The sequence below is a fragment of the Cupressus sempervirens genome, chromosome 9 (genome assembly GCF_028749045.1).
Source record: "Cupressus sempervirens isolate cs-2001-9-10 chromosome 9, ASM2874904v1, whole genome shotgun sequence".
Taxonomy (NCBI): Eukaryota; Viridiplantae; Streptophyta; class Pinopsida; order Cupressales; family Cupressaceae; genus Cupressus; species Cupressus sempervirens.
Genome location: NC_143126.1, coordinates 484581649 through 484725827, shown reverse-complemented (window position 1 = coordinate 484725827; position 144179 = coordinate 484581649).

Sequence of the window (144179 nt, the reverse complement as noted above, 5' to 3'; positions counted from 1 at the left end):
AGAGACATCATCAAGGCCACAAAGAATGACACCTCATCTATGGAAATTGGAATATGATCGACTAAATCATCGAGGTAATGTCCAATTTTTCGTCCGAAGTTTAAAATTTGTATTTAGATATTGTCTTATATTTACTAATAACTGATGCTCATGAAGGTCATCAAGGTATCAATAACCAACTTACTAGAGGAATGAAAAGTTATCCTACTCAATTTAATAGGTTACCATACTACAAGGATCTCCCAATCGTGCATTTGTTTGATGCTATGCATATTGGAAAGAATGTAACAAAGACATTATGAAAAATGTTGGATGAAAGGTATGATAGAGAACAAATTGCCAAATTTGTACTGACATTCATGAATCCAATAATGCATTTAAATATTCCATTGAATCAAATAGCAATGGAGACTGCATAAATACAAATTCCCTTCTTTGGTTATTAACAGAGCAACAAAGTGATGCATTAAAAGAAGTCATAAAAAAAGAAAAATTTCTAACAGGATTTGTTGCGAATATAAGAACTCTTCTATCAAAAAAAGGTGATTTTGGGCCAGGGTCAAAAACACGTGATTGGCATACCTTTGTCAAGGTAAGTCATGTCCTCTATTTACAATATATTTGTAAAATTGAATGTACTACCTATTGCATTATTTAATAATATATTGAGATGATCATTTTTTAATTATTGCAATATGTCCTACTTCTATCCCTTTCACATCAGTTTGACAACAGTATTAAACAAGTTATATATGATATTGGAAAATACACGAGATTATAAGTATTTTTTCTTATATTTGTAATTTTTTATTTGAAATCTATTGTATGATTTTATTTGAAATCCTGTTTATGTGTTTTTGCATGTTGAATCTCTTTTAGGTGGTTATCATCTTAAAAAATTGATAAAAAAGATATAAAATATTGAAAGAGAAAAATTCCATAGCTTATGTGTGAAATGCAAAAGTGTTTACCTCCAACCTTTTTCAATGCTCAAGAACACTACCTCACACATCAAGTTGAGGAGATTAAATTGTGTGAACCTCTAGAAACTAGGTCAATGTGGATGGTTGAGATGTACTTGAAATTTATGAAGGGCTTGGTTTGACAAAGAGCACTTCCTAAGGGTTCTATAGTAGAGGGATATATGGTATACCAGACCATGGTGTACATTAGTGAATATCTTCCAAAGTTTGCAGCAAATATCCATGTAGATCACATTTGAGATCCCAACTCTAATGACAAATTTGAAAGGGAGTACTTGACCAAGAAAGGTAGATTAAGGAGAGTGAGAGGTAATTATAAGTTTTTTTTTTGTAATTTAATAATTATTATACATCATCAATATATATAAGTTGTTTCTAACTAGTGTAATTGTCTTCTTTATAGTTGGTCATGAGTGGGATGCACTACATTTGTATATTGTAAACAATCTTGATCGGATGATGGTATAGATTGAACAGTCTCAAGAAAATGGTTGCTCATTAACATAGGATGGTGTTGCATCGTTGGTTAAAGAAGCTCATCATAATGGAGAACCCAATGTTACACCAATGGTACTTGATCTAGTATATGGCTTAAGAGATACAAAGGTATGCATAATATTACTAATCATGAGACATAAGTTTAATAGCAACTCACAGATTGATGCAAATAATCTTAAAATGTTTGAATAATTGCAGGTCAAACACCACAAAGCTATATACTACCATGGCTATAAATTTTGCTCAAAAAAGTCAGACAAAATGAAGAAAACATGTGATTTTGGGATAAGTGTTGTCTTCGCGGTCACCAATATTTCATCTAGAACTGGCATACATCCTCAACAATCTAAAAATTGATATTATGGCATTTTGGATGATATACTTGAGTGCAACTTTAATTCATTCAAAATAGTTATATTTGTTGTCAAATGGTTCAAGCTATAGCTAAATCAAAATGATCCTAATAGGATTGTTATTAAACATGATAGTGGATTTACTATGATTAATACAAGGTCATCTGAACCAATTGGAGATGAACCCTATGATCTTCCAAGCCAATGTGAGCAAGTGTTTTACTTTGGTGTTCTCCACTAACTAGATTGGTCATTTTTTGTTAGACATGACCCAAGAGGAAGGCTAGTAAAGTATAATGTTATGAAAGAAGAAGATATTGAAGAAGCACAAGATGAAGTAAATGATTATCAAGAATGACAGTTACCCAGAGATGAAGAAGAAGAAGATGGTGATGATTTTGGTCATACTAATGATAATGGTGATAATGATGATGTTGATGCTAATGATGATCATGATCATGGTGATGAAGATGGTGATGATCATGGCGATGATGGTCATGATGATGATGGTGATGAAGATAATGATGATGGCGAAGAAGATGGTGGTGGTGATGATGATGATCAAAGTGACAAGTACAATGATGGTGATGATGATGATGATGATGATGACATGGATGAAGATCATGGTTATCAATGAAATTTCTAAGTAGGATCAATGTCAACTATGATGGGGTCATGTATGACCAAATTTTTCTTTCCAAACCATATGTGTAGATATAAACATTAAGTAGAACATGTCAAATATTTTTTTAGATATACACATTAGTTACACCAAATTTTTGGCTAACTTAAGGAAAATTATTTACATATAAAATCTAATTTATTATTAATATTTTTTTTCGTAAGTCTATTAGTTTAATTTCGCTACTGATTTCTAAGACTTACTATTTTTTTTCACATGGCGACATGGATGCACCATCTCACACACCTTCAATAGAGGTAAACATTAATTATTGTAATTTTTAATGTTAATATAGAAACTAATGTCGTATTATTATGTTATTTTCTTTATAGATTTGGAGTTATTTTGATAAAATTTTACTGATATCTGATGTCACAAATGATAGGAAAAAGTTAGAATGACAGCTGATAAAATGCTATGTCAAATATGAGTGTCATTTCTACATGACATCGCCCTTAGTTTTGACCCTATGTTCATGGTCCAACAACTCAAAAAAAAGATACACTAATGAAATTGTTAACATTATCATCGAGGGTGATACAAGTGAGGAGAAAGAGGCACTGAGAAAAGAATTGGACCGTAGGGTCTAATCTTTGAAGGTAAGCAATAATTCAACTAAAGCAATAATATAAGTTCAATAGATGTTAATATTTTATAGTATCTTATGGATCATGATCTCTAATTTTATGTGTTCTTGTATAGAAATGTGTGATAGTTGTGACATCACATAGTAAACATGGTGAGGGTTGTAGTGCACAACCTTCGTGTAAGTAACACTTTCTTTCTTTGTTTTCATCAACTTTATAACACTTACCCTTTTTTTGTGGACACTTCTAGCTAGTATCCCATTTTATCTTTTTCCATTGAAAATATCTTTGCTAACAATATTGTATTCTTCAGCTCATGATGAAGTGTAGATGCCTCCTTCAGTCGGTGGTCCAGTATTGCCTTATGCATTGTTGGCAACAAGGACCATGCAAACATCCTCATCTATGCCCACTAGAATTCGTAAAACCTTGTTTTGCTATATTTTGTAATGTTTTAATCATGCATTTCTTTTGTTGGGTGGATTTTGTACACATGTACCTATCATACATACTACAGTACAAAATCTGGTGATTAGTACTCTGGTACGTGTGACCGAATGTAAGTTCTTACTTATGTTTGCTTTAAAGGCTACAAAAGAATTCCCTAATTTACCTTTTAATCTTCAAGATGTTATTATTCTATTTTTTTAATCTCTATCTCAAGCTTATACTTCTGATATATGATCTTTGGTATTGCATATTCAAGTTGCAGGTATTATTTTTTTTTTTTTGGTGTTAATATGAGCACTTTCGCTGATGACTCGATAGTATATTTTAGTAATTTTTTTTATCTTCTAAAACAATTGTCAGTACGAGATAACTATCTTTATTGTTCTATTTCTTCTCTATGGAAGGGAAGTCACTGAACCAGAGTTTCCATTTTTTTATGAGTTTATCTTCATCTTTTTTTTTATTGATACGATAGCTCTCAATGGCTTGATGAATTGTTTTTGGTATTTTTTCAAGTCATCTCTAATATATATTATGTAGGTTCTTTCTGACCAATTTGATTTTTTTATTCAATCATCAACTGTGGTTTAGCTAGCAGCGGTTTTTTAATAAAATTAGTTACTGTGAATTTATTTTGTGTTTACCATTTATTTAGGGCAGGACACTTTAGCAACTTTGATTGCTTAAGAAAGGCTCTATTAAGTGATTCATCTTCATTCTTGAAGATGATTATCAACTTGTTTGTTTATTGGATCCTAGTTTTTGCTTATTTGTTTGCTAGGAGAGATTGTAATTTTGATAAAAGTGTCTATGATGCCTATAGTGTTTATATTGATACATCTCTACAGCTTTTGTACAAGTTTGGGTGAAGTTTGCATTTTCATCAATCATAAATCATGCCAAAGAGTGTGGTGGGTTTTAAATATTTTTAACTCTTATTGGGAAAGAAGCCACCATGTGTCCCTATGCTCATTTATGCTTCATCCAAATTGTCATTATTCAGATACAAGATGACTAGCAAAACTCTTGTAATCATTTAGGTGTAGATGTTGGCTTACAAGCTTTGGAAACTCTGAAATGCATATGTTTGGGAAGAGATGTATTCTATTATTATTATTTTGAGCTTTTTATTTAAGGTTTTATTTGACAGATTTGCACTCTAGTTTGAAGTAAAACAATTCATATGGAAACAATTTCAATACTATGATTGGTGGCAATACTTTCATATGTTTTTATGTACACATTTACCAATGAAGAAAGTGTGACTGGTGGTGTCTCTCTATCTTTCATTTCAATTTGGTGTGTTCTTTAATTGTCATGATGTTTCATTTATATTTAATAAACTTCATATTTTGATCCTTCTGCATCATTGTTTGTGTATGTATTTTCTTGGAAGGATTAAATGTGTTTCTAGGATAACATAGTTAGGCAGTCTTAACCAAAAGGTTCATTAATTTTACCAAACTAAACTAATGCATCTTAGAACTGTATTGTATCACCTTTGGGACACATTTTTGTAGTTCTCTCCATAGATAAACATGTGATCTTGACAGAGAGCAGATAAACATTCGATGATTTTATTGATACGTTATGGGGAAATTTTCAATTAGAATGTGTTTTTCACGTGTTGTTTTAGCTACAAAACCATGCATTTTATCTTTTAAGATGTCATTTTAGCTACAAAACCATGTCATTCAATTCCATTTTAAGGGTCATTGGATGTCAATGAAGTAAAATATTTTAAATCTTCAAACTCATCATGAGGAATGGTAGAAAAAGAATACTATGGTCTATAAATGTTTTCCCTAATTCATCAGTGGATGTAACTAGTGATAAAAGTTATGCCAGATAGATCTTACTGTAGTCCTATTTGTGCACTAATAGATATACCTTTAGTTGATAGAGCAATAGAGAGCAGTACTACTAAATTTGATCCATTTCTTGGAGCAGTCTGTGTGATTAGTACTAGTTCATATGCAGGGACATTGTTGCTAAACAAGAAAACTATGTTTCTGTTAAAAGAACAAAATCTTCCAGGTGCTTTAAAATTGTTATTATTTAAAGTGTAAATTTAGTTTACTTTTACATTACTTGTTTTGGACTGATAATCCCTTTATGTTTTTGTAGGTAATAATGCTTTCTTTGATCATCTTTTTGATATGACATTGAGACTATTTGGACCCACCATCCATAAAAGGTACGTAGTTTCATATCATTGCTACATGATTTTTCTTTTCTTCCATTAATTGTACTATATTAAAGTTATTGATCTAACAATCTAATTTATTTTTTAAAGGTGGAATTTACAAGCTATGGAATTAAAAAATCAGCTGATTACATCTTTTGAGGAGAAATTTGGAAAAAACATTTTTGACACTGGCCTACTTCTCAAAAGAGCATCAAAGCATATAAAGACTGTGAGGGATCAATATAGAAGGGGTCTTAAGGAGAACACAAAGTACGACCATCCTCTTATGATTCCATTGATGGAGTGGAATGAAATAATAGAAGATGCAAAGGAGAAAAGGCTATGTGAAAATAGACTAAATGAAGCAACACAGGGAAAAAAAAGGTATGTCATGATAGTATTAAGTACATTGTAATCATGCACTAATTAGTGATATTTGTAAGTATATAATCTAAGATGCTTGAAATTGTTCATAGATTGTAGCACACATCCGTGGCTACAAAAGTGAGACTACAAAAGGTTGGCCAACACAAACTTGGCTCTGGTGGCTATATGAATCTCCAATCTCGACTTGTAATTAGGAGCAATGAAATTTCATATTTATTTTTTTATATAATGTTACAAAGAATTTTTTTTAATGAAACCATACATGGAAAATAACTTTTTTGGTATTATTTTTGAACGTAAATTGACTGCATAACAATGTGCATAACATTTTACTGCAGCCTTCATATCTTATCACAAAACCTACTCGTGATGAAGGCCATGATGTGCATTATAGTGGTGGAGGTATTAATTTGCTATTGGAAATTAATTATGCAATTATGAATACAATTTAACCTTTTCAATTGCAATTTGGTGTGTATCCTTTTTTGAATATTTTAGAGCATGTTGAACATCGTGGTGAAGGAGTGGAGCATGTTCCAAGTGTTCAACATGTTGACATGGCAGCATATCAAAATGTTAATGTACATGATGTGGCATTGTCAAGTAAGAAAAATGCATGTTATGTTGTACTAGTACTTAATTACAGACTTGTAACTATTAAAAAAAGAAAAAGAGTATGCCAATTTATCCTATTTACTTGTTCTTGCAACAGAGCCCCCTTTAGTGCAATAGCCTCCTGCTCCTCCAAAGAGAAGGAGCCATTGTAATTTGACATTACACATGCTAAAAGGAGAGGAGAATGATGAAGATATGGATGTTCCTATGACCGTTTTTCTTAAGAGAGCTAAGAAAAACAAAAAGAAGAAATGATGTTTTAAAAATGCTCTTTGATAAACCTTGTTGGATAATGAAAGAACTTTGTGTTAAGTAATTATCTATGAATGATGCATATTAATACTGATTTTTATTTTATGTTAATGAATATTGTTATGTGTTAATGAAGTCTTGATTAGTATTGTGTATTAATGAATTTCATATCATCTTAATGGATGTTATGTGATTGTATTGATTGAATGTTATAGTTCATAAATGGATGAATGAATGAATGAAGTATGTAATTAGATGATAATGGTTAATTTAGATTGATGTTAGGGGGAGGGGGGTGAGGCTAGATGAGCTTCCACCTTCACGTGGTTGGCCTTGTTAAGTATAGAATATTATAGTACTCTTGAAACCAAGTGAAGCTCAAACTAACTTACCAAGGAATCGCAAAACCCCAATCCATCTACCTCTCATCTTCTCATCCCAATAAGTCATCTTTTCTGCTACTTTTATTTGGAAGGGTTTAAAGCCTGATCAATTCATCATTTTCATATCCTGAAATCATAACGCTCCAAAGAAAAGAATAATGTGCTTGAATAATGCACACTATTTCTTTCACCCACTTTATTTGGATGCCAATTGATTGCATCACCAAGTTGAAGTAGTGTAACTTGTAAGGTGCCCAAAATATGTGCTCATATCTTGCCTCAACTGATGCCAAGTCTACAACCTTAATCCACCAAAATCTTCTTAAGTGCCTAATAGCACCCAACCCACTACAAGATGTCAAGCAAGGTTAACCTTTGCTCTCCGAGTGGACTCCACTTCTCTAAGGTCTTCGTCCCTCTCTAGGGCTCTTCAAAAACTTCGTTCAAATTAAGGCTTTAGGGACAGTAGCCCTCAACTAGTCCAAATATGGAAAATTAGGGAAAATTCTTTCAAAGCTTCAAACAAAGACTAGTTTTGTCATTCCTAGTCCTATATACCTTAATTAGTTTTAATTAAATGCAAATACAAGAACTCCACCACTTAACTTTTGATTGAAATAAGACCCCATTTTCCAACAAGATTATCTAATATGAATCCTAAAATTTCTTCCCACAATAGTGGTTAGCTTTGACATGATTTCTACTAAGTTCATTTTTGTGTATACAGGTTGGATTGGAGCATTGGGTTCGCTAGGTTCACCAAAAATTTTGGCATGGTGCTCTCTTGAATATCCATGAAGTATGAAATTAATGCTATTGTAGTTGGAGCTAAAGTGGATGAAAATTGATCTTCAACCCTAAAATTCTACTGTAACAAAAAAAAAAAGGTTTACTTACTTTGTCCTAGTCAAACATTCACTTGGTTTTGCAGTCTCATCATAGGCCTAGAGATGGACCTTTTGAAATGAATGATATGTTTACCATCCTCAATTCCATCCCTGCTAATGTCTTACTAACATGTGGACTCTACTACAAAGGACTTGTACCAAGTCTTTGTTTTGGTGTTGTATGGACTTCCCCTTATCTTGTCTTCTATATTTTTATGAATTCAATCTTAGAAAATGGTGCAGTAATGTTAAGGATCCTGAGTTGATACAACATCTGCTCATACAAGCCAAGGATCAGGTTCCACTTACTGGAAAGGCCTTTTCAACTTGCATTTGGGAAAAGCAATTTATTTGTCTCTTCCTTTGCATAGGTTACCTTAACTATTTACTAATTTGTTTATAACCAATACATGAACTTGTCCTCATAGCAATTTCTTGAATGTTTTTCATATTCAAATTTGATCTGTTGCATTGTAATATTCCAATTTTCTTCTTGCATTTTGTTCCCAGTAAATCTGAAGAATACTTGACCAGGGAGAACTCATATGCATATGTACATGTTTATAATTTTAGAATCACTTTATAGCATAAGCTATAGTAATTTCTCATGATATTGTTGTTTTAAACCTTGCCTTTTAGGAAGGACTTGTAGTTCTACGTTTTGGTTACTATCTTTTATTTTTTTTATTAGAATAGTTTAATCAGTTCAGTTGGATATATTCAGTAGAAAAGTATCAAAACTCTAGAAATTGCTTCGAGAACTATATACAATAAAGGAATACATCTTATTGCATATCAAGAACTTATCCATGGAAAGAAATGGGAAGTATATATAGCACGAGTAGCAGTATAATCATCAGAGCACATCAAAACTTGATAGTATCAAACTTGATAAAGAAGTAACTAACATCCTTCATGAGGGCCCCAACCATCATTACTTTCTACATACTCTAGAAAGTCTATAGCAAATAGTTCATCATTCCAACCTACTAGGACATATTCCTTTGGTGCATTATCATTAAGGCCCATGAAATCTTCATGTTCATTCTTATTAGGGGTAGAGTTCTAGGTGTCATTAGAAATATTTAGATCTTTCATCATCTTATATAGTTGACTTAGCTCAGTAGGATCCACCATATCTTTGTATTGATTTAGATAGTGGATAGCTTTGACATCTTCCTTATGAATAAGAATCATTCCATCTCAAACTAGCATCATAAACTAAGCCATAGAAATCTCCAAAGATGTATGAGTTTACTTGGGAGCCCAGTAAATCTTCTAGAGTACTTGGCCAGGGAGAACTCATATGCATGTGTACATGTTTATAATTTTAGAAAGTTTTTATAGCATAAGCTGTAGCAACTTCTTGTGATATTGTTGTTTTAAACCTTACCTTTTAGGAAGGACTTGTAGTTCCATGCTTTGTTGACTGCCTTTTATTTTTGCACTATTTACCATATATTAAATATCCACTCCACTTACATTGTTTTAATAATTTGTTTTTCTCTTAGATGAAGGATTAGTAGCTTCACTAATATTTCTTTCTAGTAATGTTAGCTATGCAATCTAAAATATGAAATAGTGAGCAAGAAGAATGGATTGAATAACATTGACAAGGTGATAAAGCAACAAGACCTTCAATATATGAACACAGCCTTGCTATTTCCCATGGCATTAAAGCATTGCATGAATAAGGTCGGGTTTCAATTGCAAATTCTGATTCTCCTGGCAACATTTAATTAAAACCCTATTAAGATGAAGACAACACCTTTCATTTCAGTTAGAGAAAACACAAGTGTTAACCAAATGAATAGGGCATAATTTGTCACCACCAAGCATGGTTAAAGGCTCCAATAATATTAAAACAAACTCTTTTTAAATTTCTCTAGATGTCCAATGTCTAGTGTTTAAAATGTACAAGTTTCAAGAAATCTAGTTTAAGGTATTCAAGGTTCAAGACCTCAAAGATCAATGCTCAAAAATAAATGTAGAAGGAATAATGTAATTTGAAAATTCAAGAGTCAGGTAGTTCTTGTCAAGAAATTCCAAAACAAAAAATCATTAACTTTTTCTAGATGTTATAATTGAGAGTGCCCTGATGGATATGTATGAAAAATGCAAAAGGTTGCAGAGGGCACACAAACTATTTGACATAAAGCCTGAATGAGAAGTGGTTCCATGGAATGTAATGATTGTGGGATATGCACAAAATGATAGTTTTGGTGATGCTTTACTTATTTTTAGAGATATACCTCAACCAAATGTGGGATCATGGAATGCAATCATTGTTTGATGTCCTCAAAATGGGGTTGTGGGAAAATTCTTGGATGCTTTTAGTCAAATGCAACAAATTGGTAACAAACCCAATCAATTCACTTTTTCTATCATCCTCTCAACTTGTGATAAAATTGAAGATTTGAAAAAGGGCATGACTATCAATCTGAATATAATAAATAATGGAATGGAATAATTAGCAAATCAAAAGACAAAATTCAATTAATCAGGAAAACATGGGTTTGGGTCAGGGAGAATTTTGAAACCAAAAAAAAACCTAACCCAAACTTGGAAACTATTTATGGATTAAAAAAATGTTATTTGATTGTGAATATGGCATGATTTTTGAGGAAAATGTGATTTATCTTTGATCAAGTTACAATTCTTAGGTGAAAGATGTGGCTTGAACAATTTCCTAGAAAATCACTATTTTCAAGTGAAAATTTGTGCAATGCACCAAGAAACTCAATGAGCTTGTGAGCTCTCTGATCATATAAAGGATTGAGTGTAAACTAATTTATGGTTTTGGGAAACTTAACTATGTATCATTAATAGTGTTTTACTTTTAGTTTCACTCAATTCCTTTAAATATTATAGGCTCAATTTTTACGTGTTTCCCATAGCTTGAACTATGTCAAATTGTCAAATAAACATTTCCTCTTTCCTTGACTACAATTGCTGCAAAAAAACTATCCCTACATATATTTTAAGAATATTTCAAATAGCATGAATTGATGCAATTTCAACAATTATCAATATGAAAATGTATTTTGAATAGTTAAAACATTGAATGAACTCTTTCATCATATTTTATATAAGGACTTTTAAAAAATGATGTGAATTGGTCTATATTCCAGGTTAGTGGAGATAGTTGTATTTTTATCTAGAAGCTACCAGCTCTTCTATGTAAAACAATGCAGAAAAGAGTTGTTATGAATGTTGGTTCTTGTGCATATTCTAATTTATCCCCTGAGGAATCCCAATCTAAAGATGTTTTGGGTCAAGATGGGCTCTGTTGCCAATAGAATGAAGAAATCCCAGATCAAGCTAAGTTTTGTTGTCAACAAAGACAAGACCTCCAAAATTAGGCTAAATAAGAATACACCGATACTAATGCTAATTTAGGAGTTAGGTATACACCTCAAGATGTAGGATCACTAGAACCTTCAGCACTCAATTTTAGTATATCAAGGCTTCCAAGATGGGCACGCACAAAACTAATGGGTGATAATCTCACAGCCACCAGAAATAACAAGGAGAATATGGACTTAAGTATATTATTTCCTTGTCAATCTAGATGGGATGAGTTAATCATATGATTTGGCATGTAAACTAGAGGTTCCTTGCTAATTTGAATTTGAATATACTACAAAGTTATCATTAATTTTTATATGGAAGTCTTTCTTTACCTAATTTTTTAAATTAAATTATTTTAAATCTCTTTATTGGCATTGAGATCTAAGCTTATAACATGGTCACGTAGATTAAAATCATTGCAAGATATGCCCACAGTGGGTTTTTTCTAAAGGGATTTGGAGCTTCTTAAAAAAGTGCAATTGTAAGGTACAAAGTGTGACTCTGTAACCTTTTCTAACATTATCCCTATCTTAATCCTATATCCAAATAATGGAGTACATTATGTCTTTGTGCAAAAATGGGAGATCTGGTAATTTTCAAAAGGTAAGAGGATTGATAAAAGATAGAGGAATTAAAGAGCTACCTAGATGCAGTTGGATTGAAATTTGTAAAATGGTCCATTATTTTGATATAGGGCTAAGATCGCCCACAAATATATGAGATTATGCAAAGTTTGAAATTTATCTTGCAACATGAAGACAATGGATATATTAGTCTTTTAGCTTCATTATTTTTTGGCTAGTTAAAATGATTAGAAATCTTCTACTTTTCTTTTAGTTCCTCAAATTCTTTTGCAGTTTCGCAGTTTAGCTTGTTACGAAGATATTCTTGGTAGCATTTCAATGGTCAATTGTTAATGACTGATGCATTTCTTTATTATAGTAAATTATACTAAGGAAAATCTTTTAACCCTACAGGCAAAATTCTCATGAAAGTGATGCTTGTATATGGAATCCTCTTTGTGCAAGGCAATGAGAAGGATTAGTCATGGAAGAGAAATAAATGAGTTCTACAATTTCCTACTACATAAATTTTCGTACATTCTCCATGGTAATTACTTTTAAGAGCGATCTCGAAGGAAACCATAAGCAATCCAACCTAAAATATTATATTGCGCTGTTCAGGTACACTATATTATGTTTGACTCTAGATTTTATTTTTTAAATGGCCATGATTATTAGTCCTAATTTCTAATTGGGTTCTTTTATATTTTTAGTTGGGTAACAAAAATTCTAATTTCTTATATTCTACATCATTTTCCATCATTTATCAATAATTATAATGAAGAGCTAAAGAGACCTCAAAAAAATTGTTGATTGCAGATCAATAAACTAAAAGGAAAGAGGAGGGGACATCAGCCAAGGTTATAGGGAAAGGCCTTTCAATTACTATCAATTTTAGAATGGTCATTTTTCTATCAAACTAATGGCTTATAAAATAGGATTACTCTACTCAAGATTCGAGTAAATTTGATAATGAAAGATTATTTGAATAATTGGGGGTCACCACATTTCCTCTACTCAAGATTCAAGTAAATTTGATAATGAAAGATTATTTGAATAATCTACTACATCGAATAGTTATAACTATATTCATAGGCTTCACTCAAAACATAAATTAAGGAACAATTTTATTGTTTTAGAATATGGAAATCACAGTACAGATTTGAAAGAAAAACACTTTAGGGAAGCACATAAATTCACGTCTTTACAATTTGATGATGAGGGAAGGCATGTTGCTCTATACACATTCTTACCCTTTTTGGCAGGCCTACGAGTTTATGTAGGATTAGATTTTTCAAATACAAAAAAATTACTATTTGTATATCATTTTGTTAAGACATTTTCAAGCTTCACACTAGTCAACCCAAATGAAAAATATTAGGTTTTCCTATAAAAATTTTTGCTAGGTCCTAGAATCATTCCATGGAGGCAACCAAAATACATTTGCAAGTCACTCAAGTTTTGTTTTCAAATCTTGGTAGCTCACATATGCCTTATAAAATAGGATTATTGGATGGCTTGGAAAAGATGGAAGGTGGAGAATTGTTGTGGGAAACAAGGAAGATTGGCATCTTAATGGGAAGGCCCTTCTTTACACAACCAAATATTTTGTTCACTGGACCAAAAGAAGCACCCTTTCCATTCCTATAAGAAGACAGGAATGTGGGAGTGTTTTTTCATTGGGTCTTTTTGGAATTCATTAAAGCTGATAAGTAGGAGATGATTTCCACAGCTAGTCAAATTGTGATGTGAATATCAGGATTTAACTGTGTGCTTTTTTTATTTTTTTTGAGTCAAACTCGATGACCCATGTTTCATGAGTAGTGATTCAACATGAATCCATCTCTCATGAGAATAAATGGAACACTTAGCACTCATTGGATCTAGGTGATGCTCACAAGGGTGAAGCACCGGGACTTCCCGGGAGGTCACCCATCCCAGTACTACTCCAGCCTGAGCGCGCTTAACTGTGGAGTTTCCTTCACAGTTAAACCCAAAGCTTGCAACCCCATTTGCAAAACCTTCACCAAGTGTTGTGCCTTATGAACCATTCATTAGAAAGCCCCTTAAGCTCATCAATTGATAAGTAGGAGATGATTTCCACAGCTAGTCAAATTGTGATGTGAATATCAGGATTTAACTGTGTGATTTTTTTTATTTTTGAGTCAAACTCGATGACCCATGTTTCATGAGTAGTGATTCAACATGAATCCATCTCTCATGAGAATAAATGGAACACTTAGCACTCATTGGATCTAGGTGATGCTCACAGGGGTGAAGCACCGGGACTTCCCGGGAGGTCACCCATCCCAGTACTACTCCAGCCTGAGCACGCTTAACTGTGGAGTTTCCTTCACAGTTAAACCCAAAGCTTGCAACCCCATTTGCAAAACCTTCACCAAGTGTTGTGCCTTATGAACCATTCATTAGAAAGCCCCTTAAGCTCATCAATTGATAAGTAGGAGATGATTTCCACAGCTAGTCAAATTGTGATGTGAATATCAGGATTTAACTGTGTGATTTTTTTTATTTTTTTTGAGTCAAACTCGATGACCCATGTTTCATGAGTAGTGATTCAACATGAATCCATCTCTCATGAGAATAAATGGAACACTTAGCACTCATGAAACATGGGTCATCGAGTTTGACTCAAAAAAATAAAAAAAATCACACAGTTAAATCCTGATATTCACATCACAATTTGACTAGCTGTGGAAATCATCTCCTACTTATCAATTGATGAGCTTAAGGGGCTTTCTAATGAATGGTTCATAAGGCACAACACTTGGTGAAGGTTTTGCAAATGGGGTTGCAAGCTTTGGGTTTAACTGTGAAGGAAACTCCACAGTTAAGCGCGCTCAGGCTGGAGTAGTACTGGGATGGGTGACCTCCCGGGAAGTCCCGGTGCTTCACCCCTGTGAGCATCACCTAGATCCAATGAGTGCTAAGTGTTCCATTTATTCTCATGAGAGATGGATTCATGTTGAATCACTACTCATGAAACATGGGTCATCGAGTTTGACTCAAAAAAAATAAAAAAAATCACACAGTTAAATCCTGATATTCACATCACAATTTGACTAGCTGTGGAAATCATCTCCTACTTATCAATTGATGAGCTTAAGAGGCTTTCTAATGAATGGTTCATAAGGCACAACACTTGGTGAAGGTTTTGCAAATGGGGTTGCAAGCTTTGGGTTTAACTGTGAAGGAAACTCCACAGTTAAGCGCGCTCAGGCTGGAGTAGTACTGGGATGGGTGACCTCCCGGGAAGTCCCGGTGCTTCACCCCTGTGAGCATCACCTAGATCCAATGAGTGCTAAGTGTTCCATTTATTCTCATGAGAGATGGATTCATGTTGAATCACTACTCATGAAACATGGGTCATCGAGTTTGACTCAAAAAAAATAAAAAAAATCACACAGTTAAATCCTGATATTCACATCACAATTTGACTAGCTGTGGAAATCATCTCCTACTTATCAATTGATGAGCTTAAGGGGCTTTCTAATGAATGGTTCATAAGGCACAACACTTGGTGAAGGTTTTGCAAATGGGGTTGCAAGCTTTGGGTTTAACTGTGAAGGAAACTCCACAGTTAAGCGCGCTCAGGCTGGAGTAGTACTGGGATGGGTGACCTCCCGGGAAGTCCCGGTGCTTCACCCCTGTGAGCATCACCTAGATCCAATGAGTGCTAAGTGTTCCATTTATTCTCATGAGAGATGGATTCATGTTGAATCACTACTCATGAAACATGGGTCATCGAGTTTGACTCAAAAAAAATAAAAAAAATCACACAGTTAAATCCTGATATTCACATCACAATTTGACTAGCTGTGGAAATCATCTCCTACTTATCAATTGATGAACTTAAGGGGCTTTCTAATGAATGGTTCATAAGGCACAACACTTGGTGAAGGTTTTGCAAATGGGGTTGCAAGCTTTGGGTTTAACTGTGAAGGAAACTCCACAGTTAAGCGCGCTCAGGCTGGAGTAGTACTGGGATGGGTGACCTCCCGGGAAGTCCCGGTGCTTCACCCCTGTGAGCATCACCTAGATCCAATGAGTGCTAAGTGTTCCATTTATTCTCATGAGAGATGGATTCATGTTGAATCACTACTCATGAAACATGGGTCATCGAGTTTGACTCAAAAAAAATAAAAAAAATCACACAGTTAAATCCTGATATTCACATCACAATTTGACTAGCTGTGGAAATCATCTCCTACTTATCAATTGATGAGCTTAAGGGGCTTTCTAATGAATGGTTCATAAGGCACAACACTTGGTGAAGGTTTTGCAAATGGGGTTGCAAGCTTTGGGTTTAACTGTGAAGGAAACTCCACAGTTAAGCGCGCTCAGGCTGGAGTAGTACTGGGATGGGTGACCTCCCGGGAAGTCCCGGTGCTTCACCCCTGTGAGCATCACCTAGATCCAATGAGTGCTAAGTGTTCCATTTATTCTCATGAGAGATGGATTCATGTTGAATCACTACTCATGAAACATGGGTCATCGAGTTTGACTCAAAAAAAATTAAAAAAATCACACAGTTAAATCCTGATATTCACATCACAATTCATTAAAGCTTTCATTTTATAGAACTTGAACTCACCAAAACCCCCTTTTTAAAAACCCAAAACACAATACACCAAATGGCACACCGATCACATAGTAACATCCAATATTGATGTAAGCAACGTAGGATTGCCACCCTAATCCCACTGCTACCCCTATTTCAAATTCATAAGCAAGAAGAATGCTTATAACTCTTATTTTTCATTATAGTTTTTATCTTTCTTTTGAGATACCATGTTTATAGCACTATCATTTGGAAAAAGTAAGTCAATTTTGAACAAAAATAGAACTTACACATATAAAATAGAAAAGTTGTTTACCTGATAGCACTGGTTGAATACTATTGAGGAGCATAGTAAAGGCCAACAAGATTGATAGTTTAGAAATTGCATCTATAATTATGGTGTTGTTTGTGAAAATTAGACCAAATTCTTGGTGAAGCACAAGTATGAGAGAACAAAAAACAAGGCCTATCATGGTTGAAGTAATTGTAGAAACAATAACTACAAATTTGGCTCCTTTTCTATTTCTAGCCCCCAGCTCGTTGGCTACCTCACACTGCATTCACAAGCATACAAATTTATATAAAAATCAATACACACCAGAATACAAGTCATAATGCATATGATATTAACTCATTTGTAGTAGAATTTGTGACTACTTAACATATGAATTGGATCATATAGGGGACAGAGATGATAGTTACTTTCTAATTCCATAGAGTAGAGGTGGCTAGACTTATATAATACAATTTAAGTTTTAAAATGTTTAGATGGTTCATTTAAAAATATAATAGTTTTTCAATAATGTCCATCTATTAGCATGATTTCAGATCATCTTAACATATAAGAGCTTGAATATGTTGTTTAAGGCAAACCAAACTGGAAAAAGTATAATCTAAGATTGAATGTAGTTATAAGAAGAAGTCGCCATTGGAAAAGTGGGCAATGCTAGAATTTGGATATAACAAGAAGAAGGTGGAGAGGGTTTTTTGATTAAAATCTTTAAAGCTAGGCATTTAGTTATTGTTTTAGATAATCGTCATATTTCATTTCCTTGTGTGGAACCAAAACTACCAAAGAAAATGCAAAACTAAGATAAGCATGCGAGTGATTCAAAGAGTCCAGCATAACAAGAAAGAGGTACTGAAATGGTTGACTTGTCCATAATAATGTTGAAACGAGAAATTTATGAAAATCAATGTAGTTTCAAAATCATGGGAGACTTTGAATGACAATGAGATTTTATTATCTAAAAATGCATGGAATGAGAATAGGATGATGCTTCCTATCCTTGGAGCAAGATGGGCATGTCTTCAAAATAGTAAAGTAGTTGTATTCAAATTCTAAAATATGTAGTAGAATTCAAGAATATGACTTTAAATAAACCTAAACCTATAAACATTAGGGAAAAACATGAACTGTCATATCAGCATTATATATTCATGTTGTGTCAAAAACCTTTACATTTTTTCCATTCCATTAATTACAGGAAATACTTTCTAATTGATCAGTACATACCTAGTGGCAGCAAGGAAACCAAGTGGTATCATCATCTATAAACCATTGATGCTTATGCTACAAAATGCATATCAAGGTTTCAAAACATACGTTTTTGCACCATTATATAAATCCCTTCCCTGTATTTCTTCAAAACATATAATGCAAAGAAAATGGTTTTGGTTTTTAATACCAAATTAAAAGGGAATCAATCGCAACTTTTGAATCTGACAAGTTTCATGTTAACAGGACAGAATTCTGTAGTACCATGTCTCTAAACTATTTACAAGATGGAATTTTGTTATAAGTTAGAAGTATAACCATCTAAATAGTTAGAGCCAGCCACATTTAAAATATATTGTGTAACAAAATAGGAAATTGTTCAATTGCATGTCTGTGTTGAGATTGTATGCAAGTTTTTAACCATCGATATTTTGGATCATACTCCATCTATCTTGGAGTATGATCCAAAATGTGGATGGTCAAAAATTTCTATCATAGAGTATGATCTAAAACATTTAAAGCAAACAATTTGCACACAATCTTAGCCCAAAAATACAACTGAACAATTCATAAATTGTACAAATCTTGTATCTTTAAAATAGGAAACTTACCAGAGCATGACATCGGATGTGGAAAAAAGCTTATAAAAAGGCCACAAGTCAGAGAATGTATCTTTAGATAGACCTATCCATGTCAGTGAGCTAACCCCACATGTGGCATAAAGAATGAGGCCAATTGTGGGAATCCACCATGCCAAATTCATTGTAATGGCAAAACCAATCAACCCCATTTCAAGTTTAAAAATCAACAGCCAACTGAGGAAATTTTGAATCACCAAAGTGGTTATAGAGATCCAAGAAATGACCATGTTCTTCAACTAGAACTACAAAAAATTTTGGGTTGGAAAGTAAAAAACATATGCAAAATGTTGAGGAATGAGCCAAATTGAAAGTGTTCTTGTTAATTTAGCAATTTCATTTGACTATCCAAGGATCTTCAAGATGGGGGTTGCATAAATATACATTGGCAAGACAAGAATTGCAACACCAAAGATCCCTAATTTTTATCATGTTTCTCCATTAGGAAACCATGGTCTTGATATTCTATTACTGGGCCTAAGGTCAAACATGTCTTGAAGGCATCCCTCGATGAAACAAGATTTGAGTATTATACAATTGGGAATTACTTCACAGACATTGATAGGTATGTTTTGAACAATATAAGTGTTGACAATAAATATGGATTGAGATATGATTATGGAAAATTCTATGCATCCAAAACATTTTTTGATAGTCATAAGAATAGAAGGGTCTTGTGGGGATGGATCAGTGAGTCGAACAACGTTCAGGATGATATTGCAAAGGGGTAAGGTTCGACCCAAATTTTCACTTCTATATATTTATGTAGTCTTATTACCTAGAAACTAATTGTATTGAATGTTTTTTAATGACTTTTAGTCTTTTAGCTATTCATTATTTTTTGGTTGGAATATACTATGTACATGTAAATTTGTTTAGTTGTCATTTGGTTGATTCTCTAATTTTTTTTTGTTGGTTCATTTTTATTTAAAACTAATGAAAGATTGTGGTAATGCAAAAATGAATATTGTTCCTCATCTTATACTATTTTCACATTAATATCTTGTGGAGATTGTATTTTTTGGATTGTACAAGGTTTTCATAAGTGACCCAATATCTGATTGTTTTGCAAGAAGTGACAAGGATGCGAATCAAATGACACCCATGGTATGATGATGGATTGGAAGGTTTCCATTTGGGAAGGTATTATTATATTTTTTAATTCTAGCTTATAGCTCATTTAAGACCTTCTTGATGAAAGGTTGAGACTACTAGCAAGAAGAGGACTTTGTTGGAGTCATCTACAAAACCTAAAATTACTACTAATAAAAAGGCAAAGACAATTGTAACTGGTGAAGCAAAAAAGTTAGGTCAGTGCTTAAATACTTTCTCATTAACAATGTGCTGATATTTTGAAAACTAATTTGATATTGAAATTTGTCTTAAATTATGAAATTGGTAACATGACTAGAGGGAAGTTTCAATTATTTGAAAGAAAATGACTTACACTCAATTAATAATAAATCTAAGTGAAGATGAAGTTATTTTAGACTAAATTCTAGTTGATATGGGTGATCAACCTTATTTTTGTGTACTTGGTTACCTTCTACATCACTATTCTCTAGCAGATTTCATTTTCATGGAGCATTTAAGAAATTTGTTAGATTTCTCCAATGTTAATGACTGAGTAGGTAATTATAATTCTAATTTAATTATATTATAGGTTTTAGCATTTGTAAACAATCTTATGTATTTTGTATGGATGACGGCTTTTCCTTTATGCTCGGTTAAAACACGGAGAATACACTAGTGGCTTTTCTATCTATAATTGATATGAAATAGAAAAACAATGAGGATTTGTGTGTTTATTGTTGTTCCTATTATATTTAGTTTTTATGATGACAGAGAATTTTAAACAAGGAAGGACCCATAGTGGATACATTTACATCTTTTTCTGCCTTAGTCACTGATTAATTCTTTTTAAACATATATGCACTTGACGTACAAATATTTTCAACCAAGAAAGAGAAATATGGAAGCAAATAATAGAGCTTTAACATGGTCGCATTGTTAAGCAATTAAGATTCATGAAGGCATCTACTAAGCTTGCTTCTATTCTTAGATTTGTCTCCAAAGATTCAAGGGAATGATGGTATGTCATATCTTTTTTGGTCTAAACTTGTTGCAACACAAGACAAATGGCAACCTATCTAAGATTTCACTTTGGCTTGATTAAATCATTTTGCTGAGGTTACTACACTGAACTAAGGATATTCAAATGAACTCAAAATCTTTGTTTTTTTCATGTGTCTGAATGGAATTTATTATATATATTATTTTCTTCTGGTGCTTGAGATTGACTTCACTAGTACATACATTTGGTAAATAGTTATTTTCTGCATTTGTACGCTAATCAATTGAAATTGTAGAAGCTACTGTGAACTTGGAAATATTTGATTGAGCTTAGTCTTTATTGTAGTCATATCCTTCTAGGCCTGAAGAAGTAGCCAACATCCTATTTCCTCCTAGGGTTGTACATGTAACAGTTAAAGAGGATGCAATGCTACCCCTAACTGTTAGACATTGAAGAATTTCCCAGTCCATAGCCCTTAAATAAACAATGTTGACCAAGTTGAGATTAGAAACCTTATTCAACACGCTTTCACTTATTTTTTTCGCTTCGGCTTCTACATCAACACTCAAATAGGGGATAGGAGCCCACAAAAAAGATGAAGATTGTTAGTATGTGGTGCAAGTTAATCTATGAGGAGGAGTTCTTAAACCATATTGTGCGATCAACAAATATGAAGTGCCTCACACCCTTGTAAGTATTTCAATATTCTTAGCTTCTTTGAGGCATTCTATAAAATAGTTCACATGCCTTACCTATGATTTGACATTTTGCATGCATCTTGCACTCTCTCATTCAGCTGATGATGGATTACAGAGAGTGATCTAAAATGATGATGCTAAAAAACACCCACAATCAAATCCAAAATGAACTTGCATTACAAATGGATTGTGGAAATCTGATATTGTTAATTTTGCATGCATGTCTACCAGGACAATCACAACTTAAACATATATATCAGATTTCCACAATCCATTTGTAATGCAAGTTCATTTTTGGATTTGATTATGTGTGTTTTTTAGCATCATCATTTCAATTACTCTCTATAATCCATCATCAAGATGAGAGAGTGCAGGATGCATGCAAAATGTAAAATCATAGGCAAGGCATGTGAACTATTTTATAGAATGCCTCAAAAAAAAATTGACCAAGCATTGGTCAAAATTTTGACCAATGCTTGGTAGTTTCCTACCAAGCATTGGTCAAAATTTCAACCAATGCCTAGTAGTTTCCTACCAAGCATTGGTCAAAATTTTGACCAATGCCTAGAATTTTTTGACTAAACATTGGTCAAACTTTCAACCAATTATTGGAAATTTTTGACCAAGCATTGGTCAAAATTTTAACCAATGCCTGGTAGTTTTTGACCAAGCATTGGCAAAAATTTTGACAATTTCCTGGTAGAAATTGCACCAAGGCTCTAAAAATTTTCTGACCAACGGATTGGTTAAAATTTCAACCAACCAGTAAGTTGATCAAAATTTTGATGAGAAAAACTTTGACCAATTGTTTGGTCCAAATTTTTGACCAACCTGAGTCAAAATTTTGACCAATATTGGTCAAAAAATGGGGTCAAATGTACTAGTGTATAACTGGGAACATGGAAAGGGGTTTCCCTTGGCCATAAATCATGGTATTATGAGTATGTCATTGTTATGTGATTTATTTTTTGATATTATTTTTTTGTGGATTCATAAGGTTAAGTTTTGAAAAAATTAAATGGCATAAAAGTGTTGCAATACAGATTCATCCCACCCACCCCACCTCCCAGTATTGCCCATTTCTAATAGCTTGGTCTTTCTCTTATGTTTGTTTATTTAGGATCACATCTTCTATATTGGTATTCTTATGATTATCTTGAACTGAACATGTTTGGTTAACCATGGTAAAAACATTTACTTTGGACTTAAAATGAATGTCAGTTAGATGGAGTACTATCCTCTTCCCTGTATAGCCTTGGGTTCTTGCTAACTTAGTCTTTGGTGATTCATGTATGTCATCTAAATATTTGTGGGTATTCAAGTATTTACATGTCTTATCCCTTTTGAATGTGTGATTGAGTTTTCTTGGAACCTTTGGAAGTTCCTATCGATTGTCTATTAGTGCACAATCATGTAATGATATTTTTGCAATCTCTTTCATGTTGTATATTACAACATTTATGGTTATGTCATGCACATTGCATTTTTCAAAACAAAATTTGTAAGTGCATATTTAACCGTTATGTTCCAGGTGTCCCTTGGTTGGGCATTACACGCATAATTATGGTGTTAATTTTACATTTACCAACTTCAAAATATAAAGAAGTTACAATATAACACTACTTCCTACACTGAATTTGAGGAGAGGGTAATGTAAAAAGTATTCTAAAATATTATAATTATTACAGAAACTTAATTGAGCAACACGATGATTTTTTAGGGAAAAACCCTTTTGGGAGACAAACCCCACACTTCAAATGTCATACAACATATTCTTTAGAGACCATAAACATATTACAATATACTTACAAATAAATCTTCTCTCCACAGTATCACAAACAAAAATCCAGAGAAGAATAAGTAAACATAAGATTCTTCACACATCCTCAATCTCATGTACCTAACATATGTAAGATAAAATACATGAAGATTTCATACCTTTCAACTTCTTGTCTATTTAGGGGTCTTGATTCAAAATTTTCAAGAGCATAGAGTAGTTGAGTTGCATCTTCCTTATTTTTAGTTTATTTAGGTAGCAACATAAAAAAATGTGAGGCATAGTTTCTCTAAAATTAACACTTCTATTATGTATTACCTTCTATTCAATAGGATCCAAAAGCTTTTATCCTTTTATACCATGACTACATATAATGAAGCTAAATTTCAAAACCTTCTTATGCATATTTGTTCTCCTCTCCTTTGGAACATATGCATGTATCTTGGAACCAAAAAGTATAAGATTTATCAATGAAGGCTTATCACCCAACCCGCCTCCATAGGTGTTTTATCAACAAGAGCTAATGAAGGGGAATTGTAAATAGGATAGAAAGTGGTGATAGTGATGTCAACCCAAAACCTTCGTTCTAGGATTGCGCCACTTAGTATACTCGTGTCTTTCTTTTTCAACATCATATCCATCCTTTTTGTAGTTCCATTCTTTTGTGGAGATTACATAGTTTTCTTTTATATATGACTGTTGCATTCTTTACCTAATCTATTGAAATCATTAAATAAATATTCACAAAAATTATTAATTATCAAACATTTTTATTTTATTTTAAGTATACAATTCAACCATTTCTTTATATTCTTTAAATTTATTAAAGAAATAATAGTTTCTCTTAAAAAAATATACCATATATTTTTGCTATAATCATCAATAAATTAAACATGTGTGAATTTCCCAATGGAAGGAAAACATCTAGGACAAAAAAAACATAATGAATAAGGTCCAACACACCACAAGATTGATGAGAACGCAAGTAAACTAAACATGGTTTTCAAACTTTATGAAGAAGTTCATAAGATAGAGGTTGTACTAGAGGTGGATCAAGAACTTGATGAGGATGATGCATTTTTTGTAAAAAAGATTGCTTCAATTAAATAAAATGAGAGAGAAGGAAAACAAGCTTCGGGAGTCATAGATTTTACAATTGGTGATGAAGAGTATGTTGTAATAGAGGTGAATATTTTTTTTTTTTTTTTTTTCTATGAATAGAATTGAGATAGTTGCATATGTTGCATATGGGAATGTAGATAGAGTGCAAGTGCATTTTGTAGATTGGTGTCACAAGGTAGTCTTTTTGAGAGTGGAATTAGTAAAAAATGCTAGTGAGATTTGGTGGACATGGTTGGCTCATTGTGGGATGAAATGTATGAAAGAGGAAAATAATAAAAATGTTAATTGGTGGAGGATGTTGAAAGGGGGAAAAAAATAGGGAGAGGGGGTTGAATAAGGGTAGGTTTTATTATATAGAGGAGAAGAGGAGAGGGCAGGTTCATGATTTGAGGATCATGATACATGTGGTGGATTCAAGTGTACAAGATGAGCAAAGAGTGGTAAACAAAGTCATAGGAGGAGGGTGATTGTTATTCCAATCGCATGCTAGTAGGTAAGGAAAAACAAGTGATTTAATGTACCTCACACAACAATGAAGTTCATTATAGTTTATTTATATCATATAAGGATAATCCTATTACCTAACTCCTTTTTATGAGATATACTCACAAATTATTTCTACCAAGGTGTTTGATGCTAGAACATCCAAGGATGCTGAAAAATCTTACATCTCCTATAAACAATTAAATATGCATGGCCTATATGTAAATACAATGTTTATTTTAATAAGGGGCACCTTTTCTTATTCTATCATTTATAATGCTAATATCATAGAAATGCCCTTATTGATATGGGAACATGGAAGGGGAAGATTCATTCTCTCAGATTTATTGAGTGGCTACATAAAAAGATGGGAAGACACCCTTTTAAGTACTCGATTTTGAAATTTGAAATAGTGTTTGTTAGGAATTAAGAAAATTTGAAAGGTTATGTATTAGTTGTGTGTTTCTTTTGAAAGTCATGTGTTATTCATTAAGAGGAGTGAGATTTCAAAGAGCCACACATATGTTATAAAAAGGAGGCTTGGGCTAGAGTTTATTTGTTTGGAGTTGACTTCTTCTCTTCACAAGTAAAAAGTAGTAAAGAATGTAGAAGAATAACTTATAGCTCCATCTTGCAAAGTTATGAAGCCTAATTGGCGTATATTTTGTAATTGAAGAATGTGTATCTCATTTTACTCAAATAGAAGAGAATCTATGAATTTTTGTATCATTGCAAAATAGAAGAAAAAAACTTCTTGCAATTCTTTCTCTTTTCTATGCTATGTATAATGTTATGGAGAGTAAATCTCATATGGCATAAGAGAGCATGTATTTTGAATGCTTAGGAACATCTCTCACATCATGCCTTTTATAAGAAATTTTGTATATGTAACATAAAAGAGCTGTATTGAGATTAGTGAAAATACAAAGAAAAATTAAAACATCTAAATTGATTATTTTATTAGTATTATATTATGATCGTATTCAATTTAGTGCTTAAGGTTCATATTGGTTTAAGGTTAAGATTTTTTTTGAATTGACTAATATTTATGATTCATTGTGATTGAAAGGTGTGGCTTTGATATTCTACAATTATTTTCATAATATATTCCATGTATGTTAGATGTACCTTGTACTAATTAACTCATGAAACCATGAATCCAAAAACTATATATATATAATCTTAAAGTGTAATTTTTTTCTTAAAACCCATTTCATTTGATAAAATAAAACGTTTTACATAATTACATAAATGAAAGTAATTTTTCAATAATATGTATGTGGTGTGGGTGTGATATATTTAGTTTCATTTAATCTACTAATTTTTTAAAAATTAGAATTTGATTTAGCTTTAGAATATTAAAGATCTATATGCTAAAAAATATACAATATAATAGAAAGTTTCTTTTAAATCTAGATTTTAGTCTTTAAGTTATATCTTAGTGTGTTCTATTATTATATTCAAGGTAGTATTAAGAAACTTCTCATTAATAATTTGACAAGGGTTCAATTAGGCTTAGGTTTAGGATTAATAATCACTTGGATTATTATTAAGAGTAGTGTTTAATTGATTAAGTGCTTTAATGGTAGTTGAGATTTAAACAAATAAAATCAAGATGGATCAAAGTAACACTAATTCTAAAATTCCATCTAACAAGAGAGTAACTTTTGGAAATGAAATCATTTGATAAGAAATTATTAGGGTTGTCATTAAATCATATAATCAATTAAATAAGGTTAGTATAAGGCTTATGATGGGATTTCAAATAAGGATTGTGTTAAGGTTCTATTTTGGCTAATAGTTTAGTAGAGATTATTCTTTATTATGAATTAGAATTAGAATGACAGTTTTATTAGGACTAGCATTAGGGTTTAATTTCTTTCAAGGTTATTTGTATGGCTCTATTTGGTTGAAGGTTAGGGTTCAATTTGATTTCTTGTTAGGTGTTGGTTGTTGCAACACATTATAAAAAGGTGTTGGTTGTTACAAGCTAATGCCACAAAGGACACACTATATGAAATTGTATCCATTTCTTTGAAGGCCTCTTATAAAACATTAAGAGGGGAGGGGTGAATAGCAGAGAGATTTTGAAAGGTCCCAAGCATTTGCAAAGGTTGGAGTTCAATCTAATAACTTAACTATAAATATGCTATTGTATCATTTTATTGTACCCTAATTGTAGACTCTTTGTTCTATGTAAAAATGAACTACTATTATGGTTGTAGTTATTAACTATTAATTGTTAATTCCTTAATGCTAGTTTATAAATTCAACATTAATAACAAATATTTTAGAGAAAAAAATATGTTGGAAAAAAAAAAGTATTTGAACACTATCCTTCACTTGTATATTATATTTTATACAAATATTAGATTAAAGAAGTCTTGAAAATAATAAACTTTATATTTGACTTGTATGATATCATATCATGATTAACTAATTCTAAATTTTATAGAATATTTATTATTTGATATAAATGAATTAAATAATATAATATCTTATACTTTATTTTCATATAATAACACAACAAAAAATAGTATAATAATAACATATTTTTTTCTACCTAATTTTTGCCCTAATCCTAATATATACTATAATGATATATTATATTAAAAATTAAAAACTTCTAAAATTATAATTTTTTAGTATTTTTAAAACATAAAACATATATATTATTGGTTCACTTGTTTGTAAAATATAGATATTGTGTAGAATCTAAAAGACACTTTTTATGAAAAATGCATTGTGTTAGGGTTTGTACGGCTTCCATCTAAATCCTAGTTTGTTCGCCACCTATCATACCACATTTACTATAGGATTTATTCTTGGTTATAATGACCTTGGCCTTCTCTGACCCAACAATTGGTGCTAGTGTTGGAGTTGTGGTTGTTAGTGAGAATGGTTCTACCAAACAAACTCCTGCACAAGTTTGTTCCCAAGGTGTTTCATGAGGTAACTCCTCTCATAATATTTTTTTTGAATGTTAAGGAATTTGATAGTGCATGTACTTGGCTAGAATGGAAAACCCTTATTGGGTATTTTCTAAGTCACACTCCTTCTGAAAGTATGCTACAGGAATGGGTTTCCAAGGTCTAGACACCTCAGGGTGTCTATCTTGATGGTGTTTAAAGGCTTACTAAAAGCTTTTTTTTAATTTTTCACTTTGACAACCCTAGCCAAGTTGAGCATGTGTTTGTTAGAGGCCCTTGGTCTATCAGGTCCTTCCCTTCTATTTTTTCAGTGTTGGTCCCATGATTTTTCTCTCTTTGATGATCACAAACTTAAGGTCTCTGCATGGGTGGAGTTCCCTAAGCTTCCTATTCCATGATGGTCCTTCCTACAAGACATTGCACAAACTATTGTCAAGGTCATTTGCCTTGAGCCAAACAAGGTTTTTAGCACTTGGCCCCAGTGTAGGGTTTGTGTTGAGGTTGACCTTTCTAGGGACCTCAAAGAATTAATGTAAATTCAAATAAGTGGTACCACCTTCACTCAGAAGGTGCTTTATCTAAACCTCCAAAATATCTGTTATAGGTGTCAGTCTACAAAATACAAGATTAAGGATTGTCCATTGATAGAACACAATCATCCACCAGTCCAAGAAGCCAAACCAGTTTTGGTCACCAAAAAACAAGAATGGACTACAATTGTGAAAAAAGGAAAAGGCTCCACTATGACTAAGGTGGGCTCCTTACCTTAGGATAATGGTCATCCCAGCTCAAGTCTGGCACCACCAATTTTTGTAGTCACTTTTCTCATGCCTCTACCTGTTTCAAACCTTGGTGCTTAGTGGATAGTGGGCCCTCATACCCTTAAGTCTCGCCCTTCAATATGGGTTTGAGCATTGCAAGTGGCTTCAATGATTTTGTCCCAATCCCTTCATCATTCTCGTAGTGCAGAAGATTTTAACGAGGTATCTAATAACAAGGAAAAGATACAAAAAGTCATCTCTCTTGGAGACCCCTCCTTTAATACCTCCACATTTTTGCACAACATCTTCTCCTCTCTTAGGAACAAGGAAGACATGCAAGTTGTGGTACAATGAATTTTCTCGCATGGAATGTGTGAGGGCTAATAGACCTCCCTACAAAATAATTTTTTTGTGATACTAGGTGTTAGCTTGGTAATCTTGATGTTTTATGTCTTCAAGAAGTTAAAGTTGTTGGGTTTCTTCTCAACTCAGCCTACCATGTTATTTGGTCATACAATACCTTGTTTGCTTCCCAGCATGAGGCTGGATGAGGTGGTGTAGTCACTCTTCTCGATCCTCATTTACTTTATTTAGTTATTTTGCATGGCTCTGACCCCATGTAGAGGACTGTTTGGATTTTTTTGTCTTTTCATAAATATTCCTTTGGTATTGTTAATATTTATGCCCCCAATGATGTTTTTGAGTGTTCACACTTGTGGCATTGGTGGGAAGATCATTTGCCACCTACAACTTGTGTTTTTTGTGGGGACTTCTATGTGGAACAAGTTGGGCCTTTTTTATCCCAATGCTAACTATTGCCAGTCTAGTGGGGTTTGGCATACTTGGTCCAAATTTCAAGTTGGGCCTAACAGGGTGTTAAAGAGACTAGACAGGGCTATGCCTTTGACTCGGTCCTTTTTTTTCCTTTTTACATGAGCATGCATTGCTCATCACCCCTTTTCTAGATGTGACTTTATCAAATCATTACCCTATCCTCTTTTCTATCACCTAGCATACAACTCTATCTCATCCTTGCAAAATTCAATTCTTTCTTAATACTTCCTCATTGTCCCATCTGCCCACTTTTGCTCACATTCTTTGAGTTAGAACCTTGAGCCTTGACCCCATAGCTCTGTTGGGTAGATTCAATGGTGGAATGATGTCATCCTCCATACTACAAGATTTCTTGACATTTACAGGAGACAGTTGGCCATGTACTGCAAAAGATCTTATGAAGCCACCATTAAAAATCTTTCTATAGCCTCAAAAGCTCCTGCCATGAATTCATTTGATACAGAATTATAGGTCTCGCTTGCTAATCTTCAACACCAAAAATAAGTTGCAAATAATTATGCTACTAGGGGATCTCAGATCAAAGTCTATCTCCATTGGTTGGAGGGTGGTGATCAGGTTCCTAAGGAATTTTTCAATGTTGTGAGGGCTCACCCCTCTACGGTGGGCATCAAGTGTATTAGTGAAGACAAGTAGGTCCTTTCTGACCTACCCAACATCCTTTAGGTTTTTCTACATGGTTATGAGAAGGTATTCATTGTATAGGAGACCTTTGCTACACATGACCATGCCTTACAAGCCTATGTTTCTACCAGTTACAATAGGCTTGTTCCAGAAAAATATTGCTTGTGTGAGTAGAAGCTCACGCTTATTGATCTTAGGGAAGTTTTCTTCTCCATGGTTGATGATAAAGTCCCCAAATGTGATGACTTCCCTTGTAAATTTTACAAAGCATTATAGGAGGACATTGGCCTTGATCTGCATCAAGTCTATCAAGAAGCATATAATATTCATTCCTTAGGCAGCATAATTAATAAGGGTAATATCAAAGTCATACCTAAAGCCAATGATCCTGAATACATATGCAATTGAAGGCCCATCACTTTATTGAACATCTCCTACAAGATTATTGCCAAGGCTCCTTCTCTTAAAATATGGCATCTGCTCCTGCAGATTGTTCATCCTAAATAATCTAGTTTCATCAAATCTAAATATATTATGGATAATATTATTGTTGTTTGGGAAGGTATGGAGTGGGCTTATCAATCCAAACAACTAGCCTTGTTTTTAAGATTGACTTTTCCAAAGCCTATGACTTGAATGAATGGCCTTTCATTTTGACCATGCTTCAAGCCCTAGGGTTTGGCCCAATCTTTCTGCAATCAATTTAGATGCTTTTTGGAGATACCTCTACTTGTATTACCATAAATGGCCAACAATTTGAATCCTCAAAGCTCTATAGATCTATCTATCAAGGTTTTCCTTTAGCACCTTCTTTTTATGTCTTGGTTGCTGAAGGGTTTGGCTATCTTCTTGTCAATACCATCTCTCAGGGCCTTTTGTTTGGCATAGCTCTCCCTTATTCTAGTGTGCAGCTTGTGAATGGTCATTTTGTAAATGGCTCCATTCTCACCCTTTTAAAAGATGAAGACAATATTTCCAACACCTTTTAATGCTTGGATACTTTCTGCCTTACTTCTAGGTCTTCTACTTAATAGCACAAGACCCTTTTCTATAGACAATTTTTCTTCCTATTCCCTCAATGGATACAGTGCTATGAAAGGAAATGTGTACAACATGGAGAAATCTTTTTTTTTTTGGGCATTCCCTTTGCTTTTTAAGCTTCTGCTGTGGAACTGTGGAATGTTATTCTAGCTTAGATTGAGAAGAAGTTAGATTATAGGATCACCAAACATCTCTCCCTTGCAGGAAAATTTTAGATTTGTTCTAAAGTGATGGTCATTATCATGTCTACTACTCATGTTGGACCCCTTCCAAAGATTCATACCTCGAGCTTAAATGCCTCTTAAGGGACTTTTGCTAGGCCTCTAATGTTGTGCACCACAGTTGTCATAGAGTAGCCTAGGACTTTTGTTGTCTCACCAAAGACTTTGGGGGTCTTGGACTACTTTCCACTTGCAAGTAGGGGATTTCCCTTTTTTCCAAGTGGGTCATTCAGACTCTCACTGGTGATGAGACCTAGAATACTTTGTTACAACACTACATTTATTTAGGCTTTATGATTAATTGACCAGCCTATAAGGGGATTGGTTTTCAAACCCTTCTTATGACCACTAAACTAGTGCAAATTCAAGGCACTTTTGTTGCTAAAAGTATTTGGAAATCTCGGGAAGCCATCAAACCTTGGCTTCACTGGGTAGGCAATGGGTTTAGAGATGGGCTCTCTATGAACCATCAAAACTTGTGGTGGTCTCCTCCATTTTTTGTTCCAAGTGTTCCATTGGCTAAAATTCAAGGAGTTAGCATGATGTGCTTATTTAGAAGGGGAATCAAGACACCCAAAGATCTCTTTTCTAGAGTTACTATGAGCCTTCGCTCATGGGATGACCTGCAAGTGCATTTTAGGTGTATCTGTCTAGATCAACAAACTATTGATCTTCTAGTTTCTAAGGCCCCTCCCCATATGTTGTACATGCTTGGTATTCATTCATCTTGTTAATGGTGGAAGGACTAAAAGTGGTATCCTTAAACCCTAGATGAGGTATCGGTGGGTGGTTCCCCACCCTCCGATGGTTGAAACTCTCAACCAATGTTGGCATTTGCAGTCCTCTCACAAGACATAGAGTCTTATATTTTCCACAGTTTGGCAATCTACCATGGTACCAAAAATAGCTCACTTTTCCTAGTATCTCCTTTTCCAAGGGCTACCATTGGATCTTAGCTCTAGCATTTGGGTTTCCTAGACCCTAGTTGTCATTCTGTGGCCAGCCAAAAAACCTCATGCATATTTTTTGGTTTTATAAGTGAGCCCAGAATTACTGGCTCTAGATTCATTATTTTTTTAAGCCTTTCTAATCAAAGGGCTTTACTTGGCATATGGTTGTGTTGGGAGGTTTGACCAGAATCCCTTTTAAGTATTCCCAGATATGGCATGCTTTCAGAATGGAGATTTTGTTTACTATTTGGAAAGATCGCAATGTTGTTTTATACTCTCACATCTTTCTTGATATACATATTGCTATGTGTGTTAAAGTATGTATTTGTAATAATGGCATAGCTCATATTCAAGTACAAACAGATAAGGTGGCATTGAGGTTGCTCACCTGTAGGATCTTTTGGCCCATTGGGGTAATACCCCTTGTAAGGTCACTCGGGTATCGTTGGATACTTTATCTAGTGATTGTATTGCTCCACACAATTGCCAAAGAGGTCAGATTAATTCAGCACACCACTTACTCAAAGGTCGCGGTGCTCTCCAAGTGGAATTTTAGTGGTCAATGCCACTTGACCTCACCTGCACAAAGGACAATTTAAAGTTGGCCCCTAGTGGATCCTCCTGTTGCTCCTGATGTAGGTTAGCCTTTTGTGTACAAAAATCCTAAATGGGCTTTCCTTCAACTAGATTTAGCTATCTTTCTACCTAGGTCAGATGAAGAATTAGAATAAGATGATGTTGTTGCCACCCTAGGTGATAGTTGGGCTCCCCCTAAGCCATTTTCCAACCCCACAAACTTTTGGGATTTTGATGATAAAGACCTTCCTTTGGTTGGTATTACTCTTACAACCTGAGGACTTTCTTTTTATTGTTTTAATATTTTTTATTAATAGTTGTTTTATCTAGCCATGTGCCAAGTGAACTTGCAAGGTGATCTTGTATCCCCCGACCCTTTTTTGTGGATATGTATCTTTAATATTTAATTATATAAGTCTATTCATAAATAAAAAAGATGCTTTTATTAATCTAAATGTACAATTTTTTACAAAATTTTATAAAAGAAGAACATTATATATCATTCAATTTTATTTTAGTTTTCATAATCTCCATTACATTTAATCCATTTTTTTAATTGTTGAATGAAGATTTATTTATTTTCATTATTTCATGCATTCTTCAATAAAAATATGTATAAATATATTATTTGTATTCTTTTATTTATTATTAATTGTTACTTTTATTTAATTAAAAGAAGACAGGAATGTACTTGCACAAATCCACATTTAAAAAATAGAATTAATAATTCCATTTTACTAAATTTGGTTAATTTTCAAAGAATAAAAAATAGAAAGTCAGGTCGACGAAGGAAACAATCAATATTATGAGGTTAGGTCTCTAGTTGAACTTCAAAACACAACTAAGTTTAGAGAGACTTGTCGGAAAAAATCTAAGTTGAAGACAAATAGTAGGGTTGGATGTAGGTTTGAAATTTGACAGTTTCTCATATGAAATTTTAATGATGGATTGGTCATTTTATTATCTTTTATTTTTAGTTTTAAGATAAATAATGACTTTTATTTTTTAAGTTTATATTTAAATATTTTATTAATATAATACAAGTGTTAATTAGTAATATTTGTAAAAAAAAAAAAAAAAATCTACAAGGTTCTAAATTCATATGCAAAATTATAGAAAATAATTATAAATTCATAATATATGTTAAATTAAAAAGTTTTTAAGCTTGTATATTGCATACTAATATTTTTAATTGGTAAGACAAGGTTAAATTATGTTTTTAAAAAAATGTTTATATTGACTATAACGAACATGATATTTTATTAAACTTAAGCGTCACATTCTAGTTTTATAAAAAATTAAACTACTAATTCATATTGTCCCACAAATTTTCAGCTTGTCACATATGGTTGAAAAGTGGGAAAATGCCTAATACGACCGTCAAAGTTTACACCTAGTTGGAAGCCCTATATATATATATATATATATATATATATATATATAGGTTTCTACATAAAATGGAGGACCTGTCATCATCATCATCATCATCATTATTATAGAGTGTTTTTTCTCAATTGTGTAGGTTAATACAATAAAAGATTGGAGTTTGTTTTTCAATTGAAAGAATGTAATGCAACAAAATGGTGTCCTTACAAATAGTAGTTGAAAAATAACATTGCATAATAATTTTCTCCATTATGTAAAACATCTCAATCATGAACATCTCAACATCAAACTTTGAAATGTTAACAACCATTGTAGTTGTCTAGAATGCATAGTGTCTTTCTCATGTGTCCCCATGTGGCTACAAAACTAGATTTTTGGTGGCATGCAATTATATTCATAATAGAGGTTATTTATGGGGTTAAATGGTGTTATGAAAATATATACATCTAATAATCATGTTCCAAAGATAGATTAATATGTTTTGAATTTAAATTTGTTTTTATTAAAATGAGTATTTGATTGATTTAATGGCAAATAGATTTTTATGGAAAAGCAATTGAGAAATGTTATGTCATAGGGTTTTGGGATGTCTAAATGTCATGACAAAAAGACAAAAATTGGAATCAATGATTGAATTTGAAGTTGGATGCCTAAGATGAAAAAAGTTGAGGTTTAATAATGGGATTCCCTCCTATGAGGGTGATTTCACTTATAATGGGTTTGTTGTTATGATTTCATTGTTTCCACTTCTAGCAAAGGTAAATCATTGGTCTTGTAATGTTATAAGTCAACTCATGAATGCAATTTACTTAAGATAATATATGCAGTGCACCCTTGTTGATGGATTACTTTCCTTCACATGGGAGGATGAATCTTGTAGATGACAATGGTTAAAGGAAAGGAAAATTCATTTCAAAATTCACGATTTCAACCATGTGTTTTTGGGTCTACACATGGTGACAACATTATGGAACTACCAAGTACTATCTATGAGATGCACTGAACTATGTTACAAAGGAAATGTACATGTGCTACCCTTAGTGGGATCTAAACTTGTGACCTCTCTTTTGAGAGTACAAACTCTCCATCTAAATTGTGACCTCTTTTGTAAGATCATGTGGAATGAGGATCAAGCCAATTGGTTCCCCTACTTCATAAAAAAGGAGAACTTTATGGTGGACTATGGTGTTTATTTGGGTTGTGACAAATAGAGGATAAGTGCACCAAGATGATGTGCAAAAAGGGGGGGGTATAAGCGGTCACTTTTCCTCCCTAAAATAAGATAAATTTGAACTTGAAAAGGAAATATGATGGTTGTGCACTCAAAATTAAGAGTTGTGTAAGGAATAATAATTGTAGTACTCTAAATCTAGTTTCTAAACTACTAAAGTATTTTTAAAATGGATAAGATTCAGAGAGTCAAACCTACCACGCACAAAAAATTGTTGCTGGTTTTTTCAAATAAAGCATAACATAGTTGTTTCTCTACACTTCATAAAAGAAATAGTTAGATTTGGTAGGATGACAAGTAAGAGTGAGATATTCAAGTTGTGTATTTTTAAATTTTTATTGAGTATTTTTCTCATAATTCTTTGAAGTGCCTACATTTTGAAATACTAGTACATGTTTGTGCATTGGGCATAACTTACATCAAAATAATTTTAAAAATGTAAAAAAACAATATTAGAAGTGCACAAAATCAAGTATAGAATAATAATATGTAATTTGTTTTGAATTTAGTCAAGTAGATCAAAAGTTATTAAGAAAATGCTAGACATGTGTCTTTGAGGATTGTCAAGCCACTGGTAAAGAAAATTAAAGTTTACTAAGCTAATGTTTTCCAAAAATAGAAAAAAAAAATATAGTTAGAACTTGATGACAAGATGTGTGAGACTATGGTAGTAATTTAGAGATACCAACTTGATCATTTTTAAAACTGATGACGACAAAGTTGAGAAATCATATTGAAACATGAAAATGTGATAAGGGACAAAAATGGAGGGAAAGTGGGTTTGCAAGCCTCAGAGGACCATTTTCCAACCCTCTTACCAAGCCAAAATGAGTATGTCCCTTATGTTCTAAATAAACAACATGGATTTAGAAAGAAGTACTACTCCAAGTTATACATAACCTGTGTGGGTTATGCAGAACTAGAAGCATCACCATGTATTATGTGGAACTAAAATCATCATTTTTAGTTCTATAGAACCTGCATGAGCTATGAAAAATGAAAGTGTATGCTTGTAAAATTACCATACACTACACATATGTATATACTTACATATTTAATATATATACGTGTATGTGTGTGTGTGTGTGTGTGTGTATTTGTATGATTGCATCTCTCTCTCTCTCTCTCTCTCTCTCTCTCTCTCTCTCTCTCTCTCTCTCTCTCTCTCTCTCTCTCTCTCTCTCTCTCTCTCTCTCTCTCTCTCTCTCTCTCTCTCTCTCTCTCTCTCTCCTAGTTCTACATAACTTGTGCAAATTATATAGAACTAAAGCCATTTGTTTTAGTCCCACTTAACTAATATAACTTTTTATGCAATAAATAGCTCTTCATAACCTACATAGATTTTGAAGAGATTGTTTTTCAATATCCTTCTTTAGGCTTGGAAAAGGCTCAATTTCATTGAGCCTACATTATTTGTGTTTCAAATAACACACATGGGGTTTGCAAAATTTTGAATTTTTTGGATTGGCCACTTTTTAACTAGCAACTTGCTGCTCGTATCCTAGAGTGATACAAGATTCTTATACATCATTTAAGTGAAGAGTTATGGCAGTAATTTTAATAAGTTATTTTAAGAAAATAAATTAGCCTATGTGAAACTCTTCTTAATTATGATTATATTTTTGTAAATTATAAAATAGCTTATAATTATTTAACTAATGATTCTCTTGAAATTTATGATTTCAATTAAAAATATATTACTAATATAAATTTGCTATTATTAAAATATGTATTGATATATATTAAAAGAATTTTTTTTGGAAACTTGTGTGTGTGTGTGTGTGTGTGTGTGTGTGTGTGTGTGTGTGTGTGTGTGTGTGTGTGTAATTCTAATGTGTATATGAAAATAAATATAAATATTTTTATTTCTTTAAACCTATAAAAAAAGGAAAAAAATGCCAATGGACCCTTGGTCTTCTAGTGAAGTTGAAAGGTTTTGAATGGGCCCACAATGGATCAAGTCTTATTAAGTGAAAAGGATCCAACATCATAACTTGGGATAAGATCAAGATAATTTCTCTAGATGGATTGTGGCATAAAGAATACCCCTTGGTCCTTAGCTCTTAGAAAAAGAGATTTTCAACCTCCAAAAAAAATTTTAAAAATAGTAATAAATTGTAGAAACCTAAATCTGATTACATAATTAATTAATCATATTTAGTTCTCTTTTAAGGCATTATTGATTAAGTATTTATTATTTAATTAATTAATATTGCCATCAAGTAATTAACTATAGTTTAATTAATTGTCAATATGACAACCCATAATCTAATTATTAACTATCAAATTAAATAATTGCACAAGCCTATTTTAATTCCCATAATCCTCTTTTGGTTAAATAATTCCCATAATCCCCTTTTGGTTAAATAATTCCCCTTTAATCAACACTAACCCTAACCTAACCCTCAGCCATATCCAGCCCCCTACGTTCAAAGTCAACCCAACTTATTCACACATTATAAACCTATTTAATTAATTTGTTAGCCCTAATTAATTAAGTTGCCCACTTGAATTCTCCATAAAAACACACTTTCTCCCTAATAACTCCCTAATCCAAACCTAATCTCATCCTAATCATTTTCATAACCTTAAGTATAAGGATTAAGAAATCTTAACCCAACAAATTCAACTTTTATGTCACATCGTCCACTCCCCAACAAAAAGCATGAAATGTCAACCCTAAATGTACTTACACATCCCTTACACCTTTGTCCCCTTCACATCCCCCAAAATGGTCACATTCCCTTTGATTCTCAACCCTCTTTCATTGTGACACTTATTGCAATGTGAATCATTGAAGAAAGCACAATCCATGCACTTCCTCTCATATGCATCTTGACCACTCTTAATCCATTTTCAAGAGTGCATCTCCACCATCCATATCCCCTCCCATTTGCCTATAAATTGGACCATCTCCCCTTTACAATTCATCTACCTTCATATGCAAATTCATAATACTAGTTTGAGAGCTCAAAACTCTATTGAACTACCATTGTTATGCTGAATTCCCTTCAAACATCCATAGTTCAAATCCTCACCCATATCCACTATTGATCACAATCTCATCCTTGAAGAATTGAGCATATCTTGAGCACACCTTCCATCATTAGATTACATCCAAATATCAAGAAGGTCTCTAGAGTTTTTTTTTGGTTTGCACTCTTATTTATATTACTTTCTTTTTAGTCTAGTCTTAATTGTTAAACTAGTTTTTTATTGTTGAACATATAGCATATTTACTATTCACTAACACTACATATGGAAACACATAGTGGGACCCACAACAAGGGTCATTCTCTCATCATTTTCATTGTTTTTTCTTGCAAATTAATGTTTTATATTTTTTTAGTATTAGAATACCTTAAAATAACTGAGAGGGGGAGTGAATCAATTATCCAAGGTCCAGATGTATAAATAAAACTTATCACAGCTTAGTGAAGCCATAAAACATTATTCATCATGCATGCATCCATAAGATTATACAATCACTTACAACTTGTAGAAATGTAAAGCATGAAACATAACAGATCCATCAACACACTTGACACAATGATTTATGTGGAAACCCAATTTGGGAAAAACCACCAGTAACATGCTACTCTTTTTCACTCTTTTGAAGTGATGCCCTATGAAAGGTCAATCCTGTTAAAGGTTACAATACACACTATTAAATGTGACCTTGTTAAAGGATTCAATCACCCTATTAGGAGTGAGCCTTGTTAGAGGACTTTAGACCATTCACTTGGAATGTCTCTCGATTAAAGGATTTACAAATGACTATTAGGTCAACCTTAATCCAAAGGATCTACCCTAGACTAATACAATTGTTAGAGAGTAACAATAAGGCTTTGATCTGATACAGCTCACAACTTAATTTGCAGATTATAGATCATTGTTTAGTCCTCAATTCTACTTTGCCTTCATACTTTTTAGCTTTGATAGCTTGTTCATCTTTTAAGCATTGATATACTCAATCCTTCTTGCTTAGCATGCCATTGCAAACTCTTCTCTTAGGTCACTAGATGAAGCAAAACCCTTGACTCCTTGTCTTCCTTAGGTTCTCGCACATGACAAACTTTCTTTATGACCAGCCATTCCTATAAATAGGAAATTAAGATCTTTTTTTGCTTATTCTCCATCATCCAATTTAGGGTTTGGATGGATTAGGTAGGATACAATGTATCTATCTGACATTTCATGTCTCTTCTAGAAACTTCTCCTAGAATCCACTTTAAATTTTCCTAAAATTGGTTTATCTTGAATTTTCTATGACTAGTTCATCAACCTTATCTTCCACCTAGTTCATATAATCCAAGAAAAAAAACTTACCAGCTCAGATTCATCAAATTCACAATCTTTTAAATAATGCATCAACTCAGCATTATCAAGCTTTTGATGCTCAGCACATACTGCGTTGCTCAATATCCACTGTGAAATTACTTGGCACAAGCTAAAGTTTACTAATGCTTGGCATCAACTAAACTTTACTTGGCATCCATTTTTCTACTCAGCATACACAAGAATGAACTTTTACTTTGCTCTAACTGATTTTCTACTCAGCTTGCTATGTCTTTGCTTGGCACCTACTATCCACTCGGTCAAGCTTGGCAGTCAAACTTTGTGTAACTTGTTCTTCTAAACCTTCTTAGTATATCTAGCCTTTGTAACCTTAAGTAGAGTATCAATACATTGTGTTATCACTATCTTAATTGATTCTTGTACTTCATTACATAATTATAACTCAACCTTTCCTCTAGGTGCTATTGTTTACATATTTTGATCAAATCCTCTTCATCAATCAAATAAGTGATAGTACTTGAATCTTATAAGCAATTATCTCACCATTAAATAGTAGGTTTGACATCAGTGACAAAATAATGATTGAATCATATTTTTCATACTTGTATGTTCTCAGCAATCTCCCTCTTTCAACAATCTCCTTCTTTGATTAGCTTCTTCAATCTATTCTCAACAATTTCCCTCGTTGGCATTGATGGCAAACCAAACTAATCAACAAAATAAACCAAATGGAAAACACCTTGTCCAACCAAATTGACTAGGTTAAAATAGTAAGACAATACCAAAAAGAAAACTTGTATTGAAATCTCTCCATCTATTAGCAACTTCCATCTTCTAAATAGGTTACATACTCTTTCTTATAACTCCCTCTTATTCTTCTTATACCTCCCTCTTTATTGTATCTCCCTCTTACTAGGTAGATGTTAGATTTCTCTCTCCTTGCTCTCTTGATCAACAACTATCTCCTTCAGCAATTATCTCCCTCTTAGGATCAGTAAACTCTCCCTCTTTGACAACAATCTCTTGATATAATCTCTCCCTCTTGATCAGTAAATCTCTCTTGATTAGTAAAACTCTCCCTCTTTGACAACAATGCCAAAGACTTGTCATCTTTAACATGATAGATATAAAAAATATTAGTTTCTTCAATCTCTTCGTTTGTCACCTTTCTTGTGAGTGATTTGAAGTTTCAACTCTTTGATTACTTTAGGTAGCTCCTAAAGTAAGATCCTCTACATCAATGTGTAACATATGAACATCAACTTTTTTGATGCAGGGCACTCCTCTTGTTACTTAGATAGCCTTAGATAGGGGTATCACCCCTAGTTTACCTCTTAGATACTCATGAGCATCCTTAGGTAATGTTTTTGTGAAGATATCAACAATTTGTTCCTTTGTGTTGACATATTCCATCTTCACCTCTTTACCATGAAATAACTCTCTCAAGTGATGATACTTAATTGCAATGTGCTTAGTCTTTGTTTACATCATTGGATTCTTTGATATATTGATAACGCTTGTATTATCACAATAAAGTGTCATTGGTTATGTGATCCCTTCCTTTGAGTAACTGTCTGATCCATACAATGTTTGTACAATTTACATCAACAACAACATATTCAGCTTCAGCAGTAGATTGTGAGGTGCAATTTTGTTTCTTGCTAGTCCATGTAACTAGGCTCTTGCCTAACAAAAATGCTCCTTCACTGGTGCTCTTCATAGCATCAATGTTTCTATCCCAATTAGCATCAGTGTAGGCTCTTAATTTAAATTTCTCATTCTTCTTATAGTATAGACCAAACTCATCTATTCTTTTCAAATATCTCATTATTCTCTTTACAACCATAAAGTGATTCTCCTTGGGATTAGCAGAGAATCTTGCAATTATCCCTATAGATAATGTAATATTAGGTGTACTATGTATTACATATTTTAATTTACCAATCATAGACCTGTATTATGTTTGATTCACCTTAGTTGAATCATCATTCTTTAACTACTTATGTCATGTCACCATAGGTGTACTTACAAACCCACAAAGAACTTGATCTCTCCAAACATAGACATCTCAAATTTTTGCTTCATCTGATTTGCAAAATCCTCAAATAAAGAATCTTGACCTCTAAATATGATATCATCAACAAATATTTCAGATAACAAAATACATTTTTCTTTCTTTGTCTTAATGTATAAATTATTGTTATCATTAGTCCTGTCAAATCCAATCCTCACAATATAATTGTGCAGTCTCTCATACCATGCTCTTGGTGCTTGTTTCAAACCATATAGAACCTTGTGTAGTCTACATACCATGTTCTTATTGTTAAAATCAACAAAACCTTTTGGAAGTTCTATGTAAACTTCTTCCTCTAATATACCATTCAAAAATGCAGATTTAACATCCATCTAATAAACTTTGAAACCTTTGTATGCAGAATAAGCAAGTAAAGTTCTTACTCCTAATCTAGCAACATGAGAAAATGTCTCTCCATAGTCAATTCATTCTTCTTGTGCATATCCTTTTCAAAATAATCTTTCTTTTTTCCTTGTGACTTCACCATTTTCATCTAGCCTATTTCTGAACACCCATTTTGTGTCAATCACATTTTTTTCTTCTGGTCTAGGAACTAGACTCCATGTTTTGTTTTTCTATGTTTGTTCAATCTCTTCTTACATGGCTTTACTCTATTCTATATCTTCTAATGCATCTCTCATTGATTTGGGCTCCTTCATACCCAGCAAACATGTATCATTTCTCAATTTGTTTCTTGTTATTGGTCTTGCATCTTTATCTCCAATGATTTGAGCAGCAGGATGATGTATTTTGACATACTTAGACAATCTTGGTTCAACTCTTGTTTCTTTGTTTTGTCTTTCAACTTTAGAGTCATTGTGTACATCTCTCTCAGATAGTTCAACATCTCTTTCATTTACACTAATATCAGAATTAGAATGTGCATCCACTTCATTCTATAACTTAGCATTTGTATGTAGCTCAATTCTATAATACAACACAACATTCATAGGGTGTAACTAGAAAATCACTAAAACTTCTTGTTGATTTCTAGCTTGATTTGTAGCATCTTCATTATTAGGCATATCTTCATAAAAGTATACAAATGAGTTGTATTCTTCTAGTTCTTTCGTAGTTTCAACCTCATATACCTCTACATATTTATCAAAGTTCACATTTCCACTTTCCACAATTTTGTTAGTGTTAGTATTTAAACACTTATAAGCTTTACTTCTTATGGAGTATTTTAGAAATATACCTTCATTACTTTTTGCATCAAGTTTACCATTCCTAAAGTCTTTAAGAATGTAACATTTACTTCCAAATACTTTAAAATATTTTACATTGGGTGAGTATTCATACCACAGTTCAATAGGTGTTGAATGAGTACCTTTCTTGACTTTTACATGGCTCAAGGTATAGACAAATGTACTTACAGCTTCTCTCCAATATTTCAAAGCAACATTCTTCTCCATCATTAGTGTTCTAGCATAGTCTATTATAGATATGTTCCTCTTTTTAGCTATTCCATTTTGTAGAGGAGTTCTAGGGGTAGATGTTTCTCTTTTGATTCCTCTATCATTACAGAACATCTCAAATTCTTTTGATGTGAATTCTCCTCCTTTGTTAGATCTCAAACACTTCAAACTTTTACCTATTTCTTTCTCAACTCTTGCTAAGTACAACTTAAACATTTGGAAAGCATCAGATTTTTATTTCAAAAACATAATTGTGATCATCTTAGAATAATCATCAACAAACAACATTATGTACTTATCTCATTTGTAGCTTTGCACATCAATTGGACCACACCAGTTAGTATGAAAAATCTCTAGTATTACTTTAGAGGTGTAAGTTTTACTCTTAAAACTTGACTTTGTGATTTTGCCTAACTAACATTGTTTGCACATTACATTATCAAGCTTCTTAGCCATAGGAAAACCCATAATTTTTCTCATATTACTGATATTGACCAAGTTATCAAAATTAACATGACATAACCTTTTGTGCCACAGTCACACATCATCAAATTTTACAGCAAGACAAGTAGCATCCTCTATACCAAGATAGAATAGATTACTCCTAGTTTGATCACCCTTTCCAATCAATTTCCCATCAGTGTCATATATCTTAGAAATCTTGTTTTCAAACTCAACCTTACATCCCAAATTATTTGGTTGTGACACACTCAACAAATTATAGTTAAGTCCTTCAACATAGTAAGCATTGTCACATAAAACCTTATATGTGAGTTTGATAGAATCTTTTCCTTTTATCAAACATAGTGTATCATTACCAAATCTTACACTATTTCCATCATAACAATTCAGGTTAATGAACTTACTTTTGTCTCCAGACATGTGATGTGAACACCCACTATCAATGATCCATCTATCATTCTTGTTCACACAAGTCACAAGTGCAGTTATCTCATCTTCATTAGATTCTTCTTTCATTGCAACATACACCACTTCATCATCATGTTCATCAGAGTCATCTTTTGTTTCCTCTTTAGCAATGTAGCATGACTTTTTGTCTTTGTCTCTGTAGTCCTTACTATCTTCATCTTTTATGCTCTTATATTTGTCACCACCACTATAATTCTTCTTCTCTAGACATCTAGCAGCAATATGACCAACCTCATTGCAATTGAAACAAATAATAGGTAATTTACCTTTGAACTTACCTTTACCACTATGGAATCTTCTTGCTAGTAGTGCTTCAAGTTGTTCTACATCCTCCTCACTTGTATCACTATCACTAGACACCTACTTCTTCTTTTTCTTATTTTTCTTCTCTTTAGGTTCTTTTAATGATACCTTAGCTTTGAAAGCAATCCAATACTCTCAGGTTTGTAATTATCAAAAATAGATAGCTCAAAAGTAGTGAGTCTACCTACCAGACCTTCAAGTGATAGATCATTCCCTAATATACATCTTAGTTCTTGAATTGAAAAAACTCTAATAGCATATATAGGTAGTAGTGCTCTTAAGACTTTACTCAACACGATGTCATCATCTAATTTACCAGTAGCTCCTCTTATTACATTAACAACTTCTTTTATCCTTGCAACATATTGAGCAATATTCTCACCTTCTTCCATTCTCATATCATCAAACTTATCTTTAAGAATTTCAGCTTTGGCTCTTAGAACATTTGCATCTCCTCCATAGATAGTGGTTAGGGCATCCCACATTTTCTTTGCACTATCAAGACCTTTGATATCATCAAATTTAGTATAGCTTAGGGTAGAGGCAATCTCTAGCATTGCCTTGTTGTGTTATTTCTTCTTTATCAGCTCCTCAGCACTTGGGGCACTAGTAGGATTAACATGCTTAGTGGTAATGGTAGATTGTTCATAATCTCCAAGTCCTCTAAGGTATAGCTTCATCAAACTTTTCCATGAAGGAAAGTTATCTCTATTAAGCTTAGGTATTTCTCTTTTTGAGATCTTGATCTTTGTGCTTCTAGTACCTTCAAACTAATCCTCTTAAGAAAATGGCTCTAATACCAATTGTTGGAATACTTTAGAATAACTAGGAGGTGGGGTGAATCAATTATCCAAGGTCCAGATGTATAAATAAAACTTTCACATCTTAGTGAACTCATAAAACATTATTCATCATGCATGCATCCATAAGATTATACAATCACTTAAAACTTGTAAGTTACTATCAAATCAACTTGTAGAAATGTAAAGCATGAAACATAACAAATTTATCAACACACTTGACATAATGATTTGTGTGGAAACCCAATTTGGAAAAAACTACCAATAACATGCTACTCTTTTTCACTCTTCTAAAGTGATGCCTTGTGAAAGGTCAACCCTGTTAAAGGTTACAATACACACTGTTAAATGTGACCCTATTAAAGGATTTCAATCATCCTGTTAGGAGTGAGTCTTGTTAGAGGACTTTAGACCATTCACTTAGATTGTCACCCAACTAAAGGATTTACAAATGACTACTAGGTCAACCTTAATCCAAAGGATTTACCCTAGACTGATACAATTGTTAGAGAGAAACAGTAAGGCTTTGATCTGATACAACTTCATTTGTAGATTATAGATCACTATTCAGTCCTAAATTCTACTTGGCCTTCATACTTTGTAGCTCTGATAGCTTGTTCATCCTTCAAGCATTCATACCCTTAAACCTTCTTGCTTAACATGCCATTGTAGACTCCTCTCTTAGGTCACTAGATGAAGTAAAACCCTTGACTCCTTATCTTCCTTAGGTTCTCGCACATGTCAAACTTGCTTCATGACCAACCATTCCTATAAATAAGAAATTAAGATTTTTTTCCACTTATTCTCCATTGTCCAATTTAGGGTTTGGATGGATTAGGTAGGATATAATGTATCTATCCCACATTCCATGTCTCTTCTAGAAACTTCTCTTAGAATCCACTTTAAATTTACCTAAAAATGGTTTATCTTGAATTATGTACCACCAGTTCATCAACCTTATCTTCTACCTAGTTCACATAATCCAAGAAAATAAACTTGTCAGCTCATATTCATCAAATTTATCATCTTTTAAATAATGCAGCAACTCGACATTATCAAGATTTTGATGCTCGACACATACTGCATTTCTCAGCATCCACTATGAAATTACTCATCATGAACTAAAGTTTACTGGTGCTCAACATCAACTAAACTTTAATCGGCATCCACTATTCTACTTGGCATATACTAGAATGAACTTTTACTTGGCTCCAACTGATTTTCTATTTGGCTTGCTCTATTTTTGCTTGGCACCTACTATCCACTCGGTCAAGCTTGGCAGACAAACTGTGTGTATCTTGTTCTTCTAAACTTTCTTAGTGTAACCAAACTTTGTAACCTTAAGTAGATTATCAATACTTCATGTTATCACTATCTTAACTGATTTTTGTACTTCATTACATAATCATAACTCAACCTTTCCTCTAGGTGCTATTGTTACATCTTTTGATCAAATCCTCTGCATCAATCAAATAAGTGGTAGTACTTGACTCTTATAAACAATTATCTCACCATCAAATAGTAGGTTTGAAGCTATTGAAAAAATAATTATTGAAGCATATTTTTCATCCTTGTATGTTCTCAGCAATCTCCCTCTTTCAACAATCTCCTTCTTTGATTAGATTATTCAATCTATTCTTAACATTTAGTGTGTTGTAAAAAAAAAAATTCTATTTTTAGGATTGAAGGCTATAAAAGTAGCATAGGTGACACAATTACCATATTTAAATTTTTTACAACAAAAAAAAAAATGTCCACCAACAGGAATGGGAGTATAGATATATCGATGTAAAATACACAAATCTGCTCAAACAGTCCATAGTATCGTCCATTCTTGGCAAGGGAAATGTATGCTTGATTGTGACTTTATTGGTGGCTCAAGAATCTATACACATCCTCCACTCTCCATTATTCTTTGGTGCTCATACTATTAGAAAAACACATGGACTGAGACTTTCTTGAATGAAACCTTATGTAATAACTCTTGTACTTGTCTATTCAACTCTTCACTTTCTATTGGTGTCATTTTATGTGTTGCCTTATTTAGAAACTAGTTCGCACAATCAAGTCCATTTGATGACTCATCTTTTTCTCACTAGTGGCAATCCATCAAGGACATTATTGGATATATCTTAAAACTCACCCAAAAAATCTAAAACTTCTACAAGTACATCCTCTAGTTATTCTTTACCAACTTTTGGAATAAAACAAAACACATTTGTTCATGCCTCATAATTTTTAGGAAAATTATTCCATCAATTAAACATATTTTGGCTTTACTACATACCTTTTATTCTAATTCTTTCAATGACTTTAGCTTATGTCTCACTCTTTCCTTTATTAGGAAGTAGGTATTCACACAACCATCATATATAATACACCTGCCAAACTACCATGGACTTCATAGTAACATATGACATGCATCCATGGGGACGTGTTCTTTCAATTAAATTAAATACTTAGGATAAATTGGTCAAACCATAGGTTATAATCAAATAACTAAAAAAGTGATGATTTGATCAAGAATAAGAAAAAATGCAAGAAAGGAGGCTCATAGTCTAGATGACCATTTTTGGGTGATTACATTTTTCCTTCTTTGACTAATGTGTGATCGATCAAGGAATATATTAAGTCAAAGAATGAAGATTAAAAGATTAAAAATAGATAGATCTAACTCTAAATAATGAAGCATAGAGAGATAGCAAATCTTGAGTGCGCACACTTCTATAAAACCCTTATACTTGAAAATACCCATGATGAAGGGCATCTCAAGAAGTGGCTTATAGATTTCTATCTATGATGTGCAAAAGCTATGAGATGGTAGCTCTCAAAAGAACCTAGCTTAAGAAAACCCTTGCAAGGTACACCATAGAATGGAAGATTCAAAGACAAAAGCAAGGATGTCAATATCTAAGAATCCATAGTGGATGCAATGCAAATGCAAGATCTAAGCCAAGTAAAATACAAGATGCAAGATAAGATAAAAGGAATGAGAGAATTACAAGTCTTCCTACTCAAGCTATGTGATATAAGCTAGAGAATAAAGAAATACTAAGCTAATAATGTCATGATGTAAGTATGAGAATGGAACTATGAGAGTGCAACTCCAAGAATTCATCAAGTCCTTCAAAGCTCCAAAATCACCAAGAGAACCCACAGCATGAGAATATAAGCTTGAGAGAATGAGGAGAGATCTTCCTTCTAAATAAAAATGGATGGTTGAGATTAAGAGGGAAAAGGGGTATAATCAAGGGTGGAGGATGCATCTTGAATGATCCATGTGCATAAGCATCTTACCTAAGAAATATCAATGGTGATGATTAAGATGAAAAAGATGCATGGAAGATAATCAAAGTCATTTTGAAAATAAAGATTCCTTTCACATAGAAAGGTGTGCCCCTCATGTGAGACAAAAATTCCTTTTCTTTTATTTTTAAAATAAGAATAATGATTTCCAAGTTTACACTTAGAATAAGTGGGAGAGTCATTTTATTTAATTAAAAGGGGGAAAGTTCCTTTAATTAAATAAAATACTAGGATAAGGTGGTCAAACCATAGATTATAATCGAATAAATAGAAAATCAATTATTTGATCAAGAATAAGCAATGGATAAATTAAGAAAAAATGCTAGAAAGGGAGCTCATAGTCTAGATGACCATTTTTGGATCATTACATTTTCCCCTCTTTGACTAATGTGTGATCAATCTAGGAACACATTTAATCAAAGAATTAAGATTCCAAGATATAACAAATAGAGATATCTGATTCCAAAGAATGAAGCACAAAGAGATAGCAGATCCTGAATGCATAGTCAGTTAGCAACAAAATTTAGAATTAGGAGAGAGGTAAACAATATCAATACCTAAGACGAGCACAGATATGTCAATCCAAGTAGACAAAGCAAGAAGATAGATCAAGATCAAATAGATATCCATAGTAGAAAAATCACTCTGCAACAATGATAGAATATTCATGCCGAAATCAAAATGAGATAGAGGAGGCATACAAATGAGCTAGATTTGATCAAATTGAAATAAATCAAGTTCCATGATCAAAGATAAGTGAGTAAAACCAAAGAGTGGCCACCAAACAATGAAGATATTCCCTAGATTGACTAAGTTTGACCAAGATTTAAATAAAACATCAAAATTAGGTCAAAAAAAGAATAAGGTTGAAATGAAATAAAATGGAATGAATAAGAAGATATAAAGAGAGATAAAGAGAGTAAAAATGATGAAGGATTGAAAAAGTCAAGAAGATTGCCTCATGAAGAATTGAAGATTAAGCCTCAAAAGGTCAACCAACTACGCAGAAGAAGGATAACTTTAAAATATAGTTTTGACTAGAAAAATGAACCCAAATTTCAATTTTGATCCTGAAAATGGATATGGGACATCAAATCTAGGCAAGGGTGTGATTTTTGCTCAAAGTCAAGGAATTCAAAAATTAGGTCAAAAGAGGTCCAAAAGGGTAGATAGATGTGATGATAAGATTAAACCTTTAATGATAGGAAAAGAAAAGAGGTGAGTGAAATCCAAAATAAGATGATAAGATATGATCAAGGAGAAGCAAGAAAATTTTAACGCAATTAGCCAACATGTCCATGAAAGATGAAGAAGAATCTCTCAACATTCAAATTATGCAAAGCTAAGATTAAATGAAACCCTAAAATGCAAACTAATATGAAAAGGTGCAATTGCAAGGGTTATATAAGTAAGTCCTTTTTTAATCATCAATCCTTATTAGTGACATCGAAAGATCATATAATTGTCACTAGTCTGACTATGAGGATATGAATATGATTAATATATAATAGGTATGTGGGAATCCAACCTATCTATCAAAGACATAAAGGTCAAGATGATAGTGTAGTTAGATTTCCTAGGTTTAGTATAGCAAGATTATGCTTGCATCGAGACACAAAATGTCAAGATGTCCACAAGTATGCACTTGGAAAAGAAAGACAAGGATCATTTGTTTTAGATGCCAAGTGTCAAGTGGTTCAAGAAAAATACTCAAGACACCTAAGATCTAACAAAGTACACCCACAAATAGAAATCAAAGGAAAACATGTCCCATTCCCCGAGTCCTCTAGTTAATAACATCCTCAAGGGACTATTAGGGAAGGAACACTTAGTAAATAAATCATTATGGACAACACACAAAGAAAAAATAAGCCAACAAATCTCATCCATTTTTAGTGTTTAAGTCTATGTATGGAAGTTACATGACTTTCTCTTTAGGTCTCAATTCCACCAATGAGAAGTATCACAACATCCTAGATTGTAGCTAAAGTACCCATAAGTGTTTAAAAACACTCAATGTCAAGGGGAAGTATTAAAAAACACTATTGAGTGAGGTGCTAAAGAAACACCAATGCAATAAGGAGACTTTGATAAGCTACATGGTTTATGCCCCCAAACCTAGATGAGAGTCAGTTCCAAGTTAGGAAAGGAAAAAGCAATATGAGATATATGAATCATGAGCACAAAGAGAAATATCGATAGGCATAGGTACATGGATCTCAAGTAGTGTTTGTTTCTAGGTTTTCACTACTTGGTGAGTTTAACTAGATCTTAAGAAAGATAATATCATTTTGTTAAAGTGTCAAGGAAGGTATAGGACATCGTGGATTAGCAAGAAAGTGGATAATATGGATAGAAAAGAAAGAATTCATGAAGCAAGTGAAAGGTGATCCTTAAGGAATTGCTCCTAGAGAATTTCCAAGCTAAGGGAAATAGCCATATGAAGTGGGTTTTGGACAAGCCAAGAAAGCCATAAAAGGAGATAACATGAAGGATAATCATTTAAATCAAATAAATGAGATATCATATAGGATAAAAAGTGGAATCCAATAAGTGAGATATCATATAGGATAAGAAGTGGAAGCCAATAAGAGAGATACAATATGGGATAAGCAATGGAAGCCAATAAGCAAGATAGAATATTGGATAAGCTATGGAAGCCAATAAGTGAGATATAATATAGGATAATGATATGATTTAATAAAAGTGTGTATTCCCAAAGAGAATAATTATCAAGAGGTTTCTAAGAACCATATTTTTTCTTTATTGTGATCAAGACCAAGAGCTCAACTGGTTAGGATACTAATAAGATAGAGTAATAAGGATGGAGCTTGATTATGAAGGCTATGATTGAATGATCAAAATCATGGTAGGGAAGCTAATGGATAAGATAGTCAATGCACATGAACAACTCAATATTTCCAATATCAAGGAGAGAAGAGGGAACAGACAGATGATGGAAGAATTATGCATGATGCCTATTTGTTAGGTTTTCACCATGGTACTTGTTGTCACAAAATATTTTACCCTTGTCCCAAGTCTTAACTAAGGACAACCTCATGAAACATGGGAACAACCTTCAAGCTACAAGACTTGAACTATGAGGTTGAGTCTCCAGAGAAGGTCGACTTCCTCTATTATTAGGATGCACTTAAACTATTCTTAAAGAGAAAAGAGAGAAGGAATACATGAAAGTAACTACCAAAACTATTCTAAAGAGGTGATGCACCAAAATAGGGTGTTCAGACCAGTCCCTACCCATACATCTAGAGTACCATTATTATGACAGTCCAAAGATATACAGATTCAAACTTGCTTTGATCTATAAACCATAAAGACCAAACAACCACATGAGTGAGACAAGAAAAATTTCTTTGCTTCTTATCATTCATGAGCCAAAGAGATATTAAAAATGTAGATTAAAAATATTCATAGTACATCGAAGAGAGGTAGACAACCTTGTACAGTATGACTATGATTGAAAGAGATAAGGCAAAAATTCATATAATCCAAAGGAAAAGAGGGAATTTTACAGTAGCATGCCAAAGGGAATACTAGGAAAAATAGAGAAGATCTAACCCTAAGAAAGAGTATAAAAATTGCCTTTATAGTGTTAGCACAACTTGGATAACTTCCCTCATAAGATAAAAATCAACCACTATAATCAAATTTTAGAGAATAATAACTGCAAAACTAAAAAGATTTGATTACAACATAAATCCATACATGAGAGGATCACTTCTTCACCAAACAAATCTCTGAGAGGTCAAGAGTGATGTTCAATTTAATCTGTAACTAATGAATGAATCAACAAATGGAAGTGGAGTATCTTTTTGTATTTATCAAGCCTAGGGATTGATGAAAGTGGTTATAGGAGATCAGAAAGATCAGATTCATCATTCAAGGAACTGTTTTCATTGCCACCAACTTCCAAATCAACCGTGACTTTTGGTCAGCTGAGGTTTAACCATAAAATCTTGCTACATGGGCCAAACATTTCTTACCATTTTTCCACTCTATCAATGATAAATATTTAAGTCTTGTGCTTAACCATTCATGATTGCATTCACCACCACCTTCCTTTAATAATCATTACTGCTTGTGAAATTGTGATCCAATGATCATCATTCCCTCATAACCTTCTCTTAGCATTATTTACTAACCACCATGACCTTGCAAATTTTGAGGTTAGGCATATCCACACCATTTCCATTTTAACCCAAGGTTTCCTTCTGACCTTTGTGTCTGAGTGAAATAAGAGGGACCACTACTTCACAACTCAAACCTTAACTATTTCTTGACTCCTGGTGATCATGCATTGGCTATAGATCTCGATGATCTAATGGTGCAAGATGTCTTTGAAGCACTAAAAATTTGTCTTTTCCATACTGTCACATCTTAAACTATGGCATGTTAACATAACCATGTGATTAGGCAAAAATAAAGTAGTCACAACCTTGCCATCTTGAACCTGGTTGACACTAAACAAACTCGACTGTGTGAATTGCATAGTTGTGAATTAAAACATTCCAATGTATAATATAAGATATATCCAATGCTCAATTTGAAACTTTAGGTGATTGTTGGGTGAATTATCATTTGGATTTGATTTTATGGTGGAGGGGTATTTTGGTTAACATTTCTAGTGACTCAAAGGGGGTGCAAGCCTACTTAGCACATGACCAATGACCAACAAAAGATCCATTGGGCTATGGAGTTTCTAAAACCATAAAAATCATTAAATTTATCATTTATGCTACATTTTGAGCCATAACATGCCTTCTCCCTCTACAACTTGTAAAAACTTAGAACCAGAACCCTCTACTACAAAACAAAATGTGTGCCCACGTGCTTCTTGGAAAAAAGGAAAGAACAGGAAAGTAAAACAACTCTGACTATGTCAATGAATATTAAATTCCATTAGAAATAAGGCTTAAGATATATTCCATTGATTATAATATGCAAGATTTCATCATTAGGCCTGCTCAACTAAAAAGCATTGGCTTGCTTATGACTAATGATCACATAGGGGCCACACCATAAAGCATCAAATTTTGAGTGTCTCCCTGCCTTTGCTATCTCTGCATCTCATTTCAACATAAGATCACCTTCCCTAAAACTTCTAGCCTTAGCTTTCTTATCAAAGCTCCTTTTCATTTGTTGCTAATGTATCCATAAGGTTTGTAATTCTTGACCTCTTTTTTCCTTTAGCTCCATCAAATCGTCCATTCTTACAAACATAGCATCATTTTCAATTAGTTCCAATTGATGATCCAACTCAAGGCTAGGAAACTCCAATGAGATAGGAATCCTAGCTTCCCTACCATGTACCAACATGAAGGGAGAATTTCCTATGGCCCTCTTGGGCATTATTCTGTTAGCCTATAAGACAGTCTTCAATCTCTAGTGCCCACACCTCTGACTATCTTCAATGGTCCTATTGATGATCTTAATCAAATTCTTATTGGATGACTCAGCCAAGCCATTATCCTGAGGGTAATAATTAGAGGATGTGCTCAAGTAAATACCATGATCAAGTGCCCATGTACAAATCTGAGCTCCTATGAATTATTTAGCATCATATGAAATAATAGTTGAAGGGGCACCAAACCTTTTCACAATTCCATCAAGGAATTCAATGATTGAAGATCATATGGCATCCTTTAATGTTATTGCCTCTGTCCATCTAGTAAAGTACTATGTAGTAGCTAGAATCATTTATGACTAGAGCTAGAATGAGGATTGATGGGACCAATAAAATCCAATCCCCATTGAGAAAAAGGTTGGTAAGCTTGGATAGGCTTAAGTGGAAGAGCTACAAGTCTCTACTTACCAAGAAAAAAGCACACTTCTCACACCTCCTTACATGTTTGTGGTAATCATGGAACAAGGATGGCTAGTAGTAACTAGCTCTCATAATCTTCATTGAAATAGTTCTTGCTAAAAAGTGACTGCCATCAGGCCCATCATGAAGCTCTTTAACAATTATCTTTTCTTGATCCACATCAATGCATCTTAACAAGGCTCCATTGAATTATCTCTTAAATAGAACACCATCAATTACAGCATAGGGGATGGACTATAGCCTAAAGTATCTTTTTTTGGCTTTATCTAGTCCTTGGGGATATCCATTTCTAGCTAAGAAGGTCTTTATCTTATTTATCCAACTCTTTGGATTGTCATTTCTTACCTCTTGTTGTCCTGTCAACACCAAGGCAACTTCCTCATCAGGCTCATGAGATGAGATCGTCTATTTGCACAATGCCTTCCCTCTTACTAACTTGGTAACCTAAATGTCAATGTCATACTCCATTACCTTGGTGATCCAATTAGCGCCTTTCTCACTAATATCTTTGCTCAAAATAAATTCATTCACACTTGCATGGGGTACTAACAGATGCATCTTGTTATGAGACAGAAGTTGCCTAAATTTCTTCAAAGCTCTTATGACTACAAGGGCTTGCTTTTCTACATAATTGTATTTATCTTTATATTCCTTAAGCCCTTCATTGAAGAAAATAATAGGTTTCTCCTCATTCTTATCATTTTCTTGATTCAAGGCACTAGAGATACTTGATTCACCACCCAAGGCATAAAGGATGAAATCCTTCTCAAAATTTAGATTGATGAGAGTAGGGGTTGAGGCTATTACTACTTTGATCTCTTCAAAACTTACCTTCCCTTCCTTGGTCCACGTAAACATTGTATTCTTTTTAAGCATGGTTGTAAGAGGTTTCACCATGGTAGCTAAATTAGGGATAAACCTCCTCACAAAATTTACTCTACCAAGAAAAATTTGTAAACCTTTCTTATGACTAGGAAGGGGAAGGGCAAATATTTCCTTTGTTCTCTCTAGATCAATGGTTAAAGCATCCTTTGATACAATGTTTCCTAATAATTTTCCTTGATTGGTAGCAAAGACACACTTGCTTGGATTAAGGGATACCCCAAATTCTCTACACCTTATGAACACTTGTCTGAGATGACCAAAATGATTCACTATATATTTTGAATATACTGTGATATCATCAAGATAAACCAATAAAAACCTTTCAATCATGTTTTCAAAGGCCATCTCCATTGCCTTTTGAAATGTGGCAGGTACATTTGTTAGTCCAAAAGGCATCTTGCTATAGGTATAGGTACCCCATTTGGTAGTGAAAGTAGTTTTGTATCTATTAGCTTCCTTGACTAACATCTGATTATAACCTAAGAATCCATCCAAGAAGGAGAATATCTTTGAACCACTAACCTTAGACAAGATTTTCTCCATGGAAGGAAGAGGATGATGATCTTTGAGGGAGGCTTGGTTTAGATCCCTAAAGTATATGTAGAGCCTAATTTCTTCATTATTTTTCCTAACAGGGACAAGGTTTGCCACCCAAGAGGAGTGCTTGATAGGGAAAATGATATTGACTTCAATTAATTTGGACAACTTATTTCTCATTAGTGGCTCAATCTTGGGATTTACTGGTCTCTATTTTTTCCTAACAGGCTTGACATTATCCACTAGATCTATAGTATGTTGAAACATAGTATGGTCAAACCCCCTTAAATCATCATATGTCCAAGAAAATATATCATTAAATTATTGAGATAGACAGACAAAACTTTCTTGTTTCAAAACATACCTTTCCCATGTTTAGTGTCCTTCCATCAGTAACTGTAATTGGCACATGATCTTTTTTGTTTGGAGCAAGATTCATGGCTCTTTCCCTCACTTGGTCATCAAGATTGAAGACAAACTCTAAGGTGATAAGACCCTTAGGTAACTTGTTGGAGCTGAGGTTGATGATTTGATCATCATATTGGTGATGGGATTTTGACTTATTTCTATCTGAGAAATCTTCTTCATTCTGCAAGAAACTCATAGTTTGTGCATTAGATTCAAAGACCTACCAATTGATATCATTATCAGGGACAGTGAGCCTGACCACCATTTTAATCTTCTACCTCTTCTCATCTTTGAGGCTCCTTGGGACATCATAAGATGCACCCACTACCGTAAGTCTGTCAGAATGTCTATTTTCTTATCTAGGAATGCTTTGAATATTAAATGTGTTGAAACCTTCAAGAAAATCTCATTTCCTATGTTTGTAAGATTTGAGAAAACCATTCTTAGTAAAATTTTGATTTCTCACCTAATTTACCACCAACTCACTATCTCCATTTATGCTTAATGCTTGAATTCCTCTCTTTTGAACAAGAGACCTTGAATCAATGCTTCATATTTAACCACATTATTGGTACAAATGAACTAAAGCCTAAATGAGAAGTAGTACCTTTCTAGTGTAGGAGAAATCAACATCACACTAGCCCTTGATCCATTTTTATTTCTTCATCCATCAAAGTACATGCTCCATACCCCACCTATATCTTCTTTGGTTTTCATCAAGTTGGGGACCAGAGTACCCTTTTCTGATATACAGCAAGTACCAAGGCCTTTCTCTAAGGTTTCTAATATAGGATGAAACTGATATGTATTATCCCACTAATCCAAGAGGAAATCAGGTATCTTAGCTAAAGGAGTGGCAGGCTCATTCACTATGTCATTTTCATCTATTTCTAGGATGGCACAATTCATATTAATGAGATTGGGAGTGTAGGACTCAATATGATGGAGGGCTGATGGTTTTGCTCTAATTGAAGCTTTTTTTCCATATCTAGTTCTAAAAAACATGTACAACCAATTAGAAGATATGTAACCACCTATCTGAGTAGTAAAATCCCTTAAAAGACAAATAGCAAAGTGTGTCTTAACTTTAGCAATCGATATGTCTTCAATTACAGTACAACCTGGGCATGCATGTAAGGCCATTTCAACATTTCTAAGGATTCCAATAGTCTTGATAGTACTACCATCTAAATGCAACACATCTTTAACAATGGGTTCATATTTCACCTCTAAAATATCAGCGACACACTTGGGCATTACTGAACTACTAGCCCCTAAATCAATCATGCAGTTGTGGACTAGCTTATCTCCTATAATTAGAGAAACATAAAAAGGAGGAGTTATAACCTTTTTTTTTGTTTATACCTCCTTTCATGGTTGTATCAGATGCATGGCATTCTCCATGCTAGGTGGTTGATCTCTGAGTTCAATGCTTTCCAACTCCTGTTGCAGTAACCCCCATTGTGATGGTATAGTAGTTACAACATCCCATATAGAGAGGGTCACATTCATCTTCTTCATCTACTCTACCACACTAAAAGGATCATTAGATGTTCTAGTGGGAGCCTTGGAAGTAGAAGCTTGAGGTGGGATAGTCTATAGTGTATTCACATTATCTTTGCTTTCACCTTGCCTTTGCTTGCTGAGAAGCATTGGCAAGCTAATTTGCATTGTGTTGTTGGGAAACTTCTTATATATGAGGCACTGCATTTGATGTGGAAATTTAATTAGGGGGTTGAGGAGCAACCTCTTCCACAACTCTTCTCTTGCTCTTGGTATTGTAAGCACAAGAATCCTAGTTTACATTGCCATGTTCTTGCACTAGGCAGTTCATGAAAGAGCAACCATCCTACTAAAAGGTATCAACAGGTTGATTACCATTGTATTGTTGGTTAACTACTTACTCTAGTATAGTTAAAGCCAAGTAATATTCTACCTTCTAACACATGCAGTATCCATAGTAGTTACAAGAAGGGAAAAAATCTTGATTTTGGGCAAGGTTGTTCTGAGGGACTAAGGCCCTATTTAGGTTGGTGTTCAAAGACTGGGGGTGATCAGTAGGTTTATTCTAATTGTGAAGGTGGTCAATAGGTCTATTCTAATTGGGAGGTCTACCATGAATGGGACCTTGATTTTAGAGTTGGATGGGTTTATTATTTTGAGCTTGATGCATTTTCATAGTCACTAGGTCATTCCCCATCTTCTACACTACTGCATTTTTGTCTTCCATCTTCCTTTCTTGGTATTGCATCCTCCTTTCTACACACAACATTAGTGTCTACATCATGGCCTCAATCCTATCAACCCCATCAAAGGATGTGGAGGCTATTGGAATCATAGCAAGAGGTAGACTTATAGAGGAGACATGAATAGAGGCCACAGTAGGTTGATGGTTAGGCATGTCAAGGAAGAAAGGCATTCGGGGTGTTTGAGCTAACTTTCCTCCTTGCATTAAAATATTCTCTACTCTTATGGAAATCCAATAAGTTTTTGGTAGAGGTGTCACCTCCCATAGATTGTAGAGTGGTAGCAATATCACTATTGAAGGCTTTGAGGTAATACAAGAATGCATTACCAAGAGAGGGCTTCACTGTAGTAGATATCCTATCTCAAGTCTTCTAAACCTTATAATTAAAATCAGTCATACGCTCATGGGGAGCCATCTTGATAGTTTTCAGTTGTTCCAAAAGTGATAGATGATCACTTTTGTCCTTGAAATGTTTGCATAAGGCTACCCCTAACCCATTCCAATCAGTAATAAAGTTGTAAGGAAAACCTCTATACCACTATAGTGCCTTTCCTTTCAGGTATGAGGCTAAAAGCCTAACTGATACATCATCCTCGGTGATGTCATGAATATTACAAACATCAGACACCTCCTAAGTATGTTTAGTAGGGGAGATAGAGGTTTCTCCAATAAACTCAAGTACACTTTTAAGAGTTGATACTACTATGTCATGCCCTTGGGGTAATAGGAGGGGGCTCCCACTATTAAAAGCGGTGAAAGCATGAGCTCTAGCCATGTAAACAATTGATCTATTAATAAGAGTAGATGGAATCCTAGGCTAAGACCTAACAATAGGAGGAGTAGAGCTAGATATTATAGGAGTATGTGTTACTACTGTACTCCTAACTAGCGATAAGGATACCCTAGCCTTTCTTCTTGAGTTCAAAAAAGAAAGCTCTTGATATTGAAAGTTACCTTTAGATGATGCTCTCATGTGTTTCTTGGGCATGAATCACAACAACTTTAGTCTGGGAACTAGACTGTTCTTGAAAGTAGAGTCACCAATTACCTTTGAACAATGAGCCTCTGAAGGCTTGATACTAAAGGTAGTACTATCTCCTCAATATGAACATGGGACCTTTCTTCAATTCTAGTGAACTTTAAATGTTTTAATATGATGTCCCACCAGGCATGCCAAAAACTATTATCATAAAATCTTGCACTCTTGTCCAAAGTCTTACCTAAGGACAACCTTGTGAAACATGGAAACAACCTCCAAGCTATGGGACTTGAACTATGAGGTTGAGTCTCTGGAGAAGGTTGACTTCCTCTATTATTAAGATGCACTTAAACTATTTTTGAAGAGAAAAGGGAGAAGGAATACGTGAAAGTAACAACCTAATCTATTCTAAAGAGACAATGCACCAAAATAGGGTGTTCAGACTAGTCTCTGCCCGTACATGCATAGTACCATTATTATGACAGTCCAAAGATATACAGATTAAAACTTGCTTTGATCTATAAACTACATAAAGACCAGAAAACCACATGAGTGACACAAGAAAAATTGTTTTGCTTCTTATCATTCACGGGCCAAAGAGATACAGAAAATGCAAATTACAAATATTCACAATATGTCAAAGAGAGGCAGACAAGCTTGCACAGTACAACGAAAGTTGAAAGAGATAAGGCAGAAAGTCATATAACTCAAAGGCAAAGAGGGAATTCCACAATAACATGCCAAGGCAATACTAGGGAAAATAGAGAAGATTTTTCCCTAAGAAAGAGTACAACATTTCCCTTTATAGTGCCAGCATAGCTTGGATAAATTCCCCCACAAGATAAAAATCAACCACTACAATCAAATCTTTAGAGAATAATCACTACAAAACTAAAAAGATATGATTATAGCATAAATCCATACATGAGAGGATCAATTCTTCACCAAACAAATCTAAGAGGTCAGGAGTGATGGTCATTTAATCTCTGATTGAATGAATGGATCAATAGATAGTGGTGGAGTATCTCTTTGTATTTATCAAGCCTAGGGATTGATGAAAGTGGTTACAAGGGATTGGATTCATCATTGAAGGACTTACTTCCACTGCCACCAACTTCCAAATCAACCGTGACTTTTGGTCAACTAAGGTTTAACCATCAAATCTTGCTACATGGGCCGAACATTTCTTACCATTATGCCACTCTTTCAACGATTCAATATTTAAGCCTTGCACTTGACCATTCACAATCGCAACTAGGACCTAATGATCATCGCTGCCTCACAACTTGCTCTTAGCATTCTATATTAACTGCCATGACCTTGTGAAGGTTGAGGTTGGACCATATCCACACTGTCACTACTTTAAACCAAGGTTTCCTTCTCACCTTTGCAACTAAGCAAAATAAGGGGAACCGCTAATTTGCAACTCAAACCTTAACTATTTCTTGACTCACAGGGGTCATGGACTACCTGTAGATCTAGATGATCTAACAGTACAAGATATGTCTTTTACACACTGAAGATTTTCCTTTTTCGCACTGTCACAACTTAATCTATAGCATGTTAACATAACCATGGGATCAAGCAAAAATAAAGTAGTTGCAAACTTGTCATCTTGACCCTGGATAATTGTATGAATTGCATAGTCATGGCTTATTCCAAGGCATAATATAAAATATAGCCAATGCTCAATTTGAAACCTTAGGCGACTATTGGGTGAACTATCATTTGGTTTGATTTTCTGGCAGGAGGGTATTTTGGTTAACAGTAGTTTCCCAAGGAGCCACAAGAAGTGGTTTTCACCATAGGATGGATTTATTTCTCTTTACTTTTTGTACCAAGGTGCCTATTTACTAGGTTTTCACCAAAGTACATTTTCTCTTTTTTGCTTTTTTCTTTTCTCTTTTTGAATTTTTAAATAGAAGTTAAACTTTTTCTCAATTTGACTAGTGCTCCTCATGGAACGATATTCATGATAAGCCAAGACCATTGAAATATATGCTCAAAGATAGTAATAGGGTGATGAAATGAGAGGTGATAGTGGAAAAATTATATGGAGGATAATAGTTCATGCCTTGGAAGGCTAGAAGGAGGATGGATAATAAGTAAGTGTAGGCTTGAAAGGATTCCATAAGGGTAGGTGAAAATTTGGGTAAGATCAACATTGTCACACACCTTGAAGGGTGGTGGGATAATGATGTAATAATGGAGTAAATAGCTTGAGTTTTAGGTGTATGAGATGGTAGGAGATTTTGGAAGGAGATGAAGTGGAAGGCTTCAAAAAGTTTTGAGGAACATGTTTGGAAGAAGATGTAGCAGAAGCCTTTGGAAGCTCTAATGTCAACTTTGATTTATTTTCAAGATTCAAGTCTTTCAAAAGAGAAATGGAATCAATATAGATTTTGAAAAAAAATTTGTTTGGATTCTTTAGAGTGCATTTCTTCAATGATGGATTTAGGAACCTGTATTTTCTTTGATTTTTCTTTTTGGTTAGTGGACCTTTATTTTATCTTGAATATTTTTTCTTTCTTAGCATTCACGTGTTGTTTAGATGGGACATAGTGATATTCATTTATAAGTGGATTCTAGTGTTTAGTTATTCTTAAGTTAATCATCCAAATTACTTCTTAAAGACTTGGGATATGTAGATGAAGAAGGCTGATATGACTAGTTTAGATGGTTGAGAGGATGGAGATTCTCCAAGAATGAGTTTCTTTTTTATCTTAAGGTATGATACAAGAGCTAGGAGTGGAAGTAGGAGATGGAGGATCATAAAGTACCAATATGGATGGAATGTTTCAAGGCTTTGGTTGTGATGGATAAGGACCAAAGCTAGACTTAGGAGATGCAAATGGATAGTGAATAGGGATATTAGCATTGTTAGAGTCGGTAACATGACCAAGGCCATCAATAGACTAGTGAGTAGCTTTCATAGGAGAAACATATTTTATAGGAACACTTGAAGCTTAATCATAGCTTTAAAGTGGATATAGAGAAGTAGAACAAGAGAGGATACTTTGATCTTGACAAGTTTCTTTGGATAGCAAAGGCATAAAAGGTTTCTCATGATTTTTAGTAAGATCGAGGGAAATGGTGGAAGTGGTGTCAACATCATACTTAGGAGGTGGGTAAGACATAGGATATGGAAGACTGACATCATGAAGGAGATGAAAGGGTGCCTAATCTTGATCTTTATTTAAAACTTTAGCTTTTTGAGAGTCCCCTTGACACGATGCCACTTCTAAGGACAAGGGAGAATGTGAGATGTGCATGATGGGATCTTAAAGAGGTAGTGAAGGGTTAGTTGGAGTGGTCATATTAGGCATAACATTGCATGAAGTTTGAGGATATTTACTCTTATTAGTGTGGAAAAGGTTTGCAGCCAAGTGAAGATTAGCTTGAGTTTATTTTAGAGGTAGTCCTTGAGGGTGTGCATATTCAATGCAAAAATCATTAAGGTGTTTGTTTGATGGAGGCTTGTTAGGAAGCTTTGAATTTTTAGGAATACCACCAATAGAAATAGGTTCGTCAATGTGATATTTCTCAAGAGAAGTATCCCCATCACACAATTCATTAGAAGCTCCAATATCAACAATATTATAATCAATAAGATCTTGGACTTTATGTTTCATCTCAATACACTCTGAAGTACTATGATCATTATGTAGATGATGAGCACAATATATATCCAAGAATGGGTTTCATATGAGGTAGACTTGGGCAATGAGATAATCTCATTATCAATGAGTGTTGAAAAGATTGCATTGTAAGAATCTTTCAAGAAGTAAGAGTCCTCTCAAAAGTATGTCTAGGATCTTTTGGTGGTTCATCAAGTTCATAACATGCATCCATGTCTCCATCATTTTGGTCAAAGATAGGGTTGTCATGAAATTTTTGCATAGGTTTCATAGGCTCAAAGGAGGTATCACTTGCTCACTCTCTAAAGAGGTCTTTGGATCTAGAAGATGAAAACAAATGTATAGACCTTGAAGAAGTGGAAGACTCGTATCCATATGGAAGACTTGTGAGAGAATTATGTGACAATGCAATTTGTTTCTCTATCATTTTTTCAAACATAGAGTACACTTTTTGATGTAGTACAAGGCAGGAGAATTCCCAAAGGAGATGTCCTAGCCCCCAGCAAATAACCACACATCAAAAATACAACACACGATACAAGATATGATGCCAAAAACAACTCTTTATTCATAAAATAATTGATTACATGCAATGTATTAGGCTATAAGGTCTTATTGGTTATGAGAAAATACAAAGAAAGTAATACTTCTGCAAGATCCCTCAAAATCCAACACAAATTGTAGCTAGTCTAGATCCACACTCTAGTAGAAACTTCCAAGAATAATCTAAACTTGTTCTCACAAACCACCAAGAAATCTCCTTTTCCAAGCTAGATGATTATGAATTAAGACTCCACAAGACCTCTTACTTATACCCAACTAAGCCACAAGTTGACCTAGCAAGTTACAATTTTTTTTTTAAAAACCATTACATTAAATACATGTTGAGCCATAAGTCAACCTACAATAGATATTAAATATTGAATTCCTTGGAAGGCTTACAACACTCATTAAATACACATAAAAAAAAAACCAAGACCCAAATAGGTCCACACAAACTTCCATAATTGGTCCACATCATGATCCCAATCCTCATGCAATAAATGCACCAAGTCAGCCAAGAAAATATATGAGAAATCCATACTGCAAGCCACACTACTGACCGTCTACAAAAACCACAAGCATCATTGAGCTTCCAAAAGAATTGTCAAGAAACACAGTAAATAACAAGCAATAGTAATGTTGAGCCCCTTTATTGACTAAGCCCCTTCAATGACTGAGCATTTCAACCAACACTACACCCAGAAATGATCAAGCACCACTCCTTTGGTGACTGTATCCTCAACTCAATAGCCAAAATACCTCCAACATTCAGGATTGATAACTACCCTAGAATGCTCCTACACCACACACCCCAAGTGCAAAAAGATGTTCTCAATAGTTGGAAGGACATCTTTTGGGATTCAACACAAAAATCCCAAACTTGTTCTTAGTATACATATCCTCCAATTCTTCAAATTGGACACTCGTTCCCTTGGTCCTCTTCTACTTCTTCACATCCATCCTCAGTGCACCACAAGTTTTCTTTCCACACCAATATCTAACCCTCTTAGAATCCTTCAACTCAACTCAGCTACCAATACTCAGGTTCCTTCTACCAAGTTCTTCATTCCACAAAGGAATCAAGGAATGCTTCATGTTGCCTTTCTCAATACTAATCACATTCTTGACACAAACATGCATAGCCCTACAATCATGCTACCAAGGTCAACCAAGCAATATGTGACAACTACTTATGTCCATGATATCACAAAACACTTGATCCTTATACCCAATTTGAAAATCAAGAAGACATTGCTTCCTCACTTATAAAGCATGTTCATCTTGCAACCAACCAATCCTATAAGTAAAATGATGTCTAATTCTCTTCAAACCAAGTTTCTAAACCATCTCCTCAATAAAAAGGTTATCCAAACTACCACTATCCACAATCAAATTGCAAACTTTACCACCAAACTTACAATGAGTCCTAAAAAATTACTCCTCTGACAAGGTACTAGTGTCCTCTTACCAAACAATATTGGCCAAGACAACAAACTCTCTCCCTCCTCAAGATCACTTATATGGTTTTTACCCCCATTCACAACAACAACTCTTCTATCACTAGTATTAGGACATTCATAAGCTCTATGCCCTTCTTCACCACAACTATAGTGAGTACCAATAAGTGCACCTCTTTTTATTCTCTTCCTCTATTCAATAGGTTTCATTCATCTTTAGCAATCTGTTTGTTCTTGACGAAGTGATCCTAATTCTCCTTCCCTTAAGGATTACCTTGATGTCTCCTCTTAAGCTTCTCTTCTTCTCACAAAGCATATTGATAGGCACCCTCAACTGAAGCAATATTTAGCATACCAACCTCATCTTGAATATTTAATCTCAAACCTTTAATATATCTAGCCACCTTCTCTTTAGAAAATTCCCTATGCCTAGACTGAATAGTCAACTTGCAAAACTCCTTTGTATAATCTTTCACATATATATCCCTCTGTTTCAAATTCTACAATCTCTTAAACAACTCAAGTTCATAATCAATGAACTTGGCCTCCAATTTAGTCACCATCAATCTCCATCTAGTGATCTTCATTTCACCTTCCTCTTCTCCATCCCTTTTCAATTCTTTCCACCAAAGAGTAGCATGTCCCTTCATCTTAGTTTGTGCCAACCTCACACTGAGAAGATCTCTAATATCCTCTATCTCAAAGTAGTCTTCAAATTCACCAATCCACTCAATCAAGTTTTTAGGATTCAAAGTATTTGAAAATTTAGAAACCTCCATCTTATGCTTTAACTTCAACTGAGATCCAAGTCTAGAAAACTAACCATCCCATCTCCCATAGGTCTCTCAACATGATCAGTTCTATCCTTGTCACTTGATCTAGCAACCTCAAAGTCTCCAGTGGCCTCTTCATAAACATCTTTAGTACTCATATGTTGAGGTACACCACTTATAGCACTCATGATCTTAGGGATCATGTCACTCTTTTTCAATGTCATCTAAAATCTAAATTGTACTTTAATCTTCTTTCAGATCCTTTCTTCCACAACATCACAGAGATCTTCAACCACCCTAGGCTACAATTATCACAAAGGCATCTTCCAAGATTTTTGCAAACCCTTTGCAACAAATCAATTTGATCCACCCTTCACCCTAATAATTTTCACCCCATGTCCTAGTGCAAACTACCTCAACTTTGATAATCTATCTACATGCTTAGGAACAATTGTGCTCTGATACCACCTAACATAGCCCAAGGTAGGAGAATCCCCAAAGGAGATGTCCTAGTCCCTAGTAAATAACCACATAGTAGAAACACAACACAGGATACAAGATATGATACCAAACACAACTCTTTATTTATAAAATAATAAATTACATGCAATGTGTCAAGCTGTGAGGCCTTCCTGGTTACGATCAAATACAAAGCAAGTAATATTTCTACAAGATCCCTCAAGATCCAATAAAAACCCTAGCTAGACCAGATCTATGCTCTAGTAGAAACCTCCAAGAAGAATCTAAACCTATGCTCACAAGCCACCAAGAAATCTCCTTGTTTTCCAAGCCACAACTACTAATTATTCTCAAACTCCACTCCTCTTTCACATCCTCTTCTCCAAGTTGGATGATTATGACTTAAGACTCCACAAGACCCTTTACTTATACCCAACTAAGCCACAATTAATCCTAGAAAGTTACAAATTAAATAAACCCTTACATTAAATACATGTTGAGCCACTAGTCAGCCTACAACAAATATTAAATACAAAATACCTTAGAAGGATTACAACACTCATTAAATATACCTAAAATAAATAACCAAGACCCAAATAGGTCCATAAAAACTCTCATGATTGATCCATGTCATGATTTCAATCCTTACACAATAAATGCACTAAGTTAGCCAAGAAAATTCATGAAAAATCCATCCCGCAAGCCACACTGTCGAGCATCAGCAAAAAACACAAGCATCATTGAGCTCCCAAAAGTATTTCTAAGCAACATAGTACATTTTGAGCAATATTATGTTATGAGAAATAGTATATTTTGAGCTCCTTCAGTGACTAAGCCCCTTCAGTGATTGAGCACCTCGGCCAACACTACACCCAGAAATGACCGACTACTACTCCTTTGGTGATCGAGTCCTCAACTCCAAAGCCAAAATACCTCCAACATGTAGGATTTCTAACTACCCTAGGATGCTCTTGCATCACTTTTATTAGGTCCTTAGTGAGACTATGGTAAGCGTGGTCATTGGTCTCTTCTAGTTTGTTGTATCGAGTGTATAAGCATTGTAATTTCCTAAAGAGATCAAGAAAATCATGATCATCTAGAGGTGGTTGAGGTTTGGTAGTAAAAGACACAAAACACATAGTGGTATATATAAATTCAAGCATGAAGGAGACTATAATAAGCTAATAAAGTGACACAAGATAAGTTGATGTCCAAACTAGAGAGGTAGATTGCTCACTTGCCAAAGAGATGTAGCAATGAAAGAGTGACTTGTCAAGAAAAGTTTCCAAGAAATCTATGACACTAATGACTTGAGTCAAGAGATAGGCAAGAAGCCAAATAACCAACTATATAGATAAGAAAAGAAAAGTGTACAACTATCCCAATCAAGTAGTGTAGTCAAGAGATCAAGGTAACCTTTTCAGCCAAAAAGAAGGTCATGGTATGCTAACATAGACCAAGAAGGCAAAAAAGACCAAGAGTGGTTAGACCAAAGAGCCATTTTAAGAAAGTCCAAGCACTATAGACATAACAAAGAAAGTCAAATGATGAAACTTACTCTAGCAAGAAACACAAGAAAAATGTTTAGACTTGAACAAAAATGTTTTGGACCTTTTTCTACTTTTACTTATTTTTATTTTATTTTGAATTTTTTGGTGTTATAATTTTTTTTGAATAATAAAAACACACAATGAAATTATGCGAAAATGGAAAGACTCCTAAAGCTCAATTTGATGGATGTGTCCCCTTTTTTTCCAAGGTGGGAAGGTTGTAAACATTCAAGCACATCAAACACACCAACAACCTATTAAAGTTTTTAGAAGGACGTACAAACATGTAAAATAATTCATGTTTAGCATTTTCTCTATTAGTCCATGGATTAGTTTTTTCATTAGAATTATAATCAAGTATCATTTCCTAAATTATAAACTTTTCATCAACTCTCACAATAGCGCTCTGAACAATAGTCTTAATTCTCTTATTAAAGCATCTATATGCCTTACTTTTCAATGAATATCCAAGGAACATACCTTCATCACTTATTGAATCAAACTTTCCAATATCATCATCTCACTTAATGTAACACTTATATTTTACTGAGGATTTATGTCCAAACCAAAGTTTATAAGGTGTCTTACCCATGCCTTGTCTTATTTGTACTTTGTTCATGGTGTATAATACTATATTCATCACTTCTCTCTAAAAGATCTTAGATACATTATTTTTGAACATCATTGCTCTTGTTACTTTTTTCACTGTTATGTTTATCCTTCCTACTATTAATTTTGTTTAGGTGTCTTAGGGTTTGAAAGATGTCTCTTTATACCATTATCTTCAAAAAAATTGTTAAACTCATTTGAAGTAAATTCTCCTCCTCTATTGGATCTCAAACATCTAATCTTCAAACTAGATTCATTCTCAACTCTACTCTCAAATATCTTGAATTTATCAAAAGCTTCAAATTTCTCTCTAAGAAATGTTACCCCCACCATTCTAGTAAAATCATCAACAAGAATCATAAAATACCTTTCACAATATAATATTCTTATCTTTGTAGGACAACTCAAGTTTGTGTACACAATCTCCAGCTTCTTTAATGTAGTAAATGTCTTGCTTGGAAATGAACTTTTGTTTTGTTTTTCCATTACACATTCCTTATACATCATGTTAGCATGTTTCACAATCTTAGTGCAAATTTAGAACTAATCTTCACAATGTTATCGGAGTTGATATTCCAAAATGTCTTATGCCATAACCAACTATCATCTACTTTAGAAACAAATAATGTCATCTCAATAGGATTCAACTTAAATACATTACCTCTTATCCTTGTAAAGTACCAATCAATGAACCATCCTTGCCTTTGATAATGCAATTCTTCTCTATAAACTACAACTGATATCCCTTGTCCACTATGTTTCCAACCCTCAAAAAATTATGTTTCAAACCATTCACAAAGTAAATATCATTAGTGTTAGTCTTTCCATCAAGTTAAATAGATCCTTTCCATTTTATATGATAGGTTGCATTATTTCCAAATCTTACAATTCCTCCATCATAGCTATTGAATTCAATAAATTTATTCACATCTCAGGAATAACCACTATCAACAATCCAAACAAGTTTCTTCTTTTCAACTTGTGATATTAATGCTTTTTTTTCTCTAACTTCTTTTTTTTTTTGAGTTTTCTTCCTTAATAGCAACAAATCCAATTTCATCATCCTCAAAATATTTGTCACTCAAGAATTCTTGTAGTCTAGCATTAAATTCCTCATAATTTTCAAAAGGACAATCCTTAGGCATTCTTGATTTGTAGGTTTTCTTATACTTTATTACTCTTAGGACATTTATAAGAATAATGACCAAGTTCATTACAAGTCCAACACTTAAAGATTTTTTTACCTTTAGGTTCTATCTTCATAAGTAGGACAAGTCCTTCCTCAATCTTCTTGCCTTCTTCAGCTTTTGTTCTGCTACTACTGGCATAATCTCCACTTGTACTTGCACTCCTTGTCAATATAGATTAAACACTCAATGTGTTTAAATTAGTTTCAACTCTATGCAATTCTCCACTCTGTCTCATCCACATTTCTCTTAACTATAGTCTTCCAAGAGTCTCTCTTATAAAATCAGTTGTCAAGAGAATAACTTGTTCAATCATTTGTGTTGTCTATTTGTATATAGGTGTTAAAGTCTTCAATATCTTCCATACAACTTCATATTCATACTTCTCTCCTCTAAAAGTTTTAATTCCTGTAACAATATCTAATATTCTACCAAAATAACTTCTCACATATTCATCTTCCATCATTTTAGCATCTTGAAATAAGCATATCGAATGTTGTAATCTAACATTTTGAGCATGATCATCACCTTTAAATGTACTTTTCAAAGATTTTCAAATTTCATGAGCTAATCTCAAATATTTTGCTCAAGCAAATTCAATATCAAGAAGAGTTGATGATAGTGCTTCTCTAGAAAGCATATTGAACATGAATACATCTTTATGAGCTTCATCACAACCTTTGAGCTTGTCTTCTTCAATCACATCCTTTAGAATTTTAGTAACAACCAATAACCCAAACTCATACATAGAAAATGTGTCTTCATCCTCTCCTTCCAATTGGCATAGTTAACTCCATCAAACATAAAACTTTCTTTCATAAAATGTGTCATATATCTCCTTAAGTTGTTAAGCTTTTCCTTAAAGGACCTAATGCTCAGTTACCAATTGTTAGGTAGAAAAGTCTACCAAGATAACTGAGGCGGGGGGGAGGTGAATTGGTTATGTAATTAAAACAACTATCAATATCCTTATTACTTTTGAAACATGTAAATAGTAGATGCAAGAACCATAGAAAGATAACCATACACAATAACACCAGTTCTGTTAACTAGGGAAATACTTGATCAAAGGGAAAACCTCGATGGGGATGGTACCCACAAGATGATGTACTAATATTAAAGTTCCTTGTGAAAGGATGGGCCCTATTAAGAGTCAATGAAATATGATTAGTGCATATGAGTCCTTATTAGGAGACTTTGAATCCATGTTAGGAGATTCCAACCCTAGTAGGAGTTAATAGGAAGATAGATGGACCCATTATCCAAACAACTTCAGTTTTATCCTCACTGAATTATACAATTTTTCATCAACATTTTCTAACAACAACTTCTTTGTCAAATAAAATTTCTTGTAAGCTCATTGTACCTTAATTACACCAATCCCTTCTCTAATCCAATAGATATTCACATGTAATTTCACACAATACATAACACATATATGATTTCCTATCACACTTTACGTCCAAGGAAATGACCTTTGCTTTATACCAAGTCCTAGAATAAGTTATTTAGTCAGCATTGAGGCTTTCTTAATTAATAATAATAATATCAGACCAGCTTAAGATATTACATTACAATATTACATCTTTGCACAATTATAAGCAATTTATCGATTCTTAGTCTTCATAACTCTTCACTCGTTGATCATATGAATCTACATGATTAACCACAACATCTTCAACATGTCATCTTTAACCTCTATCCAATTTTGTGTGACTAGCTTCCATCTCTATTAAGAATTACAATCCAAACAATAATACCCACTTTCTAGAAACTCTATTTGAAAGTTGTAATGAAATAACTTGCACAATAGAAGAATTAATATTAAATATTATATAAATACTTGATAATAACTAAGAGTAATAGGCCACTTTGAGGGGGAAACCTCCAAATATCTCTAATGATAACACACTTCACAATATGATGTTGAAATAAGACTCACAACCTCCTATATATACCTAATTATGCTTAGGTTGAATAGACACAACCCTACATAACACCTAGGCTGACCTACCTACCTAAGTAATAATATAATAATGATAACATGACTTAATTAAGGATTAAGATAGCCAAAAGTTGACTATTCATAACCCTATGTACACCAATATTAAGTGTGTAGCATGCCCCCTCTCTTGAAAGAAGCATTCTCCTCAATGCTAACCAAGTGTAGATTCTTTTGAATGAACTCCTCATCCTCCCACATGGCCTCTTCAACTAGTAAGTTCTTTCATTAGATGACATACTGACTTAGGGTTCTATTCCTTAACTTCTTTGTGCATGTTTGAAGAATGCACTCTGGTTCGAAAATTATTCTTATTCTTCTTTCTTCATCAAGTTTTGGCAATACTATTTGAGTAGGAATATTCTACCCAATTACCTTCTTCAAACATGAAACATGAAAGACTTGATGTATCTTTGTTGTTGGTGGCAACTCAAGCTTGTAGGCAACACTACCAATCTTTTGCATGATTTGGTATGGTCCATAATATCTTAGAGACAACTTATTATTCTTTTTTTGTTGCTTCATTGAGATTTGTTTATAAGGTTGCAATCTTAAGAAGACCCACTCCCCATCTTCAAAATTTCTTTCACTATGATGTTGGTCTGCTTGTTTTTTCATTCAATTTCGTGTCATAGCTAAATTCTCCTTGAGTCCTGAAAGTACCTCTTGTTGATGAAGCAAGTGGTCTTCTACTACCTGAACTCTTGGTGACACCTTTAATGATGTTGTGATGGAAGGAGGATGATATCCATAAAGTGCCAAAAATGGAGACATTTTTTATGAGCTATGAAAAGAAGTATTGTACCACCATTCTGCAAGAGGTAGCCAATATACCCATTGAGATTGTTTTTCTAAAGTGAAACAATGTAAATATCCTTCCAAACATTTATTTACAACCTCAATTTTCCCATCTGATTGAGGATAATATGAAGAACTATGAGCCAATTGAGTACCCAAACATGAGAATAAATCTTTCCAAAACTAACTAGTAAAGATAGGATCACGATCACTAACAATAACCTTAGTTGTACCATGTAGCTTTTAGATACTCTCCAAGAAAACTTTTGCCACTATACTTGTTGTAAAAGGATGTGATAATGCAATGAAATGTGCATATTTAGTGAGGCGATCAACTACTACCATGATGACATTATGACCTTTAGATTTGGGAAGCCCTATGATGAAGTCCATGGATACCTCTTCCCAAGGTTGGCTAGGAATAGATAAAGGCTGAAAGAGACCTAGTGTCTTAATTGTTTCCCCCTTATTTCTTTGACAAACCAAACATTCAGCCACAAATTTTTGAACATCACCTTTTAGCCCTTCCCAAAAAAAATCTTGCTTGACCTGATGATATGTCTTCAAAAATCCTAAATGACAACCAATTGGGGACTCATTTAATTATTTGAGAATTTTGTGTTTAAAAGTGAAATTCTTGCTAAGATACAGGTGCTCTTTATACCAAAGAATATCCCTCTTTAAACAAAACTTATCTGAACTACTAGGGTCACTTTTTATTTACTGGATGAGATTACTTGTTGCAACATCATTTTGCCACTCTTCTTTGGATTCTACCACCCAATTTTCTTGTAATATTGAAAGGGAACAAAATAAGGCTTCATCTTTTTCATCCTTCTTGGAAAGTGCCTCGGCCACAATATTTTCCTTCCCTTTCTTGTATACAATTTCAAAGTCATATCCCAACATCTTAGTGACCCATTTTTTTTGCTCTTCTGACAATAGTCTTTGTTCCAAAAAATATTTTAGGCTATCATGATCTATCTTAAGCTTGAATTGTTGACCCATTAAATAACACCTCCATTTTTTAACTGCATGAAGGATTGCTATCATTTCCTTCTTATAAATAGGTTTGAGTAGATTTTTACCTTTTAATTGATGACTCTCAAAAGTGATTGGTTGACCTTCTTGGATGAGAACTGCTCCTATCCCATTTCTAGAAGCATCACATTCCATAATTAATTCCTTGGTGAATTCTGGAGTGGCAAGCACTAGAGTTGTACACATAGCCTTCTTAATTTGCTCAAATGATACATTAGCTAATTCATTCCAATGAAAAGAATTCTGCTTCAATAGAGTGGTAAGGGGTACTGCTATACAACCATAATTCTTCACAAATATTCTATAGTATCCTACCAATCCCAAGAAACCCCTCAGCTTCTTAATAGTTTTTGGAATAGGCCATTCCATGATAGCCTTAATTTTGTTAGGGTCCACCTTTATTGCTTCACGTGAAACTATGTGTTCCAAATACTCCACCTCCTTAAGACCAAAAGCACACTTGGATGGCTTAGCATAGACTTGATGATCTTCAAGTAATTATAATGCTTGATCTACATGTTTTAAATGTTCTTCCCAAGTCTTGCTATAAATTAATATATCATCACAAAATACTAACACAAACTTTCTCAAGAACTTCTTAAAAATGGAATTCATCAAGCTTTGGAATATAAATGGTGCATTGGTAAGACCAAATGGCATCACCAAAAATTCATAATGACCTTCATGAGTTCAAAATGTTGTCTTACAAATATCTTCCTCCTTACTCTGAATTTGGCGATAACCTAATCTAAGATCTAACTTGGTAAAATACATAGCTCCATTTAATTCATCTAGAAGGTCATCGATGACTAGAATAGGAAAATTATCTTTAATGGTGCAATTTTTGAGCACTGTATAATATTGGACACATGCACCAAGTGTCATCCTTCTTATGCACCATCATAGCAGGTGAGGATTAAGCACTTTGGCTATGCCTGATAATTCTTGCCTCTACCATTTCATCAACATTTTTTTCTATCTCACTTTTTTGTATGCATGGGTACCTATAAGGCCTGATGTTTGGTGGCTAGCTCCCTAGAACTAGTTGTATGACAAGGTCATGATCCCTCTTAGGAGGAATTCTTTTAGGCATATCTCCAAGAATCATTGAGTGATGATCAATTATTTCTTGTAAATCTAGATGAGTAAGAGCATTAGATTGAGAGAATTCTAATGACATAGTTGGGCCACAAATCCATCCACACCTTTCTTAAGAAGCTTTTGCATTTGATGAGAGCTTACCATTTGTGGTGATTTTTCCTTCAATCCCCTTAGCTCGACTACCTTTCCTTTTGATTGAAATCGCATGAATAGTTCTTGGAAGTTCATCTTAATTGTTCCCAATGTAGTAAGCCAATGTACTCCCAAAGAAATATTCGTTGTACCCATGAATATTTCATACATTAGGGTATCAAGTTGATAATCTCCCATGGATAATTTGATGCTACGACACTTCCTGGAACAACTAATTGTGCCCCCATCTACAATCAAAACCTAAAATTCTGGGACTAGATATATAAAACAATTTAGAAGTGCTACAAACTTTTGTTGATGAAATTATGAGTACTACTTGAGTCAATCAACATTGTTACTTTATGCTTCTTTAAGAAACCCACTACTTGAGTCAATCAAATTTGTGCATATCCACCTTTGGAAAAAAATTCCTAGATCTTGTAGGATTAATAAAATTTGTGTCATTATTAGTCGACTAAAAGGTTTCACCTTGATTACTTGAGAGCTCTTTCTATATTTCATTCATATAGGTGCTTAACATGCTTCGTATATCTAATATATCTCCTCGTAGGTCACACATATCCCTCTTAACCTCTTCCTTGAACTTACTAAGTTTCTCGTTGGGATTACTATCCTTTATTGGTTCCCAATCTTGATTAGAGGATTTCCCTGATGTGGTAGCATTCCTTTTGCCTCTTGTTGAAGGCCCCGTCATGATGGAAACCAATATTTGTGAAATAAATCACGCAAATGAGATTTAAATACTTTGATTTATTTATTTATTTATTACTATAACTTACTAGGGCCAAGATAGCCTTACTCAAAAAAATCCTTAAAAAATTAGCAAATTTGTTGCCTTGAGAGAGAATTTTCCTAATTTTGCAATATCTTGCTTTTTTTATTCTTTTTTCTAAATTTCTCTAAGCTTTGAATTTAGGCTCCTCTACTATGTATTCAAAAACCCAATACAATTTATACTCCAATTCAGAAGGATGTACGAGATATGAAGATCTCAATAAATTGTGTAGAAATAGTAATTCTACAATAATTTTCTCAAATTTTCTCCAATTCCTCTAAATTTTGGACTATAGTTTATTTAATATGGTCTTCAAAAACCCTTTAAAAATCTTTGAAAAATTCATTAAAATGTGAAAGATATGCTCTTCCCAAAATCGCCCCAATGTTGAGAAAAAATCTTGCCTCTATGATGCCAAGATCATGCTCTGATAACACTTGTAATGAAATAACTTGCATAATAGAAGAAATAATATGAAATATTATATAAATAATTGATAATAACTAAGAATAATAGGCCACTTCGAGGGGGAAACCTCCAAATATCTCCAATAAGAACACACTTCACAATATGATGTTGAAGTAAGACTCACAACATCCTATATATACCTAATTATGCTTAGGTTGAATAGACACAGCCCTACATAACACCTAGGCCAACCTACCTACCTAAATAATAATAATATAATGATAACATGACTTAATTAAGGTTTAAGATAGCCACAAGTTGACTATTCATAACCCTATATACACCAATATTAAGGGCATAGCAAAAGTTGCATTCACCAAATCCATCATAACTCTATCCAGTATTCATATTTCCATATGCACTATTAACTATAGTATCTAGACATTCTCTATAAAATTATCCCAAGTGCGCATAATCTGATCTTCAATTCTAAAACCACATAAAGCCAAAATCTATTTGTTGATGTGCTAGTCTTCATACAATAACCAGTATGTTAACATCAATGACAAACTTTGTAATGAATTCAACACATAGCCTATGAATTATCTCTCCAACACTTCTAGGATACTCCCCCATAGGAATACCATCAACATTAATGCTAACAACAATAACCATAGAAAGATAACCATACACAATAACACCATATATGTTAACTAGGGAAACCCTTAATCAAAGGGAAACCCCAATGGGGATGGTACCCACAAAATGATGTAATAATATAAAAGTTCCTTATGAAATGATAAACCCTATTGGGAGTCAATGAAATAAAATCAATACATATGAGTACCTATTAGGGGACTTTGAATCCTTATTAGGAGATTCCAACCCTATTAGGAGTTGAAAGGAGAACAACTAAACCAACTATCCAAATAGCATCAATATTATTCCTTATAAATAATACAAGCATGAAACAACAACTACCCAACCAAAAAATTATCTTTCCAAATAAAGTTCCTTGTAAGTTCATCATGCCTCAATCACACCACACTTTGCTACAATCTTCACAAGTTTTTATATAAAGTTCGCATAATACATATTACAAAGCTATGACTACATCCATACATTACATTGAAAATGTTTTTCCTTTATATTAAGTCCTAAAACAAGTTATTGAGTCATTCTTAAGGTTTTCCCAATTTAGAATAATAATACAAGACCATCTTAAGATACAAGTTACATTATAATTTTACACTTTATCCAAGATTACAGACAAATTGTCGGCTCACAATCTTAATAAATTTCCACTCAATGATCTTCTAATGATTCCCTCTTAACTAAGGTATCTCTAATATGTCTTCAACCTTGGTCTCATTCCACTTAAGTCAATTCCATCCATGTGAGGAGATAGAATCAAAGCAAGAATACATGCTTTCCAAAAATGATGTATGAAAGTTGCATTCACTAAAATCCTAGTAACTCTATCCAATCTTCATATTTTTATATGCGCTCTTAGCTGTAGCATCTAGACATACTATAGAACTAAACTTTAAGTACATGTAAGTTGATCTTGAATCCTCAAACTGTACCAAATGTTTCTACCTTTTTAACTCTACCAATGTTCACAGAATAACCAACATGTTAACATCAATGACAAACACTATCACGAATGCAACACATAACCATCAAATCATGTCTCTAGAAATGCTAATATACTCCACCATAGGAATATCATCAACATTCATACTAAAAATCTCCTCCTTTGGCATTGATGACAACATAGATGACAAACATCTACATTCCAAGAATACCAAATATTCTTCTTCCTCATTTGCCTTCGCTTCACCATTCATACTACCCATGAATTTCATCTGTGTGTTTATATTCATCTCATTTGCAAATAGGTTCTAAAGAGTTTTTCATGTTCAAATCACAACCATACAAAAATCATAAATCAATATCAACTACTATGCACAAGGAAGGTGTTAATCTCCCCCATACATCAACATATTTCCTAAATCTTCTTTCCCCATTGACATTATTCAATAATTGTTCTTCTAAATACACATCTCCTTGCAAAGGATGTATCAAATAATTTTTTTTCATGTACTCATTTCTCCCCCATTGACATCAATGAAAAAGGTATCATTGTGTTAATTCTCAAACTTTAATCATTTCCAAAATGATTCATTCAAACTCTAGTATCCATAGACACTATTAAATACCAATACCAAGAGTCCTCAATGACTCATCTCAAACATAGATACTCCCCTATAGGAGAAACATCAAGCATCCGGTCCAAATAAAGAAATAGTGCTCTTCTACTAGCTAGACTAGTGAAATCTCTACATCAATTACTCAAAATTAGATTGGGGCATAACCCCAAGCATACCTATCAAATATTCAAATGTGTCCTTAGCAAAAGGTATTAAAAATATATCATCTATTTTCTCCATTGTGCTAACATATTCCAATCTTTTTTCTTTTTTCACAATTTTCTCTCTCAAACAGTGATACTTAACAAATATATTATTTATCTTTGAATGTAATATTGAATTCTTTGACATAATCAATGAACTCTATTCCAATATCTTTCAACATTTACTTCATCCAACTAATTTGATTAAAATTATTTTCTACTGCTACATTCTTTGTTTCTATTGTACTCTATGAAATGAAATCCTATTTCTTGCTCAGCTAATAAATCAATCTTCCTCCCAAGAAAATTTCTCCACCACTAGTGCTCTTTATGTCATCTATACTTCCTACCCAGTCAGCATTAGAGTATGCACATAAAATGAAATAATATGATTTGGCATAACATAATCCATAATCAGGTGTTCCTTTCAAATATCTAAAAAAACTTTTTACCATTACATAATGTGTCTCTTTAGGATCTATCTAAAATCTTGCCATAATCCAAACTGCATTAGCTATATCAGGTCTAGTATGTGTCAAATACTTCAATCTTCCAATCATAGATCTATATTTTTTATGTTCAACAATAGGGGATTCATCTTTGCTAGATAACTTGCATCTAATTACCATAGGTGTTCCAACAAGTTTACAACTTTCCAATCCAAATATTTTCAATAAATCTTTAAGATACTTTGCCTGTGATATAAAAATGCCATCATTATTCTGTACAATCTACAATCCCAAGAAGTAATTCATCTCTCCAATTATACTAATTTCAAATTCTTTCTTCATTTCTTTTGAAAATTCCCCTCTTGCTTCATCATTACCTCTAAAAATAATGTCATCCATAAATACTACAACAATTATCAAGCCTTTATCATTCTTTCTCCGATACAAGTTACTATCAACATTACCTTTCACAAATCCCAAATTTGTCAAGTGTTTATCCAATCTTGCATACCACGCTCTAGGTGTTTGTTTTAGTCCATATAATGTGTTTTTCAATCTACAAACCATCTCCTATTTATCTATCAAAGGAAAACCATTAGGTTGTTCAATGTATACCTCTTCTGCTATTTTTTTGTTTAGAAAAGCTAATTTGACATCCATTTGATAAACTTTAAAGTTCTTGTTAGTTGCACATGTCAAAAACATTCTTACTATCTCTAGTCTAGCAATAGGAGCAAAAGTCTTTTCAAAATCAATTATTTCTTAATGTGAATAAAATTACATGCCAATCATGTTTTTTTTCTCAGAACTTCACCTTGTTCATTCATCTTGTTTTGAAATACCCATTTATCTACAATAACATTCTTATCTTTAGGTCTAGGAACAAATTCCCAAGTCTTGTTTATTTCAATCTTATCTAATTCCTCTTTCATAGCTTTTATCCAATAATAATTTGACTAGCTTCATCAACATTCTTAGGTTCAACTTGAGAAATTAAACATAGTTATTCATGTACCTTGTTCATTGTCATAATTCCTTTGTCCTTAAACCGAATGATATGTTTAGCAGGGTGGTTCTTTGCCACATTTCTATTAGGTGTCACTTGTTCAATTATGATTTCCACTCTAGGTTTTGGTCTAGTTTTCACTTTGTAATTCAGTTTGCAAATCAATGTCAATTTCATAAAATAATTCCCACTCAACATTTAGCTTGTTAGTTCTTTGATTAGTTTCCTCATCAGAATTATAATCAAGTGTCCTTTCTTGAATTCTAAACTTTTCATCAACTCTCACATTAGCACTCTCAATAATAGTCTTTAATCTCTGATTAAAGCATCTGCATGCTTTTCTTTTCAAAAAATATCCAAGAAATATTCCTTCATCACTTCCAGAATCAAACTTTCCAATATCATCATATCTCTTAATATAGCATTTACTTCCAAAGATTCTAAAGTACTTCATAGAGGTACATGTCCAAACCAGAGTTCATAGGGAATCTTATCAGTACCTTGTTTGATATGTACTCTATTCATAGTATATACTACTATATTTATTGCTTCTCTCCAAAAGATATGTGATACATTATTTTCTAACATCATTATTCTTATTGCTTCAATCACTGATTAGTTTCTCATTTCTTCTATCCCAATCTTATTAGGTGCCTTAGGAGCTAAATGTTGTCCCTTTGCACCACTATCCTGACAAAAAATGTTAAACTCATTTGAAATAAATTCCCCTCCTCTATCAGATCTCAAGCATTTATTCTTCAAACTAGATTCATTCTCAACTCTACTCTTAAATATCTTGAATTTCTCAAATCCTTCAGTTTTTTCTCTAAGAAATGTGATCTGCATGATTCTAGTGAAATCATCAACAAGAATTATAAAATACCATTCACCGTAAAATGCTCTAGTATTTGTAGGGCCACTCAAATCTATATGAATAATCTCCAACTTCACTAAAGCGGTAAAAATTTTGCTCAAAAAAGAACTTTTCTTCTATTTTTTCATCACACATTCTTTACACATCATGTTAGTAGGTTTCACAATCTTGGGCAAGTATCTAGCTACAAATGTAGTACTAACTTTCATTGTGTTATCAAAGTTGATATGACAAAATCTCTTATGCCATAACCAACAGTCATCCACCTTAGTAACAAAACATGTCATTTTAGTAGGATTCAACTGAAATACATTACCTCTTGTTCTTGTACCTATACCAATAAATATATCATTCTTATCCTTGATAATACAAGTTGTCTCTGTGAAATGAAACTAATATCCCTTATTAACAAATTATCCAACACTCAAAATATTATGTTTCAAACCATCTACAAAGTAAACATATTCAATGTTAGTCTCCCCAACAAGTGTTATAGATCATTTTCCTTTTATGTGACATGTTGCATTATTTTCAACTCTAACAATTCCATCATCATAACTATTAAATTCAAAAAAAATTGTTCATGTCTCTTGTCATATGATGGGAATAACCACTATCTATAGTCCAATTAGACTTTTCTTTGCAACTTGTGATACTAATGCTCTTTCTTCTTTTTCAAGGCTCTCTTATTTAATAACAAAAAACCCAGTTTCATCATCACTATCATTCAAGAAGTCTACCATTTTGAGATCAAATTCACCATCCTCATTAACATAAAAGAAATCCTTAAGTACTCTAGATTTATAGGGCTTTCTAGGCTTAAACTTATTTTCTCTTTTGGAACATTTAGAAGAGTAATGATCAAATTATTTACATGTCCAAAAAATAAGAATTATGTTACCTCTAGATTCTCTCTTCATAAATATGGAAAGTTCATCTTCAATCTTCTTATCTTCTTCATCTTTTGTTCGGCTACTACTAGCATAGTCTCCACTCGTACTTGCACTTTTTGTCGACATAGGTTTGCCTCTCTATATGTTAAAAGCAATCTCCACTTTGTTTCATCCACATTTTAGATGTCTACAATCTTGCAAGAAGAGTCTCTCTTGTAAAGTTAGGTGTGCAAAAAATAATATGTTCCATCATTTGTGTTGTCTGTTTATAAATAGGAGTTAAAGTCTTCAATATTTTCCATACAACTTCATCTTCTAATTTTTCTTGTCCACAATTATTAATTCATCTAACAATTTATGATATTCTAGCAAAATATCTTCTTACAGTTTCATCTTCCAATATCTTAGCATCTTAATATAAACATATCCAACTCTGTAATCTAGCCTTCTTAACATGTTTATCACCCTCAAATGTACTTTGTAAAACATTCCAAATCTCATTAGCAAGTCTTAAATTTTTTACCTCTTTATATTCAATTTTAGAAAGAGCTAATAATGCTTCTCTAGCAAGCATATTTTTCATGAATAGATTTTTCTCTACTTCCTCATAACCTTCAAGCTTGTCCTCTTCAATCACAATTTGAGTCTTTGTAGTAACCAACCAAAATTTTAGACCCATGCATAGTAGGCATACCTTCATCTTTTCTTTCTAGTTGTCATAGTTAACTCCATCAAACTTTAGACTATCTTTCCTAAAATATGCCATAGATCTCCTTCAATTGTTAAGTTTTTCCTTTAAGGACCTGACACTCTGATATCAATTGTTACAAAGTAAAGTCCACCGATATAACTGAGAGGAAGAGGGGGAAGGGAGTGAATCAGTTACACTCTTAAAATAACTCTCAATATTTGATGAAGGGTGTTCCCCTTAATAACACAAACACATATCATAAACAAAGAAATAACAATGATTGGCGAGAAAAAAATACGAGCTTCTTATTATCATCGTAAATGTGGAATTAAAAAAAATTGAAATATAATATGTAAGCCCACATGGCCACCTTCCTTACAATAATTTACAACATAGAGTTGTGAACTATCACCCAGATTTATCCTAGACAGTGTACAAGCATTCATTATATAGGTATTCTTACACTACCTAGAAAGTTTTTAGACATCAAACCCTAACCCTTGAGATCGACTAACTCTACAACTACATATAGAGTTGGCTCAATACACCTTTGACATTATTTTGGAAATTTTGGTTAGCCCAACTTTGGAAGGGCATAACTTTTGAATTGTTTCTCTAATTAGATATTATAACCACTTTTCAGAATTCTCAACTTTTGCTTTATAGGGCTCGTCTGGCACAAGCTCTAGTTGACCCCATTTTGGAGACCATTTAGAGCATCTAAGGTCTTTGACAATGATCTTAAGGCTTTTATACCAAAATTGCACACCAAAAATATTTAATATATGCATGAATACTCATTATATAGCACGAAGCCTTAACTGGTAGGCTAATATATCCAAGATGAACATCCACCTCTAAGATTAGGACATTTCAAACTCGTATGATTGACTTACTAAGCTATTGATACATCCAAGATGAACATCCACCTCTGAAATTAAGATATTCTGAGATCGTACGATTGGCTTACTAAGAAGAAAGCCTTCACAAACAAAAAATTTGCACTGAGACAACCTTATTCAAGAAACAAAAAGGAATTATTTTTGGTTGATGCAAGATTTCTCTTACCTAGGATGCTCTTGCATCAAACACCCAAGATAATTTGAGAAGTGATTCTGTCACATCTCAGGTGTTCAGAGAAAAAAAAAGATGATTAACCTCCTCCCTTGCTAGCCATGATGAATCTTTTATTGGCCTCTTTTTCCATTTGACTAGGTACTCTTCATAAGTTATGTTCCTTGCTTTTTGCCAACACGATTGTCCAGTATCTCCTTGGTCTCCTTTGTAGCTGAACTAGCTACTGGAATATTTTATTGTGCTTCTGCAATGCCATCTCCATCACCTACTTCCTAATACTCTATCAAATCTAAAATGGTAAATACTAGTGAAGTATTCAATTCAATGGGAAACCCTACTTCATAAGCATTTCTAGAATCATGCCTTTTCACAATCTTACATAGTGCAAACTTCTTCATTTCCAGCTTATTATATGTATCCACTAGAAAACACTCTTTTCTCAAATAAAGCATGCCTTCATCTCTAATTTGAAATTCCTTATACCTCCTTTTCACATCTACCTTAGCCTTGTACTACATATTTATCTTTTTGATGCACTTCATCACCTCCTCGTGGATATTCTTAAAAATGTTTAGCAAATTATTCTACTTTAGCACTACTTATTTCTCCTTTTTCCAACTGTCTCAATTCAGAAGCATTTTCGAGACTATTCCCATATACAATTTAGAATGGTGATTTACTAGTACTCCTATTGAAAACATTTATGTATGAAAATTTTGCCTATGGTAAAATCAAATCCTAAGACCTTGGTTTATCTCCAACCAAGCATCTCAGCGAGTTCCCCAAAATATGATTCACAAATTTAGTTTGTCCATTAGTCTATGGATGACGTGATGAATTGAACTTTAAATTTGTCTTCAATTTCTTCTATAATGTACGCTAAAAATACCCAACAAACTTGGTATCTCGATAAAAAACTATACTCTTTAGCAAACCATGTAGTCTCACCACTTCTCTATAAAACAACTCCACTACATGAACAATGTCACTAGTCTTCTTGCAGGGAATGAAATGTGTCATTTTTGAAAATCTTGTTGATCTCAGATTAGTTTTTACAAGTGAGTGTCAACACACTTAAGCCATTTACTTAGTTCATGCCAAACTAGGAATACATGTTGAGCACAACATATAAACATTAGACCATGTTGAGTTGCAATGAGTGTTGAATCACTCATGTGCCAAGTCACTCAAGTGCCAAGCAGATAGACCATGCTGAGTGATTCAAGAACCGAGTAAATAGTGGATGCCTAGTAGTGCAGGTGACAAGTTAGAGCAAAAATATAGTGTATGTCAAGCATTAGTGACTTCATATGTCGAGTGACACAATTTTGACATTTTTTTTTGTAGTGGCACAAACAACTATGTAAACCATTTTTGAGCCGACTTAAGGATAGATTATAATCTTTTAGAGATAAGGACAAATCTATATTTGGATTCCCTATGCAATTACATGCAGCCAATCAAAAAAAGGGAAGATTTAAGTGACAATATAGATAAATCTCAGTTGTAGATTCATACCTAACCCTAAGCCACCTAATTCTTCTTAGGGAGAATGAAGCTCTAAATTCTTTATGGGTGAGTGATTGAATTGGAGGAGAAAACAAGATAGTTTGCAAAGTATTCAAGGTGACTTAGAATTAAGAGTGAATTGTAGAATTATTTAGAGAAGAATAGAGGATAGAACCAAGGATACAAAATTGAGACATCTGATCATGAAGGATCAATTAGACATTGTGTAGAGGTGATTTGTCATCAGGCAAGCAAGTGCCAATCACAAGATCTATGCTAAGACATTTTAACAGGTGATTTTAGTCAAATCTCTTAAGCAAAGTAGTCCTAACAGGCTATATGAAATCCTTTAATAGGGTTCTTACTTAGTTGTAAGTTAAATTCCTCTAACAAGGCACACCTCTAACATGGTGTTGAAATCTTCTAACAAAGTGAGACCTAATAGTCTTCGTAAGCCTTTAACAGGGCAGACCTTTCATAGGCTAGACCATGATTCATGGTCAACATGTTGTAACCTTAATTGGATACACTTTAAAACTACAGTAGTGAAGATTTTTGGGTGTCATCCCCACCCTAGTTTTATGTTCTCACTTGGAGGGTTTTTGGGTAATCATATCTAGTGTTATGTGTGTGATTGCTTACATGTTTAAATGATTTAGATGCATATGCTTTACATGTTATTTCAACTTACATAGTGAATGTGTATGATGAATGAACGGTAAAAGTTTTTTGGGTCCATATTTAAACTATTGATTCACCAACACCGCCCCCTCCCCCCCCCCCACAATAAGTTTACTCTTTCCACTTGTAATTCCAACAATTGGTATCAAAGCCTAGTTCTTTGAAAGAGAAGCTTTGCAACTTTGAGGAAATATTTTGAAATGGAAGTTTGCAAATTGGGAAAGACTATTGAAAATCAGGAGATTGAAATACATCTCATACTACATCAACTGAATGAGGTGAGAGGGGAACTAAAGAAATCCTTGAAGAGAAGGAAAGAAATTGCTATTGCAGAGAATGACACACAATACAAAGAGATAGACACTACTAAGCTATTTGCAGATGGAGACTCAAATGAATTTGATGTAGCAATTGTAGACTGAATGGAAAAGAATAGAATCCAAGCTGAGGAAATTAGAAATCTCAAGTTAGAACAAGAATCACAAGCAATATTGGTATATGAAGTGGTTAAACAAAAGAAGAAAGCCATGGAAGACAAAGCCATGATTAAAGAAGACAAAAGAGTTTTGGCTAATAGACTAGAAGAGAAGTCAATACTAACCAAGATTTTCAACATGTAATTGGATACTCTAAGTCAAATGATGAATGCCAACTATGAACTGAATGTCAAGGACATTGAGATAACTACATTGAAGTTTGAAAATGAACAATTGCAAAGTGACCCAAAAGGAGAAAAGGAAGTTTTTGAAAGTTTCAATAAGCCAAATGAAGCCATCAAATACTTTGAGCAATTATTGAGATCCCCTATATCCAACAATGATACATCAGGATTGGGTTACACAAGCATTGAAGAAGGAAAATCATCCAAAGTTGCTAAAGAAAGGAACATCAAAGGTAAGAACTCAAAGCCTACTTGTCATAATTGTGGTAAGGAAGGACATACTACTAATATGTGTAGAAGCAAGAATACAAATCAAAATTTCAAGCCTAAGAACATGACTCATTGTCATAAGTGCAACAAGCAAGGCCATCAAGCACATGAATGCAAAACCAAGACCATGCATAAACAAAGATTTGAAGGTTATTGCTACAACTGTCAAAAGTATGGACATAGAGCTTTTGAATATAGATCCAAATCCATGTGGTCATCAAATAAGCCAACAAAGGTAAGAAACAATGGAAACTTTTATAATTGGGATTATAATACAAGATATAGTTGTCATTATTGTCAAGAATATGGACATGTTCATGAGAATTGTATTAGGACACACTTCAATGGTAACTACAAAAGGTGGTTGAGTCAAACCACATGTTTTAGTTGTTTTAAGACTGGTCACATTAGTAAGCATTGTCCAACTAGGTCAGAGGCACCAAGTTGTGAATTTGATAAAGGAAAAGGTAAGGCAGATGTTGAACACATCAAAGATGAGATGAACAAGACATGGAAAAAGAAAGATGATTACAGCACATCAAATGGAGAAGGGATCACTTCACCCAATGGGTCAGATGATCACACCTCATCAAACTAGACAATCAAGAGGTATATGGGATTGATATTCAAGTGTTCTATCATACATCATTTCCAAAGGAGATAGTACTAAAAATACTACATTAGCATGAATAAAGATGCAAGATTTTGAAAATTCAAGTTAAATCTTTAAGTTTTTCATGTTGTTGTCAAGCATGAAATGTTTCCTATGTATGCCTAGTGAAATGCTAGTTGATGTTGAGCTAGCAATCTAGCTAGTTGATGCTAAGCTCATAGCAGCTATAGAGTGATGGAAATATCAATGGATGTTGAGTGATCCTAAAATTGGTTGATGTCGAGCTTACAACTGTGTAAGCACTCAACATTAAATGCGAGGTTTTTGAAGGGTATATGATTGATTTTTGCTCATTATTCATCATTTCGAATTCAAGAAAGAGCAAGCAAAGTAGAAGGAGATTCAAAAACCTATTCAAGGAATTTGCAAAGATTTTAGCAATGATCTCATGCCAGTTTATCAAATTTCACAAGGTATTTATCACAAGCCGAGCTACGTAGTTTAATTTTGCATAAACCATAGTTTGACAAAATGACATCTAGTTCAAAAAATGCTGAAGGGAAGGAGGTTTTGAATGTTCAACTTGTCCATAATAAAGTTAAGAAACCCATATTTAAAGCCATTCCTGACATCATCTATAAACAAGATCCTTTTGGTGCATTGTCAATGATCCCGCCAAACATAATTATGGTGCAAGATGTGAGGTGGTGCTACAATTGCAAGATAGGAAGTATAAGAGAAATGGAGATTAGAGATACATATAACAGATTGTGTGAGAATGGTGTTTTGAAAGAGGAATACAAAATTATTGAGAAAAAGGGTTTAATGCGAGCCCTAGATTTTCCTAATGTGTTTAAAACTAAGTTGATATGAATTGTGCTAAGTTGAATTCATGATGGTTCTTTATGGCTAGAGGGATGACATATCAAGATTACCAAGAGAAATTGATAGGGTTATTGGCTACCCAACCCTAGATTGGCCAAAGACACTCATAAGTGATTCCAAGGAAGTAATTGAGAAGAATATTGGAGCAAAATGGAAAAAGAGAGGCATGACAATAGAAACTATTGTTGATCCATTGTTGAAATTTGTTGTAAGGGTAATCTCACATAAATTCTATCAATACAATAGGTTGAATAGTGTACCCTATATAGCTATGGATGTTGGCTACAAGATTGTAAAGAAAGATCATACATATGATCTAGCAGAGCTATAATTACAATAACTGATGGAGAATCTTGGAGCTATTAGGAAAACCAAGAGTGCACAATGCAAGTTTGGTTCAATACTACTTTGCATATTCTTTTATGTACAAAATACATTTTCCTCTTTTGGTAATGTAGGATGGAAGACCTACAGGTCAGTTGTGGTGTAGATCAATGAATACATTGAGCAGATGGGAGAAAACTTTGAAACCTTGATGACAAGTTACTTTGAAGATTTTAAGAAATCAATGAAGGAAAGAATGAGGATACTAGTTTCTTTGGTTGAACAATACTATAATGACATATATTTTCTTGTTGATGCTAATTACACTTTTGTGCAATATGCCACACCAAGGGTAAGATGGTTAAGACCACTTGGGTATGAAATTAATATTGATGAAGCCTTAGCAACCATCATTGCACTACTAGTAGAGGAAATAGATAAAAGTGCAAAGATATTTGGCAACTATGAGATGGTAAAGTCAAAGATTACCATGGAGTTGAAAACTACATTAGCCATTACGAAGAAAGATAAGATGGTAAAGAAACTAAAAGCCAAATTTGGAGAAGGTGTCAAGGAGGAAGAAGAAGAAGAAGATGAAGATGAAGATGAAGATGAAGAAGAAACACAAACTCAAGCACCTCTCGCATTGACCCAAGGCATGGGAGAAGACAAGGAAGAGGAGGAACCTAAAGGTGCCAAGGGAGAAGAAGTTGAGGAAGCACCTACCACTATCGAGTCAAAGAAAAGAAAGGCAAAGGCATAGCTAGTGGCAAGGGCAAAGAAGATTGTCAAACCTAGCCCAACCAAGCCCACTACTCCTACCACTAGAGCTAGCACATGTGCTACAACTCAGAAGGCAAAGGAAAGCACAAAGATAATAGATCCAGGAGACCAAGTGCAAAAGAAGCAAAGAAGAAAGTATGTGGCACAGCCAGATTTTGATGAAGAGAGGATAGAATCAAATAAAAATAACCAATTTAAAGTAGTAAGTCACAATGCTCTATCTAATCTTGAAAACTTATGTGAAAATGTCAAAAGCAATGCAAATTTATCGAGTTTGAAACATATTGATTTTGATAAACTTGGAAAAGAAGAGAAAAATCAAGTGAAAGAGACATTATATGCCATGATGTCAAAGTTTAAGAACACTCCACTAGAATTTTCCAACTCAATACCAAAAGGTTTATATGATATTGTTGAGCAAAAATGGCATTATTGTCTAAATTTGGAAAAACAGATTAAGGAAACAACAATAGCCCAAGTAATGCCAAAATTGACAAAGAGACAAATTGCTAAGGTTGTCAAGAGATATGCAGTTAGGTTCACACCAAAATATAGAGCCTTCAACATTCTTCAAAATAACATTGAATATGTGGTTAAGAAATCAACTCAAATATGGAAACTTATCTATGGGTTGACTGTTGTAAAGCAAGGAGAAGCTGACCCTTCAGAGGGTAAACATGATGATAAGGATGATGAAAATGATGATGACAAGGAAGATAAGAAAGATGATGATAAAGACAATACAATTGGGGGAGAGATAGAAAAGCAAGATGGTGATAAGGCACTAGGTAAGCAATAGCAAGATGAACAGAGTGTGCATGACACACAATTGTCGAATGGCAATCCTCCTCATGACACAAGTGTAACAACTGAGACTATAACTGTAAAAGATGTTTCTAATGCTTCAGCTCAGAACATCAATCCACTTACTATAGAAGACTTGAAGTAGATTCTAGACCAATCTGCACTCCAAGCTAAAATCTATAAAAATTTAGTTTTGGTCAGTGTAGAAGAATTGCAAAAAGTAGTAACTTAGGTCACAAGGGAAAAGGTGAATCCACAAGAACCACCTTCTATCATCCCTTTAGTTACTAATGTACAACCTTTGGTTCAAACAATAGTATATACATCTACTAAGGTTGATATAAGTGTTAAAGTTGATACTATTGTGAAGAAGCAAGTAGAGGAGAAAGATACTACTACAGGTCAACAATAAGAAATAGGACAGATAGATTCATTTGTACCTACAACACAAGAACAAGGTGCTATCCAAGTCATAGTAATAAACCAGGGAAAGCTTGAAAAGAATGAGTTAACACCTAAGGTGAAGGAATAGGAAACCATCCAAGCACTGGTAGCCCTACCAGCATCTAGTACTCCTACACAGGCTCTTTAGAAGCCGAACACGGAAGCCATTCCATTACAAATCGTAGTGCCAAGCCCTAGCTCATCAAAGGTTGATAAGGAAATTCAATATGGAGACATAAGCCTTGATGAAGACATTTTTATTCCAAAGTATGACTATGACACTATGAGATTGGAACAAATAGGTATATTATAGCAGGCCTTAGAAAGGAAAAAGCATCAAGAAATGCTTAGGAGAGAACACAGGCAAAAGCAAGCACTCCAAGATATCAAGGACATCTTTTTGGATGCATTTAGCCTACCAACTCGTGAAGAAACCAGGACACTATTAGAACAACTAACATATATAGTAGAAAAAATCAGTAATGATGACCTTGATACAACTACAAAAATTTTAGAATGGTAAGAAAAAAAGTTTCAAGGTAAGGTGAATGAGAAAATACCTAGTGAGATAGCACTAACTCAAGTTGAATTGGCAAATAAGGTTGAAGAGGTGAAGAAAGTACTTGAGAATATATTCTCATTATACACAAAGCTATGTGATCCTACACTCTAAACTCAAGTGACCAAGAATCATATTTTGAGTCTGGAGAGAAACCCCACCATATCAGGCACTAAGCTACCTCAGAACCTAGCTCAAAGTGAGAAGTATTTTAGAACATTGCTTCAAACACAAAGTCAATTAGTTGTACTGATAGTAGATGAAGCTAGCATAAGAGCCAAATTGACATGTATACAGGCATCTCTCATCCCACACATGGAGATACTGCACAAGGAGCTAGGTTATGCCGAGACACTACTAAAGAAAGACCCCAATCTTTCTACTTTAGATGGCCTAGTGCACCTTGCTGTCAAGCTTGCAATCCAAATCAAGTCATTAGATGTTGCATGTGACAATTGGGATGCAAACCTCAAAATCATAATAGATTTCCATAAATCCTTTTTAGACAAACACACTATACATGTATAGCCCATTTGACATAAGTGTCAAAAAGGGGCAGATATAATAATATAACATGGGGGAGATATAATATGAGAAATGTGATATGGGGGAGTATGAATAAAAGAGAAATAGAAAAGAAAGGGGGAGCATAGTAGTAGAATTATATCATTTGGTTTATATGCATTTTTGGAGAGAAAGTAGCAAACAAATACAGATATCAGCTAAGACGAAGCATATCAAATGAAAGAGTATTAGATATAGTGCATTGAAGTCAAAGGGAGCACAGATTTTGGATACAAAATAGACACATTAACTTAGGAGGATTTATCAATTTTAAGGTATATTGGTTGTTGCAAAATTTTGAAATTTTGAAGTTTTGTATAGAAGTCGAGTCATGTATATGTTATGATCGAGAAGATTGAAGTTGATTATGTATGTTCAAGTTTTTTTGACACTCATGTCAAAGGGAGAGATTGTTGATCCCAGATTGGTTTTGACAAGTGAGTATCAACACACTTAAGTCATTTACTTAGTTCATGCCAAACTACTGATACATGCCAAACACAACATATAAACATTAGACCATGTTGAGCTACAATAAGTGGTGAGTCACTCATGTGCCAAGCAGTTAGACCATGCCGAGTGATTTAGGAATCGGGTAAATGGTAGATGTCGAGCAGTGCAGGTGCTAAGTCAAAGCAAAAATATAGTGCATGTTGAGCATCAATGACTTCATATGCTAAGTGACACAGTTTTAAGATATTTGTTTGTAATGGCACAAACAACTATGTAAACCATTTTTGAGCCGACTTAAGGATAGATTATGATCTTTTCGAGATAAGGACGAATCTATATTTGGATTCCCTATGTAATTACATGAAACCAATTAGAAAAAGGGAAGGTTTAAGTGGCAATATGGATGAATCTCAGCCATAGATTCATACCTAACCCTAAGCCACCTAAGTCTTCTTAAGGATCTTTATGGGTGAGTGGTTAAATTAGAGGAGAGAACAAGATAGTTTACATAGCATTCAAGGTGACTTAGAATTAAGAATGAATTGTAGAATCAGTTAGAGAAGAATAGAGGATAGATCAAAGGATACAACATTGAGACATTTGGTCATGAAGGATCAATTAAACATTGTGTAGAGGTGATCCATCATCAAGAAAGAAAATGTCAATTGCAGGATCTATGTTGAGACATTTTAACAAGTGATTTCAATCAAATATCTCAAGCAGAGTAGTCCTAATAGGTTGTATGAAATCCTTTAATAGGGTGCTTACTTTGTTGTAAGTTGAATTCCTCTAACAAGGAACACTTCTAACAAGGTGTTGAAATCCTCTAATAAGGTGAGACCTAACAGTCTTTGTAAGCCTTTAACAAGGTAGACCTTTCATAGGGTAGACCATGATTCATGGGCAAAACATTGTAACTTTAATTAAATACACTTTACAATTGCAATAGTGAAGATTTGTGGGTGTCATCCACACCCCAATTTCACCTTCTCACTTGAAGGGTTTATGGGTAATCATATCTGGTGTTATGTGTGCGATTGCTTACATGTTTACATGATTTACATGCATATTCTTTACATTTTATTTTAGTTTACATAATGAATGTGTATGATGAATGAATGATGAAAGTTTTATGGGTCCAAGTTTAAACTACTGATTCCCCCCCCCCCCCCCCCCCAACCCTCTCAGAAGTTTACTCTTTCCACTTGTAATTCCAACAAATCTATCAACCACCACAAATATAGAATCATGCTCTTGTTTTGTCCTTGGTAAACCAAGAACAAAATCCATGATGACATCCTCCCAAGCTTCTTTGGTACAAATAATGGTTGATACAAGCCAACATTTTTCTTCACTCCTTTTTCCATGTGGCGTACTTTGCAACTGTGCTAGTAATAATTGTCAACAACCAAAGAAATGGTCTTATCTGTACCAAAGTGTCTAGCCAACCCTCTATTATGCTTCTCCTTGATGAGATTCTCTCTCATAGAGCTTTTGGGAATGTACAACTGACTTCCTTTAAACAACACACCATCTTGGATTATGAAATCCAACTACTTTGTCCTATCAAGTATAAAAAGTTATATACAACCTTTCCAAAATACACCAAAATCAAGATCCTTTGGATACAAATTCTTGAGTTCCTTGAACCCAACCACCGTAATCTGCATCTTTGTTAGCAAAAGTTATCCTCTACTAAGAGCATTTGCAACTCTATAAGACTTCCCACTCCTATGTTTCAAAACAAATATATAATTTTTCAAAAATAAATCTACTTCAAATGCCTTTGGGTTAATTTTCCTTGACTATTCAAACATTACAAAACTTGATAATCAGTATACAAAACAAACTCCTTAGGAAGAAGATAGTGTCTCCACTTCTTCAATGCTTGAACTATAGCATAAAATTCCTAATCACAAACATAATATTTTCTTTTCACATCATTCAACTTCTCACCAAAATAAGCAATGAGTCTACTTTCTTGGCTCAAAATAGCTCCTATTGCAGTACCACTAGCATCACAGTCTACTTGAAACACCTTATTAAAGTATGGAAATGCTAAAATACGTTTCTCTATAAATTTTTATTTCAATGGACTAAAACTCTTATATACTCCTACAATCCACTTAAATTATTTCCTATCCCCTCTCATTATTTTAGTCAAAGGCTCACAAATACTACTAAAACCTCTTATAAAATTTATGTAAAAACTAGCTAGAGAATGGAAAGATCTTACCTCAGTTACACTCCTTGGAGTATGTCATTCAAGGATAGACTTTACTTTCTCAAGGTCCATTTTTAGACCTTTTATTGCAACTACAAATCATAGGTATACTAACTCCTTCACAAAACTATACTTCTTTAGATTTATCAACAACTATTCTTCTATCAACTTATCAAACACCTTACAAATATATATCAAAAGCTCCTCCAATGTCTTGCTAAAGATCAATATATCATCTAGGTAAACAATGACAAACTTACCCAAAAATTCCTTTAGTACCTCATTCATGAGCCTCATGAAAGTACTTGATGCATTGGTTAGCCCAAAATGCATGACTAATCACTTGTACAATCCTTTCCTTGTCTTGAAAGTAGTCTTGCATTCATCTCCTTCTCTAATGCAAATATAATGGTATCCACTCTTCATATCTATTTTTGGGAAATACACAGCTTTACTCAAACAATCCATAATATCATCCATCCTTGGCAATGGAAATCTATACTTGATTTGGATCTTGTTGATAGCCCTTGAATCTATGCACATCCTCCATTCTCCATTCTTCTTTGGTGCTAATATCATTGGTACAATACATGGACTCAGACTCTCCTAAATTAATCCCTTCTACAATAACTCGTGCACTTGTCTGTTCAACTCCTCACTTTCTATTGGTGTCATTCTATTTGTTGCCTTGTTCGGCAAACTGCCTCCTGGGATCAAGTCCATCTGGTGACTAATCTTCCTCACTAGGGGTAATCCATCAAGTATATTATTTGACACGATATCAAGAAACTCTCCCAAAAAATATGTAACTTTTACAGGTGCCTCCTCTACTTATTCTTTACCATCTTTTGGGATTACATCAAAACACATATTCTCCTTCATACCTTTGAGAAACTCATTTCCATCAATAAAACATATTCTAGAAGCACTACATACCTTTTCTTCTCTCTCCTTCAATGAATTCAACTTATTTTTTACTCCATCCTTTGTCAAAGTGTAGGTATTTTCTCACCCATCATGTACAGCATGCATGTCAAACTACCATGGCCTACCCAACAACTTATGACATATGTCTATAAGTATGATATCAAAAAGCACCTCATTTGGTACCTTCCAATCTTGAACTTCACTAGGTACTACTCATTGACCATGCCCTCTAGTCATCCTGCACCCAAGAAGTATGATATGGATGTAGGTATTTCTGCCTCTTAAGATTTAACTTTGTGACCATCTTTTTCTGACACCAGATTGTCAGAACTTCCACCATCAATGATCACATTACAACACTTATCTTCAAATTTGCACCTTTTACAAAATAAATGCCTCCTTTGATCAAGTTCATTCTCACCACTCAGCAAGAATCTTTAGTTAACTAGGAGTTCTTCTCTTTCAGCATCTTCAAAATGGGATAATTTGACATCTTCATCAACATGCACAGCTCTGGTTTGGCCTTTAGTTCTTCTATAAATGTTTCCTTGGTGTTGGGAACATTCAAATGCTCTATGCCCTCCTTCTATGTAATGAAAACATTTTCTACTAAAACCTCCTCTTCAAGATCCTTGCCCTCTGCCTCTTCCTCTATAATCTTTATTGTTTTGATCATGGAAATGATTGGAATTGTTTCTCGTCTAGTTATAACTCCTATTGTCAGCCTCATCTTTGTTCTTCTAATCATCATTTTAGCCTCCATAAGACCATTTGCTAGATCTTCCTTTGTGACCTCTACCACTATTTTTTTTATCAAACCTTTTGCTCAACTTTTGCTCAACTCTTAGAGAAAATTGGTACACCTCCTCAATACTAGTCATTCAAACTAAACCCAGCCCCTCCTGAATGCTTGGCCTTAACCCATTAATATAATGGGAAACTTTCTCCTTATCATCTTCTGCATGGTTGATTCTAATGAGAACTCAGTAGAACTCTTCGATATATTATTAAACAGATCTTCCTACTTGTTTGAACCCTTGCATTTTCTTTAGTAGATCAAGATCATAATCTAGTGGAGTGAATTGTCGCTTCAATTTAGCTATCTTCTAGTCCCATTTGGTGATTTTGTAATTTCCACTTTTATTTCATTCCAACGGAATTCCCTTCCACCAGATCTTTGCATGTCCCTTTAGTTTCACCTTCACAAACTTGACTCTATCAGGATCCTCAATATATCTATACTCAAAGTATTCCTCCAATCATTTATCCAATCAATGAACTCCTCTATGTTAAGATTTACCAAAAATGTGGGAACCTCAAGCTTAGGTCTTTTTCAAATCTTGGAGATTTCCTTCAAAAGTATTTCTTCTTCTGGGTTCAAAACCGCCTCTACTTCAACATTTTCTTCTTCTTTACCTTCATCCTCACTTTCATTTCTTATGAAAAGATTTATTTATGTGTGCATTTGTTCTTCTAATGCTTGCATCTATCTTTAGAGGGATCTAAAACCCTGAAGTGTAACACCTATGACTTCCCCATGCTCTCTTTGTGGAGTCATTTTCATGCTTCTACTAAAACCCTAGTGCAAACTACCTCACAATTGGTGATTTGTCTATACGCTCAACCTAAACCACAGTCTTGGTGCAACTGCCTCATAGTCGATGATCTATTTATACACTTAGGGTCTCTTGCTTTGATACCACCTGATGAAGGGTGCTCCCCTTAATACCACAAACACATAACATAAACAAAGAAATAACAACAAATAGTGAGAACAAAGTATGGGCTTCTTATTATTGCCACAAATATGAAATTATAAGAATTTGAAATAGAATAAGAAAACCCACATGGGCACCTTCCTTACAATAATTTGTAACATAGATCTGTGAACTATCACCCTAAGTTGTCCTAGACAATGTATCGGCATTCATTATATAGGTTTTTTTACATGACCCGAGAAGTTTCTAGACATAAAAACCAAACCCTTAAGACTGACTAACTCTAAAATTACATATAGAATCAATTATTATAACTTTTGAACTGTTGCTTCAATTGGCTATTATAACCACTTTTCAGAATCCTCGGCTTCTAATCTACTTGGCCCTACTTATGCAAGCTCTAGTCAACCCCATTTTAGAGCCCATCTAGGGCCTCTAAGGTCTTCAATGGTGAGCTTGAATTTTTTATACCAAAATTACCTGCCAAAAATCTGCAATAAATCCATGAATACTCATGATATGGCATTGAGCCTCAATTGGTTGGCCAATATATCCAAGATGAACATTCACCTCTAAAATAAGGACATTTTGAACTCATATGAATGACTTACTAAGCTTCTGATATATCCAAGATGAATATCCACCTCTGAAATTAGGACATTCTGAACTTGTATGACTGACTTATTAAGTAGCAAGCCTTCACAAACAACAACTTTGCACTAAGAAAACCCTTATTTAAGAAAAAAAAAAAAAAAAAAAAGGAAATATTTTTGGGTGATACAAGATTACTCTTACCCAAGATGCTCTTGCATCAATATCTTTATTAACTCTAAAATGTGTAAACAATAGATGCAACAACCATAGAAAGATTACCATACACAATAACACCAGATATGTCAACTAGGGAAAACCTTGATCAAAGGGAAACCCCCAGGGGGATGGTACCCATAAAATGATGTACTAATATAAAATTTCCTCGTGAAAGGATAGACCCTATTCAAAATCAATGAAATATAGTCAGTAAATATGAGTCCCTATTTAGGAGACTTTGAATCCCCTTTGTCCAACCCTTTTAGGAGTTGTGCCAACCCTATTAGGAGTTGAAAGGAGGACACTAGAACTCATTGTCCAAATAGCATCAATACTATTCATTCTGGAATAGTACAAGAATCAAACAACAACTATCCAAATACAGTTCCTTGTAAGCTCACTGTGCCTCAATCGCACCAAACTCTACTATGATCTTCACAAGTTTGCATATCAAGTTTGTACGATATATATTACAAAGATGTGATGAAATCCATACATTACATCCAAGGAAAATATATTTCCTTTATATCAAGTCCTAAAAGAAGTAATTAAGTCAGCCTTGAGGCTTTCCCAATGTACAATAATAATTTATGACCATCTTAAGATACACATTACATTATAATTTTATACTTTATCCAAGATTACAAAAAAATTATTGACTCATTGTCTTAATAGCTTTCCACTTAATGATCTTCAAATCATGTCCTCTTAACCAAGGCACCTCTAACATCTCTTCAACCTCTGTAATAGTTTTCTTAAGGAAATTCCATCCATATGAGGAGATAGAATCCAAGCAAAAGTACCCACTTTCCAAAAATGTTATCTCAAAGGTGCATTCACTAAAATCCTCATAATTTTATCTAGTCTTCATATCTCCATACTCTCTTAGCTATAGCATCTAGACATACTAAAAAACTTAACCTCAAGTATACATTAGTTTATATCCAATCCTCAAACTATGATAAACACTTATACCTCTATAACTTTTTCAATCTTCATAGAATAACTAGTATTTTGACATCAATGCAAAACATTGTCATGAAAGAAACACATAACCACTGAATTATTTCTCCAACAATGCTAATATACACCTCCATAGGAATATCATCATCATTCATGCTAACACTTACATCCACCATAATTAACACTCCATTTGGGATTTGCAAAAAAGCCCCAATAAGGTCATCTTTCAAATTTTATATAGGGTTTTTCTCGAACTTATACTTTAGTTTTTCCATTATGTCATGCAACAGTGAAGGGTCCATTCTTAATTTCAAATGAATTTATAGATTAACCTTAATGATGTGAATAAATATCTCAATATCATAGAATTAGGGCTTGGCATAAATTTTCTTAAATGTGCTTCTCAATTGCTTCAAATCACCTTCAATTCACACTTTAATCTCCTCTACAAGTTCTTCTAGGCTCGAAATGCTCGAATGGTGGTTAATTACTTTTATTTCAATCCTTATATCTATCTCAAGTCTAATTTGCATTGATTGTGCCAGTACGTGAAACTCAAATTTTTGATTTTGTATGTACTAAATTAAATTTCTTTCTAATGCTCACATAAAATCTTAGTTCTTTATGCACTCTTAGTTGTAGATTCTGGACATTGTTTCGTTGCTTGTCCAAAGAGTGCAAAACTTTATGTTGCCATTTTAGGGTCTAATGAATTTTCAAGTGTATTATCCCATTTTTTTCTAATGAATTGATTATTTAAGTTGATAAGGGTTTCTTAGCTACTACTACTGATTTTGAATTTTTCTTTAATGTGTCATTTGTCCTCTCTACCCATACTTGAGTGCTTTCAGGTGATATTTCTTTAACAAATGTTTGTCTTGTCTTTCAATTTGCTTTCCTTTCACATTCTCATTCTTTCTTACATTGTTGTTTCCATTCCTTCTAAAGTTCATAATCTATGAACTCGTGTTGTTTATTCTACATAACCTTTTTGTATGTCCTAAATTATTGCAATTCTAACATGCTATAACATTGTTTCCACATTTAGGTCCAAATTGATTAGTCTGTAATTTGCAATCCCTAGCAATATATCCAAAATTGTTGCACTTATAACATATAAGTCCATTTCTTATGAAATTTTTTTGCTCCCAATGGTCTACTACCTATAGGGTTAGTACTTTCATGTTGAGATAATGGGTGTTGCACACATTGCATAATATTGTTATTTTATTATTTTATTTTATTATGTGATGTTGTGCCTAGATGGACGTGCAACATGTAAAGATTCTCATGGAATATTCTTGATGAGTTGTATTGTAACATTGTGAAAATATTTTATGTAATTATTTAATATTGGGGAAAAGAATTAAATGCCCAATATTAAATGTGGGGTCAGTGGGTTAGGTAGCACATGGTTTTAGCACATGGTTTATGTAATACCACTTGGTGGTTTTGTGGGACTTGCTACTATATAAGCAGCCACAAGGGTAGTTGTTGTATAGACAAGAGAGAAAAAGAGTGACAAGGAGAAGACAAAAGGCAAGAGTCGAGTGGGACAAGGCTTGACAGGTTAGCCAAGGGAGCATTTGTGAAGGTTGGAAGCATGGCATGGGCTGTGTGGATTCATGCTTGTTCACATAGTTTGGTCGGTTGTGGCTATGGCCATGAAGGCTTCCATGGTTGTATGGCAATGGTATTTTTGCTGAATAATACATGGTGATGGATGCTTTTGGAGGCTAGGTTTTTCCCTCAATGAGGGTTTCCCAGGGTATATCTTGTGTCACAATTTTGTGGGTATGTTGTCTATTCTCTTGCATGTGGATTTTAATTTCTTGTTTCTTTTAGATCTATTATGGGTTATGTGGAAATGGTTATATTCTTTATTGCCAAGTTTCCTTACAAGTGGTATCAGAGCTATGGTTTTATTATTGTAACCATAGATTGAATCCATGGGAATGCATGAGAGGATAAAAGAAAGGGCAAGATATATGAATGATTTATTGCAGATCTGAAGGTTTTGGATTTTCTGTTATGATGGGATGTTAAAATATTTGGGCATGTGAAATTGTTGGACAAAAAGATTTTTTCAGATGTTTCATTTAAATGAGGGTTTTGGGGGGTAGCTTGCAAAAATGACCTCCTAGGTAAAAACACACCTAACCATTGGATCCGGGTCGACATTTCCATAAATTTTGATATATAATATGCCCTAGTTTGGCCATGTTTAGAAGAAATGAAAGAGTTTTTTGGTTTCAGCCCATGATGGCCATCAAATTTAATCCCGTCGAAATTTTCGTCACTGAAAATTTTAAAATGAAAAAATCGTACTGAAAATGGTAAAAAAGATTGTCTTAGTAAAACGGCCATAACTTTCTCTCAAAATATCAGATTTCAGAGTTCTTATAGGCGTTGGAAAGCTAATTCAGAGTACTACAAGATGTTGTAGGTTTGGTTCCATGATTTTGAGATTTTTTCAAGTTTTCAAAGCCCTAAAGTCAGATGTTGTTTATTTTGAGCACGGATTAGGGCATAACTTGAGCATACGGAATCAGATTTTGGACTTCGAGTAGTCAACAGAAAGCTCTTGGAGAGCTCTACACGTTGGTTCAGATTTGGTGCAGGTTTGGCATGATTTATTTGGTGATATATTTATCTGAACAGTTTATAGGTATATTTTGACTATGGTAACATTGTGAGTTTATGGCATTGGAGATTTAAGATTTGATGTCATTGTATACTCAGTTCATATTTTAGATTCGTCTCATGATGATATGGTTATTAGTGTTTGGTTTGGATATGCATGATGACTTGTTGGGTCTACAAGTTGTGCAGTGTTGTAAGCGGTCTATACTTACAGGTTGCATTTATAGCTTGGTTATGGGTTGTCTTTGCCCATTGATCTTTCATTATTGATGCATATTCAGATTGGTAACTTGGATTTGGTTTGTCTATGCCCTAAGTCACATGATTTTATTCTTCATGTAGAAGGGATGAGATGTTGTTACCAGGTACAGTCATGGCAGAGGATTGTGGTTGACTATTTTATGCTGACAGATTGGACATATTGAGAGCCAGATGCTCGGTTCATGGATGTGATCATGGTGCCATGGATTTTGGCATGACATGATTGGTTATACAGGTACATCCTTGATGTTCATTAGCTTAAATTTTCTAATTTGGTTATGGTGGTATATCTTCTTGGTTGAGGATCATGGTTATTTAGTTTCTTTTAAGGAGCTCATGATGTGCACTTTGAGTTCTTTAATAGTTTGATGCCTTGGTTGATTCTCATGGTTAGAGGATGGTATTTTTATCATGATGTCATGGATAGCTTGGATACATGGTTTAGTGGGAGCTTGTGACAGTGATGGGGTGACAGTGTAGGATTAGTTCCTGGTTTGGTTTATATCTTCTTGGTTTGGAGAGGATGGATTTTATGATGCCATAGGTGACTTGGTACCATAGTTGAGTGGGAGTTGTTGGCATTGATATATTTATTGAGTGTTTGCAGATGTTGGAGGTTTGTCTTAGATCCTGTTGCTGCAGAAGCGTCTTTGACATTTGCATGGAGTTCTTGGTTATCTTCATGGTGTATGGAGATGGTTCTTCCTGGTATGTGGAGATGGTTTTCTTCATGGTGTGTGGAGATGGTTGCATCTTGAGGACTCACAGGGTTCTTGAAAAAGGTGTGGTTTATGCTTTTATTTGGCATGTTATCCTTGGTGTGAGGATAGTTTCATTATTCTGTCATCGTATACTCTTGATACGCGTTTAGAGTTGTGACATGTTATGGTGTGTTCAGATAAAGCATGTTATCTCTTTGGTTTAGATGGTAAGATCATGTTGTCATGTTTATGTTCATGAGGCCATGGTTGGAACTTTGACATTGATCTTAGTTTAGTTTCTTGGTATTGAGTACACTGATCATAAGCTGGATACTTCATGATATTGCTATGTTGCATTTGGAGTTGGCATGTATTGATTGGTTACAGGTGCTCATGGATACTTAGAGACGGTGGTGATGTTGATTTCTCTTGGATTAGAGAAGTATTTGTTGGGACGGTTGATGGTTTCAGCAGGAAGTCCGAGGGTCAGTCACCTGATATGGACTTGAGAGGAGATTGTTCTTAGATGAGTCTTGGTTGGAGACTTGGGTATCTTGATGAGCATTCTCATTCCCCACACTTGGTCTACTCGGCGGTTTGCTACTTGAGCGGTATAGCCCATTGTTTCTCTCAGTTGCATTATATTTATGCTTGTCTTTCATGGATATGGATCTTGAGCTATGGTACATGAGTTAGTTTTGGAGGGTTCATTTGAGAGATGGTTAAGCATTGGTTATCTCCATGTGCATATGTTGTTATGCTAGTTGAGTTTGGGAGATGGTTTTATTTGAGCATTTTTCCTTGGATTAGGAATGGTTATTCCTTGGTTTAGGAATGGGTTTATTGAGTTTGATCTTCTTGTGAGAGGCTTACATCCATGATTAGTTATATGTTATGGTTTGGGTGTTGTTGAGGCTTCTTGTTGGGGTTTTATAGAGGAGATCATACTTGCACAGTTTACATCTAGAGGTGTGTGTAGAAGGACATGATACAAGTTATGATTTGCATGGTTTCTCTGGTCTTGGTTATCTTCTTGGATGTTCAGTTTTGCCTACACTGGATTTGAGATTGGTTAGAGATTGTGATCACTGGTTTGTGCTCATGTTTGTCATGTGAGAGATGACATGGTTATTCCTTTATCTCTTTCCTCTGTTGGTTGTGGTGAACTTGGGAGAGCATTGGACAGTTGTTCTTGCAAGATATTAGTTTATGTATTGTGGATGTCCTTGATACTACATGGATTCACTTCTTTGAGATGTGTTGAGTGGATTGGTTATAGATTTGACATTATCTTTTGCAGTGGGAGCTTCTTGGTATTTATGTGGCAGGTATTGCTCTTGAGGCTTGTGATTGCAGGTTGCATATTGGATATGTCGGTGATATGAGATTCACTTGTTATACCTTTGAGGTATGGATAGTTGGATGGGTTTGGCACTTTTCTGTGGGTGCTATTTCAACTATGGATATTTTGACAACTACGGATACATGTGATTACCTTTGGATCAGGTCTTTTGTGCTTGGAATTTCAGTTGGTACAGGATTTTATGATCTTCTAATGCGACTGGTTGGGTGGTTTTTTCTTTGGATGGCTTCTATGTATGTCCAGTGGGAGTGGCATAATAGGAGGTGAGATCATTCATGATTGAGATGTTGGATACTTTGATTTTGTTGCGGGTACTAGGATGGAGCACTTGGTGTATTTTGATCCATGATGGTGGATGTGTTGGGAGGGATTGTTCCCTTGTTCATTTTATGTGGCTACGGATTGACCCTATGCAATGTATACAACAAGTGGGAGATTGTTGAGATAATGGGTGTTGCACACATTGCATAATATTGTTATTTTATTTTATTATGTGATGTTGTGCCTAGATGGACGTGCAACATGTAAATATTCCCATGAAATATTCTTGATGAGTTGTATTGTAACATTGTGAAAATATTTTATGTAATTATTTAATATTGGGGAAAAGAATTAAATGCCCAATATTAAATGTGGGGTCAGTGGGTTAGGTAGCACATGGTTTTAGCACATGGTTTATGTAATGCCACTTGGTGGTTTTGTGGGACTTGCTACTATATAAGCAGCCACAAGGGTAGTTGTTGTATAGACAAGAGAGAAAAAGAGTGACAAGGAGAAGACAAAAGGCAAGAGTCGAGCGGGACAAGGCTTGACAGGTTAGCCAAGGGAGCATTTGTGAAGGTTGGAAGCATGGCATGGGATGTGTGGATTCATGCTTGTTCACATATTTTGGTCGGTTGTGGCTATGGCCTTGAAGGCTTCCATGGTTGTATGGCAATCGTATTTTTGTTGAATAATACATGGTGATGGATGCTTTTGGAGGCTGGGTTTTTCCCTCAATGAGGGTTTCCCAGGGTATATCTTGTGTCACAATTTTGTGGGTATGTTGTCTATTCTCTTGCACGTGGATTTTAATTCCTTGTTTATTTTAGATCTATTATGGGTTATGTGGAAATGGCTATATTCTTTATTGCCAAGTTTCCTTACATTTCATACATTCCATTGTTATTATTATATCTAGGTTTTATACATTCAATAGATTTATGTCCATAAGCAAACCAATTATAACAATAGCCAGAAAAGGGTTTAGTATACTTACTTGTACTCTCCTTCTTCATGTGTTCAAGTTGATTACATGCATTTAAGCATCTTCCATTAAATTATTTCCTTACTTATTCAGGTTGTGTAGATTGAGTGGGTACTTCATTATTCAGATCTTCTTGTTGATCAAGTTGTTGGTTCACTAGATCTTGTTCCTCTATAACTACAGGTCCTTTAGATGATTCTCCGTCATTGTATCCAATTCCTATTATGTCTCCAACAAGTCTTTGTGCAAAAATATCCTCATCAATCTTCTTTGTGCTTGAATATAACTTCTCAAAAAATTTCTTTTGTTTGTGTAAGTTCCCCTTTTACAATAGTGTTGTATTTCTCAAGTTTTGTATATTGCAACTTTGTAGTCTTGATTTCAGATGTCACCTCGATAAGTTTGGATTTTATATCTATGTTCTTAGATCTCAAATCTAATTGGATTTTCTTTTTATCTTCCATCATGCTCACCTTTAAGTTTGTAATCTCAAGCTCAAGCATTAGAATTTCATTCTCCTTCTTAAGCTTAGAAACTTTTTCACAATCCTTGATTTGATTATGTTACTCTTTCTTCTTGGATTTAGATGATTCAATCCACTCTTTCAATTTCTAAATGAAGTCTTATGTATCTCTATGTTTGATTTTCATTTATTCCTTTCCTCTATAACTATATCAATTTCCTCAAGAACTTTCTCAAGATTCTTCTGTAATGGACCCATATCCATAGAGATCTTACTCAAGTTGCTAGGCATCCTCTAAATAACTGAGCTCTGATACCAATTGTTCAAAATAAGGAATACTAAGGTGTGTGTTGGGGGCATGAATCGATGTTCCAAAAATGTTTTCCCAACTATGGATATCATTAACAAACTTTAGACTTGCATATATGATCAAACTGAAGAAGTAAATTTAACCATAACACAATGCAACTCATAACACCATTATTTGTTAACTAAGAAAAATAATGGTTTAGACACCTACAAAAGTAGCATAATATTCACTAGAAAGTACTTCAGGGTCACCTCTTGAAGCACTTTTCACAGGTTTCCATGATATTTTACCAATATGATTGATGGTAACATGGATATTCAGAAATACATCCAATTGAAAATATTTTCAATAGGGAAGATTGCTAAGGAATCAGGTAAGATAAGAAAGAGTGTATTAGACATACTTGAAAGGATGACTGAAAAGATGCAGAATACCATTCAACTATAGATTAATGAGCTTGATGTAGAAAAGAGAGATGAGAAAATAATGGAGGCATTTGATAAGCAGTTCTCTACATTAGTGAAAGTTATAGTAGTGAAGGTGTACACCAAGAAAGTATACTCCTCTAAACCATTCTATCTAAGGTATTATATGGGTTGGAAAGCTAGAATTGTGGCTTAGATCTCCCTAGCCATGGAGTGCACAGACATGCAATACAAGCATAAAGATAGCTCTAAGTCGAGCCTTAGAAATGTAGCCATTTAGAGTAAAACATGAAATTGAAGATTCTTTAAACAAGAGAAAGAGTGCTAGTGTCAAAGAACTCTAAAATATGTGATGTAAATGAAACTATGCTAGCATAAAATGCAAAGATACAACTATACTAACAACATGAGAGTGTTACAAACCATTTAATTAATCTAAGTGAACTATGGTATTGCAAGAAGGAAACTAAGCTAATGCAAATGAACTAAACTAGTATGAATATGCAAAGAATGAGAAGGTAGAAAATATAAGTTCTCCACAAAATGCTCCAAGTAATCCTATGAGAAAACCAATAGAATAACAATAGCTCAAAAATTGGGATCCTTAGATGAGGAGAGAGCTCTCCCTTTTAAAGGTGAATGAAAATTTGAGATTAAGATTAGGAAATGAGTGATCAAGGATGAGGGTTGACGTTTTACATGATCCATGTGTAAGATCATTCTTACCAATGAGAAAGAGTTGACTTTTCATCTTAGACAAAGACTTTTGTTTTAATATGCAAATAGGAAAAAGATTTTATGTGAGCACATTAGAGTGGGTTGGAAGAATGAGGTCTTTTATTTAATTAAAAGGGGACATGTTCTTTTAATCAAATATGGACTTAGGATATTATAGTCAAACTATAGGTTAAAATCAAATAAATTAATTTTTAGAGCTTTGGTCTAAACAAATGATTAAATAATTTAACCAAAATACTGAAAAGAGGGCTAATAGTCTAGGTGATAATTTTTGGGTGATTAAATTTTCCCTTCTTTGACTAATATGTGATCGAAGAACACATTACATCAAAGAATGAATTAGCCAAGTAGGCAGCAACAAAGAGATCTGATTTTGAAAAACAAAAAATGTAGAACAAGATAGCAAGTCCTAAATGCACAACCTGGTAGTGATAGTACTGAACACTAGGAGAAAGAGATGATATCAGGACTTAATAAGAGTACTAATATCAAGCAAAGAAGATAGATCAAGAGTAAACGTAAAGGTCAAGCATATACTCCTAAGAAATAAATAGCTATAGCAAGCAAGTAATGATAGAATATTCCTACCCCCTCGGGATCAAAATTGAAACAAGGTAAAGGGAATATAGAAATGAGAAAGATATGATCAAATCGAGATCAAGCAAGATCCATGATGATAAATATGTAGTTAGAACCCAAGAGTGACTACGAGGAAGTGATAGAATGCTCTAGTTTGACTAGAGTTGACCAAGAAGGATAAAGTATGAAAATTAGGTCAAATCAAGTAGAAAGATGATCTAGAAGTGAAATGAGGTGAATTGATGTAAGAAAGAAGTGCATAAATGATGAATACATGAAGAAATGATGATGCCCCAACAAAGATTTGAAGATTAGACCTTAGGATGTCAACTAACTATATAAAAGAAGATAGAATTTTAAAATGTAATTTTGACCATCAAGTTAACCTTAGATTTCAATTTCAATCCCAAAAATGGATCTAGAACATCAAAATTAGCCAAGGGTGCAATTTTCACAAAATTTTGAGGAGTTTAAAAAATGGGTCAAAGGACTATCTATATAAGGGGTCTAAGGGTCATTTTCAACTCATTTTGTCATTTTGTGAATTTGAGAGGTTTTGAGTGGTCTAAGAGATATAGTGATGGCTTTGGTAGGTAATCTAACTTATCGACACCAATTCAAGCGTAGTCGATTACACAACTGGCCTCTAGATTATGACACCCCAATAAGTTACCAAAAATTTCAAGCTTTTTATTCATTTATTGCACATTTTGGCATTTTTTTATGCATTTTAAATAGTTTGTGTGAAATTTCATGTGATACTTTAAAAGTATCACATGCCTATTAAGAAAAGTATCACATGCCTATTAAGAAAAGTATCACATGAGACTTTTGACAACAATTTTGTATCACACACTTATTAGAAATTATATCATATTAGGGGTACCCAACAATCACACGACACCATATGAAGTATCAAACAATACTTATAATAACAATTTTGTATCACACACATATTAGAAATTGTATCATATCAGGGGTACCCAAAAATTGTTGGATTTTGTGTGAAGTATTGCATGACACCATGTGAAGTATCACATGACACAAAAGTATTGCACACGTATTATGAGAAGTACTACATGACACATTATCAACAAAATGTATCACACCACTATTGTGAAAAGTATCACACAACTTATTTATGAGCATTTTTTCTTGTTTAGAAGCATAATTTGAGCATGTTACTTTGGATTTCTTACTTGCTTAGATGTTTAGAGCTTTATGTGATCCATCATGATTGATATTGATGCTCTTTTGTTTCTTGATTTAGTCATGTAGATTGTTTTTTTGGCATTTCTTATTAGATCCCCCAAGGTGGTGGGGTTATGAGTCATACACATCTAGATGATGATGAGATTGTAGTATTAAAGACTATGGGCTTTGGTTGGTTACCGCATGTGCCCTATATCTAGGCAAACCATGGGCTATTGAGAGTGTTGGTGGAGAGGTGGCATGGTGAGCATAACAACTTTCATTTACCCACTAGTGAGGCCTCTATAACTCTTGAGGATGTGTATCGCATCCTTTGTGTACCATGGCATGACTTTCTAGTGAGTATGATAGATATGTCTTGAGAATTTTTCTTTTCATTCTTGATTTCCATATGAGGTGTATTGATATGAGTTTTTGTGTGTAAAATTTTTATTATGATCAGATCTCGATAGAAGGGAGGTTAGAAGTGCAACAATTACTTGAGGATGTTACCATCCTAGATTGCCACCTAAGTTGGGAGAGTCTAATAGATGAGTAAAGGGATTAGTATGCCCTAGCCTACCTTATGTGTTCATTGGTAGCTCAAGCCTTGGTCATAGATAGGAGTTAGAAGGGCTTCCCTTCGGGCTAGGATTGTTTATTAGTAGACTTGACTGGGTGACCTCGGAGGACTGCATGGGGATCAATGATCTTCGATGTACCATGAGCTCCATGAGATTGCATATTGGGAGGGAGGACATGGGCCTACAGTGTAATTCTAGCCTAGATTTGGGCATGGGAGCACATAGTAGTGGTGCAACTATGAGTACAACCTATGGAGCAGAGACATCCCTATATCTACAAATGTATTGGCTTCATCCCATAGTCACATAGTGAAGATGTGACTTAAAATAGGAGACCCTTTGATGATATAACATCATTCATGTGGAGACGCTATCACTAGTGTGTGAGGTGGTCAAATGCCTAGGAGTTAGAGTACACACACTACAACAAACCACTTATGGAGAGACACTCATATATTATTGAAAACTTTGCCATAAGTCATGTATGGAGATAATTTGGGCATTGGTAATGCATATCTATGGAGACTACAACATATGCCCACTTCACGGGTGAGGAGGATTGGGGGTGGCTGCCCATGCTAGATTATCAGGTTGCTTTAAGGGATATTGCAACATTATAATGAGAACCTTGGGACTATCATCCTAATGTTGCAATTGTAGGGGCAATGCCAACATACCTCTATGAGATGCAGAGACATTTTTTTCCTCATTTTAAGATGCCAGATGCATTACCTTAGGCAATAGGATAAGGAGGGGATGGTGGTGATGATGGAGGTAGAGGGGTTAGGTGGATGAAGGTTGGGAGAAACTCTTGGGGAGCTGTAGGGAGATAGACATGGTCACAAATCTAGGATGTGAGAGAGGAGGAGGAGGAGAGGGTGATGTAGAAGAAGGGGAGGAGGGGGAGGAGGAGAGGTTGGTTAGGCATCAAAGGATGGAGAGAGTAGAGCCTAGGTAGGAGCAGCCTACGGGAGGAGATGGGGAGGATCCTAGGAAAGCTCAGATTTGGGCATTGGAGACAGAGATATAGGGGCTGAGGAAAACCATTATGGTCAAAGACCAATAGTTGGTGGATGTGAGGGTCAAGGCTGACAGACAAAAGCATGCTTTACAGGATGATTTGGTAGAGGCTTGGTGCAAGGTGGAGCGACAAGGAATGCGAGCAATGTATTATCATGGGGTTTATATTGTTACAGTTCCCATGGGTTAGCGAGTGCCCATGTATTCGGAGAGAGCTAGTAGATTAGACCAGCCACCAACAAGGACACTGACGACTCTGCCTCAAACATAACCTACTTGTGAGGGAGGGAGTTAGTCTTAGGTTTAGGACTAGGTCTAGGTTGATGTCTTTGTGACACATTTTGATGTATATATGCGTTTTGAGATAGTTATCCATATTTTGGATTTGATTGGTTTCAATGTGTACTTGTCTCATTTCATGCTCATGTGATGGATTTTTATGGATGTTTTAACACTTCTATTTATATTTCCATGTGATATTGCTCATATGTATTCATGCTCATACTCATGTTTATATTGTCATGGATTTATCTCTCTCATCGATGGTTTTGCTCTCATATTTATGATGTAGACTCATGTTTTGAAAATATGAAACTTAGATAGATTAGATTTGATGATGAGATTAACCCCTTGTGGTGACAAGTATAGAAGAAGCAAGATAGTGGAAGTGATCAACAAGTAACAAAAAAAATGATCAAGAGGAAGGATGAGAAAAAATGAACACAATTAGTTGACATGTTGGTGAAAGATTAAGAGAGAGCTCTCTTCATATGCAAAATGCAAGACTAAGCTAGAATGATCTTACAATTCAAACTAATATGTATATGGTTTACTTTCAAGGGACACATAATGTTTAGACTCTAATTTCATCATTTAGTGTTATTAGGGACATTGAAAGATCATATACTACTCGCTAGTATAACTATGAGGATATGAATATGATCTATATTAGATAGGTATGTGGGAATCAAACCTAAGTAACAAAGACATGTAGGTCCAAATGACTAATGCAGTTAGATTCCCTAAGTAGAGTATAGCAAGATTACACCTGTATTAAGGCATAAGTGCTAGGATAATCCCTGAGTGCGACCTTGCGAAAATAGATAAGGATAATACATTATAGGCCCAAAGTGTCAAGTATGACAAGCATTAAGGCTCTCAACACCTTAGACTAAAAAAGTATACCCACAAGTAGAAAATAAGTAAAACATGTCCCATGCCCCTAGTCTTCTAGTCCAGGATGTCCTAGAAATACTATTAGGGAGGGAACACTCACCAAATAAATTGTCATGGAGAACACACAAAGAAGATAAAGTTCATCACATCTTAGCAAGTTCAATGTTTAAGTACATGTATATAAGTAACATGGCCATTTATTTAGAACTTGAATTTGCTAGTGAGAAATATTGTAGCATCCTAGATTGTAGGCGAGATATCCTAAAAGTGTTGAGAAACACTTGATGTCAAGGTGAAAGTGTTGAGAAATATTATTTTACACAAGTTGCTAGAGAAACCTTAATGCACAAGAAGACCCTAATAAGACAAGTAGTTGTGTCCCCTAGATGAGGACAAGAGTTGATTCCAAGTTAGGAAGTGTACTATGAGATGGAAGTGAGACTGATAAACGTAGGTGTGAGGGTCTCAAGTAGCACATGTTTCCAAGTTTTCGCCACTTGGTAATTTTTTTAGGACTTTTTGTAATTCTTTTTGTAATTTTTTTTGTATTTTTGGATTTTTTTGGTGATGCAACAAAGCTACTATTGTTTGGTTTCCACTAATATGATCATTTTTTCAAGATATTTTAATACTTTTAAAAAAAAATTCAACATCATTTATGATTTTTTTGGATTTTTTCAAGATCATAAAGTATATAAAAATAGCTTAGCCATGAGAGCCTTAAGCTTAGAACTTCTTCAGATGTAGGATATTGATAGGCTTAAGGAGTTGTTCTCCCTTGGGTGTATAAAGATGATAGGCCTCATATCTAAACATTGTTGTGATGATGTAAGGACCCAACTAGTTAGGCTCAAATTTTCCCTTATGTTCCCTATTCTATTTAGGGTTTTCTCGAAGAACAAAGTCACCTACTTGGAACTCATCAGGATTGACTTTTTTGTTATAGCCAGTGGGCATCCTCTTTTGATAGGCTTTCATTGCGATCAAAAGTGGCCCTACGGCACTCATCTACGATTTCTAGCTCATGTATCCTCATAGCTCTGTGGTCCTCATCAGTAGTTAGACCATGTAGAGAGGCTCACAAAGAGGGAATCTCAACTTCTAGAGGGAGGACAACTTCATAACCATAAACTAATGAAAAGGGTGTATCCCTTGCAGGAGTAGGGATAGTAGTTCGGTAAGCCCCGAGTGCTAGATTGGTTTGCAGATGCAAATTGTTGGAATATTCGAATGGAAAGAATGCTTCTGAGAGGGGGGGGTGAATCAGAAGTATTGTATTTAAAATCTTTAAACTGAAAGTAGATTGCATACATACAAACCTATCAAACAACTATGAGAAACACATAAGAATCACCACATAACACTTGAGATTTTGGTAACCCAGAAACCCTCTAGGAATAAGAAGGTAAAACTAGGGTGGGGATGATACCCACAAAATTTGCTACAGCAGTAAGGTTTTAACCACTTCTGATGGTCTGCCCTGTTAAAGGCCTGCCCTGTTAAAGGCTTTACACTGTATCAATAGTGACCTGGTTAGAGGATTTACAAACACTTTACATGAAGTGTCACCCTGTTAAAGGATTTAATCACCTTTTTAAAGGATCTATGAAATAGTTGTTAAGCTAACCTATTACCATAGGATTTTCATTTTAATACAATTGCTAGAAAGTATTAGGTACAATAAACCTGATAGATTACAATCCTTTGATTGTTGAATACAGGCACTTGATCTGCTTTCTCTGATCTTGATCCTTTGTGATTTGATAGTCCTTACTCTGAAAGTAGTTGTCCTTACACACCCTTGTATATCCACTCATATATTTTACAATGAAATTCCGTCTTCCTTATAAAGACATTCGAGGATTTAGGGTTAGGTATGGATCTATGATCCATATTCAATTTTTATTCCCCGCTCATTGTTTGCACTTCTTCCATTGGTTGCATGCCTTCATCATTTTTCTTATTGGCTGAATGTAGATTGCATAGGAAAAATAAAATATTTGATCTTATCATTTAATCCTTCAAGATTCATCACATGTCAGCCATGAAAATGATTTACATATGAATCAATGAAGTTACAAACTCATATGTACATTCTGTGTTGCTCGGCACTTACTGATTCCAGATGCTCGGCACTAATAACAAACTAGCTTACTTGGCACTTGTTTCATTTTTGTATTGCTCAGCATCATCTATGACTTGGTACTTGAATATCACTCGGCACTTTATTCTACTCAGCACTTAAAGTCATTTGGCACTTGAACTTCACTCGGCACCTGATCTTCAATTGACACCTAAAGACTACTCGACACATGAAGATCACTCGGCACCTAAAGTCTTTCCTAACTTGGCTCTTGTTGTGGCTCGGCATACATGGTGTACTCGGCTCCAATATAGAAAGTAGTTAAGTGTATTGGGACTCAAGTATCAAAAACCATTATGAGGTTAACAATCTCCCCCTTTGACATGAGTGACAAAAACACTTAACTGACCTTGTGAGTACATTAACTAATCTGTTTGGTATATTCAGAGTTTTTAAAGAAAACTTGATCAAAATTTGTAACTTACCTCAAAATTATTGTAACTCCCCCTGAGTTGGTTGTGCCTCATACATCATAAAGTATCTCCTCTTTAATTAATATCTCCCCCTTTTATTCTTATCTCCCCCTTTTTGACACTTATGGTTAAGACTGTATTTCACCAAAAACATGTTGTTTACCTCCATAATCATCCTGAGAGCTGCATCCCAATTGTTCAAAGCAATTTCCAGTGACTTATGTTGAATGGCAGTCTCTGCAGCAAGATGAATAAGTCCATCTAATGTAGAAAGATTAGAATCTTTCTTGAGAATGGTTTCTGCATAGACTTGTTCCTTATGGAGTAATTCCAAATGTGGGGTAATGGAGGACTGTAGCTGTATCAGTTTTGCTTTGATATTGGCCTCATCTGCTATTAATACGGCTATTTCTTTGTGAGTGTGAAGCTATTGAGCAAAATGCTTCTCACTTTGAGCTGGATCATTTGGTAGCTGTATGCTTGAAATGTTTAAATTTATTTCCAAGCTCAGTATCTTTTGGCTTGTCTCTTGTGTGAAGTATGAAAAGTCACACAACTTTTTGTACAATGAGAATATATTCTCAAGTACCTTTTTCACTTTGTCTACTAACTTTTCCAATTCAACCTGTGAAAGTGCTATTTCACTAGATACTTTCTCATTCACTTTCCCTTGAAATTTTCTTTCAGACCATTCCATAAGTTTTGCATTTGTTTCTTGGTATTCATTTGTCACCTAGTCAACAATATCTGATAATTGCTTCGTGATATGTTTTGACTCATCTGGTGATTGCAAACTGAAGGCATCCATAAAGATGTCCTTAATCTCATGTAGTGTTTGCTTTTGTTTATACTCCTTCCTGAGTATCTCTTGTCTCTTTTTTCTATTCAGTGCTTCCTGCACCTCATTTATTTGATCAATGGTTATTGTTTTTGAGTCATAGCCTGGTATGACTATCTCCTCATCTAATTCAGGGTCTTCATAGTGAATTACCCTTGCAACTTTTGTAGTACTAGATGTTGGTACAGATATTTGCAATGGCTATTGTGAAGGAGTTCCCGAGGTAGGCAAATTTATCAATGTTTGTATTGCCTCCTGCTCTTTAGGGGTTTCCACTGTTTTCTCCTCCTGCTGTCTACTATCTTGATTAATTATGGTAATCTTAGGAAGTGTACCTTGTGTTTGTGTTGTAGGATCAGATGTAATAGTCTATCATGTTCCTTTTTCTACAGCTGCACTCGACTTGTGTATTGTAGTGTCAACTATGCCTGTTGAAATAACTGTTGGCATTTGAAGTTGACCACTAGTAGTTGTAGAGATGATGAACGGTGGTTCTTATGGATTCACCTTATCTCTAACTGTGCTTTTTACTAGTTATTGCAATTCATCCATACTGACCAATATTGGATCTGCACATAATATTGCTTGTTGTGTAGATTGGTCAAGGATTTTTTTGAGATCTTCTGCAATTAATGGATTGATGTTCTGACCAGAAGTATCAGGAACATCAACAATAGTTACAGTTTCTGCAGTTGTGATGGGTACATGAGGAGGGCTAGAGGGTGGCAGTTGTGTGTCTTACACAGTCTGATCTGGTTGCTGCTCTTGCTCAGCTGTTGCCAATACATCTTGTTTTTGTGTCTCTTCCTCCTCTCCATCTTTCTTTTCTTCTTCTTTCTTCTCTTCTTCTACCTTCTTTCCTTCTTCTACTTTATTTTCTTCTTCTACTTTATTTTCTTCTTCTCCCTTCTCTACTACTATCTTCTCTTCTCTCCTTTTTCTCCTCTCTTCTAGTGGAGCAGTAGCTTGTTCCTTGTATTCTTCTTCAAGAAAATCTTCAATCTTTTTGTACAAGTTTTTCCATGATTTCATTGTTCTTTGAACAATTTCTTCCATCTTGTTTTGGAGTATGAAGAATGCCTTGTACTTAGGTGTAAACCTATTATTATGCCTTTTGACTGCTTTCTTTATTTGTTCCCTAGTCAAATCTGGAAATACGCTTGCTAGGGTTGATTCCCTCATCTCCTTTTCCATTTTCAAACAAAAATGCCATCTGTCTTCTACAATTTTAGATAGTTCTTTTGGCAATTGTCCATCTAGTTCAAGTGGAGTGTACTTGAACTGTGCCATCATTCCATAAACTATTTCTTCTATCCTATTTTGTTCTTCTTTAGTAAACTTATTGAAATCAACATTATTTAAGCTGCTTAAATCACCATTTCCAATCTTTTTACATAAAGTATCAACTGAAGAATGGCCTTTTTAGATTGATCTTCTTCATCAGAATCAAGTTGAGCCACATATCTTCTTCTTTTCCTCGGCTCTTCCTATGTTTCCTTGATTGGTTTCTTCTTTCTAACTTCCTCTTTAGCCTTTTGAGTGGAGGCCCTTGTTGCAGCTCGTGTTGTAGGCTTTTGAGGTGATGGCATGGCAGATTTCTTTGGTAAAAGTTGAGCTGGAGGCTGTTCTGTTGCCTTTCTTTTCTTTGTCTCAGCTTCAGTTGGTGCTTCCTTGGCTTCTTCGTCTTCTGTACCTTCCACCTTGTCTTCACCTAGGCCTTGAGTTAATTCCATTGGGCCTTGTTCTTGTTCATCTTCATCATCATTGTCATCTTCTTCTTCTTCTACTTCAGCCTCAATTTCTTCACCAAATTTCTTCTCAATCTTCTTTAACAATTTGTCTTTCTTCTTTAATGTGGAAGCAGTCTTTAATTCCATATTTATTTTTGACCTTACTACATTATAGGTGCCAAAATGTGCAACACTTTTATCTATTTCTTCTGCCAATAATTCAGTTATTGTTGTAGATGCCTCATCAACATTGATTTCATATCCAAATGGCCTTAGCCATCTCACTCTTGGAATTGCAGCTTGAATGTATGTGAAGTCAATATCAACCAAGAAGCATATATCATTAACATGTTCTTCTACCAAAGAAACTGGTATTCTCACCCTTTGTTTCATGGATTTCTTGAAATCTTCAAAATAACTTTTCATCAGGGTATCAAAATTTTCTCCCATTTGTTCTATATATTCATTGATTTGGGCAATGATAGTTCTATCATTCCTCCATGTAATTTTACTAAAAGAGGGAAACTCATTTCGAACATAGAAGAATATACAAATTAGAATTTCTCCAAATTTGCATTGAGCACCCTTTGTCCTTCTTATTGCAGCTAGGTTTTCAGTAATTTGTTGTAGTTGTAGTTCTGCAAGATCATAAGTATGATCCTTTTTCACCAATTTGTAACCTATATCTACTGCAATACACAGCACACTGTTGAGTCTACTGGATTGATAGAACTTATGGGCAATGACTCTAATAGAAAACTCAACTAGAGGATCTTGAATTGTGTGAATTGTCATTCCTCTCTTATTCCACTCAGCACCAGTGTTCTTTTCAATAACCTCCTTCGATTCACTTCTCAAAGTTTTGAACCGATCTAGGGTAGGGTACCCTATTACTCTATGTATTATTTCTTTGGTTAATTTGATGGGAGTATCTTCTAACCATAAACTTCCACCATGAATTCTAGTTAACACAAGTTTAACCCATTCTGTCTTGAATACGGTGGGAAAGTTCAAAACTCAGGTCAAACCCTTTCTTTCAACAATTTTGAATTCATCTTTTAAGACTCCATCTACGCACAATTTCTCATAGGCTTGCCTTATTTCCATATCTCCTAGGGCTCCTATCTTACAATTGTAGCATCTCCTCACGTCTTGAACCATTACAACTTTTGGGGGTATTTGGGAGAGAGCTCCAGCTGGGTCATTTTTGTATGCAACTTCAGGTATGGGGCGAAAATCAGGTTGCTTGACCTCATTGGACACTAACTGACCTTCAAATGACTCTTTGTGCTCGGTTTTCTTGGAACTTGACGCCATTTATGCAAACTAGGGTTTCCTTTTTACGAAATATGAAATTACATAGCTCGGCACAAATGAAAAATACCTCAAGATCAATGAAAACACACTAAGAGATGTTGCAATCTACTTGAAATGCTGGATTCTATGCTGTGAAGTTGCTCTGCTCTCTTTCTCTTCTTTGCTTCTTGATCGCGATGAGGAAAAATGATTAGAATCATGATAATATACCCTATTTTCATTGCATTAAATTCTCAACTACCAACTTGACTTCTAAAATTTTTTAACCTAACTCAGCATCAGTTATCAACTCGATCGTTGTTAGGAGCTCGACATGTGTTGGAGTTTAACTCGGCATCCAAAGATAGCTTGGCAACATCATTTAGATTTTGTCTTGACATCTTGTCTCATGCAGATTTATACTTTGCATTGCTTCTTTGTCTTGGGACTGATGTGTGATATAGCTTTGTATATCAATCCCGTATACTTCTCATGCTTAGTTTGATGAAGTGTGATCCCTTGACCTATTGGGTGAAGTGATCCCTCCACTTGATGTGTTGCATTCATCTTTCTTTTTCCAAGTCTTATTCATTTGCCCCCTTATCTTTTCGACATCAATCTTTTCTTTGCCCTTATTTTCTTCAGTCTTGGGTGCCTTTGATCTTGTAGGACAGTTTCTGCTGATATGACCAATTTTCAAACAACTAAAACATGTGGTTTGATTCAACCATCTTTTGTAGTTCCCTTTGAAATGTGTTCTTATGCAGTTCTGTGGTATATGTCCATATTCTTGACAATAATGATAGATATACCTGGTGTTGTAATCCCAATGATAGTGACTTTCATTCCCTTTTGATTTTGTTGGTTGATTTGATGTCCATATAGGCTTTGATCTGCATTCAAATGCTCTATGCCCATACTTCTTGCAATTGTGATAGTGTCCATCAAATTTTTGTGTCCTTGTAACTCTGGATCTACAATCTTGTGTCATATGTCCTTGCATGTTGCACTTGTGATAGTAACTCTTGCTCTTGAGTGTATTTGGCTGATTAAATTTCCTATTCCTACAAATATTAGCAGTATGCCCCTTCTTATTATAGTAATGACAAATGGGTTTTGAATTCTTACCTATGTCATCTTTTTGCTCGACACTCTTTGATGATTCTCCAACCTCAGTGCTATTGTATCCTAGTCTTGATGTATCATGGGCAGATTTTGGGGATTTTAGCAACTGTTCAAAATACTTGATGGCTTCACTTGACTTGTTGAGATTCTCAGCTACCTCTTTTTCTCTGTTCAATTCATTCTGTAGTTGTTCATTGTGTATCTTCAAAGTAGAGATCTCAATATCTTTCATATTGAGTTCATGATGAAGGTTCATCATTTGGGCAAGTGTATCCATTTGCATATTTGAGATCCTTGTTAATTCAGTACATTTTTCTTCAAGCCTGTTTGCAAGATTTCTTTTGTCATTTTCTATCATGACTCTATCCTCAACTGCTCTTTTCTTTTGTTCAGTGATTTCACGTATTATTATGGCCTGTGATTCATGTTCCATCTTGAGAGATCTTATCTCCTCTGCTTGAACTTTGTTTTTCTCCATCAATTCTGCTATTGCTGCATCAAACTCTTTAGTGTCTCCATTGGCACACAATTTTGTGGTATCAATCTCCTTATAGTTTATATCATTTTCAGCTATGGCTATATCCTTCCTTCTCTTCAAGGATTTTCTCAATTCTTCCCTTGCTTCCTCTACTCTATGTAGAGCCAGTTGCACATCAATCAATTGATTTTCAATAATCTTCCCAAGTTTGAAAACTTCCATCTTTAGATCTTTTTCTTCAAGTTGTTAGACTTCTTTTTGTGAGAACCAGTTGCTTTGATACCAATTGTTGGAATATTCAAATAGGAAGAATGCTTCTGAGAGGGGGGGGGGGGGGGGGGGGTGAATCAGAAGTATTATATTTAAAATCTTTAAACTGAAAGTAGATTGCATACATACAAACCTATCAAACAATTATGAGAAACACATAAGAATCACCACATAACACTTGAGATTTTGGTAACCCAGAAACCCTCCAGGAATAAGAAGGTAAAACTAGGGTGGGGATGATACCCACAAAATTTGCTGCAACAGTAAGGTTTTAACCACTTCTAATGGTCTTCCCTGTTAAAAGATTTATACTGTATCAAGAGTGACCTGGTTAGAGGATTTACAAACACTTTACATGAAGTTTCACCCTGTTAAAGGATTTAATCACCTATTTAAAGGATCTATGAAATAGCTATTAAGTTAACCTTTTACCGTAGGATTTTCATTCTAATACAATTGCTATAAAGTATTAGATACAATAAACTTGATAGATTACAATCCTTCGATTGTTGAATACAAGCACTTGATCTGCTTTCTCTGATCTTGATCCTTTGTGATCTAATAGTCCTTACTCTGAAAGTAGTTTTTCTTGCACACCCTTGTATATCCACTCATATATTTTACAATGAAATCTCATCTTCCTTATAAAGACATTCAAGGATTTAGGGTTAGGTATGGATCTACGATCCATATTCAATTTCTATTTCCCACTCATTGTTTGCACTTCTTCCATTGGTTGCATGCCTTCATCATTTTTCTTATTGGCTGCATGTAGATTGCATAGGAAAAATAAAAGATTCGATCTTATCATTTAATCCTTCGAGATTCATCACATGTTGGCCATGAAAATGATTTACATATGAATCAATTAAGTTACAAACTCATATGTACATTTTGTGTTGCTCGGCACTTGCTGATTCCAAATGCTCGACACTAATAACAAACTAGCTTACTTGGCACTTGTTTCATTTCTGTATTTCTCGGCATCATCTATGACTCGGCACTTGAATATCACTTGGCACTTTATTCTGCTCGACACTTAAAGTCATTCGGCACTTGAACTTCACTCAGCACCTGATCTTCACTCAGCACCTGAAGACTACTCAGCACATGAAGATCACTCGGCACCTGAAGTCTTTCCTAACTCGACTCTTGTTGTGGCTTGGCATACATGGTGTACTCGGATCCAATATAGAAAGTAGTTAAGTGCATTGGCACTCAAGTGTCAAAAACCATTATGAGGTTAACAATCCCTTCCTTTTTGTGAATTGTTCTATGCAATTTTTTAGCAAGGTTTTGTTTAAGGCCTCGGATTGGCCATTCCCTTGAGGGTAGTTTATAGACAACCAATGTTTCTTAACCTTGAATTTCTTGCATAATTGCTTGATGTCATTTTTTTTGAACTGACCTCTGTTAGTAGTAGCAATAGAGGATGGAATATCATAGAGACAAAGATATAGTTGAGTATGAACAAGGAAACATATTTTTCTATAGTAGTAGATAGTGAAACAACTTCAACCCTTTTCATAAAGTACTAAGTCGTTGTGATGATAAACTTATGTCCACTAGAAGAACTTGGGTGAATCTTACCAACATAGTCAAAGGCTCATTGTTGAAAAGGCTAATATGTGATAGAAGTGATATGTTCATGCCCAGAAGCATGAATTAAGTTGTCATGTAACTGATACTTCTTGTATGATTTGGTGTATCGAATAGCATCAACCTACATAATTGATCAATAGTAACCCACCCTAAGAATTTTTTTGAGCAAGTGCAATGTCAATAGAGTGTGCCCCACAAATGTCACTAAGGACTTCAACTAATGCCTTTTCAAAATCTTATATCTCTAGGCACCTAAGAAGTGTTCTATCTAAAACCTTTCTATACAAGTCAACAGAGACAAGGGTATAATGTGAGGCATTATGAATGCGTTGGCATTTTTTATTGTGCATGTGGTTTTTAGGGATAACTTGGTCACATAGGTAGAAAAAGATGGTGGAATAGCGGGAAGAGTCATGGCCAACAATAGTGTAGATTACATGGTTGTGAGCAGAGTCATAGGCTGGGTATCGTAATTCTTCCACCATGACCTCAAAGAGAGACTTGCATTCTTGCAATTGTAATATAGATGGTAAAGTGGCCATAGCATCTGTAGCCTTGTTTTTAGTCCTTAAAATCTATTGGAATGTTACAAAGGTAAAATAATTCACTAGGGAATGAATCATCTTTTTGTAAGGTACTAACTTGTCATCCTTAGTTTGGTAGTCATTTTTGACTTGGCTAATGACAAGTTGGAAGTCTCCATAGATATGAAATTATGTGATTCTTCATTCAAGAGCCATTTTAATCCCATTAGTCAAATCCTTATACTCATCTATGTCGTTAGTGCATGGAAATAATAATTTGTAAGACTTTGGGATTGTATAGTCGTGAGGTGTAACAAACAAAATCCCAATGCCAGCTCCATTTTGAGTGTCTGAGCCATCAAAGAACATCTTCCATGTCCTCTTAGTGACATACATAATAGATGCATTTGGAAAGTCAATCTGCATTGGATCACTATCTGTAATTAGGAATTCAACTAGTTGATTGACAATTGCCTGTCCTTTAATAACTTTTCATTCAACATACTGAATGTCAAATTTTTAAAGAATCATCATTCATTTGGAAAGTCAACCCATAAGTACAACTTTAATCAAGAGGTATTTTAAAGGATCTATCTTTGCAACCAGTTGCATGGTGTGTGCAAGCATATAATGTCTAAGTTTTTGGGATGCAAACACTACTATTAGGAAAGCCTTTTCAATATTGTTATAATTGAGCTCATAGGCCACCAAGGTTCTTTCTTTCCCATTTTCATCTTGTTGTGACAATAAAGCCCCTAGCGGATTTTTTGTAGCTGAGATATAGAGGATCAAAGGTTTCCCTTGAATCAAAGGCATGAGAATAGGAGGCTTTGCTAGATATTCCTTGATTTGAGTCAATCTTTTCTCACATTCTTCATTCCATGTACATGCAACACCCTTATGTAGATTCTTATTGAAAGGTTGTGACCTATCAACAAGTTGAGAGATGAACCTCTGGATTGACTGAAGGCATCCTTGTAAACTCCTTGGTTGACTAATATTTCTAAGAGGTGGCATGTCCAAGATATCTTGAACCTTTTTAGGATCTACATCTATGCCCTTAGCTAAGATGATGTGCCCTCGTACATTTCCTAATGTGATGCCAAAAGCACATTTCTTTGGGTTGAGCCTAAGTTGAAATTATTCCATATGGTTCATTATCAAACTCAAGTCTGATAGGTGAGTGCTTCTTTGTTTATATTTTTTCAAAGTGTCATCAACATAGTCTTCCATGTTTTTGTGTATCATATCATGGAAGATAGTGGTCATAGCTCTTTGATAGGTAGCATCCACATTTGTAAGCCCAAATGAAATCACATTCTAGCAAAAGGTTCTCCATGCACAAGTAAAAGTTGTTTTCTCATGGTCTTCTAGAGCTATCTTAACTTGATTATACCTAGAGAAACCATCCATTAGGGAGTACATTTCATAACCCATAGTCATGTCCACTATCATTTCAATGTTACATAGTGGAAACTCATCCTTTGTGCATGCTTTATTGAGATTCCTAAAATGAATGCATACACTAATGGATTTGTCATGTTTTGAAATAGGAACAATATTGGAGATCCATTTAGAATAGTCAATAGCTCGGATGAAGTTGGCACTCAATAGTTTTTTGAGCTCAACTTTAACTAATAGTGCCACATGAGGGTGGATTTTCCTTAGCTTTTATTTGACTAGTTTGATGCTAGGAGCTATGGAGAGATGGTGCATTATGATTTCTATATCTAGACCAGGCATATAAGCATAAGTCCATGCAAATTTGATTTTCTTTTCCTTAAATAACTCTATAAATTGTTCCTTGTCTTTTGTTGATAAGGATTGAGCCATATGTATTATCTTAGGAGACTTCTTAGTACCTAGATTGATTGGTTGTGTTAATTCTATCAAAATCAATGACTTGTCTTGAAAATGGCTTGGGAGATTTCCAAGCATCTCATCCTCGAGCACCTCAAATAGGTTTCCACCCTTGGATACATCTTTATTTTTACTATTTTTAGGTTCATATACCACCACAAGTGGTTTTCACCATCTAAACGCTTATTTATCATTTTTCTCTTTATTGTGTGATTAAGATACTTGATATTTTTCCCTATCATATTATTCGTTGGTTCACTAGTGGAAGGCACCACAAGTTTAATAGCATTTAGATAACAAGCAATCTCATAGTCATTTTGGAAAGATGGTAGCTCTGGTCTTCGGTGTTGAACAAACCAATCTATGAGATTAAGGTGTATGAGTGCAAGGAAGGTGGAAGCTTCGAGATTGTTGACATGATAGGAATCATCTATGGTGATGAGAGAAGTTGAGCCTATAGAGAAATCTCTAAAGAAATCTAAATCAAAAGGAGGCCTAAAGGGATCAACATGATCCACTAAAGAAAATTATGAGCTGAACTCATTAGACCCTACACTAGACTTGTTAAATGCATTGGGTTGGGTGACATAGGCATGTATGACATCCACTCGTAATTCAAAAGAGGCATCTGAAATAGAATCCCATTCATATTCACCAGAATCGGTACTCTAATTTTGGGCTAGTAGTCGAGCAATATTTCTCTTATTCTACCTCTATTAGGATCTTCACTATTAGATTCATGTTGTCCAGATGTAGAGGCTCCAACATCATTGTTGGTAATCATTGGTTCTTCTCCCCAAAGAAGGAAAGTAGAGGGCATGAATTCTTCTTCTTATGTATGGAGGTAACAAAAGGGTTGATCATCATCTTTTGATTCACTAGCCACAGGGGCCTTCCTATCAAACCTTGGTAATTGATTACCTACCCCAAATCCTAGACTAGCAGTATCCTTGCTTTTTTTTCCCTTAGTATGATTTAGGGATTCTACAAGAGCCTTTTTGTTGCCATTAAAGGATCCTTGACCATGATAGTCCATGCTTTTCAAAAATTTATAGCCTTTCCCATATCATTTAGGAGAAATAGGAGTAGTAATAGTAACTTCCTCAACAACTTCTTCTTCCCTATAGATCCAACCCTTTATAGTTTGGTCTTCCTTATTTGCTTCTAAAGGGATGGATGACTAGACAAAGGTCCCAAAGATATTCATGGAAGAAGCTAAGGGATTCATTTTCTTAGAAGGTTTCTTGTAAAATCACGGAGAACCTGACAATGTAGCAATAGAATCTAAAGTGTACTCTCCCATACCAATGCTCATCATTTTTAGTTCTTGTTTGCATTCTATAAAAGATGGTTTTATCTCACAAGAAGAGTGAATATGTAGTACTAGCATTTTTGCAGCAATGAGCATGTTAATGGACATGGAGTTGTCCCCTAGAATGATAATATCTGCACCATTAAATGATAATTTTATGCATTGATGGTATGTTGATGATACAACTTGCATTTCATGGATCCATGGTCTTCCTAGCAATAGATTGTATGCAAGCAAGGTGCCTAGGACTTGAAAGACCACATCCTTCTCTACAGGACCCACATGAATAGGTAGCACAATTAGGCCTTTAGAAGATCATTCAACTTCATCATATACCTTCATAGTGATTTTTCATCTAGGATCAATGACAAATTCAGACATTCAAAGTTGGATTACATTGAAATAAATAATTTTTAGCACAACACCATTGTCTATTAGGACTTAGAAAACTCAAGTGTGAAATATTTGGACTTTAATATGGAGGGCTAGATTGTGCGGATGACTAAGAGACTTGTCATCTTCTTCATAGAAAGTGAGATAATGAGGTGAGGATATGTGATTGATCATAGATTGGAACCTCTCAACATCAATATCTATGAGAACATTGGATGTTTGTAAAGCCTTTTTAGGAATCTCCTTGTGCAAAGGAGACAACTCAAAGATGGAAATCTATGCAGGGGTTCGTTGCAACTGACTAACAAGATTATAGCTAGATATGGTTAGTGTAGCCACCTATTTGGAGGAAGAGGTATTCTTAAGATCATTTTCTACTTTAAGGATAGCCTTAGATTTTTGCCTAGTGACAATGTTTAGCATCTCACAATGAGAAGAGGAAGGTTGTGCTACCTTAAGAGTCACCTTAGGCCTACTAACACTATAGTTTTGTTGAGAGGTGCATGTTTTCAAGACTACTTTAGGCTTTTCATCATCAATTTCATAGTTTGGTTCCTTGTCAAATTTAGGACCCATCATATAGATACTCTCAACGGGTTCCAACATGTTGATGACATTGTTAGTGTTGTTGTAAGTATAGTTGATCTTAGCATCACGATTCTTTTTGTTAGCATGAGATGACTCCCCTTTTTCATACTTGGGTAATAGTTTATTAAAGGCTTTGTGAACATAATTCTTGACTAAGCCATCTATAACAACCTTTCCTCCATCAATGAAGTCTTGGATAACATTCTTAAGCTTGAAATAATTATCAATCTTGTGTCCCTTACTCCTATGATAGTTACAAAAGTGATCATCTCTCCACCAAGTAGGCTTGATAGGTGGGTCATAAGGTTGGGAGTTATCAAGTAGTAAGATAAGCTTGTTAGCAAGAAAGGTCTTTAGGACTGCCTCATATGACTCAACCACATGGTGTGTAGACATGTTTTGGCTTAGAATATTTCTTAGTCTTGTCAAGGGTTGAGACTTTGAAGTATATTGTTGTTTGGCAACATAAATAGCATTAGATAAATGGAAGACTAGCTCTTTTGTCTTAAGAGCATCTATGACTCCATCATTGACTATGCATTTATTCTTGTTCCAAGGTTTTCTTTTATCCTTGCCATTTCCATTCCCATTCTTGTATTTGTTGAGTACGATGTCACCATTTTTGATGACAACATCCTCAATGCGGTCAATGCTTTCAACCATGTCATTGAAGGATGTGAATAATTATTTTCTAAGGTCATATTATAGATCAGGTACAAACCTGTTGACAAAGATGATAATTTTCTCAGTTTTAGGAACTTGTTGAGGGTAGCTTGAGTGTAAGGATCTCCAATGTTGGAGGTATGTAGCAAAGGGCTCACCTTTTTTTTATTTGATATTGCACAAGTCCAACATTGTGACATGATGTTGAATATTATTGAATGAATCACTGTCAAAGTACATCAAATGACTTGAGGGGGGGTGATTGTTCTGATGTGGAGCCTAATCAGACTTGGATTTTTATTCAATCTAGTTTCTCCCTAGATTATTTCTACGGGGGTTTGGGGTAAGCACCCATGCGAGGTCCTAGGGCAACACCCTAGGTGCACTCCCTGTAATAGTATAGGGGGGGTTGAGGGGCAATGCCCTCGTGGGGGATTTGGGGGGCAACACCCCTAAATACAAAAATGACCTTATATTGTAAAAGGCATCAACTATTATTTTTCTATTGGATGACTTATTCTAGCCCTAATTTTGTAAGCAGTAAAAAGCTTGTATAAAAGGCTTAGGGTTAGGGATTTCATAATGTAATTGTAATATTGTAGCTTCTTGTGATGGTATTGAGTTATAAGAGATTTTCAAATTGTAGTCACTGGATAATAATAATATTGGACTTGTTGTTGGTGGACATAGCCCAAGGATTGGGTGAACCACGTTAAATCTTGGTGTCTTGTGTTCTGTTCTATATGATCTATTATTTGTTGATATTGGTTATATTTGCATGTAACTATTATTTCTATCTATGGTTAATCCTAACAGTGACAATTTAGTGAACCATTCCATAACTTGGCCCCTCAAGCTCCTAGGAAAAAACCTCATGAGATAGATGTCTTCATGCACAAAGTCTATGCTAAGAGCATAGAAGTATCGCACATAATCATAGGGATCACCATTTCTATCATATTTATCATATTTGGGAACCTCTATATCCCTAGGAAATGGTACCATGTAGAGACTCCTATCAAATGGAGGAGCACATATAGATTCAACAAAAGAAGTCTTAAGTTTTCCTCTAGCTACTTGTAGTTGAGCAAGTTGGCTTTTGATTTCTTGCATTTCTTTCCTCGAGATTTCACCCTTAGTGGGTTCTCTCTTTTGTATGATCCTATGAACATCATATTCATGGGGGAGTTTCCATCCCCTAGAGGTTATATATTGGAAATATTGGTCAATTTTTTGTTCTAAGGCTTTTAGCATCAACCTTTGGGCAACCTCATCTTGTTGGAATCACATAGGATCCTTACTAGTGATTCCATTGTCTACCTTACATTCATGATGTGATTGTGACATTCTAGGTGGTGATGGACATGCTTCTATGTGTATTCTTGGAGACCTAGGTGGCATGATGTTTCCATCGTTGCCACCAAGGGGGTTGCTCTCAAAATGATTACTGCAGTAACCACGTGCATGTCTATTCTCAAAGTAATGTGCATGTGCATTAATCTCAACTTGATGATAAGACCTCCCCCTAGCCACCATGTGTATAGCTTCTTGTAGTCTTTCTTTTTCTAAGAACGTTTGTTCTTCTTTTTGTGTAAAGAGTTTCTCTAGGCGGCAATTACTCTATTCAGGATGCATGGTGAGTGAAACGTTGTCTATAGCCATAGGGGTGTCAAAGGGAGTATCAAAGAGGTTCTCAAAGGTATAGAGTAGATTGTGCCAAGTGTTAGCCTCTTCTTGTTTTTCAGGGACGAGCTCTTCCTCATTGGTTTTCCTATGAGGATGCCTAGTTGGAGTTGTCAATTGTTCAAAAGTGAATGAGGGATACATCTTTGTTTAATGAGATGTGTTTAAAGCTTTTCAGATTTATAGTTTATATGGTCAAAATGATCACTTTTCAAATATAAAATAAGCAAGTAGCTTGTCAAGAGTACTCAAGAACTTAGAACACTAACGACTCGAGCCAAGAAGTTGAGAAAGAAGCTCGATAGCAAGTACCTATAATAATAAGGTAACCGAACTTCAACAAGTGATCAATACTGACATTTTAACTCACATCCAATAAATGAGATCCATCCTTTCAACTTTAAAAAACACCAAATATGAAGATTTCAAACTAGACTCAGGTAGGACGAAGCGATGACACCCCTAAATCAGCTATGACACAATTGTTACTCGATTATACAAACAATAGAGGTTGGGTGATTTTTTCAACAAGTCAGGAAATGTAAGTTCAACAATAATTATTTATATAGTTAGGTGACACTTTTTGTGCATGTGACAGTTTTCAAAGAGCAGTGCGATAGATATTGTAACTATGGTGCGATAGAGTTTTCAAATAACATGTGATACTTTCTCAGGTGTGAAGCATCACACGATATTTCTCAGAAGGTCATGCTATAAAGGGCCAATGAATTGTGTAAAATTAACTTAATGCCTAAAACACCTATATTTAAATTTGTCTTTTTTAATGTCTCAGACCATAATGCAGTAATGGCAACACAGAACTTTAATTGCAGCAATAAACATCATGGTTTGAAAATAGTAGGGGAAATAAACATGTCTCAAACAAGTGGAGAAGGGACAAAGTAACCTTGCCAACACAAGCAATTGGTAAATCAAAAGAAAAATCCTATGAATGTTAATGTCATGTTTGATGTTTGAGAAGATTTACACAAGTCTTCTCACATTCAAAAACACATTCCAAGAAGAACTACTTAAGGTCATAGTTCATTAATCAACACCTTGCCCCATGCTAAGTGCCCCTTAACCTCACACAAAGTGGTTTCTCAAAATAGATATTGGCTTTGTCATGGAAGTGGCATCGACACAACCAATGGGATACAAATGGTGAGTGTAAAATCTTGGGGTGATCCGGGTAGTCCACTAGGATTGATCTTGCACCAAGATGTTAAGCAAATAAATAAGGTAGTTTCTATTCCAATGGTGTTTAGAAAGGGTCTCATTTGCAACACTCCTCTTACACCTATGAGTAAGAAACCCTAACTTTCGGTAGGTAATGGACCTCATAGGCACAAGAGTACCTTAAGAATTCTTGCATAGTATTTTCTTCATGGTCCCAATCCCACAAGTACTTCCACTAAGCGAAGACAAGTGATATAGCCCCCAAGGCTTTGGCCTTTGTCCAAGGGTTTGTGATTATAGTGGATTGGGTTAGCTGGGTTTTTCTCATTCCCACTTTGGGTCATTCCTATTAGTATCTTTCTACTAATAGCAGGCCCTCTAAAGGTAATATCTCTCTAGGAGATATCAACAAAATGGATCCACTCTTGGAGGTCAAATTGGTGATTCACCTCAACTGTGAAGAGCATACTCTCTTATTCCAATTGCTTCCCCTAAACACAACAAGCAAGTTAATTAGAACTACTAAAAAGTGGAGTATACCACTCACTTTTAAGATCTAAGGGTGGGTCAAAAATTTTGATTCACCTCAAGGGTGAAGATCATACTTTCCTACCAACAAAAGGCCCTACTCGCAAGTTTTTATTTTCCTATAAAAAATAAACAACTAGTATATTGGTGCACATAAAATGAAGGAAATATAAGCACACTTGGTTGTTTGTTTTTCTTTTTAGGTATCCCTACAAATAAGAGTTAGTAGCCTTTTAGCATAAGGTATTTGACATGCATTATGTTATAACAATTGGCAAGTAATTTTTAGGCAACCCTACAAAAATAAATGTGTTAGTTCAAATATGAGATAAAAGTTGCAGAAGACGTTTGTTAGACAGTGAATGGACTTGAGAAATCCAAAAAAAATGTTAAAGACTAAAAAATTGATCAAATAACTAGAATAATAGTCAATTCCAGATAGGGCAATATTTTTTTGCTGGCAGAGTATTGTACGATACTTTTCAGTATACAAAGGCAATATTTTTCCTCTATGTTATATTCTATATAACACCCATGTGATAGACTTACAACAATAGTGTGACAGTTCCTTAAAGGCCATGCGATACTTTAACAAGTAAAGTATCACACTATAGTACTAGAAAACATCATACATAAAGTATCACACGATAATCTCATCTTCAGAGAAAAAAGTACAGAACAACAAACAAAAATGTTAGATAGAAATGTAGATAGAGGGGAAAAACCAAGACATTCTGCCCCACAGTAGGCACAAAAAATGTACAAAAAGAAAGTGCACTCCTCTAAACCATTCTATCCATGGTATTCCATGGGTTGGAAAGCTTCTATTGCTACTTAGAGCTCCCTAGCCATGAAGTGTAAAGGCATATGATACAAGCATAAAGATAGCTCTCAGCTGAGCCTTAGAAATATAGCCCTATCTAGTAAACTATGAAATGAAAGATTCTTTAGACAAGAGCAAGAGTGCCAGTGTCAAAGAACTCTCAAATGTGTAATGCAAATGAAACTATGCTAGCATGAAATACAAAGATGCAACTATAATAACAAGATAAGAGTGTTACAAACTATTTAATTAATCTAAGTGAACTATGCTATTGTAAGAAGGAAACTAAGCTAGAGCGAATGAACTAAAATAGTATGAATATCCAAAGAATGAGAAGCTAGAAGATATAAGTTCTCCATAAAATGTTCCAAGTAAGCCTATGAGAAAACCTGCATCATAATAATAGCTCAAAAATTGGGATTCTTAAATGAGAAGAGAGCTCTCCCTTTTAAAGGTGTACGGACGGTTGAAATCAAGATCAAGAAATGAATGATCAAGGATGAGGGTTGACTTTTGACATGATCCATGTGTAAGATAATTTCTACCAATGAGAAAGAGTTGGCTTTTCATGTGTGACAAAGTCTTTTTTTAATTTGTAAATAGGAAAAAGACTTTATGTGTGCACATTAGAGTGGGTTGGAAGAATGGGGTCTGTCATTTAATTAAAAGGGGACATGTTCTTTTAATCAAATATGGACTTTGGATATTATAACCAAGCTATAGGCTAAAATCAAATAAATTTATTTTTAGAGATTTGGTCTAGGCAAATGATTAAATAATTTAGCCAAAATATTGAGAAGGGGGCTAATAGTCTAGGTGACCTTTTTAGGTGATTACCGAAGGCACAAGCTACACATGATGCACAATATTCAACATTGTATGCAACAACATTACCAATAATTTATCTATCCTAAATACTTGTATCAAGGAATTAAGGAGATGCTTGCAAGAAGGTAAGAACTTATATGGAAAATGGCAACTATCATTTGATTACTCTCAAGGCATTCAAAAGGAGATCAATGACAAAGAGACAGAATTGGAAAACATTGTAGATGAACTATAAACTCCTAATGCACAGATTACAAATCTAGAAAGAAGAATTAGAAATGCTCATGATTAGTTAAGGCTATTGAACTATAGAAGGAAAGAACCTTGAGGAAGTTCTCACTGTTAAGGAAATACCTAATATTGAAAATTGATCAAGTACACAAGCAACTTAAGGAATGCATGGACGCCAAGGAATCTTATGGTAAAGTGGTATATTTTGATCTTAGTATAGTAGAGATTGCATCTTATGGCTTATTTTCATTAATCAATGTGTTTGAGGGGTTAAAAACACATGGGAGAAGGAGTTTACCAGCCTTAAGTAAATCTTTGGAGAGTGCATGGTTCTTATGAATATTCAACAAACATGAAGAGAATAAGGTAACAAAATTTTAACATGTATACAGATTTTGACTCACCTTTTCCATTGATTTCAAAGGGGGGAGAGTGAAAGATAGAAAAATTGTTAAGTATATTGTAGTATATATATATAACATGGTATATATTTTGAAGGTGATTCACAATTTTGAATTTTTCACAAGGCCCAATTTTGTAAAGTTTTGAACTTAGCCAATTTTCTCATATGTTGTCATCAATGCCAAAGGGGGAGATTGTTGTAAATTTGGCTAAGAAGGTTTGCTAGGGTTGTCATTTATTACAATATATACCTTGTATGAAGAAGGAAAAACATATTATGCAGTTTTGGATACATGGACTTAGAAAAATGTCTATGTGATATTCAGGAAAATAATAAACAATCAAATTATTTTCTTTAGCATGGTTTTAGGAAGCACTTGAGGCTATGCATTGTAAAGGAAAGATAGTACATGATGTATAGAGCATGTGATTAAAAGTGATCAAAAAGATTCTTCGTACAGGTCTAGTTATGAACATTTTATCCTAATACATGTAAATGATAGGCAAAACAAAGTAGATGATAGAGTAAAGGCATTATGGTTGAGGGATTATTTTGGTTTACCAAAATAATGACTTAACAATATTGGAATGACACTAGGATCAATCCTTGCACCAAGATGTTGAGCGGATAAATAAGGTAGCTTCTATTCTAGTGGTGTTTAGAAAGGGTCTTGTTCACAACACTCCTCTTACACCTATGAATAAGACACCCTACCTTGGAGTAGGTAATGGACCTCACAGCCACAAGAGTGCCTTAAGCATTCTTTCTTAGTATTTTCCTCTTGGTCCCAATCCCACAAGTACTCCTACTAAGCAAAGACAAGTGATATACCCCCCAAGGCTTTGGCCTTTGTCAAGGGGTTTGTGATTATAGTGGGTTGGGTTAGCTAGGTTTTGCTCATTCCCACTTTGGGTTGTTCCTATTGGTATCTTTCCACCAATATCAGGCTCTCTAAAGGTAATATCTCTCTAGGAGATATCAACAAAATGGATCCACTCATAGAGGTTAATATTTATGATTCACCTCAATGGTGAAGAGCATACTCTCCTATTCCAATTCCCCCGAACACACCAAACAACTTAATTAAAACTACTCAAAAGTGGAGTACACCACTGACTTTTGAGATCTAAGGGTGGGTCAAGATTTTTGATTCACCTCAAGGGTGGAAAACATACTTTCCTACCACCAAAAGACCCTACTCACAAGTTTTTATTTTCCTATGGAAAATAAACAACTAGTATATTGGTGCACATAAAATGAAGGAAATATAAGCACACTTGGTTGTTTGTTTTGACTTTTAAGTAGCCCTACAAAGAAGAGTTAGTGGCCTTTTAGCATAAGGTATTTGACATGCGTTCTTTTATAACAATTGACAAGTAATTTTTAGGCAACCCTACAAAAACAAACGTGTTAGTTCAAATATGAGATAAAATTTGCAGAAGACCTTTGCTAGATAGTGAATAGATTGGAGAAATCCAAAAATAGAATGTTAAAGACTCAAAATTGATCAAATAACCAGAACAATAGTTAATTCTAGATAGGGCAATATTTTTTTGCTAGCAGAGTATTGTACAATACTTTTTAGTATATAGAGATGATATTTTTCCTTTGTGTGATATTCTACATAACACCTATGCAACAGAATTTACAACAATAGTGTGACAATTCCTTAATGGGCATGTGATACTTTAACTAGTAAAGAGTCACACTACAGTTTTGGAAAATATCATATGATACTGATAAAGTATCACACGATAATCTCATCTTCAAAGATAAAAATTACAGAACAACAAGCAAAAACATAAGATAGAAATGTAGATAGAGAGGCAAAACTAGGATGTTCTGCCCCATGGTGGGCACAAAAAATGTACAACAAAAAAGTGCACTCCTCTAAACCATTCTATCCAAGGTATTCCATGGGTTAGAAAGCTTGCATTGCAGCTTAGAGCTTCCTAGCCATGGAGTACAAAGGCATATGATACAAGCATAAATATAGCTCTCAGATGAGCTTTAGAAATGCAACCCTTGCTAGTAAACTATGAAATAAAAGAATCTTTAAACATAAGGAAGAGTGCTAGTGTCAAAGAACTCTCAAATATGTAATGCAAATGAAACTATGCTAGAATGAAATGCAAAGATGCAACTATACTAACAAGATGAGAGTGTTACAAACCATTTAATTAATCTAAGTGAACTATGTGATTGCAAGAAGGAAACTAAGCTAGTATGAATGAACTAAAATAGTATGAATATCCAAAGAATGAGAAGATAGAAGATATAATTTCTCCACAAAATGCTCCAAGTAAGCCAATGAGAAAACCTGCATAATGACAATAGCTCAAAAATTGGGATCCTTAAATGAGAAGAGAGCTCTCCCTTTTAAAGGTGTACGAACGGTTGAAATCAAGATCAAGAAATGAATGATCAAGGGTGGGAGTTGACTTTTGACATGATCCATGTGTAAGATCATTTCTACCAATGAGAAAGAGTTGACTTTTCATGTGTGACAAAATCTTTTGTTTTAATTTGTAAATAGGAAAAAGACTTTATGTGTGCAAATTAGAGTGGGTTGGAAGAATGGGGTCTATTATTTAATTAAAAGGGGACATGTTCTTTCAATAAAATATGGACTTAGGATATTAAACTCAACTATAGGCTAAAATAAAATAAATTAATTTTTAGAGATTTGATCTAGGCAAATGATTAAATAATTTAGCCAAAATACTGAGAAGGGGGCTAATAGTCTAGGTGACAATCTTTGGGTGATTACATAAGGCACGAGCTACACATGATGCACAATATTCAACCTTGTATGCAATAACATTACTAGTAATTTATCTATCCTAGATACTTGTATCAAGGAATTAAGGAGATGCTTGCAAGAAGGTACAAACTTATCTGGAAAATGTGAACTATCGTTTGATTACTCTCAAGGCATTCAAAAGGAGATCAAGGACAAAGAGACAAAATTGAAAAACATTGTAGATGAAATCTAAACTCCTAATGCATAGATTACAGATCTAGAAAGAAGAATTAGAAATGCTCATGATTAGCTGAGGCTATTGAATTGCAGAAGGAAAGAACATTAAAGAAGTTCCCACTATTAAGGGAATATCTGATATTGAAAATTGATCAAGTACACAAGCAGCTTAAGGAATGCATGGATGCCAAGGAATCTTATCGTAAAGTGGTTTATTTTGATCTTAATATAGTAGAGATTGCATCTTATGGTTTATCTGCATTAATCAATGTGTCTAAGGCAGTTAAAAAAACATGGGAGAAGGAGTTTACAAGCCTTAAGAAAAACTTTGGAGAGTGCATGGTTCTTATGAATATTCGGCAAACATGAAGAGAAGAAGGTAACAAAATTTTAACATGTATATAGATTTTGACTCACCTTTTCCATTGTTTTCAAAGGGGGAGAGTGAAAGACAAAACAATTGTTTAAGTATATATATATATATATATATATATATATATATATATATATATATATATATATATATATATATATATATATATATATATATATATATATATATATATATATATATATAAGATGGTATATATTTTGAAGATGATTCACAATTTTGAAATTTTCACAAGGCCACAATTTTGTAAAGTTTGGACTTAGCCAATTTTCTCATATGTTGTCATCAATACCAAAGGGGGAGATTATTGTAAATTTGGCTAAGAAGGTTTGTAAAGGTTGTCATTTATGACAACATATACCTTGTATGAAGAAGAAAAAACATATTATCAAGTTTTGGATACATGGACTTAGAAAATTGTCCAATTGATATTCAAGAAAACAATAAACAGTCAAAGTATTTTCTTTAGCATGGTTTCAAGAAGCACTTGAGGCTATGCACTATTAAGGGAAGGTAGTACATGATGTATAGAGCATGTGATTAAAAGTGCTAAAAAGATTCTTCATACGGGTCAAGTTATGAACATTTTTCCTGATACATGTAAATGACAGGCAAAACAATGCAGATGATAGAGTAAAGGCATTATGGTTGAGCGATTATTTTGGTTTACCAAAATTATGACTTAACAATATTGGGACAACACTCTAGATGTTTTTGAATTAAAAAGTAGCCAAACAAGGGGGGCAGCCCTTACAAACAAATTGGTAACAAACAACATATTACCACCACACAAAATTACTCCCCACTGTTATCAATCCAAAAGCAACATAAAAAGTAACATAATAAAAGTCTTGCTCAAAAATGATTGTTATGGCAATCTATAGCTGAAATAGTGTAGGATCTAAGTAATGAGGTGACAATATTAAGAGGGATTTCAATGCTATCTTAAATCCAGAAGAAAAAAGGGGGAAAAGGATGGATTTCTGAAAGCCAAAAAGACTTCAGCAAATTTTGTTAATGACAATGGGCTAGTGGATATAATTTTTTAAAAAGGGGAGTTTACATGGACAAACAAAAGAGAAGGTTTTTTGCACATAGCAGAAAAGTTGGACAGATTTTTAGTGGCAGGTAATTGGGCATAGGTAAATTGGTCTTGCAATGCTGAAATTCTCCCTTATCAAGGTTTAGACCACTTCCCCATTATTTTAAGGATTCAAGATGAAAAGACACCCCTTTAAATTTGAAGCTATGTGGCTAAAAGCGAAAGGATTTTTAGATTTAATTGAAGAATGGTGGAAAAATACAACAACCAGAAAAGGTAATAAAGCTTTTATTTTCTTTAAAAAGTTGCAATTTCTCAAGGATCAATTAAAAATCTAGAACAGAGAACATTTTGGTAATATATTTGATAAGAAAAAGGATATTGAGGAGAAGTTAAAAAATCTAAGTCTCAAAGTCATAGGAACATGAATGTTTGAGGAAGACTTTAAATGGGAGAAATTACTTAGGAAGGAATTGGAAGATTGTCTAAACAAAAAAGAGATATATTGGAGGCAGAAATCCAAATAAGTGTGGTTAAAAGAAGGAGATAGAAACACTAACCTTTTTCATAACTCAGTGAAAGTAAGAAGGGTAGCCAATAAAATCTTTCAGATTCAAAACTAGGAAGGTGTTCTATTGAAAGATAGCGATGAAATAAATTTTGAAGCCATAATTTTTTTCTCACATAAGGGCCAGCAGGAGGTAAGGGATCGATCTGAGATTGAGGAGGTGTTGAATGTCATTCCAGCATGGATAACTAAAGCTCAAAACAAAGCTCTTATGGACCTAGTCAAAGAAAGTGAAGTTTTTCAAGCTCTAAAAAGCTTTGGGGGGACAAAGCCTTAGGACCTGATGGCTTCCTAGCTATGTTTTTTCAAAATTTGAGTTCTATTTTAATGAAAGATTTATGGAAAGTAGTGGAGGAATCAAGACAAAGGGGTTTCATTCTTAAAGATATCAACAATACCTTTATAACTCTTGTGCCAAAGAAAGAATTGCAGAGAACCTTTGAGGATTTCAGACCTATTTTATTATGCAATACAATGTATAAGATTATCTCAAAGGTTATGGTGAATAGACTCAAGCAAGTGCTCAAATCTATCATTTCAACAAAGCAGAGTAGGTTTCTTCTAGGGAGATCAATATTTGAAGGGGTAGTTGTGGCACATGATGCGGTGCACACCATTTGAACTTCAAAAGCTCAGAATATGATGGTAAAATTAGATATTAGAAGAGCTTATGATGAGGTAGATCGAGGCTTTTTGTTGGATGTGCTTAGTAGATTTGGTTTCAGCCAAGAATGAATTCAGTGGGTAAAAAGTTGTATATACACGCCTTGTTTTTCAGTAATAGTTAATGGGAGCCCTCAAGGTTTTTTTGAACAAGGAAAGGGTATAAGACAAGGTGATCCCCTATCACCTTTTCTCTTCATTATAATGGCAGAGGTGTTAGGTAGATTCACAAACAAAGGGAGAAAGGTTTATGGAAGGGTATAAAAATCACAGAAATGGTTGAATCCCTAACACATTTACAATTTGTGGACGATACCTTTTTAGCAAGAGAAGCTAGTATAAAGGAAGCAAAGGTGATGAAAAAACTCTTGAGCAATATGGGAAAATTTCTAGACAATTTATAAACTAGAAAAAGTTTGAGATTTTTTTCTTCAATACCCCTCAAATTGTGAAATGTAGGATATGTCAGATTGTGGACATAATAATGGGGCTGATGCCAGATAAGTATTTAGGTATTTCCTTTTTTGTAGGAAGGAACAAAGTTGAACTCTGGGATAAACTCATTGAAAAGTGTCAAAAGAAGATGGAAGGATGGAAAGGAAAATGGTTGTCTTTGGTTGGGCATATACTAATGCTTCAAACAGTCATTTCAACTATGTCGGTATTCGTAACGATGTGTCTTGATATCCCAAAAAAAGTGGTCTGAATCATGGAACAAAAGATGCGGAAGTTTTTCTAGAATGGAGCTAATGAAGACAATAAAATTCTCCTTTTAGCATGGGAAAAAATACTCCAACCCAAGGAGGAAGGGGGTGCTGGTTTAAGAGATTGGAATTTAATGAATAGAGCACTTGGAACTAAATTAATATGGGCAATATATGAGAACCCACAACTTTATTGGGTAAGAATTTTGAAAGGTAAATATTTAGATTCTGAAGAAAATCATAGGATTTTAACAATCTGGAGCCCTCCCAAAGGATCAACTCTATGGAACTTTATGATTTCTTGTAGAGAAGTGATAATTAAGCATATCTAATGGTAGTTAGGGGATGGGAAATTTGAAAATTTTTGGGAAGACTCTTGGAACAGACTTAAAGCTCTAGGGGAAGATAATGGATACAGGGATTTGAAGTCTTACTTCAAAGAAAGGTGGGGTAATTTAGTTGCAGACTATATGATTGAAAAGGAAGGTATGATAGGGAAAAAATGGTGTTGGAAAGATGTGTCAAGGGAGGAATTGACGGAAGAGAAGAAGAAGCAGATGGAAGATATCTTCAAGGAAAGGAATGTGATGTTGAGCAAGAGAAAGGATAAAGTAATTTGGTGTGGATCCATATCAGGTAAATACTCAGTTAAACTAGGATACAATTTATTGGCTAAGACAAATAATGAAATCTTCTTTTCTAAAGACCTATGTTGGAATAAGGATATATTACCCAAAGCTGGGGCTTTTGCATGGCTAGCTTATAAAGGAAGAATTCTGACAGCAGAAAGATTGAAGAAAATAGGCATAATAGGCCCATCCAGATGCCCACTATGTGAGAGATAGGAAGAATCTACAAACCATCTTTTAATACAATGTCAATATGAAAGAAGATGTTGGGACATGGTCCAATTATAATTACGTTGGCAAGGCCCAAGGGCTCAGACGATAAGGGAGGTCTTTGATGGATGGCCAAGGATGCAAGGGAATTCTACTCTATCAAGTGTATGGTTAATAACACCTTCTCTAATTATCTGAGAGTTATGGAAGGAAAGAAATAGAAGGATTTTTAGAGGTGAAAAGGAGAGTTTAAGAAGATGCTTAAGCAGAATAACTAATGCAATAGAAGAAACAGTCAGTGTTTCAGCTACAAAGAAACAAGCAATGAAGATCCCATTTACAAAAGAAGACAAGATCATGCAACTTTTATGGCTGAGGATAAGATTTAAATCACCATCAGGTGCATTGGTAACTAACGATAAGAAGAGGAGGTAGGAAGAAATCGAATGGGTAGCACCACAGGAAGGATGGATAAAAGTAAATTTCGATGGAGCAGCAATAGGTAACCCAAGTGTTTCAGGGATTGGGGTTGTGTTTAGAGACAACAAAGGTCACTTCATTTTAGCAGGAGCTAAAAAACTTCTCGTCGAAACAAATAATAGTGCAGAGTGTCAAGCAACTCTATTAGCAATCTAATTAGCTATCAAAGAAGGTATTGAAAGGATACATTTAGAAGGTGACTCCTTGATTATAGTGCAAGCAATACCTAAGGTGAGTCTTAATGCTTGGCACTTGCAATCAATTATAAATCTTATAGAGCACGAATTAAATAATTTCGAGGACTACAAAATTTCACACATCGGAAGAGAAGGCAATAAAGAAGTGGATTTGCTATCTAAATGGGCACTAACTTTGAATGATGAAATGAAAAGGATACAGAAAAGCAATCATGAAGGAGAACTTTTTCTCATTTTAAATACACAAGCATGCAAAGACGTGAATGTCAACTATAAAAGGACGGGTTAAGTGATAGGCAGAATAGCAAGATTTTACAAAGATTTTCTATCTTTTAGAAGCATTAGAAATCTTTAAAAAGTACTGATCGTAGGCTTTTATTAAAGAGTAGTGCAATAGCATGAATCTCATTGATATTGTAGTGTAACAAAGCACGAGTCAAGTTTTTTAAATATAAGAACAACTTGCAGTTTGTTAAATTTGTTGGTAGAGTGACAGGACTGAGTTAGAAGCAATGGAACCTACATTTACATATAAAACACAGAGATAGTAGAAGGCGCTATATGGGCAAGTTGTAGACCAAAGGTTAAAAAAGATGGTTAAATGTTCATCCAACGAAGTGGTGGAAGCACTATAAGAGACCCTGGGTCTAGTTTTTTAGGACGTTGAGCATAGATGGAAAGTACAGGTTGATATAGCTGTAATGACAATGGCGTGGGGATTACAGGTGGGTGAGCACGAACAAATTGTTGGATGGGTAATGAAGCAGCTTTTTGAGGATGCCCTAATTCCAAACATGGGAATGCTATTGGAGTGGGCTCATTTGGGTTGGGAATTTGATTTTAGTGAAGGATATGAAGATGAGGAGGAAGGAAGAGAGAAGGATGTGTATCCATTTGGCCTTGAGGACAAATGGAAAAGGAAGCTTATGTCAATGAATGCTGAGTAGCATGGAATGCCTTGAAAAATGTAATCATGGCTTACAATGAAGAGAAACAGAATGCAAATTTCAAGGCGGACTATCTAAGAAAAAAGTGCTTAAAGAGAAAGAGGCGTTGAGGACAGAGATGTTAGGAGGAAGTGGGGTTTTTTGCAGGAGATGGGATGACTTAGATGACTTTTTGGAATATGCAACTTTTTGTAAGGTGAAATGATATAGGCAGTCAGATGTAAGACACGGGCAAGATATATAAGGTGTAGCTTATCTAGGGATGTTAAATGCTTGATGGTGTAAAAGAGATATAAGAGTCAGTCTTCAAGTGGCATTCTGTAGTAGGTTTTTTGGCCATTTTTTAAAATATTTTTTTTTTCTACATCCTTGTAAATGGGTCTGTGGTTAGTTATATCAGTGCCTTTTCATGTAAAGGCCATAAATGTTTAAAGCTGACAGTCTTTGAAAATGACATATTTTTTGTATTTAAGGATTAGAGTAAAGGTAGAGATTGAAGGGTGGTTTTGAAGTTTGAAGATGATAATGTAATTATGTAATGTAAATTTTTAGTATTAATAAAATATACCTTATTACCAATAAAAAAAAAACATAATAAAAGTCTTACTAGGCATAAAACTAAAATTGTGTATAATAGTACTACTTAAACTAAATTTTTTAATCACCAAAGACAAAATACCTTAAACCAAACTAAGTTCCATAACCAACAAAACATAAAACAAAGGAAACTAAGAGGAATATGCCCTAATTGGGCTTCTTTTCATCCTTCCCCTTAAGGAGAATGTTAGCCCAGGCCTTAGCCAGGAAATCGAATAACATCTTGGAGTCTTCATGAGTTAGGTCCCCCTGTTGGTTCTCTTTTAGCAGGTGCAGAGCAGTGGTCGCAACACGTGTCACTTTGATATTGAATTTAGCCAAGAGTCTCACTCTTTCCTCCAAGGTGTGCACTCTCTCCATTAGCTCACTGTCAGCTAGCTTGCGAGTCTCCTCAGGGACCTCTTGCTTACCACTCGGGTTACCATCCACCATGCCCTTGTCAATTACCTGCAAAATTGGGGTGTTAGAAGTTAACATTTCCTTAGGTGAGACCTTGCCAGGCAAAGACACTGTCATGGGGGAGGGGGCTCTTTCCACCATGTTAGAGAACTAGTCTTGGGTGAGGTCCACACACCCAACTATAATAGAAGTTGAGAGATGGGTCATCTCTTTGCTTCCCTTAGTAGCACCTCTTGAGCTAGACATCGAAGAGTCTGAGACTTCCACCTCCTTCTCCTCCTCCTCCCCCAAGCCAAAATTTGAAGTCTTCTATTTAATTACTTTTTTAATGATGGGCCATCTCCTTCGACTCTGAATCCTCCTCTTGCGAAGTCATGGTTGTCAACTTCCTTTTAGCATTGGTTTTCACAATTCTACCAGTCCTCCTCCTTCCACTTCTTGTCTCATCATCTAAGTTCTCCATCTCCTTCTCCTTCCCTTTCTCCAATTTTAAAACTTTGCCATGGGGGGATCTTCCTTTCTTTAGGGGACCCACTTGGTGAAGGTTGGGGGTGAGGGCTCTAGGGCCAGTAATTTTAAGTGGGATATGGTGGGGGTGGGGTTATGGATAGTCGAGATGTCAACCTCCATGATCCTAGGGAGTAATAGGGCCAGGTGAAACTGGTAAAGACGAAACATCAATCCCTAATGGAGGATAGTATAATTGATTCTCTTTCTCATTTTTTCCTTAACATTAGAAACCATATCAACTAATTCATTAAGTAGGAAAAAGGGATAGAGATATAGTCACAATGATGAGAGTGATTCAAGAGAGGAAAATGATAGTAGTAACAAACACCATACTTCCCTTCTAGTGTTAAATACTTCATCAACACCAAGAAAACTTCATTCCAGGGTTCAGGAAGTTTCTCCTGCAAAAACCCCCCACGATGCTTAATGGGTTCCTCACCCTCTTGAAAAAAATGATTTAAGCTAGCTTCACCAATAACCCTAGTGACCTTCTTCCACTTTCTCCCTTTCATCACAAGGCTCGTCACCAGCAAGATAATCTCCTTAGATATCTAAAATGTAATACCATTCACAGTGACCTTTCTATCCTCCCAAGAATTAACAAATTGTTGAGAACATCTCTCATCAAAGCCATTAAGAGCATCCCTGAGCTGGACCAAACCCCCTTCCTTAAGCATATACCAGACAAGAGGTTTACGGGTGCTATCCTCGATCAATGAAGGCTCAATATGAAGATGATCCCCCCTCCCCCCATATCAATAATCTTTACTAGAATTGTAGCTTCTTTTAGACCTCTACCCCAAAGATGAAAACTCAGAAAGCAGTCACACTTATGCAAAAAAAATGGGCTGCCTTAAGTATTCATAAAGGCCTTCACTTTCATGACTTCCCATGTCACATCTTGGCTTAGTTATCATCTGCCAACTGCCTTTACCCCAAATCCTTTCATTTCCATCATTCCCAATGATTTGAACCCTTTTAAAATTTGAATTTCTACTCATCACTAAGTACAAAGAAATGTACAAGAAAATCATTAAAAGTACGCCCATATCATACTTCAATATACTTTCTCTTTTGAGCCATGCAAACTTATTATTAAAAGTACCCATTAAATCCTTTCTTGCCATCTATCCATGGTGGCCCAGTCCCATAAAACTACTTAGCGTCAAGTTGTCACTAGGATCCAAAAAATCTTTCCATCAATGCATAATCATTAGATAGTTTCTTTATTCACCAAAAGTCTTACCAAATTTGGTAACACTCTAAACTCTCTCCAACAATGCAAGTCATGCACTCTTAGCCCTAATGTCGCCATCTTGTTTGCCACCCCATTACCTTCCCAAAAAATATATTGCAGCTCAAACCTTTTCAGGATGATCAATAAATGCCTTATGTCTTCGATCACTCCTTTGATCACCCATCCCTCTTTCATATTGCCTTTAATAATTTCTATAATCATTTTGGAATCTCCTTCAAACTCCACGTTCTCCCAACCCACATTTATTATC